The sequence below is a fragment of the Melanaphis sacchari genome, unplaced genomic scaffold (genome assembly GCF_002803265.2).
Source record: "Melanaphis sacchari strain LSU unplaced genomic scaffold, SCAv2.0 Contig27_pilon_pilon, whole genome shotgun sequence".
Lineage (NCBI taxonomy): Eukaryota > Metazoa > Arthropoda > Insecta > Hemiptera > Aphididae > Melanaphis > Melanaphis sacchari.
The window spans coordinates 2,250,682-2,394,860 of NW_020271152.1; the positions used below are offsets into that span (position 1 = coordinate 2,250,682).

The 144,179-nt window shown below is 26.1% G+C and overlaps 5 protein-coding genes across 10 annotated transcripts in view; 2 read left to right on the plus strand and 3 right to left on the minus strand.

Moving 5' to 3' along the window:
* The first annotated feature begins 609 nt into the window (after positions 1-609).
* Positions 610-6,046, plus strand: LOC112595458 (GPI inositol-deacylase). 2 transcript variants are annotated; one of them, XM_025340687.1, is made up of 16 exons: positions 610-997; positions 1,078-1,219; positions 1,297-1,517; positions 2,396-2,677; positions 2,756-2,923; positions 3,045-3,304; positions 3,370-3,514; positions 3,573-3,850; positions 3,928-4,041; positions 4,101-4,322; positions 4,394-4,579; positions 4,651-4,813; positions 5,046-5,248; positions 5,308-5,409; positions 5,475-5,704; positions 5,774-6,046. In XM_025340687.1, the coding sequence occupies exons 1-15, from the start codon at positions 824-826 to the stop codon at positions 5,692-5,694; spliced, it is 2,880 nt and encodes a 959-aa protein (XP_025196472.1). In that variant the 5' UTR covers positions 610-823; the 3' UTR covers positions 5,695-5,704; positions 5,774-6,046. The 2 variants fall into 2 exon arrangements, with proteins under 2 accessions (XP_025196472.1, XP_025196471.1); XM_025340686.1 differs by having other exon boundaries at positions 5,475-6,045.
* Positions 6,047-15,259: 9,213 nt separating this feature from the next.
* LOC112595494 lies at positions 15,260-22,795 on the minus strand. Of its 2 annotated transcripts, none has more exons than XM_025340732.1 (6): positions 22,307-22,795; positions 18,699-18,905; positions 18,018-18,123; positions 17,190-17,303; positions 16,867-17,023; positions 15,260-16,082 (listed from the first exon to the last, which is right to left on the minus strand). In XM_025340732.1, the coding sequence occupies exons 1-6, from the start codon at positions 22,431-22,433 to the stop codon at positions 15,837-15,839; spliced, it is 957 nt and encodes a 318-aa protein (XP_025196517.1). In that variant the 5' UTR covers positions 22,434-22,795; the 3' UTR covers positions 15,260-15,836. The 2 variants fall into 2 exon arrangements, with proteins under 2 accessions (XP_025196517.1, XP_025196516.1); XM_025340731.1 differs by having other exon boundaries at positions 16,867-17,038; positions 22,307-22,792.
* A 532-nt stretch (positions 22,796-23,327) lies between these two features.
* Positions 23,328-30,640, minus strand: LOC112595449 (huntingtin-interacting protein K). Its single transcript, XM_025340676.1, has 3 exons — positions 30,328-30,640; positions 30,157-30,264; positions 23,328-23,618 (listed from the first exon to the last, which is right to left on the minus strand). Exons 1-3 carry the CDS (start codon positions 30,499-30,501, stop codon positions 23,523-23,525), a joined length of 378 nt encoding a protein of 125 aa, XP_025196461.1. The 5' UTR covers positions 30,502-30,640; the 3' UTR covers positions 23,328-23,522.
* An 8,433-nt stretch (positions 30,641-39,073) lies between these two features.
* On the minus strand, positions 39,074-94,929 carry LOC112595428 (atrial natriuretic peptide receptor 1-like). 3 transcript variants are annotated; one of them, XM_025340637.1, is made up of 23 exons: positions 94,557-94,795; positions 58,951-59,116; positions 58,735-58,806; positions 53,567-53,723; positions 53,017-53,139; positions 52,419-52,528; positions 51,668-51,856; positions 51,429-51,564; positions 50,431-50,667; positions 49,433-49,517; positions 49,225-49,342; positions 46,767-46,874; positions 46,628-46,705; positions 45,860-46,036; positions 45,585-45,744; positions 44,645-44,803; positions 43,546-43,714; positions 42,408-42,554; positions 42,186-42,309; positions 42,025-42,093; positions 41,455-41,629; positions 40,936-41,034; positions 39,074-39,510 (listed from the first exon to the last, which is right to left on the minus strand). In XM_025340637.1, the coding sequence occupies exons 1-23, from the start codon at positions 94,793-94,795 to the stop codon at positions 39,284-39,286; spliced, it is 3,324 nt and encodes a 1,107-aa protein (XP_025196422.1). In that variant the 3' UTR covers positions 39,074-39,283. The 3 variants fall into 3 exon arrangements, with proteins under 3 accessions (XP_025196422.1, XP_025196423.1, XP_025196424.1); XM_025340639.1 differs by lacking the exon at positions 94,557-94,795 and adding an exon at positions 59,178-59,258 and having other exon boundaries at positions 39,075-39,510; XM_025340638.1 differs by lacking the exon at positions 58,735-58,806 and having other exon boundaries at positions 94,557-94,929.
* Positions 94,930-108,136: 13,207 nt separating this feature from the next.
* Positions 108,137-144,179, plus strand: part of LOC112595435 — a 41,555-nt gene continuing 5,512 nt past the window's right edge. Inside the window, exons 1-5 of one of the 2 annotated variants that reach the window (XM_025340655.1) lie at positions 108,137-108,531; positions 115,837-115,974; positions 132,147-132,431; positions 135,899-136,097; positions 139,764-139,913. In XM_025340655.1, coding sequence (XP_025196440.1) covers positions 132,149-132,431; positions 135,899-136,097; positions 139,764-139,913 — 632 coding nt within the window. In that variant the 5' untranslated portion in view covers positions 108,137-108,531; positions 115,837-115,974; positions 132,147-132,148. Of the gene's footprint in view, positions 108,532-115,324; positions 115,429-115,836; positions 115,975-132,146; positions 132,432-135,898; positions 136,098-139,763; positions 139,914-144,179 lie in introns of those variants that run through there. The other variant, XM_025340656.1, reaches the window with a different exon arrangement.

The window sequence follows — 144,179 nt, forward strand, 5'->3', positions numbered from 1 at the left end:
AATATTTTCATCACGACAAAGCTAAAATTATTTGAAAATTTACAAGATAAATTTTTGATAAATTCATTAGTTTTGATTTTTAAGTAAATAATCAATGCGGATTAAATAACAATATTTAAATGCGTGTCGTTTTGTTAGGTACCTAGTACCTACATATAATATATATGACTATATGAGTATTGAGTACCTTTATATGACATACCTACCTTAAATCTTAATATCTGTTAAAACTATGATTTAATTATAAAAATAGAAACGATAAAATAAACAAGAATAATAAGATAAAGTAAATAAAAGTTATTGCACATAACATTTATTAAAAATATGATTTTATTTATAAATTAATTTTGAATTTTAAAATTTTATTTACAATTTAGTTTTAGTGCGAGCCGCACAAAATTTGTTAAAACTTAAAAGTCTCGTGCATGATGGCATCCATGACCTTATGGCTTATAGTATAGCATAAGGTTTATGCCGTTTATGGATGACTTGGTCGCTCAGGTATATCCTATGGTTCAAGCGGTTCAGCTATCACAGCCTTATCACACTTCGCTGGTGTGTTAACAGTTAAATAAACATAATATAATACTATTATAAATATTATTTAAAAACGCATAGGCAGTACGTACAAAATGTACAATGCCCGTCAAATACCTATTATATAAATTAATAAAATTATTCAATTTAAACAAATTAAGGTCAACACCATTCGTTTGAAATATTATTTATTACCAACTGTTATAGTTTATAATGTAGTTTCTATGTGTTTGAAACACATTAAATAGCTGTAGAACAAAACACGCACATCACAAACGGTTTCGGAATGATAGACGTTTGGAAATACATCGTTAAGATGAAGATCCCTAGCCCGGTGAGCTACGTGAGTGCCATACTTTTGATAATTTTCACGGCCGGCGTCTACAAGCAATTAACACTGACTCAAAAGACGGCCAACAATTGTGAGATGACGTTCATGTTCGAATATCCACATTTTGTCGTGAGTGAATGCGGTTCATTATTCATGCACTCCGTTATTATGATACCAATTTATAATCTAATAAATTTTCTGCTTCCCAGGAAATCTCCGTGCCCATGAACAGAGGCAAGTATAATTTGTATGCTTACACCGAAGGCCAAACGATGGAGAAAATAAAATCTATGAAGTTTTACGGTACACCGGTCATTTTTATACCCGGACACAGTGGATCGTACAGACAAGGTAATAATAATATGTGACTATTTATAAATAGTTTTTGAACAATTTTTATCGGACTATTTACGTTTTATCTATTATAGTTCGGTCTATTGCTTCGGTTAACATTAGAAAGATGTACCATATTCAATCAAATATAAAATTTGATTTTTTTACTGTTGACCTGAATGAAGAATATTCTGCTGTCTTTGGAGGTGTTCTATTACAGCAAACTGCATTTGTTTCTCAATGTATTGATACAATCATAAAAACATATGAATATGACTACAAACCTACGTCAATTATACTTATTGGACATTCTATGGTAATATATTAAATAAATTGAACTTAGTTGTCTCAAGAACGCATAATTGAATAATCAGTCTCCTCTCTCTTTCTCTTTCTTTTATATATGTGGTATACTAAATGGCTCATCATATTTTCTTAATTGTGACAATATTTTTAATATAAATTATGATTTATGATTTTTGATAACATCAAAATAAAAACTTTTTTTTTTATAAATTTTAAGTTTTTAGAAAGTTTTATTTTGATCCTTATTTGTAGTGTATTTATAGTGTCAAGTTTATTCCTATATTACAATAATCAGATATTTAATGAATTTATTTTAACAAGTAGTTCATTGTAATAATACTGGCATTCAATATTTACAACAAAAACAATATTAATATCAATTAAATAAATTATAATGGTTAAGAAAAAGTTAATAGAAGTGGATTTTTAGAAAATAATCGTATTGTTATGTTTATTAGTCGTTCACTGCATTATAATCAATAAATAATATGTTATTATTTATTTTTATTTGAAAGTTATTATGTTGTTATGATATTTAAAATTTATCTCAAATGCAGCTGGTGGTACCTAATACCATAACAATAATAAACAAGTATCATAATTTTAAAAGCTATTATAATGTATACACTACATTACACAATTAAAATAATGAAAAAACCTTATGAAAAAGCATAATTATTAATTTATTTTAGGATAAGTTTAATTAATCACTTAGTCATAATGTAAAAATAAATATAGCAAACAGTTTTACTACATGTATAAATATAGTTGATTGATTTAACTATTTAGCCTTTCTAAGTAAAAAAAAAACTGTCATTAGTAATTAAATAAGTTTATAAAATGCATGTTCTTGTATCTTATATTATTAAAATTTTCTTTTATTTCCAGGGTGGTATTATAGCCAAAGGTCTGTTTATTGACCCTTTGTTTGATACCAATCTCGTAGAGCTTATCATTACTTTGGCGACTCCCCATAGACCTTTGTTTTTAGCCGATCACTATATGGATAGCTATTACGACCGAGTGGAAAAAATTTGGGGAAATGGATTAGACAAACCAAGATCTTCATTTTTGTCAAACATTTCACTATTATCCATTGGTGGTGGTCATCGAGACTTAATGGTTTGGCCTTGCTTGACTTATACTCCACATGCAGACATAAATGCATTAGTAAGTTTTCTATTTTACATAAATTATTTAATCGGGCTTAAGAAGATTATTGAATTCAAACATCCAATCGATCTTTAGAGTTTAGCTATACCTGGAGTCTGGACTTCTACTGACCATCAATGTATATTGTGGTGTAAATCATTGGTAAAATCCATTGTAAGAGTACTATTCGACTCCGCAGAATCTGACTCTGATGATACAATTCATGAATGGAGAAAAAAAGTTTCATCTTATCATTTTGACAGAGTATGTAAAAGAACAATAACTGTTATGAAAACTGACCTTATAATAGATCTATTTGATTTACAATTCTCACTGATCATTTGTGGCTAAATGATTTTTACTAATTATGTTTATTAAATAACAGAGAAGTAATGGAAAATGGTTTCATTCTAATTTACATCCTATTTCTGTGAAATTAAATGAACCTAATGTGATTGAATGGAATGAAACATATAAGCTTCAAAGATCAATTTCATTGGAAAAAGGGACGGTCATGCCAATTGTTATACATCTGCCATTGTTTGAAAAATCATTTAATTATGAAATGACTGCTGAAGCTGTAAATATTGAATACCATGATTGGGTATTTTCTTGTAAACCCGATTATAATTCAAAAAAACACTGGTATAAAATAAAATAAATTGTTTCCATAATGTTCATTAAAAATTCCAATTATTGTATTATTTTAGTTTATTTGGTACAAACTGGTCTTCTAATAGTACTATATCGGTTTCAAAATATATGAAAAGAAGACATATTACTTTAAAGTTGTCTGATGTTTATAAATTGGGTCATTCAAATTTGGTTTTTAAAATAAAAAATACTAAAAAACCAGTAAGTTTTCTAAACTGTAATAAAAATCATATAATAAATGAATAATGCTTTATTTTAGACAGCATTGAATATTGACTTGTATAAAGCTAGTGATAGAATTAATCAAATTTTATGGCGATTTTGGTACGGAGTTTTTAATAAATATCTACTGTGGAATGTTAATGTTTTTGAGACATTACAATACAAAACTATTCTGCGAAATTGGTCAGATAGTATATGTATGCATTGTGTGTATAATGTGCACATGATACCCACCAAATGCTCAAAAAAAAATCATCATGCTGTTTCTAAATTTGTTGTACCGTGGACACAAGGTGTTTTGCATGGCATCACTAGGTAAGCTATTTCTCACTATAGACAATTTCTTTTTAAATTTTTCTGTGTGACTTTAATGATTTTACTTCTAATTTCAGTGACAGTTATGTGGAACCATTGAGAATATCTTTAGAAAATATTCCTCTGTCAAATACAACAAAAGATCCGTATCTGCAGTTCATATTAGATCCAAAATGCAACTATCGTATTGAGTAAGTGTTTATAGCCAATTATGTGCTGTTATAATAAAAAAAAAAATGTTGACTTTTAGATTAGATCTATCTATTATGGATACAATTGGAACAATAGGATTAAAATATGGCTTGACTTTTCCATCATACATTGGGATCATAATACTGTTAGTATTGTCAAATCAATTTTCACAATTGGCCAATTCGACTAAAGACGATTGCTCAATATATCACAACTCCTTGCCATCTATGATCAGCGTTTTTAAAACTTTAGCTATTACAATTTGTTTTTTGACTGTTATGTAAGATCATTAATTGATAAATTTTAATGATTAGGTATACTTGAGGGTTATAATAGTACTTTTTTTTCTAGGCAAAACCAGTGGCCTAACATCAATAAACCAATTGGTGGCATAGACTGGCTTGGGCATCCATTAAAGACAATGATATTTTCATCATTGCTTTATTGCATAACCAATTCATTCATGTATTTTGCTACTATAGCACTGTGGATGATGATGTTGTTTTGGGGAAAAGCCATAAACGAACTATTAGTCGGGTAAATACTAGACATAAATTAAAGTGTTTTTTTTTACATATCTAAATATTTATGTGTTAATGTTTTAACAGGTTTATAATGAAAACTTTAAGAAAAAATGCTACAATATCTGACTGGATACTGTATGGATTTGGAAAATTACCAATAGCTGTTTCAATGATAGCCATTTTAATTTCTTACAATACATGTGGTACTGTAGGACTTGTTATTTCAGCATTTTTCTATTATTTCATAGTAAGTTAATTGTACTAATTAAGTTTATACTCGTAGCTATCTTTTATTTAAATTTTAATATTATTATATTGTTGAGTTTGCTAATATCAACATAATTTTTCCATCATCAATATCCAGTCCATTAACTTTTCTTTATTAATTTTAATCAGTGCTTCAAAGTATAATGTTTCACTCTAAAATAGTAAAATATATAAGAAATTACTTAATTTTATTTAAATGCTTAATGTTATAGCTTTGCACAATGGTTCAAGACTGCGTTGACCAATTGATTTATTACCCAATAATATATTTTAAAGAGTATTTTATGAAAGGTGAAAAACCTAGTTTGAATTTGTCACTGACATCTATTCATCTGCATTTTTCACTATTTTTACTGTGGTTACTAATTTGTGGTTGTCATCTGCCGTGCAGCATTGAATGGGCACGAAATTACCAGTAATTTTTTACATTTTGTTAACATTAAAACTTGAAATAATTTTTTTAAATTTTCACAGTCATAGCAAATACTTAGATCCAGATCCATCATTGATTTCCTCATTGATATTAAATACCTGTGCAGGTATTATATGGCAGATGGATATCCCCAAACGTAATTTGTGAGTAATCATTTAAAAAAAAAATTATTGTATTGTGTAAAATATATTTTATGTTTGCGTTTTAGGAAATTCTATGCACAATTAAGCAATCTTTGTATAGCAGCTTCAATAATTTTGTTTTTGTTCTGTCAAACTGCATTATTTCGAATAGCTCCAATTTTAACATTGGTTTTTGTAGTCATCACTCTGCACCAGTGTTTTAGTTCTTGGATAGGAGTACAAGACCTGATTGATAACCAAGTAAGCGGTTCTAATGATAAGACACCACAAAAAAAGGTGGAGTAAATGACTAATTGTAAGTAAGTATATAATATATGTACAGTTGATTGGGATAGACTAATTAAGGTGTGTTGATATGTTATAGCACACTTAACTGGTTCAATGTGGGTTAAAGAGCCGATTAATATCTGACAATATTAAACAATGATTTATTACTATTAGTTTATCATTGTATGATATTGGTGCATATACCTCTCAGTTGATTCTTTTATTTAACAGTGAACATAATTTTTGTCAATTTTTGTGTTTTATTCAAACAAATAACAACTAAATAGTCAATAAGAGCTACATCATGGTCTCATTAATTTTGAGTATATTGTTTATTTATTATGCATGCCTAAAATTCAATGTTTGGTTTTTGCATTAATGTTAAATAATAATTTTATTTAAAATAAAAAAAGTGTTACAAATGCCAAAATTTTCTCTTGCTTGTGTGCCTATAAAAAAAAATGTAGATCGTTTTTAAAAAGCAATATTGGTTATTTTTTTAAAGCATTTTTTGATAGCACTTAGAATTTTTAAATTGAGCTGTTCTTATCATGGTTAAAACATACCAATTTACTTTTAACAATTTTGTATACATTTATTTATATTTTGTTTGTTCAACACTTACACTGTGGAATATTGTATCTATAATGGAACCGGAATATTCATTATACTATATATTTAAATTACTGATATAATTTAGTCGATTCATTTTGTAGAGCACTTAAATAAACTTCAACTAGATTCTTAGTCAAACAGCATGTGGGTACAATTATAATGCATTGTATGATATTAAAAAAGTTCCAACATTAATTTAATTTTAGAAAATACAACATTAAAGTAAGGTTTGTTTTACGCAGATCAGTTAATATATTAGGAATACAAAGAAAACAGCTTTTTGTATTTTCATTCAATAATGTCCATATAAATAAAGTTAAGGTATCATACCTCTTTAAAAATAATTGAGAACAATTTAGCTTTCATTTTTTAGATAATTTATTTAAAATGTTTGTTATTCAGAGTTTTATGAAAATACCCAGATGTAATAAAAAGATTTTAATTAATAAAACAGTTTTGAATTAAAAAATAAAATTCTTTTCAATTATTTTTAATATAATTATGCGATTTCCCAACTATAATATTAAATTACAATTTTAGAGGTTTTGAAAAATACAATTATTGATTGAAATAGTGTTCACAGTTAAATGAATCTCCATTTATAACCATTTGTATGCCAAAAAATTACCAGTTTTGGCTATGAATCATTTAATGTAGGAAAATATATGTATCAATGAATTGTGTTAGACCATTTTTATGTATTTTTTGCATTTTATTTATCTTATATCAGTGTCATTTCGTGTTTTTTAAAGACTGATTCATGTTTTTGATTAATCATTTTTGATTCTGTTTATAATTTTATTTTTTTTTGTAACTATTTGTTTGATAATATTTATTTTTTAATTTTGTTTAAATGTAATGATTTGTTATGGACATTGTATTCTATGTGTTAAATCTTATAAGTCTAAGTCATTTACAATCTAGTCAGTTGTGTAAACTCAATAACTTTTGAATGTAAACGTAAATATTCATATTATAGAGTTTCCTCTGTTTCATTAGGTACTCATTAGAAATAGATAATAATAATTAAATGTAACATAAAAAAAAAATTTTAACTTTCAAAGATTAAATGTATATTGTACATGTGATTTTGTTGTAACATATTTAAAACAATTGTGACTGTTTTAAAACATGTTATAATACTACTCAGTGGTGTATTTAAGATTTATTTGAATGGGGAGATATGACTGAAATATTTTTTCTCCCTCCACTCAAAATACATGAAGATACACTATCAATTTATTATAACTACACACATAATATATATTATATATATACATAGTAGGTACATAAACCTTAAAATTATATCATATAACATATTAAATGATAAATCATTTATTTATTTATCATTTAAAAAAGTAAAAACTGCTAAAAAAAAAGTCAAGGGGGAAATATATTTCCCTTATCTCCCCCCGTAAATACGCCACTGATACTACTAATTCAATCATTGTGTATTATATTTTTTTGTCTAATAAATACAGTGATTGAAATTAACACAAATTGTAAAATTGTCAATTTGTTGTGTTTACCCATTTTGTTCTATACAAATTGTTCAGTTAAAACCATTGTGTGTGTCAAAAGTTTGCCATAAGCTGTGGCATAAAATATCCATAATTTTTATTAAATGAGTATAGTTGTAATAATGTTTCTTAAAATATTTGTATATTTTAAATCACGAAAGCATGATAGTGTCGAGTAGCACTTCTCAAAAAGTTTGTTTTGTTTGTTTTAACAAAAAATATACTAAGTATACCTAACTCCTAAGTGTTTGTTTGAAAATAGTAAACAAAACTAGAAGGAATAAACAATAATAATTGATAGGTGGAACTCTGGGACAGGTGGTGCCCCCCTCCTTCCCGTCATTTATGCATACAGTAGAATTCTTTTAATCTTCTAAAATAAATAAAAAAAAAAAATTAATTTAATATATTATATTTATCAGGTAAAAATATTTTTTTTCCATCAAATTATTGCAAATTATAGTTCCTACATTTATTTCACGTCACTCTTGTTGCATGGTAAGTTTGATAAGTTCACACACGAAGCGTAGGAGGTAAACGATTATATATATTTGTATATATGTAAGTTTCTATACAAAATATTCACCCTTACGGCCTTACAGTGATAGTTCTAACTAATTACACAGAAGAAAAAAAATACGTTCCCTCAGTATTTGAGTTCATGCTAATTTTCGTGGAAGTCTTACTATAAATGTTTGTGAAAATTTCCATTCCAAGTACAACTCAAAAAGCGAGAAGAACATTTGTATCCATCCACCGGATAGTTACTATCCGGCTCAATTATTATTCGTGTAGGAACTGACAAATTATTGAAGGTTTATTTTTAATTTTTATGTGTATGAATTTATGTTGGCATAGGTATCCAAAGGATATTTTTAGCAGACGATAATTTACATTCGTCCTGTTGTATGATGATAATATTATGTTGACTTGACATTGATTTTTATATTATTTTAATTTTATATTTTTAAATTAATAGTTGATATATTATTATTGTCAACATTATCTGGGTTAGATAAATAATCCACTAATATTGTTTCGTGAACTGTGATTATATTGGGTCATCATTTTAATAGTTCATAGATTTTTTTCCACTAGTTATAGAGCCTTTTTTCGTTTTTTCGCTTATCTTGTCACCTGTTAAAATGTTTTAAACTGTAAAATTTTACAATTGCGTTGCTATATTTATAAAACTATGACTATTGTTCTCATTTATAAATAAATGTCGACATGTTTTAAAATTTAAAATAAAACGTTAAGCGTTCTTGTCATTTCATTCTGTAAATCACGATAAAAGGGTGCAGGCCATTAGTCGTGTAAGGAGTTGTGTTTGCATTAAAAAAAACTTTATTAACACATTCACTCTATTTATGACGTAGGTACATCTTGATAATAATAATTAAGTACTGACTTTCTATACCTACTTGATCGGTACGCCGAACCGGTACTTAGGTACTGTGATTTATGAAATTATTACGACGACGAAAAAACGATTTGAATAATAATAGTTAAATAGTACCTATAAGATTTGTACGGGTTTACGATTCGCACACGTCGCGGTTCAAATTCAAAATCGTTTCGGTCGCCGATCGACGTCGAGCGTTATTAGTGAAAAAATCGTCCATCGTTTCAGAGTTGTCAAAGGCATTTCACGCGGTTACAGCTGTCAGTTAGCAGCAGGCGTGATTACGTCTTAGATCCTATAGACGTAGGTTGGTAAAATTTGGGGGGGGGGGCGGTAGGTAGCCCCCCTGGGGGGGGCCGGTGGCGGCGCGGGGGGGGGGGGGGGGGGTGGGTTTTTGGGGGGGGGGGGGGGCTATTTTCCTAAATGGAGACCAAGTCGTCGCCCTAACTACGCCTGTGCCCGTGTTTTGACAACGTGTAGGTATTGTATTATTATATGAATTATTTGCTACGCACTGTACACGGTTATAATAATACGCACGAGTGGGCATAAGTATTAGGCGTTTTAATGTATATTTATAACTAGATATAATATATCTACCCACTCGAGAATACACTCGCAATATTTTAGGATATTATGGGTATATAACAGGTTAACGGCTTAAGAGTTTTACGATTTTTGCGTTTATCTTCATGCGGAACAGCCAAGTCACGCACATACTATGCCGTACACAAACGTGACCACGTGGACCAACAATCGTCATATTATTGTTATGTAAGCTGTATATACAGTCATTTTACTACGTATTAATTGTCAAACACTTGAAATAGAGCCGAGTGCTCGCCAATTAGTAGGTGCATCATCATGTACCGCGGTACCTAGGTCGATATCCTTCTTTTCATTTATTTATTCTATAATCTAATACATTCCTAGCTGGGTTGCTATCTAAGTCTACTGACTACTGTTATATGTATATACTTTTTTTCCTTAATCTTAGGTCAGTAAGACTCATAAAATAGATACATTACAGGTAGGTACCTACACTGTGCTCGCGGCAAATAAAACACACACCCACATATTATATTATATTGCTCTATTATAATAAAACGTTTTTTCATCACTGAATGAAATTCGCGATAATGATGATGATAATATTAGCACGATTTACAGAGCGATTCAGCGACTGTGATGAACTAATAATCGACCGCTTTTTTTCTTCGATAAAGCGATTGTTCAATGTCTGATTTTTAGAATTTTCTGATACATGCAGAAAGACTATATTAATATTATTGTCTGCTAAACAATTTACAGTAAAAAAAAAAGTAGACTTCTCATTTTAAAAACAGAAATTCGTATCATTTGTAAAACATACAAAAAAAAAAAATCTCAAGAATTTAAATAAATGTATTATTGATATAATAATTATTTGAGGTGAGCGCACTTGACGAATCATCGTATACAGATGAATATAGTATAGTGCAATAGTGCAAAATAATGAATAAAGTATTATTGTTTCTGGCCGACTGAGCTGAGGTATAACATAAAATAATAATCATCGTCTAATAATAAATATCAATTATCAGTAATATACAATTGAACAATTTTGTTCTAGTAAACCCTCTTTGATCTACGCTATATTGTACTTACCTTGGCTCTTGTTAATTCCATGCAGCGTGATTTATCAACTAAACGATGACGTCGGTTACCAATTGTTTACACAGCATAAACTTGACATTAACGTGATACCTATTTACCGTACTCAAAACATGTCATTATCGCTGTACAAATGTCATACAATAATTCAACTGTCGATTTTATGAAATTTGGTATTTGTTTTGTAAGAGGTTTAATAAAAAATCAATTCCATAAAATATCTACCTATATTATAAAAGTATTATCTGCAGTCAACTGTTTTCTTCGTATATTCAAATTTAAACATGAGTATATTAATTTTTTTATTGAAGTAATAAAAACAATTGTTTTTTTTTTTTTTAAACTATTGTCGATTATCATATTGGTATAAATGAAGTATTTTAGTTAACACTAAATATCGATTTCCATTTTCAATAGGTAATAATTATCATTATATTTTTAAAGATAAATTATCTTGTAAATTGTTGTCATATTTGTATAGGTATAATAGTTGCCACATGGGTATCTATAAATATTAGGGAAAAAAATGTTTTACGTTTAGTGGTAAGCCAAGAACTTCCTGAAAATAAATAGGCATATTTTGTATACTCGTATACCTAACAAAAATCATAAAACCTCATGATCCTAACAATTATGGTTTATTTAAAATATTTCCTGATATACCTAATTAATCAACTATTTTTTAGTTTTATTAAAAAGATTGATTTTAAACCAACTATAGAGTTTGGACTATTAATAAAGCGTTATAATTTAGGTAATAGTAGTACATAACTTGTATTAGTAGTTTTATTTTAAAATGAAAAAAATTATTTAAATTTGTTATTGATATACCTAGGTAGTTAATAAGTTGTTGTCAGTTGACAGGGTTTGCCTACTTTAAGTTACACACGCTTGTGATGTATATTAATAGGTAGGTACCCATTATAACGGCAACGTAAAAATTATCAGTATAAGAATGTATTTTAGGCTATCGAAGAAAAAAATATAATCCAATAAAACGATGATCTTATACCGCTCGATATTTTGAAACTAGGTTTGAATAATCTTGTATTATTTATTTGTTTTTTGACAAATTGGTGGTGCTATGGACAAGGAATGTCCGCATTGTAATGCGCTAAAATTCAAAAACGAACGAGCCGGTATGTGTTGCGCCTCAGGAAAAGTTCAACTACCGGAAATTGAAACACCGCCTGAACCATTGAACAGTTTACTTATCGGTACAAATCCAGAGTCTAACCTGTTCCTGAAGTCAATTCGAACATTAAATTCATATTTTCAAATGACACCGTTCGAAAAAACGGAAATAATTAAAAATTATGCTCCAAGCGGTCAACAATTTAATTCAACATTCAAAATCAAAGACCAAGTTTATCACAGAAATAATTCTTATGGTAGAATCGCAGAACTACGTTTGCCGGATCAGCTAGTTTTTTTATATTATAGGCTATAGGTATAGTGTTTTAAGAACGTTTCACTGTGACACAATGCTGTGAAAATCCACATGCTACGTTTCGCTTCAACGGATTGTGCGTGTGCAGACCTGGAATGGATGAAGAATGTCTGTGAGTACGTTAGATAATTAATCGACAAAGTATCGAAAATACAAAAAATAAGTATTCGAATGTGTAACGACTAACTTCGTAAAACTAGTTATATTCAATATTGCACTCCTGCAGTAATTCTACGAAGTCTTATGAAAAATTAGAATTAATCGTATACATAATAAATTATTATAGAAACTTACACTTAAACACGAACAACATCTCTCCGTATCAGCACAAATCTCAATCAGTTGATCAAAGTTGCACATTATTTTTATGCTAAACACATACTTTTTTTTTTGATAACCTAATTAAGATTTGTTCTCAATGTTTATTAGAATATATGAAAACGCACATTATACATTTATCAAGATAAAGTTTTTGCTTAATGAACCTAAGAAATGTATTTAATATACTGAGATAAACATACTTTTATGAACATTATGTACAGAACTACAGAGTGACTTAGTTGTATAGTTCGCACGCATAACATATAGATAGTTGCATTGGTAAACGGTACCACCGGTATATACCTATACAGAATTCGATTTTCCGTAAGATTATCTTGTCGAAACCAATGGAAGTTTATGCCCAAAATGTATTATTTTAAAATCTAGTCAGGTCAGAGATTCAATTACTATGCACCGTCCTCGTATATCGTAAGGGTATGTACTAGTTTTAGACTCTTAGACGTATAAGCCAGAAATCTGAAACCTTAGTATTTTACGATTAAATATATTTATTTTTTTGGGGGGTAGGATACAGCATTATTTTTTTAACCATTACAGTTTCCATGGTAACCATATAATAAGATAAAATTAATGTTATAAATTTATAATTTAGCGTTTTAGTACTTAGTTTGCCCCTAGCAACTGATGAGATTAATATAATTAAATTGCCAGCCATAACAACGTCGTTGTTAATTTTTTTTTTAATCAAAATTTAAATGTTATAATCTAATAATTCTAATATGATTTTCCGCACAATAGAGAAAATTCAAAATATCAAGTATCACGTAACGTTTTTTTGTTTATTTATTTATTATTATTTTTTTTTAATTCTATATACTTGGCTTAATTTATAGCACAACATTTTTTTTTATATTTTTAATATATATTGTTTTTAAATAATGGATTCGTGTGTGATAGCCGATAGGTGTGATATTATATTATATGTTGTGTTTTCCCCTAAACATCGTAGATAGTTGTATTTTATCAATATGACACTATGTAAACATTAAGTCTTTTCAATCCAAGTGGTTTTGATATGCTCGACGACAAACCAAATCCCAAATATCAATAGGTACTAGGTATGTCTACTGTAAAATAAAATGCAACTAAAAAACACTCTACACTTGAAATCTATTCGACTTCAAATGTTTCGAATTTATATTTTCCTATTGTTAATAACTAGGTACATATGACGTCTAAAAGTGATTTCGTAGGACTTACGTATTATTTATTACGTATTATAGATAAATATCAATAAATTATTTTAAACGTCGATTAAAAAATGTATGTTTAAAATACTTTAAACTAAACTATTTATTTAAAACACTTTCCAACCGTGGTTGTCACACACTGATTAAACGTATACGCGACATTCTTCCACTCGGAACCGTCCAAGTATCTATATTGAGATATTTATTTAAATAATAACCAATATACATTTGCGTTTGGTTCCCCATCTTTAAAATGTATTGTTTGGCGCCTTGGCGACATGTTTTTAATTTGCATTTATCATTTTATTATGTTATAAATATTATACTAATATTGTTAGTTAGGTTATTATTTAACGAATAATGTTTGGCGGCATTTTGATTTTTTTCACGTCTGTTGCATCAAGGGTTGTTTGCAGCTTACAGTTTACTCACAAGTATATTACTGGGAAGTTTCCCGAGTGCGTTCCAGAAAAAAAGGTCATATTTTTTATATAGCTCTAGTCCCTAGTGTCCTAGTTAATTTAGAGTTATCCCTGGTATACCTCAAAAAAGTGAACTAGTTTACTTAGTTTACACCTCAAAAATATTTTTTAATTTTTATTCATTATAATATTTTCTATTTTAGCTTACACCCTTGAATTTGGGCGAGTGTACTAATTATTTTAAATGGTTTTTTTTTTTTTATTAAAGAAAAATTTAATTTATTTATTTTTACTATAATATTTATATATTATGTTTAAATGCCATTCTTTTGACGAAATCTAGACTTGATATTTTATTATTTTAAAATTTATTTATATTGTCTTACATGTATAAAATTTTTTTGTATGTGGACTAAAGACTGCACTTGGGCTATGAAAAAAGTAAAAATTAAAAATCAGATGCACTCGAGATATCCCCGGCTGCAGAAACGAAACCATGCCTTATAAAATATGTAATAGCACTTTACCATCCATTTGACATAGTATTACATCAGTACATAAGTATCACTTAAAAAAAAAAAAAAATGTTTGGTTTATAATATAAAAATATATTTTATATTAGATAAAAGAAGTAAAGAAGCACGATATCTACAGAAAAGGTAATAATTACATAAATGTTTATAAATAATAAATGTATTCGTTATTTATTATTAGCAAAACATATATATATATATAAGTACATAATTATACACGCACAACTATTTTTAACGGATGACGTTAAAAACAACACGAATTTAACGTTCACTTACAATATCATCAGTCGTAGGTAGCGTGCGTACGTAAAATAATATAATAGGCTATGGTTTGCATATTACTCAATACTCACGTATTAATCTATTTAGTCTATTTAGGTATAATAATAACTTATTATTACTATAATATCACATTAAATATCACTGATGATAATGAAAATATATATAAAAGTACAATGTATACGATGCGTATACGTATACAATAATATTACCTATAATTAAATCGTGCAAAATTAACAAAATACAAACAGGTACAAATACTGAACAACGAAAAAGAGAAGGAGAAGAAAAAAACATAATAACATAATGCAATATAATTAAAATTGTTTCGAACACGCACGACCATATACCCATGTACGAGTATACTATAAGGAGTCGATGAAGAGTCAGTCGCCGGTCGTTTTGTTGATGTTCGTCTATTATTTATATTGTTATGGTATAAATACGCAGATTGGCTGCAGGTAACGTACAACACGAGGAGAGACCATAAATAATTTTATCACGATGTCGCATAATATTATACATAGATAGGTACCTATATACGTTGGACGGAATATCGTGTTATCGTACTCGTATAGCCAGTCGCCGTGTACATACGTAATACGCCGTGATCTGTAGTAATTAACGAGAGATCGCGAGACTGGTCGTCTAAAAAGTTGTACAGCACAAAAACAATATAACATAATAATATCTCGTGAACATGTTGTATATTATAATATGTATATGGTCGTGCGGATGTCATGGCGGAAGTCTACGCGAGTCGCAAAAACTCGCGATTCGTGTAGATCGGTTGGGTGAGAATGATTTCGTTGTTGGTCCGAGCGGTTGACGTTTCCGCGGTCGTCGACACGATTTCAGTGACGGTCGTGAACGTCGAATAGTTAGGCGGAGCCGTGTTCATTTCCACTTCGTCGCTGATCGACAGGGACGTATTCAATGATCCGTGCAGGACCGTGCCGGACCGGCCGAAATGAATAGCGCCGTATTCGGGCGGTGGCTGTCACACACGAAAAATACATAAAAATCATATAGTGATAATAACAATAAACTGAGCAACAGAAAAAAAGAGCGTTAAGACAAATTGTTTGTGAGCGTGGCGGAGCTTTATCGGAGTGAAAAAACCGTGAGCTCAAAATTATTGAGTGGTTTTATCAACAATATTTCAGTAATAACAGTATAGGCAGCTAGTATTTAATTGAAGTTTTTCATCGTTAAGAAAAAAAAAAAAAACAATTTCCACTAATTTTTACATTGGCCGAAATATTTTTTGACGTTTAAACGAAATCGATTAAAATGTTATAAAATGAAATGACATTAACAACAATATAAATTATTAACTTCATAAAACGAAAATTTGATTTGTTATTGATTTCACATCAATTAAAATACAGTTAACTTTGTAGTTATTAATTAACAGAAATTTATAGAAATCAAAAAGTGACCAGTTAATCAGTTAATGTCCAGCACTCCAGCCTTGCATTATAAGTATATTTGAACATAAATATAATGTATAATAAACGTCGGTATTCGTTAACGTGCATATAACTTACAGCCGCGATAAAGGAGAGTTGTAAGGGTGTATAATATATCGATGCGGTTTGAAATAATAATTTAAGGAATGCGTTTTTAAATCCCAAGAGCTAAATGATTTATCGGAAAATGTAAAGGTGGAAAAATCCTTTGTCTAGTTACGTGATCGTACCGTAATCACACCATTATGGAGAAGATAGAAGCACTTAGTATAATTATATTTTAAATACGTATGATGTATTAAATCGTACCTGATGGTAATTAGTGCATACACTTGTACTGCAGTCAGCAATAGGAACTTTACGATCTTTTTCAATATCTTCGTAACACGGCGGTCTGTTTTGCATTTTTTGCTTAATGAACTCGTTCAACGAACTGTCGCTAGACACTCTGCTCATAGAATCGCATCTGCAAAAACTACACCTGTAAAAATGCGTTTATGTTAAATAGGGTGTTTTTTTAGGTCTCGGCCAGGGGTCCTAACCTAACCGACGAGATAATGTTATGAATACTTGTATAGTTATATATTAACACATTTATATAAAGACAATATATACTAAACGTGGTACTTTACCTGAATAACGTTTTTCTAATGACCGCGACGAATGTGATGGCAAGGAAGACGAATGCGAACGACACTGAGAGAGTGTTGGCCAACTGAATGCCCAACGTCGGAGTGTACCTGCCTCTGTAAATCATCGAACTGTATTAATTAAATGTAAACTGTGCAGGTAAGATCAACCGACTACGACGTGTCGTTGTCGTGAAACACTTGTGAAGCGTATCCGATAGGTGGACTGGGTCGAGTTAGGGTCAGCGTGATTTTCCATTTTCAGGAGCTATGTTATTTGTCTCAATAGAATAATATCGAAAATTTTTAAAATGGAAAATCATTTAAGTATTGAAGTACCTATATTATGATGGCATCGCCTATCAATGCAGCTATTTATATGTGCAAACCAACTACGTCACCCTGCACATAACGTTCATAAAAGTATTTTTATCTCAGTTTAGTGAATACATTTCTTATATTCATTAAGTAAAGATTTTATCTTAATGAATGTATAATGTGCGTTTTCATATATTCTAATAAACATTGAGAACAAATTTTGATTAGGTTATCAAAAAAAAAGTATGTGTTTAGCATAAAAATAATGTATAATTTTGATCAACTGATTGAGACTTGTGCTGATACTAAGAGATGTTGTTCGCGTTTAAGTGTAAGTTTCCATATAGTTTATTATGTATAGGTACGATTAATTATAATTTCTTATAAGACTTCGTAGAATCACAGAAGTACAATATCGAATATACCTAGTTTTACAAAGTTAGTCGTTACACATTCGAATACTTATTTTTTGTATTTTCGATACTTTCTCAATTAATTATCTATCGTACTTACAGACATTCTTCATCCATTCCAGGTCTGCACACGCACAATCCGTTGAAGCAAAACGTAGCATGTGGATTTTCACAGCATTGTGTCACGGCGCAGCTTTCTTGAAATACTGTATAGGTACAAAAAATGTATAAATCAAATTGTATAAACATATATAATAACAGGCAACATCAGAAATAGGTATCTAACGCATAGGCGCAAATAACGGAGGGGATGGGGGGCTGAGCCTCTAAATTCTGTATAGCCTCCAAATATTAATGACTATCGTCTGTCAGTCAATATTGTAATCAAAAATATTTTAAGATGTTTGGGATGGATTTTGATTTCAGCCCCCCTTTCAAACTTCAACACTATTTGCGCCTATGATTTTACGGCTTAAGACCATGCCGGATTATATTTTTTTTTCGATAACCCAAGATACATTTTCTCTGTTAATTCTTACATCACTTAAGGATGACTTTGATTTTTCAGACTGCGAACTTAGTTATAAGTATATGAAAATCAGTATTTTTTAGTTAATACGCGCTTATTATAATTGTTTATCTTAACGTATTTTTTTTTTAATTCTTGTTTTAAGTTTCTAAACACAATTGGTGCATAATTTATATTAGTAGGTAAATAAATCGATGTGGGCATCCATTATAGGTTTCCTACACAAAATGTACAAAATGTAATATGACTTACGTGAGCATAGGCGGCAGTAGGTGGTCTCGGAAGTCTTGTTTAATACCTGATAGAAATTCTCGTCACACACACATAGGTGATTTTCGCACCTGGTGAAACCGAATTCAGTCGGGCATTGCAAGCTGTTGTTGCAATGGTACACAGGCGGTATTTCCGAAAATACTAAACGCTCAAAATTCGACGAGCCCTGTGATACGTCCTCCGATGCTGTAAAAGAGAATGATATTTTAATACGATACGAATAATTATAATATTACTATTTACTAGTATATTATGAGCACAACTATTCGTATTTGTCATTGGGAGGGTCATAACTCCCGAATACGTACTAATACACATACCTACCTATGGTTACATGCGTATTTGTTCATAGCACTATAGTAGATGGACTTACAAATAAATAGATAATAGTGAGTTGATCGGGGAAGGGGATGGTATATTATTATATCTCCGTAAATACTTGCTTAAAAATTAAAGTAGGTATCGTAAAAAAAACGTAAATAAACAAATAAAAAATATTATTTTACTCATTTTTAGTAATAGATCAATTCAGTCTAACATTAAACTGTTTTTGCTCATGTGGTATCACAACTGAGGTACAACCTAATCTAAAAGTATTACTTTCCGTCTCAGTTGTATCATTTACTGTACATTTAATAACAAAAACAAACTAAACGCACATTTTATTGTGTTGTACGTTTGTAAGAACGTGATAAGTGATAACACATGCTAATGAGATTTAAAAATGCTATTGAGGAGCGGTCAGTAATTTGGCTACATTTTATCTATCTATTTGTACACGATATTTTCTTACATTTTATTACCTGGGTATTAGGCCACAAACGTATAACACAAAAATATGCAATTTTTATTAATTTTAGTAGGTAGGTATCTATAAAATTTTAATATTTTTTTAGTTAATTAAAAAATAATTATACTATAAGTAGGTACCTATATAAAATTAATCGAACAACAATTATTTATTTATTAAATAAATCGTTTGAGATTTCACAAAGTCAAATTTGTTTTTTCCCTTTCTTCGTATTTTTGAATTTTTCAAAAATAGAATAACTATTTTGAATTAAAATTAATATCCTGGCTATTGATGGACCTGCGCTTTTTTGAAATCGCAGCCCAATTCCTGGATGCCCTTATTAAGGAATAAAACTCAAAATTCATAATACTTATAAAAGGAGTTTATTAGTCAATGCTTATTCTCAATTATCATTTTATATTTTATGATAATACATTTATAAAAATTTGAATTTTTAGAATTTTTAGTATTTACCTGTATTTAAAAAGATCATATTTTCAAATAGATACTTGAATTTATTAGATCATCGAAGGATGTAATTCTGTGGTAATAGAAACTTATTTTTCCAATGAAAACTATCTTTTTTAGTTTAAATATCTTATAAATCATTTATTTTTATATTTAAATTTTTATTATTAATTATATATATATATTTAATGCAGAAGACAATAATAAATAAATCAAATTTTGAATATTTTTTGAGTTATTATACTGATTTTAAATAGATGTACTTAACATATATAATTCTAATTAATTACCATAGGATGTATTTTACAAATTATGCAATTGTATACCTGTTTAATTAATTATTAATGATTACAATTATTTTTGAATCATCATAGCTGCTCCTACACATATTCTTAACCTATTATTATGGATTATACTCAGCAGGTACATAAAGTATAATAGTTAATAGTTTAGTTTTGATTTATATACATAAATATTTTAAAAAAGTCAGTTTTAAAAATGTGTAAATTGGTAGTTCTGGTTTAAAAAAAATATCAGAACACTCCTTAAATTGCGTAAAATAACATTATTTTAAAACATGATCTTCAAGTATAATTAAAAATCAAAATTTAAATATTTAAAATTCCTTTATTGTTGAAGGAAAAAAATGGAGTGGGGAAGCACTGAGCATGTTTGGTGAATGAACTGTATATATTGTATAATCTTCAAGCTTCGACTATTAACTAAATCTACTGTTTGATCGTTTAGTATATTTATTGTTAGAGCCACCAATACTAACAATATTGCCAACTGGCCAGTTCGACTGTTTTGCTTCTAAGTATTAGTAAGGATATTAACTAGTAGAATTAAGTATTAGGTGGGTACGTCTTACATAGTATTAGTTAGGTATTATACGTATGGTTACAGTTGCCTATTAAATCATATTATACTCTTCATACTACACTATGATTTGAATAAATCTAAATATAGGTGTATAAACTATACAAATAGACAATATTATATTGCAAAGGATATATTAAATTGAAAATAATTTTGGTAAAATTCAAGTATCCAACAAAGGCTAAGTTCTGAGAAAAGTTTCAAATGAGTGAATAATTTTATTTCTCCTTCTAAGGTTTCTAGTTGTACCGACGGTTGCAAGACACTAATCCACAAGGATAAATAAATAGAAGGCAACGAAGTTTGTAATCCTTGATTGTAAGATAATAAGCTATAAACTTGATTCAAAATTAAAATTATACATTTTAGTCAGCAAATGTTCAACAAACCACCCTTCTCTCCACCAAGTACTGTACCAAAGATTGTATACTAAAAATCACCTCAGAAAATGTTTATAAGTACTGATTATGAAATTAATCTAGCCTGCAGTAGACATCTAAATGTTTTAAGCTTTACAAACTTCATATTATGATACATTAAACCTTTTGGACAAAATAGTCTTAAGTAGGTACACACGCATACACATCTATATGCACCTACTTATAGTTTCAATATTTTTTTTACATGTGAATGTCATTGAAAATTCTTTTGTGGAAAAAAATATTCCCTGAAAAATTGTGAAAAACTACGAGCCCGGTAACTAATCGAGTTACCTAAATACTATGTAGGTATAATCTAATAGGTGCGTATGTATATATTGTAAATATGAATACACTGCGCGTCTTTTTTAAACGTTATCGTATCGGATTAATGTCTTAATACCAGCTACGACTGCTTACAGTTGCATAATACACAAACAAAAAGTTATCAACCCGTAGTACACGGGTTAGTGAACTTCAGTACCCGTGTACACCAATATTTAACATCATAAATCGTATTGACGCGGACAATCGAAAAAAATCGCAGTGGCACCTATGTACATGCACCGCGTGTACACGTGCGTTATATTGCCCATCATACGCATACGAAGCAGTTCAAGGTTTGAAATCTTCAAATCCAGATATATAGCCTATAAATTATATAGGTAATATAAGTAGGTACTCTGCTCCGTAAGCCCGTTTGTTTTGTACGCACATTGTAGATTAATTATAATTTATGACACTCTCGCGAGCTGCGTAACAGGATAACAGGTACCTATTATCAGTTCGGTGACATTTGGCGAACTTCGTCGAGGCCATGCGCTGAACTTGATCAACCCGTTAGAAAGGCCGATGAAGTTCGCGGCTATACGCTGCGTATTTTATCTGTACAAATATAATGTAAGCGTCTCGCGGTTTTCCGACTGGAAAAAAAAAAAACTTCTCGACGACTGACGAGCGAGCACGGGAAAATCGGAGAATCCGATGACAATCATACAGAACGACGCGCAAAATAAACATCGACTTACCGGTTTCGTCGTCGGGTGACGTCCTCTGTTGCGGCGCCGCGGCGGTGGCGGAAAATGCCGAACACACAAATATCGCTAACGTCGGGACGATCGCGTATATCATAATTGTTTGCGGTGTCAACGGCATGTCAAAAATAACGATGAAAAAAAAAATAATCTAAATAATAAAATAATAACGGCACAGGCGCGTGTCAATAAATAAATAAATCACATTACACTGTGTCAAACGGTCTGACACTCGGACAAGCGTGCGCGTCTACGTCGGGCGGCCAAAGCGCGACTTGTTGCTCATGATGTGCGGTCCGGACAGTAGGTAAATACTGACAATACAATGTTGTGAGCTCGTATCTACGACGGAACTCTCTCGTCGTCGAGTGGCGTGAGCGATGAGTATAATATTATATTATTATATCACGATAATATTATTATTATTTATTAAATACAAAAGAAGTATGCGCGGTGCAAACGTGTGCATAGCACTGCTCTCTATAATATTATTATAATATATATATATATATATATTCGGAGACGACTGATGCGAAAGAAAGAAAACATGATATTATACGTAATTGGTCTACAACCGAGATAATAAAATCATAAGAGCTCCGAATGATGATTATACATATGTATATAATATATATATAATTTAATGTTTTATACGTTATACATATAATATGCATAAGCATTAGTATATAATATAGAACAAACAATTAAAACGAACTGTTACAAAATGATTTTCGCCCGTTCGATAAGTCTTCGTAAGTGTACTGGTATACCGTGTATATATGTATTTATTGCAGTATTGTACGGCCGCCCATTGATAATTCATTTATTATTAAAATAATATTATAATACGTGTGCTGTTTGTATTTAATCGTGTAAATACTAAATGCACATCGAAATCGCGTCCGAATACATTCTGTGAAACTAAAAACAGTTACAGTATAAAGGTTATGCTGAAACCACATTGCTTACGTCGTAATAGTACATAAAAAATAAAATGTTATAACGTGAGTTTCTGTATGTAATTGTTATTTAATGTTATACAGTTTTTTTTTTTTTTTTTTTAAATTATTTATTTGTTTATTTACTCGTGTTGTTTGAACATTAGTCGATATTATTTACAACGTGTTTCGTATATAATTATAACATGTAGAATTTTTTTTCGTAATTTTTTTCTTTTTACTCGGAAAATTCCAAATGTTGATTTATATTTTCAATTGGTCAGGGCAATCAGGGCCTTTACGACGTCTCCGTGGCATTCCCTTAACGTTCTTTCGGCTAGCGTTTTCGATATTTCCATTTCTTGTATCTGTAAACAAATAATAATTGTATCACTGATAAGCACCTCTAGTATTATGGTGAAATATATACCAATAATAAATTATATAAAAATATTGTTAATTTTATTGTTGTTGTTATTGTGTGCAATTCAGAATAATTAATAGCTAACTCGTTAGTAATCTTATCCGATAGCGTCGAGATGTCGACGTCAATGTGGCTAATGGCTATGAATAACGGAGAGTAACAAAGTAAATAATACGATTTGATGCGAAACGCATGCGCCGTGCACCGCGAGATCATTGAACAATGACTTCATGTATGAACTATAATACATTAATACTATGATAATAAAATGTTAATATTATTCATTTTTCAATAACGATTTACGATAATAGTTAATAATGCTTCTTAAATATGCCCAATAAATTATACTTAATTATAAGCCATACCTAGTTTTAAATTGTCTACACGACCACAATAGCTTTAAACAATAATTATTAATGATTTAAGTGGATTTTTGTGTAAAACAGTGATTATTTTAAGTTATAAGTATGAAATCTCAAAATTGCAGGCGAATCCTCTATGCCGATGTGTTAGTTCATCGCAATGTCGAAACGTTGAAAAAAAGATAATTCTATTTAGATTTGTAGACGAAAAAATGAGAAAAAATCTTGTTTAGGTATAAACTATTTTATGCGATTGTTATAATATGACTTATTTTAATAATTTACAATAATCGATATGAAAATTCATCAATTGGTAAACATTTGTACAGATAAATATTAAATTATAGAGATACATAAATATAATTTAATCGCAATAAAATAATGACTGAACATTTTGAATATAAAGCCAAGGTTTGTTTAGGAGAGTAGTAAAGTATATTATATTCACACACTATATTTTTATCGTTTTTTAATTTAAAAAAATCATATATCTATTTAACATCAACATAAGAATCAACAAAACAAAAGGTTACATTATGTAAAAAGTAACAAAACAATAAGTAATAACTTCTTATACAACTGATGAGATAAAGGTGAAGAAGTCAATTTTATAACATAGGTAATAATACTAATAAATAATAACCAGTGCGATTTTTTTAACAATAAACATAAATTATTTTGAAAGATGTAAGAATTTAGATTATTTTTTTGAAATTTTCTCGTTACAACGAGATACAGGCAATTAAAATATTTCATGCTGTCTTAATTTTTTTTTGTCATTGATGTTTGTTGGTTAACAGAGTATTAATGGTTTATTTTAAACAACGGTATACATTTTTGGTTTTATAATCTGGAGCACAATTTATAAATCTATGTAATGGACATTTTTGTCATGGATGTTCTCTAAAATTACTCATTCGATTATCTTGATTTTTTTTTAAATGAAAGAGTAAATCATGGATTAGGTTTCAGTTTTTTTATGATTCTATAAGTTGATTAAAAATTGAGATATTCAATTTTTAAACAATTGGAAAATACGTACATAAAAATATTTTTTTCGTCCGCGTTACTAATTATTAGTTATTATTAGAAATTAGTATTTTAATGAATAGTTAATGTAGTATAATAGTAGGTACAGAACTTTTCATTGTTTTTGGTTCATACTACTGAAACTTTATGAGTTGTTGGTTTTTGGTTTAGAAAAAAAAGAAATCAAATTTGGGTCGTTCAAGAAAAAAAGAAAAAAAACTATTTAAAAAAAAATACTACAGTTAAGTAGTCATAAAAGCAACGCTGAAGAGGAGGGTAGCTATGTAAAGTTGATATGTCGGAAATATCATCTATACACTAAATCAAATTAGAAAACTAAAAATATTAATCATCCACACGCATTATGCAAATGTTAGCATTAAGCAACGAAATTTAACACAGATGCATTTTGTACGGGCAACGAAGTGCGTGGGGATAGCTCTAGTAATGTATAAATATCAAATACTGTTGATTATTCGTAAAGCCATCAGCGGTATTTACCATCCATATCTTAATTGTGACATTTTATAAAAAGCCTAATCTGTTTGATAAATTATTATTAATGAAGAATAATATATGATATATTAAATTACTAATCACAAGAGGTTAAAATATCTATAATGTTATTACGAGTAGTATGAAATAAAGGAAAAATAATATTAGATTCTAACATATTAATTACTATTAATTTTCGGATTTTTAACTAATTGATTGATTACATACTTGTACAGATAAAAAATAATATTATTTAATATAAAATTAAATTATCTACTTAAAAAAGAATACATATAATTAACTTAAAATTTTATAAGAATAATGAACATATTAATATAAAATACTAATTTATAAAATGCCTTAATTTTATCAGCAATGGATATTATGTGATCAAAACAAATAATATTTAAACATTTTGATCACGAATTATATCATGCTTTAGGTGTTCAGCTGCTACTTAATATACTCTTATTAATATTGTAGCAAGTACTAAAGTACTAACATATTTTTTTTAATCTATAATTAATTTTAATTATCTAAATTAAACTTTAATAAATATTTTTTAATATGACGTAGGTTATGTTATTCAACAAAAAATAAAAATTTATTTCAGTATTAATGCTTTAAATCCATATAATTATTAATAACATAAAATTTGAAAGTTTAATATAGACAAAGTAAAATAATAATTAAATGTATAATTGATTATATCTACACCATTAAAAATACAATTTATGTAAAGATTTAACAAGTAACAATTTGATTATTAGCATGGCAACAAAATGGAGTTTAATTACTAAAATAGTAATATTTTATATTGTTTTAAACATGCTTAAAATATTTGAACACAATTTAATAACATTTTTATTTTTATTAATAGTTTATTTTTGTAAAAAATATCATAATTAAATAATAATAAAATAAAACATTTATAAAAAAAAAAATTGTTTTTATAGACATATTTTTCGATAACAACTGTTAATTACTTAAAGAAATATTAAAATGTTTGATATTAGAATTTGAGAGATGTTAGAACATTACATTTTTTAATTTATATCTCTATACTATATTTCATTGTTTTTATTATTTTAAAATATTTATAATAGCAATAATCATTAAAATCAAATAATTTATTTTAATATTAGGTATACTAATATAGTAATTTTATAAGTTTTTTTAACAAATAAAAATTAATTAATTGTTTTCATCAATTTAAATGTTTTTCATTAAAAATTAAGTGAACTTCATTTTACTTCATTTTACTCATACATTTTGTGTTCAGTAAAATTTATTTTATTCTGTTATTAATTATTATAAATATTACAATAAATTGTTACTTTCAAATTTAAAGATAAGAAATTGTAATATCTCACATGGGTTCTTTTTATACTAACATTTAAATTTTAAAACAAGTTAGGTATAAGTTAATTTAAAAATTTTACTGTGTGTAATTTTTTAACGGTACAAATACATTACTTTCAAGTTTTAATATTATTAAGCTTGTTAACAGGTACATTTCTAATTAAGTTTTAATGATCAAAATAAAAATAATAACAATAATTGTTTTATTTACTTTATTATATTACAAAGGTAACACTAAATAAATCTATCTAATGACATTGGTTTGAGATAGGATGTTTTTAAATAGTTAGGGATGATTGAAATTCATATTTTTTTACAATTTTTAAATGTTTAACTTTTTTATTGTGAGCAAGCACAGCACAACTTGCATTTCTTTTAAATAGCAATATTTACTTTCAATAATAGATTTAGATAGACTGATATTTTTTAAGTCATTTTGGTTCTTTTTTATCATAGCTCTAAAACCAATATTGATTAAATGACAACAAGCTAAAGTTTCGATTAAAATTATTGAATTTTTCTACAATCACTCTAGAATTTTATGAATTATCATGCAACTTCAAGTATTTTTTTTCATATTTGTAGGGTTGCAGGCATAATTAAATCATTTACATTTAATTTTGAGGAATTAATTAATTTAAATTACGACTTTGATGTAAATTTTAGTTAATTTACTAAGAAAAAGTTAATTAAATTAACACAATTTTTATAATTTTAATAATTTCTAATATTTATTTTAGTAAAATAATTTTTAATAAGTGTATTCAACTTCATTTATTAATATTGAAGACCTCAAAAATAAAAATGCAAAACTTCAAAAGGAACAAATATTAGCAGCTACTCAAAGAGAAATAATGCGTCAATTTCAATCATGCATGGAGAATGATGGGCTAAATGTTAAATAATATTTATTAAATAGTTATTAAAAATTGTGTAAATTTTGTTTAATTTTCTCTTAGTAAATTAACTACAATTTATATCAAAGGAGTAATTTAAATTCATTAATTCCTTTCATAATATTATTTTTTATTATTTCAACTTAATAATTATTAATATAAATAAGTATGATAGGGTTTTATATTTTATTAATGGTTATTTTTGGTTTAATCAATATTAATATTATAAAATGAAATGTATTATTAATTTTAAGTCATAATTTATTATACACAACCACAGCATATTTAATAAACATAATAAAAAAATCATTGATCATTATTTAAAATAAATAATAATTATTATAAACAGTGGTGTCAAACTTATATATGAATTAAAGCAATCGCTTCATATATATGTTAAAAATTAAAATAATATAAGTTAAAATCCTCAGTGGTGGGTGAGTAGGTGCAAAAATATTTTGATTTTGCTTCACTTAAATGTATACAACTCGACACCATTGATTATGAAATAAAAACAAATATTTACGAGTAATGAAACTTATAGTTATTGAAAAGAATTACTAAATGACTTACAAACAAATCTTCAAATATAAAACATTGTATAATATTAAGGATGAATAATATACAAGGTCATTGTTTTATCAAACAACAATCATTGTTTTAAAATCTAATAACTGTTTTATTTTTTTTTTACATTTTAAAGTTGAAATACAATAACATTATTTCAAAAAACTTTAAAATATATAAGTTTCATTATATTTTTTAATTTTTTAAGTTTTATGAACTTCATACATTTTTAATTTTATAATCAGAAGAAACATTTTTTTGGAGTACCCTGATACATTCAAATTGAAATTCGTACGAGTAGTTTTAAATTATAAATATTTGAAGTTCAGGTGAACAGAGTAAATGATAAACATTTTAAAGGATATCTGCAAAGTATTCCATTCCGCTTACCTAAACTTGAATACTTTTAATTCAAAAACTACTCATCAGAGTTTTAATTTTTATGTATTAAATTATCTAAAATATATTCTGTTTCAGAATATGAAATTAAAAATGTATATTGTTGATGAAAAAGTTATAATAATAAAAATATTAAGATATCATTTTGAAAATAAAAGGGTGGTTAGGTTAGGAAACTTTGTGCAAAATATATTAATAAAATTTTCTTGATTGTTTTAACTGGTAAATACAAAAGTAATTTAATTCCAAAAATTTGAATAGTTTAATGAATGATAAATGAGTATTTTTAAGTAATATTATAAAATATAATAGCATCATGTAGAAAATATATGAAAATAACCATGTTCAACTTAGAATAGTTATGATAATATTCATTATTATTTTTATTTTTAAGTCGAAATATATAATCTATATCAGATGAAATAATAAGTATATATGATAAGAGACAATAGCATGAGTATATACAAAAAAAAAAAAAAAATAAGTAAAAAAGCCACCCAATGATGACATTTTAATGTTGACTTTTAAAAGTTGTAGAATTAGAATTTAGGTTTTTAGATCTTTTTTTTTTAGATTTAGATTTGTAAAAGGTCTCTGCACCATTTACATTTTAAACGTCTAGGAGGGCTGCTAGGGATTGTGAGGGAGGAAAGGTTTTTAATTAGAGGATTTGAGTGGCAGGAAAGACAGTTGTGGAATCTTTTATACTCAATACTAAAATAGTATTTGGCGTCTTCATGTATTATTTTTAATTTGAGGTCTGTATGGGGAGCATTTATTAATTTTCTTAGCGCAATGTTTTGGAAGGATTGAATTTTATTTAAATTAGTCTTTTTTGCACTTCCCTATAGCTATATGCCAAACATCCAGATTAGTTTCAGTAATGTTTTCAGTAGATGAGAAGTTTAATATTAAGGGAGATGTGTTTATTAGAGATCAGAGGTTTAAGGATATGTAAACGGTTGTTCAGTGATAGTAATTTTTCTCTAATATTTGTTATGATTTAATTTAAATCTCCATTTGTTGTAACAATTCTCCATAAGGTCTAGGTGAATTTGAAGGTTTTCATATGCTAAAGTTATGATAATATAAATATGAAATATGGGAATCTACTTAAATAAGAAACTTTATATTGAAAAAAAAAAATTACATTTACTAAAAGTTTATAAATATCTACCTAATTTGAGAAGATATGGATCATGGTATATAAATAATAATCCATAAATACAAAAAAATACTACCTAGAAGCATAAGAAAATATGTAAACAAAACAGAAAATTATTTTGCTGTGACCAATATTGTGTCCAAATTACTAAAAGTAATAGGTACTCCCATTTAGTAAACATAATACCATTTGAACATGTAAACTTACAATCAATTCAACATCAGACTTTTTTATGGAGACTTTTTGCAGTTCTTTTTCTTTTGCTATTTTGTCTGCTGCTTCTTTTAACCTTCTGTCACCAATGATAGTCATTGCCTATTCAACAAAAATATATAATGATATCTCTCAGATGAGTTGCATTAATAGTGTAATAATTACTCCAGATATATCATCGGTTGATATGACTTCTTTTTCTTCGGCATAGTCGGTCACTTTTTCTAGATCGGCTGCTCCACTGTCATATTTTACAGTTTTCTTAGCATTCACATCATCTACATTGTCGGTTTGTTCATCGGTGCCGCCGACACCATTTACCACTGGTTCCGCTGACATTATACTACCGTTTAAGAATGAACAAGTTTTAAACGGTAATTAGTAAATTGAACTGAAGAAAATGAAAATAATGTGTTTTTAAATTTAAATATTTGAGATTTTTTTGTTCAGCATGAGGAGTCACGAAGAAAGCATGATAATGTGATAACTGGTAAGCGTTATCACAACCGTTGGCTATCGTCTGCATATCACATTGATCCGGTACTTTAATACATGAAGTTAGTAACAATATCCAAAAACTATGCTATTCCTATTGTTTTTTAGCTATAAAAATATTAAAAATCATGATTACTTAAAACCTCGGCAATAATACGTCTTAATTGAATTATTAGAAAATTACAATATTTATTTATTATAATTGAAAAATCCGAAAGTTAATGTAAGTGTATTATGTGTACAAATATGGATATATTTAGGTACTTTCATAAAAAACGAAATTGTATATTTACGTAAATTGTTTTTCCGTATCATCTGTATAAACACATTAAAAATTTTGATAAATTGATATATACGTTGCATTCTAACGTACACAAAATATATAGCCATATAGGTACCTAGGTACTTAAAATGTAAAAAATATAAACGTAAATTTGGTTTTTTTTAAAGAAAATCTGTTACGATGTAATATATCAATTTGATATAAAAATATCTATTGTTTCTATGAAATTGTAAATTTACTATTTTCTTTGTGTACTATAAAATATTTATTATATATTGATGTCTAAACGGTATTAGTGTATTACCAGGTACGTATTAAGAATTATTTTTAAAGTAGTCCGAGGGTTCAAACAATTGTAGTTTGTGAATGAAAGAAAATAATGTAATGCTAGTGTTATAATTGTTTGAGAATCCATTTAAATAAAAATATATAAGTATAGACGTATAGTATAATTGAAGGGTCCGGTGCAATAACAAGGTATCTCCACTTTTTGAAATTGTTCAGGAGACATAAAAAATGTTTTTACTGACCCACCTTTCATCATGTTACTGTTTCCAAAACTGATTTTTATGCTTTGGATGTATATATAACATTCCATAAAGCCTTATTACTTTTAAATAAATTTGAATAATTTTAATTAATTAATTCAAGTTTAATTTAGTGGAGATATATGGGTTCTTACCCCAAAATTAAAATCCATGTTTTTTGTTTTTTTTTTTATCTCAGAAATTCTTTCATCATATGTATTGAATAATCTCAAAAAACATTTATAATGTGTAATTTATACCTATAATCAAAATCATCCAACCTATCACAACCTTTTATAATGATTAAATTGAGTAACTATGTGTTTTAAGGAGATACCTGGTTTTTTGACCCAAAATATAAGTAAAACTTTGGTCTATGCATTCATTAATGTAGCTTTGATATCCTTTACGACTAAAAAAATACTTAAAAAAACTACTTTGGTAGGATATTTCATTTTAGAATATAATCATGAGCATATTAGTACCTATTAATGAGCACATAATAAATAAATAGAAAATATATCTTAAAATGATAAAAATGTGTTTGTTGTTACTCACAACATAATATAATAAATCAAAAAGAAACAAATTGAAAATAACATAACACCTTGAGCATGTATAAAAACAAATAAAACATAAACATAATAATAATCCTTTTAACAGTTGAAACATAATATTAAAATCTTATAATGTGGTATTAGTTGACACCAAATATTTGCGTACATAAAAACATAAAAATTAATACTTAATTAATAAATTAAAAGTAATAAAAGTGTTGCCATCTTTCTGAGCATAAACAAGGTATCTCCGGAGATACCTGGTTCTTGCCCAGAACATTTAAAACCAGATATCTCCTTTTGTATGATATTAGCGTATTTAATAGTCGGAGATATATCGTTATTGCACCGAAATGTAGACAAATTTTTCCACTATTAGAATATGTTAAAACATGCATTTCGAAAAAAAGTGGAGATACCTTGTTATTGCACCGGACCCTTCAATTATAATGTTCATTACATACTAATTATTATTTGTTAAGTACATATTATAATATGAAATGAAAGATAAATTTACTTCAAACTTGTAAAAATATAACAAACATAATATTATCAATATTATTAAATCAAACGTTGCGTGAAAAGTAATCAAGAAAACGCATTTATATAATTTTTTTTATGTTTATTGGAATACTTAAGATATAAATATCAAGTAACAAATATGTTCAACTTGTCAGATAATTTCAATGTTTTTAAAATAAAAAAATAAAGTTTAGCAAACACGGTTGATATTGGGATTTTTGTAAGAATACCATAGATTACATGATAGGTATTGTATTATATCAGTTTTAGATATTGAGAATTCTTTATTGGGTAATGATTTCCATTTTTGTATTCACACTTTAAATTCTGATTCAAATGTTTTCTTATTTGGGAAAATTTAAATATAAAAATCTACACATTTTAAAAAATTTTGAATTAGGATATTTTTTTATTGTTAAAAAACTTGGAATTCGTTATGCAAACTAGAAATATGATATTTAAATAAAATTTTGAAATAATCTACAAATGGTAAAAAAAAAAAAAAAATCTTTTAAATTAATATCCTGAACTCTGGTAAATTTGATGCAGGAATATTATTCATTACAGTAGGATTGAGGTCCAACAATGGTGCTTTAATTGATTCGTAAAACTTCTCTAGTATATTTTTTAATTTTGAAAATAAAACGTGAAATTGTCAACATATTTTTCATGAATAGGTACAATCGATTATTTGAATATAGTTATCGACATACCTATTATTCACAAAGATCAAATAAATCTATAGCTGTTTTTATTAGATAGTCACATAAGTTATAAGTCATAACTCATAAAGTTAATATTTTAACTCATAAAAAAATATTTTTTTAGTTTGTTTTAAAACATTCATTAGTATATTTTAATTTAATAATAGGTACATTTATTTATAAACATGCTAACTTTTTGATTAGAACCCTTTCAAATGGATTCATTAGTAAATAAAACGTTCACCTATTTTATATAATGCTCTCTCCATTTTTTTTCTTCATATACTATAACTAATAATTTAAAGAGAATAATAGTCATGGATTCTTTAATAATTTTTACTTAAAGTCATATTCAGTTATTCTAATATTAAAATATCGTTGATATTTTGATTTTTTAATAAATATAGTTGTTCTTTCTATCTTACTTCACTAATCACTTATTTCATTATAATTATTATTAAATACACTACTATACGTAAAGTACACGGAATACGAACACCTTTATTTACTGATACCATTGATTTATAATAAAATCAATGCTAATACTATTTATTTTTTTCATTTGAATAACTAAATAATGAAGATTGAGTATACAATAGACATGTTTCGTTTCATTTTCTAATTTAAATTTTTGGCAATGAAAATCTAAGATAGGTTGAATTGCAAAATTTTAATCTAAATTAAAATAGGTAGGTATATGTAAAATATAGTAATTTATAAATACCTATATTTAATATTTTTAAGTACTTATAACAATATTTTCATTTTTTTAATCTGTAGGTAATAGGTCAATAATAGGTCATCGAACATATCGCTTGATAATTTTATAATGGCACTTATAAATATTTATATTTATTATTAAAAACAATTATAAAAATATAGAAACGAATAGTTAGTTTTATAATTAGATAAGTACTTATGTATAAACACATCATACCAATTTTGTCTTTATTGGTAGATATGTAATCTTTATATAGATTTATATAAATTAATAAATTATATAGGTATAAAGAATATTTTAAAGTATTATATATTATTTAAACTATTACTGACATATTAATCAATTAAGTGTGATAGTTATAAATGAAAGATGATTATTATTCCATAAATATTGTAAAAAATCATTTTTAGAAATGTTTAATAAAGAGTAAAGACTTTTGTGAAATTTAAATTCAAAACTGACAATTGCCTGTTGTTTAAAATGTGTATCAATTAATTTTCTAGATGTCTTTTCAATCGCTGTACGCTGTAAGTTATGTTTACTAACTCATTTTAATTATCTACTCATAATGCTCAGATATTGGTACTATAATCAATAAATTATACCATAAGAAAATATTGATAGTTTTAAATGTTTTAATACCTATTGCTTGATGTAAAGAGTAAGTAGTTAATATATAAAATATTGATGACAATAATTAATTAATTACTCATACCTTTAAATTTTAATATAGGATATAGATTTAATATGTAGGTAAACTGTGCAGTGTAAATTAACAAAGATATTGATATATTTTGTTATAAGACATAATATTATGTTGTCTTAATATGATGCTTCATTTTAAAAATAATAAAAATTTATAAATTTTTTTATGTAAATTATTATTATTTATCAAACTATTCAAATTATTATTATTATCATTGATTTTAAAATATGTTCTTTAATCAATGCTAGTATATAATATAAGGTAATCAATTTAAGTGTCTATACTCATTTTATCGGAAACTTTTAACATAATCATTGCAAAACAACATTAAGAAAAAACATTTTATTTTTAAAATATTTTTTTATTACAGCTTATTTAAAAAAAATTTTAACCCGAAAAATAAAAATGATAACATTTTCTGATAAATGTTGTTTTATAATTGTAAAAAATTGTGTTTTCATAAAATTGTACATTTTCGAAATAGCGAGTTTAAACACATCATAAATGTGATCACCTTATATGATTTATATACGCACCTGAGCATCTGCGATACAAAAAAGATGATTATTAATGGTATAAAATAAATTTAACATTGCATTTCATGATATTAGTTATAATTTATAAAATTACCACCAGTAACTGATTGCAACTGCCATCGAGTTTAATGAATTGTAATAGTTCGGCGGTTATGAATATAGGTACGCAGCATGTCGAATTATCATTGTTGGTACTTGATAGAATTATAAATATATTCTACATACTCGTATTCTATGGTCAAAACTGGCCGTTCACCACGAAACATCGTTATTCTTACCTACATTTTTATACATTTTAATGTCCCTCCTCAATAGGTTTCATCCTTTGAAATAACCGCTGTTTTAATATGCGAAAACCACGTACAATCTGGGAATGGACTGTTGTGCGTTGTTAGGGGTCAATAAGGAAATTTATTGTGAAGTATAAAAGGTTTGGTTTCAAATTACTTATCTTTTAAAAGCTCTATATGTACCTATTCAGGCTGTTCCATTTTCGTGTATTCTGGGAACTACGTATACATGATATCTGATTGTTATCATACTTATCATCACATAGAAGACTAATAGAAAAAAAGTATCCTAAAAAGAATTCCCTGAAACCAAGTACATTATTTGTATACATATAATACATTGTATGTAAGCATAGACCTTATACCTTAAGGTCTATGTATGTAAGTGTTATGTGTCTATATATTATGTCATTAAATTATAGAAAATATAGGTTATTAAATTTCAGATTGAAGAAAAAAATTCATTTTACAAAGCTTAGAAAATTTTAGTTTTCAAATATCGTGATGAATCGTTGAATAGAACATGCATGTATTAATAAGTAATAAAGTATAAAAATCACATTTATGTCATAAAAAATCAATAAAATATGCCGCCGCTGCTTTGTCACGAATCTTTAATAAGAAATTTTTTCATTTAATTTAATTAGTCGATTTTAATATTTATTGGAAATTTTAATAATATTTATTATAAGCCGCAATACTGGTACTAAACCATAATTATTATGATTATATTTTATACACGTGTAAAGCATTATGTGATTGCAATTTGATTTAACTCCCAAATAACGTGGTATGAGTCACGACCCTCGAAATTTGCGATCGAATAGATGATACTTACGTGTAGCAAATATTCACGTAACGAACGCGGTTTTAAACCACCACAAATACACGTTCATGAAATTAAACAATTATATAAGTCGACGTGTTTACACGAAATAATCGCTTGTTTGGAAGAATTTTGCAATTTCTTCGCAAGAAATTAATAGTATTAAATTTTAGGTGAACTTCCGCTGTCGGTATTTAAAATTAAGTACGCATCGTTTACTCTGACTTCATGCGCATATACGTATCTGTGCGATAATCCCATCATAGTGAATGTTCGGCCACCAATGCCGTATCTATGTTTAGCAAAACTGGGGTGCGAATGGTGCGATAGACATTTGAGTTAATGAAGCCTCGATGTATTTAAAAAAAATATATTTTGCAAGTTTTTTGCATACCCACTTTCAGAATTAACAAGTTGGTAGTTTGTAAATTACAGCAAACTATGAATGGATGAGCTAATTCTACACTTCCATTTACCAAAAAATTTCATCGAGATTCGTGAGGATTTGCGACTCAGTGTTAGGAAAATATATGTTTTGAACGTAACACAAGAAAATCAAAAAAACTTAAATGGTTTAAATTTTGCTTTGAAGTCAAAGTCTCCGTGACTGCAAGATTAGTTTTTATAGAAACTCTCGTGTTTACGAGGACTTCGTTGAAGTGTCAAGCAAAAGTTTTCCACCTAAACTTTCTCTATACTAAAGCCCAGAGACAAGATCAAACTTCATTTATTGCATTTATTGGTTACTTTATTTTTTTTTATACCTGAATTACACGTTTAAAAGTACTCCAACTACAGTGATCATGGACTTTTAAAATTTCACACTTATTCTTTACTGGGTAATCAAGTGATGTATTATGCTGTATTAAATGTGCTGTATAGACGATTGGAGGTCATTACTCAATACATAGTTTCGTCGATAATATTGATATATATATACATCAAACACTCATATTTTTGATATTTATATATTCAATATAATTATATGTACATTGTACAGTGAAATTATTTAATATGATATAAAATACTTTATAAATACGATAAAGGTCGATGATCGTTGTATTCACATATACAATATACCTTTATTTTTATACATGTGCGTTAAAATGTAAATATCAATAATAAAACAAATAAATAGATGTTAGTTAAAATGTATTATTGTGTACCTGAGAAATACGTGAAAACTGAGTATACTAATGAGTAATGACTAATGAATAATGGTATTAAAATGTATGCTATCGGATGATACTAATTAAATGAGCATATAGAACAAATTATATAATCCTTATATATTTTAAAAGTATAGATTTAATTTTAATGACAAAAAAAAAAAAAAAAATTAAGTATAATTTAAATTACTTACCTATACTTTTAACAATCTTTTTGTATCTATGTATAGACGTTCTAAGAAATAAAATACAAAATATAAAGTTTTCACATTGATTGTATTTGAAAATGATATGTTCCAGATGAGTTGCTAACTAGTCTAAAGAAAGTATATAATTTTTAAATAAAAATTCTTAACGTTTAAGGAGAAACACATACGGTTTTTGATTCGATTATCTAACATAACCGAAACAATGATTTATTTCATTGAACTTTTATATATTTATAGTAAAACAGAAAAAAACTCAGCGGATGCAGTACTGTGAACCAATATTGTATGTACATATTATAATGACCTAAATATCCTATAAGTTAAAATTTCGAGACTTTTTATTTCAAGTGTTACAAAAAACACCAATTGACAGTAAACGGATATTGAGTGTAACATTTTGATGAGCATGCTGTATCGTTAAAACCCAGAATCGTACTAGATAGTTTTGAAAATGACAGTGCCGAATTTATTGCAATTATTGTGCAATTTTCAAAATTGAGTCATACATTAATGTTGTTGAAAAATATTTGGTAATTTCGATGACTAAATCTTTGGGATTCTTCATTTTTCACCCTGTTACTATATTTTTGAAATTATTTGTTAAATGTTCTAATTACCACGTAAACATATTATATAATAGTTACCTAATACTAATTTGTGAATGGTTTATGTTATGATTTATGAATTCGACAATAATATGATCATTAAAAATAGATTTACTTTAATTAGATCGATTGTATTTTTTAGAAACTTTACATTCGTGCACAAAACTCGCTTGTACAGTGAACACAAACAATCGGTTAAAATTATTTCTATCGATCACCAATCACACGACTGCGTTTTGTTGTTCATTGTTGTTTATGTAGTTGATAGGTAGACACTTTGCGACTTTTTGCAGTTTTTAATTGACTATTTGAACTTATAAAATAATAATTAGATTGAATTATCTAATTTTTAATTGTGAAAATTTGTAGATTTTATGTTTAGTCGTTACAAAAAAGATACTTCACGTCTATACATTGAATATAACTTAAGAGTATGATGTACAGTTGTCAGTATAAAAATGTATACTTTAAACGCTATAATACTTAATTTGTTAGTTTTTGATATCTCTAAATTGTAAATAAATTTTTTTGTCTTTCCCCTTGAACTTTTAGTTATTGCGAGTTGGCTTTATAACATTTACACCGATTGCTGATGTAACTATCTATTTGACGCGCTGATGCGTGGTGTCTTTATAATTATTTATTATATAGAACTTTTAAAATACAGAGATGAATTAACATTTTATGAAAACTAATTTAAAGACGAACAACATTACAAATAATAAAAAATATTAATTTAAAGCTTTTGTATTTTCTATACTGTGTAATAATTAATAAATGAATTATTACAATTTCAGGGTTGAACAAAAATATGTTTTAATGATAATTAGTGGTTTTGCGCAGGTAAATGCGTTTAAAATAATTGAGTACAGTAACCTCGGTGTTATCGCACGTGATAGTAATATAATTTACACTTTTATTTTTATTATTATTAAAACTGTAAGTAGAATATTAATATATTTATAAAGTAACTATTTGCTCAACTCTGGAAATATCAAAGGGTAAGGGTTGTTAGGGTCCAACGTGTCCGTGCTGATCGGTGTCGGTGGTCTCGGGTCTTGTTCGGTGCAGCCGACCAACCAGTAGGTGACCACCGCTCCTTTACCCTTTAGTTCCACATCGCCTCTCAGCTCTAACTTGAATGTCTGAAATGTGTCTAGTATGTGTTTGGTTGCCCAGCTCACGTGAATTCTTAATGCTGTAAAGTAAAATAATTTTGATTATTATATATTTGACTATTCATATTATTATTATGTATGCTTATACAGTTAGGTATAAAGTGGATTAATTTTTTTTTTTTTTTTTTGGGGGGGGGGGGGGAGGGTCACGGGGATGATGATTTTTGAAGTTTGCACCATTTTTTTATTTTTTTGTTATTTATTCTGTATAATTTGTTTATCAATGTTTTAATTTTGTACGTATATATATATATATATAATATATATATATATATATACATTGTATGCAAATTATATGCATCTATGTTTGTACCACAGTTTCTACAATAAACAATAGCTACTTATTAGAATACTTTATACTATATTGTATACATATTATATGAACCATGACGATTGGGGACAAGCTAGAGTAGCTGCTGTTCTATTTAAAATTATGGTGTGTATTAGTTATAGCTATGGGGCACGATCTAATAGTAATAACTAATAATCGTTAAATTGTTAAAACAAAAAATCATAAAAATGATTGATATTTTATCTTATAATCCCTATTAAAGTATTAAAAATAAAAATAAAATCTAAAAACCGAAGATATTCACTTGTGTAAATATATAATTCTGTTTTAATTGGTTTTTTTACAACTAATGTTACTGTATAATTTTATAGATATATAATTTATTACAGAATTGATTCGATCTTGTTAAATTTAATTAGACGATGAAATATATGAAATATATAGGCAGATAGTATGCATGGCCTTCACAAATAATAGAAAAATTGAATCGATGCCTCCGATAGTTACAATCTTTATATTTATGGGCTGTTGAAGTCGTTACTTTAAATATTTCTTTTTTATTATTCGAATACGCGTTGCTTCATTGCATGGTTAGCAATAAATATTTAAAATACTCTATGGTAAATATTGTAAAATATAAATATAAATTTATAAATACTTTCATGAATAAATTATTTTATATTATCATATATGTAGTTATATAATTCCATCAGTTGAGTTAATCGGTGCACAATGCTAAATGTGAATAATACGAATGGAATAGTACGATTACATACAAACTGTTTCATCTTCATCGATATGTGAGTATTGATATGTATATAAATATTATTTTTATTGAGGTATAATTGATAATAGGTCATAACATAACAATCATTAAAAAGTCTAAATATTATAATGTTTATATTTTCAGAGTTAATCACCAGAAGTTAAAAAAACGTTTTCCTTTTTTTACAAATCGTTTTGCTTAAAAATAAAATAGAATTGACTATTTTCATGGAAAAAATGGTGTCGTTATTATGAAGGTAAGGTAAGCGTAGGCATTTAGACAGTTTTAAGAGTACGTGATACATTAGATATAATATTATCTTACTCTTCACCCTATTTAGACTATTTTATCTATCAATACTGTAGTGATATTATATTTTATACTCACGTTCTCCAGTTGACTCCATTCTAGATGCAGTATTAACGGTGTCCCCAAAAAGACAGTAGTGTGGCATTTTCTGGCCAACAACGCCGGCGCATACAGGTCCTATAACACATTCAAAAAATAATTTAAATCATAAAATTAATAAACATTTAGTGACTATTAAAAAAACATACGTTACATTAGAATTATTTTTAAAAGGAAATCATTGTAATAGATTATGGTAATACAATATAATAGGTAATAAATTATCGTTAAAATATAATTGCTTTTAAATTAACACAATCTAATTTAACAATTATCTGTTATAATAATGTATAATTATAAACTTATAATAAAAAATAATATGGTTGATTTTCCAAGATAACTTGTATAAAAAAAATGAAGTACCAAATCATGCATAAATACATTTAATTTTTAACTAATATGATCTAACTTTTTTTTTTTTTTTTGATTCAAAATGAAAGACTCTTAAATATGAATTTTAGGACCGTGAGCATATATAATATATATTGTAGTTTATACCTGTATGAATTCCGATTCGAACTTTGAGTTGAGCATCGGGCTTATGTTGGATCGTGAACATTTGGACGGCGTCGAGAATAGCCAAAGACATGAGTGCAATTTCTTTTGCGTGGTTGTCGCCGTTTCTCTCGGGTAATCCAGAAACAACCATATAAGCGTCCCCGATTGTTTCAACCTAAAAATCAATTTTCTTGTGATTATTTATTACGGACCCGTAGTAGACGGAACAATTGAATCATAGTGTTGTCCAAGAAGGTAATATTTTTTATACGTACAGGTGAAATAATATTATGATGTGATTATGTTATTGCTATGATCAAAAAATCGATAGATTTTTACGCCACGTGCAAAAAATACTGTACGAAAAGCGTTCGTAATAATAATAAAGTAATTTTAATTATATTCACTCATAAGTGATAATTTAAATGAGATATTTGATAAAATATTATAAATTAACAATAAACAATTATCCGTGAAATTAAAATTAATATTTTTATCAAGTTTCGACAATAATATTAAAAAATGCAATTGATATATAGTTAATAACATAAATATTTTCTTGCGCATTACCTTATATACGTCGTAAAACCCAATAATCCGGTCGAAAGTGCTATATAAATCGTTTAAAAGGTTTACCACCTGAAATAATAACATAGGTGAGACAGTTATTATAGTATATATCTGTTGCAGAAGGATCAAAAAATTAAATTTAAAAGTATAATATTATTTACCTGCATCGGAGAACTCTGAGCACAAAGTACCGTAAAACCAACGATATCACTAAAGTAAACGGTCACATTTTCAAATTGTTCGGGTTTGACCATTTCGCCGGCCATCAGTTGTTGAGCGACTGGTCTGGAAACAAAAATATTCAAAGAATTTTAAAATAAAGATTTTCACGCATAATATTGCATTTATTATCATTTTAAAACAATCGATATTTTATATATGACCTGGGTAATACTTGAAATAACAATTCTTCCGATCGACGTTTTTCTTGACTCAACTGATCGGTTTTCTCTTCGACCAGAGCTTCCAAGTTATTTGCGTACTGTTCCATTCTCAGTACCAAATCATCCATTAGATTTTCGCAATATCCCCTATAATTATATAACTTTATAAAAAAAATATATAGTATAAACTATAAACATATAAATAATAATAATACAAATATAATATCAAGCGTGTTTTTGTTGATAAATTAATATATTTTTTAAACTAAGTAGCTGATAGTTTACATAACTTAAAATAAGATTGTTAGATTTTATAACTTGTAGTATCCTGTGTCATTTTGTTAATATTTATGTAGTTTTTACATTTTACTACAACGCTATATAGATATCATGTCGACGTGGCTATCTCTAGAAACGTTTTTCCTATATTTTCTGTAGCTCACACGAGTTTTCTTAATAAATTAAAATAAAATATTGTATATGTACACGTATATTTACTTATTTTTCATTGTAGGTATATTCTATTAATAATTATTAATCTAAGACTCGGAAAAAGATAAATATTGAATTTGATAACCTCCCACGTTAAATTTTGACCTATACATCTTATTTGCCCTCAATATTTACACCATAGTAATTAATGTTAAGATGGGTTCCTAGTTCTTATACAGGTGATTCTCGTTTTTGTCTATTTACTAAACGTTTCCGGTCTCGATAAAACGTACAGATAAGTTCATAGTTTCCTCCTTTTCAACATTGTTTTGATGGATTGTTTTTCACGTTCTCTTATTGGTCTAGTAAGTAATTGTCAATTTTATATTTATTGCTAGACATTTGAAGTGCTCGCATAACTTATGTGTTCGTATAATTTCTAACGTTATATTTATATTTGGCAGAATTGTGGTTTTGCAAATAAATATAGTGGTATAAGAAACATTGATGTTTGTTTTCTGTGAATAGGAATTCACAATATTGATAATCCTCAACGAATACAGATGTAGTCGAGTATAGTATTATATAACCAAAACTAGACAACCTACTCATGCCAACTCGAATACAAATTAAACTGCGAAAAAATAATAGCTGTTCATTATTATGTAAAATATATACGGTGTAAAATTAGATATATTATTGTTACCTCGTGATTTGTCGTACAATACTTCGCATGATATCGAAGCCAGGTCTTTCTTCGGGTATATCATTCCAACATCTTTGCATAAGTTCGGACAATGGTTCCGGGCAATCGTGTCCAGATATGTCGGGACGGAAATACGGTTCTTCGCGCAACTCGACTTTTTCCAAAATTTCTACCGTTATATTTGTAACGAATAATAATATTATTATCACAGTATTAATGCTGTTTGTGAATGACGACAATAATAAGTTACTCATAATATTGCATAATTATTCACAATATTACAAATTTTATGTTCGATAACAGTTTAGTTCATTGATTTAAAATTAAAATAACCGAATAGTCACAAATAAAATGAATTTATCTTAATATGATCACTTATTGTAATATATATAATATATATAAAAAAAAAAATCATATGTTTGTGATATTAAGTTAATCGTATAATATGGCATGAAGAATCATCAAACAGATAATTGAATTATTTTATAATACGTAAAAATTAAAGCTGATCGTAATCATAACGTAATATTATGTTACGACATATTAAGCAAATGGTAGGTATATGAGATGCTTTCAGTTATCCCATACTAAAAATACCATAATTTAATTTTACTTTAAAACAAAAATTATTAATATATTATTACTAAGTCGTGTGAAAAATTGATTGATTTATTGTTCAATCAAACACAATGGATCAATTACGGGTCACTAAATCATGTTAAACCATTAGCTCACTATTGGCTTGTTAAATTTTTAGTGATTGTTCATGCAATCTGGCATATATATGTTTTATTTATAAGCTAACAACAATAATAAAGTTATACGATCCTCAAGGAAATCAATAATAGATAGTTTTTTTTCATATATTATGTAGTATGGATTATTTGAACCAACTGGTTAATATTTAATCATATGGTATGATCTCTTACTGATTAAACATAAACATTTAAAAAAAGAATCATTTCAATTCTAATGTAAACTTACAGACTTTTCCTTAATTAAAACATTTTTTTTTTTTTAAATTTCCAATTACCAATATATAAATATTTTTTAAATTTAAGTGAATATGTCATAAGTATATATTTTTTTTTAAATTTACCTTGTGTCGTTAAGTCGTTTTTAACAAACTCATAAGGTCCACCACGTACAACTATTTCTTCCAAGACAATAGCAAAACTGTAAACGTCTCCTTTTTGGGTAGCTGGTATTAAATTAGTAGTGTGTTTGGAAAGAAGTTCTGGAGCTACCCATAATAGTTCTTACAGAAATAAAATAATGGATATAACTAATTAATACAATTAAATGTTTAATATCAATCTATTGCATTGTAAAAATAGCAATGTGATATCTTAATAACTGCAGATTTATAAACGATTCAATTTTTTTTGTTTAGTAATTATAATTTTATAAGTATAGAATAAGATTTTAAATATTTAAAGTCTGTCAGATAGAATTAAAAAAATTATTATCATATAATACCAAAATTGAAGTTATATAGTTGACAAAATTTTGATCAAACATTGTTTTTGACCTTTGTCAGATATATTATAAAATAAAATAAATAAATTCAAAGTTAAGTTCTTATTTAATTAAGTTAAAAATACTGAATTAAATTATATTTTTTAAATTTACCAAAAAAAATATTTAGATTTTAGGTAATAGAATAAATTATAGAATATTAATATCTGGGTAATTGAAGTTTCAAATAATATCTTATGCATATATAACCACAGCTAGTCAAAAAACAACAATTACTTTCAGTAGCATGCACATAAATTTATAATGGGGAGAGGGTTGAAGGTTAAAAAGTAAAATAGCTTAATGTAAGTTAAAATAAACAAAATTGTTTAGTTTCTATGTTATATTATCATGTCACTCCACGATAATATTAATCATAGATATGCCTATTAAATAATATTGAAATTAAAGTTTAAATTTTTATAAGTAACATTTTTATGTTATAACATTATTATATGACTCTGTATACTATTGTTATTCTCAGAATTTTTTTTCATTTAAAATTTCTCACTCCAGCTTACTGTGGTAGTAAACACTATCGTGTATAACTTCTGACGGTGTAGTTAGTGTTCGAAGTCCAAAGTTGGACAATTTAAGTACGAATCGTCCATCGATTAGGCAATTACTGGATCGTAGTTTTCCATGTACACCCACTTCACAACTATGTAAAAATGCCATACCCTGTAATAAACAAGATCAACAAAATGATCAATACGATGCTATAATTTATTAAAACCATGCTAAATTAATATATGATTGAAAATAATGTTTGATGACCTCTATGATGCATAGGTACCTTCACAATGTCGTGTATTAATGACATTCTAAAGTTCCAATCCAATCTTAGTGCATCGTTTTCCAAGACATCTTTTAAACTTCCTTTTGGGCAGTATTCGGTAAGTATAAGCACCGTAGGACAATGAATGCACGATCCAATGAAACGCACTGTATTTTCATGTGTTACATCGCGTACCTATTTCAAAATGTAATGAAATTTCGGTTAAAATGTATTTTTTAAATCTGAAATCCTGAAAATCAGCTAGATATTTCCAATGAGACTATTAGAGAAAATTATTTTAAGTATAAGCTGTTATTCAACTGTATTTGAAATTAAATCAAATTAAATACATTTATTAAACAAATTGTAGTATTCAGTTAGATCAAAGTTATAAAGTTGTAGTAAAAATAATATTTTAAATGAATAATTTAATTAAATATATTATACATTTCTATAGTATTGTATTTAGATTTTTTGAATATTTTGTATCACTTATACTGTTATAAAGTATAAGTTTGTTTACAATATTATGAAAAAATTATTCCAAGATATTGATTTATTTTCATACCATTATTGGTAGTTTTAATTGGTAAACAGTTACATCTAAAATGCATTTTTAAATAAATTAATTTAATGAAAATAATGAAAGCAAAACACTTTTACAAATTAAGCACTTATAGATTTTAGTTAATAGACTCATTCAACGCACGTTTTAAAATACGTTCTTGAGGGTAATTACAATTATTTGACGATAATATATATGTAAATTATAATTAATTTACTTACTTGTTTGATTTCCCATAAAAGTTTTTTGTTTAAATCGACTTTTTTCTTGACGACTTTTTTTATCGCCACCCTAGACCCCTGCAATAACAAAAACATAAAATATTTAGAGAAATCATTCTGAGAATTGGTTTTTGTTTACCTTGTAAATGCCGACTGTAGTATAAACTTGTGCCGGTGGCAACGACGAATTTGAAGTGTCAGACCTTCGCCGACAGATTAATTTCTCTTGCAACGCCGGTTCGAATATCTATACGAAAATAATTGGAAAGGTTAACATGACAAGGCTTTTAAAATAATAAGAAAAACATCGCAATGGTTTTATAAACGGACGAGTTTTTGTAATAACGTTGATTAGAATGTTTTATTATTTTTTTTTCATCAGCAACACATTATCATGTAGTGTAATATATATATATATATATAAACCGACTCAAAGATTTTAAAATCATACTAAATTCCTACATATACATGCATTAGATAAAATAGTATGACGTTTATGTTTACTTATCTTCCATGGCAAGGGATCAAATAAAATAGTATACCATACCTAGACGAGTGCTAATCTAATACTTGATTGTAGCCGGATTACTGTAAGGAAAGTGTTAGTGTCCGTTTAGTTTTTTACATCAATCTTATAATTTAACTTAGAATTTAAAATTCAATAATATTTTAAAAATTTTAAATAATTTTTTGGATAGGTTTTCGTATAATCCAAAAGACTTACGCTTTTATTTGTATACTACGCTCTGTGCTAAAGCTATTTTGTCTCATCGTTAAATCTGGGCATGGACCTGACAATTTTTTATTAACACATGTTAAAAATGTATTTTTTTAAATATTTATTTATTTTTTTTTTTATAGTAAATTAAACTTAATTTGACTTTTTGATTTTGCTTTTATTTTATTAGGCCAAAAATGTACATTGAATTTCGATGGTACACTTGAAAACTTTTCAAATTTATAATGTGGCACTCGAAAATTTCAATTGCTGAACGTTGTTCTGAAAAGTTTTATTTCATTTTAAGTTGATCAATAGTGTAATGATTATTAAAACAATCGATCCGATGAGAGAATATATATTTTGTATGTTTATTTTCTTATATTCTATTTTAAATAAAATATTCGAGTGTTATTTACGGGATAAATGATAATATGATTTATCTTATTAAGTTAAAAATTATACGCTTAAATACATTTTATATAGTAAATTAATTTATCATAGCTAGGATTTCAAGAATTCACTAGTTGTTTTATGTTGTATATTAGAAAACGTAGTAATCTATAATTATGTTTTAACGTTGAGTATATGAACTGCAAGAATAAAAAAGTTACTTATTTTAAACTAATTTGAGTTACCTAAGTAAGTTAAGATAAAAGTTAAGTAAATAATTATTTTTCGATATTGATAAAAAGTAACTTGAAAAGTCATAAGTTAAAAGATATAAACTACTGTTTGATTCATATTTAAAATTGACAAAATATACTCTTAAAATTCACTCTTTTTTCATGGGTAAAAACATGACATTATTTAGTTTATTTTAATTAAAAATATAGTAATAATTTAATATATCTATCTTAAATTGTTTATTATTGACTAAAAAAAAATGTAATAAAATAATATAAGATAAAATAATATTTTGATATATAATATTATATCATTTAATATAAATTGTAATTATCTTTTTTCCACGGTTTATAATGATTTTTTTTTTTTTTTTACTGAAAAGTAGATACTATTGACAAAAATATAATCTAAAAATAATTTGATTGAGAAAAATTCTAAAAAAAACCTAGATTAAAAATTATTGTAATTTTCCAAAAAAAAAAAAAAAAATAATTCCGGTTTGTGCAAAACAACAACAATGAATTATTAAAATATGAAAAATATCCAAAATTGAAAATACATTTTTATATTTCATGCATAAACAAATTTTTCTGACTTAATTCCTTTTACGAAATAACAAATCGACACATGCGAATGTTTTAAATCCACTGACGTATTGATGTTAACCAAATCAAGTTAAAATTACATAATGTAAATATTATGCATAGTATATTTTTTTTATCGTAAAACTTGCACTAAACTCATCAGTAAAAATTTAAAATATGTTAAATTATATTCATGTTTTTAATTTTTTTAAACAGTTTTGTTGATATTTTTTTTTCGATTATCTTCTTAAAATTGAACATAGAACAGAAATAAGGTAATTTATAACCTTTAAGTTCTGCCATCTTAAATGTTTTTGTAATAAATATAATAGATATTGAATATTGATACTTTTGAAGTCTATTACTGATAGTTAATTGGGCAGATTAATTGATTTTTTGAGTTTTAAATCAGTAGTACGTGTTAACGTACTTTGGTGCTAAAAATTCCTGCCCTAATAAATCGTGATAATGGAATTATTAGTTTCAGAATATATTTGAACAGTATACCAATAATTATAAGTATGGTATAATATTTTTTGAAAATATCGTTGAGGCTATAATGCAATGTAAATAGTATATATACATGTACCACAACTGTTGATAGTAAAGAAAATAATTATCTAAATACGTTTCATAAGTATACTTTTTAAACACATAAAATACATTACCTCAGTTGGTTTCTGTAGAGCCAAACGAGATGAATACGGTTTACTGACTTCAATCAATACTTCTTCAGGTCGTACTCTCCAACTCATATTGTTTAAATCCGCCGCAAGCTTAAGCTGTCTGTTTTCAATTGAAAAAATTATTTTATTAGCTAAATTCTAACTTAAATATAATTTCTTTGTAATTTTTACTGCAATATTAAATGCATACCTGTTAACGATGAAAGCTAATACTGTGACGAATGAAATGAACACGGTGAAAGCAATCAATGCATATAACATTATATAGTAAATATCTGTGTGCAAAAATTAAAATGAAATCGAGGAGTTAAAAATTTAAAAATAAATTAGTATTTATATAATAATATTTATAATTGTGTACATTTTTTCAGTTAAATATATAACCATATAGTTTGAAATATGGATATGGTTTTTTTTTTTTTTTTTTAAGAAAAATAAGAGTGATAGGTGAGTGGCTGCACGGTTTGATAAATATTATAAAAATAAAAAAGTATTCGATGCATTATTTAATATTATATTTCTAATGGATCATATACGACGAACTTGCGATAGATGAAATTATTCGTTTGCAATATCTACCATATTTTTTATTTTATTTTTTACTTAAAATTATATCTTATATTTCAAATGATTGGTCGGCTGTCGTTTGGCGCCAACGAATACATTTAATATAATATACATATATAGATACTATAGACAGCGCATTTTTACTTTTTTTCGTAATCGACCTTTTCCGTTTTGCCCAAATCAGATAACTGTGACCTTTCTTTTTGCACCAAAAGAAATTCAACGACTTTGTTATAATTTTATAAACACTGTTTTCTGTGACTGCATTTTAAAATGTTTTGTTCATATCCAAAATATAATATGATTAGCTATAATAATTTATCAAAAATAAAAATAAAATACAGTAAATTATTACATTTATTTTAGTAATATTTAAAGCCATTGCGGCTAACCGTGAAATCATAATATTGTTTTGATGATATTAAATATTAGTGGCTTATCTAATTTTGGATTTAGAGTGGATTGATTAATGTTTTGATTTTATAATGAAGTTTGATTTCCAATTTAATATTTCCAACTAATGACGAGTTAAATTAATTAAATACTGATAAGATCGTACTTAGACAGAGCAAAATCTATATTATTATAATATGCATGCATTGGAAAATAGAACATAATTACCTTTAGAATCGCAGGCTGGTCCGCTTCCCAGGAACCCGCAAGCCGGAACATCCTCAGGTGGTCCATCCGATCCGCCAGGCCAGTGGATGTGTTTACCAATCACTGGACTGTAGTTTCTCGCCTCCCCGTAGTACTTGGCCACTACCTCGAACCTACCCGTAATCGGGTCTAAGTCCAATATCGCGTAATCCGCATCTCTGTCACCGTTTTCGTCGATCCTCACTCGACCAGTGACACCTTTTCACGCCAAAACGACAACAACAACCCCAAGGAGTGATAAATAACCATAAATATATATATCAAATATACGTAACGTACTATACATTATTATAAATCATCCCCCTCATACGATCTACTCCCAAACCACCCACCCCTACAGGATCATCTCATCGTCTTCAGAAACTGATCGTTTGAGCACAATATCGTTACCTAACAGAAATATATTTATTATTTGTCAGTTGTCAAATTGTCCGATAATGTAAGTTTAAGATAAATATATATTTACACGATTTTGAGCTAAACATATTACTATAAACAAATACACCATAAAATATTTAACGAATTTCAACGTTATTATTCGTATAATTATCATAATATGTGACATAAATATTTAATGTAATATCAACGGGGCTGTTTTCGTAATTTTTTTGATCGGATGGAATAATATTTAAATATTTTCATCAATCTATTGTATTAGTATATTATTACGTCTATAGTTATAAGCGGTGGCTTAACGATTTTAAACGGCATTCCAATTTGTACCCATTAAACGATTTAAGCTTGTAATAAGTTTAATGATGTAATGTCATATTTTAAGATACACAACCACTATAATAATGCCTGTCTCAAATTAAGCAACAGCGTGTAAACGATGTGTTCGGAATTATTTTGAATTAAAAATATTACTGTTTCGTTGTATTACAATTTAAAATTGTTGGAGTTCAGTATAATAATTATTACGTTTTAATAATTTATTAGCGAATTCAAAGCCATTTTACCGTTAAACGTTCTGTTCCACATCAAACTGGTGATTGTTTTGCCGTCTTTGATGTTTTGTTTGTTGGTCAGAGTTTCGTTCATTGCCATGCCAAGCAAATGTACGCCATCGTAAAATGCACCGACGAAAAAATTTACCTAAATACCAATAATATCGACCTTTACACTATCATCTCATCATTCGTCCGACAATCATATTTATGGTTATGGCTGTCATTATTATTTAGTTTGTTATACTCACTTCTTCATTCTCGGACAGCGTGTAGTTGTAATTTTCTAGTGCCTTTTGCTTGACCAGCTTAGAGAAATTGTGAAATTGTGAACTGGTGGGTTTTAGCAGGGACACCCGCAACAATGCCTGGTAAGCTTTTCTGGCGGCACCGTCTTCACTGTCTCCCGTCGACCATCCGTGTTCGCCCCAATAAGAGCCCTAGTAATAAATTAATATTATAAATGCCACTGATCAAAAAATAAAAAATAAAATTTAGAACACAAATGTATTCGAGTGGTGAATCTTGATGAATAATTTTTGATTTTATTTAAAATAAAACATTAAAAAATACGTTCGAAATAGTTTTTTTTACTGTTTTATTAATTGTTTTAACTGCTAAAGAAACTTATTTTAATATATTGTATAACTCATGTCGGCTGTTATTATATTCGTTATTTTTTAAGATGTAAATAGGTTACAGTTATTGAGAGAGGAGAGAGTATAGAACCTTAAAATAACTTCTAATGACAAAAAAAAAGTTATTTTTTTTTATAGTTTTAACATTACAGCAAGTAATTATTGTTATTCACGCAAGCAGACCGTGGAATTTTTTTCTGACTAAGTCTTTACCACCAAAAATAATACATACATTTCTATTAATTAAAACTTCTTTATTTTCAAAGGGTCATTTATAATTATAATATTTTTCTAAGCCTTTAAGGTTTTCGAAAAAAATTGTTTCACTTGAGAACGTATTATTATTTACACGCATTTTGTTTACCTGTACTAATTCCACGTCCAAAAACGCCCAATCGCCTTTAGTCATCCCGAGCTTGTGAGCAGCCAACATACATTTCCGCACCAACGTTCCCCTCACACATAGTATTACGACTGTTTTAAAATACAAAAATAGAAGAATAATTAGATCAATAGGTATAAAAAAAAAATAAAAAAAATAGATCTCTCATGTTTTTTGAAATGTATTTTATTCGTCAACGCTAAACAGTGCTAATCTCTTTTCTTCACTTCAATATACCATAATATTGAATATTAAATAATATATATATTATCATTACTTAATTTTAAATGCATAAACAATATAAATGAACGTTATTGTGTTCGTAAGTCAGCTAATATTTTATTCATAATAAATTCTTCATTTACACTAACATCAATAACAATAAATCTTAAAAGTTTATAACTTACAAACAACTAAATTTTAACTGAATCCCATTATAATATATATTATTATCTTAAACGAACAAAACGCTAATCATTTAACATAGGTAATTGGAAATTTATTCACATAAGTAAACATAATATTCATTAAATGAATGTCAAAAATATTTTGATATGAATTTAAAAATCATTACAATTACCTGTTGCCTGAATGCTAGCATCTTTTAAATAATTTTCACAGTGTGGATCTTCATCATTTCCATCTAAATCTCGTATAAAACTCAAAACACCAGCTTTTTTAAGCCCAATTTCCAAGTTTTTACCTGTAAAATTTAGCACCTTAAATTAGAGTATACATGTATTACTGTTTTTTCATTTTAAAAGTTATTTAACAAATTAAAATACTTATAGATTTTTTCATATAAACGGATATTTTTTGCAATTGTTTTTATTTTATTTTTTATCAAAATAATTGTAATTAATTCAATGTAAAGTTTCTAATATAGTTTGATTTGAGTAATATTAAAATTAAAATTATTTGTATTATTTTTTTAAATTTATTTTTTGTCAATTCGTCGATAATAATAATAATATTTTAATGTATATATAAATAATACATACAAAATGATTTACGTAAAAAAATATCCATATAATGTTTTGTGTTTTTATGTATATTTTAACATGAAATGATACTTTTTAAAACATTAATATACAGTTAATTTTTCGTTTTATTAATACAATATTACTCACCCACTGTCAAAGAAAACAAATCTGAACGGTCTTGTATTAAGGCTACGTGTTTCCAGTTGAACTTTTTAAAAATGCTCAAAAATACGAGCCTTAATCTGCGCTGACAGTATGACATTCTCGTCAGCGTCGGATACTCAGACTTGTCCTTAAAAATTCCCTGAAAATGTACCAGTATTATAGATTTAATACAAATATTTAGTACAGAATATAATAATTGTGTTAAATTTGTACAAAAAATTTAGTACAAATAATTTATAAATTTTATCGAATCTGTCTAAAACGATAATTTTTTTCAAAGAAAATTTAATTTTCTGAGGGAACTGTAACTTGAACGATTTAAAAATTGGCGCGCGTGAAGTATATTATTAACTTAGGAAATTCATTCAAACTTATAACATTATTGCGTGTTTTCATAACGGAATAAATGAAAGATGAATATAACTTATTTTTATTACTTTAATTTCTTTTTCAATTATTCACGAAATGGTAACTTAACTCATTTTAAGAATTTGTTTATTTTAATACACATATTTCATTTGGTTATAGTTTACGTTAAATTAGAATGAATATAAAAATCTTAATAATTTTGTAAAAATAAATTATTCTACATTATGTAAAATTCATTTGAGTAAATGAATTAAATGAAACCCCATAAGAGCACAATTCATAATTCAACAGTTATAATATAGTTATGATAAAAGCTTCATTTTATAGAAATGCTGAGAAAGTGGTTTTCATTAATTTTTGTGTGAATAATTGATTTTGTATTTGCACGAAAAATGAAAATCTACATAAAAATTATATTATGAACATTAATTAGAATATTTTAACTTGTAATAGTCAATTAAAACAAAAAAAATAGATTCTAAATGCTATGATTTATGCAACGATTGTTAGTAATAAAATATGTCAAATTGTTTATTCAGTATAACCTACAAAGTGCTGAAAAAATAATATCATATTAACATATTTGAGTAATTTAACCAATATAATGTATAAAAACTAACAAAACAAGAATTATTTAGGCATCATTTTTTTTTTTTTTTTTATTAAGAATAAGAATATTTACAATATTCTTACACTAATTACAATAATAGTTATTAATTATATATATAAAAAAATTTATATGTACAGAACGGGATTGATGGAAGTATTGTCTTTTGAATATGCGTCTACAACTATTGACATTACTTCAAAATTCAAATATTATTATTATTTTTTTTTTTTTTAAGATTTATTTATTTTTCTATAAACCAATAGTTTAATCTTCAAGAAAGTATCTAGGTCATTTATGATCAAGATCAAGTTGACGAGTTGGATTTCGAAAATGGTTATGGTAGAAAAGTTGTTTATAAGTGGATTAGGATGATTATAAATGTTAGTATGATATTTTTGATAATATACAAGTGCAAGAATTTTCAAAAATTTAAGGCCTGGGGTGTTTACCTTAGAGGTAACACTATCATTCCTACAATGAAATAAATTGTTGATAAGATGAAGGCATAATCATTGAAAGAACAGATATAACATCTTATGATAATATAGGTTCACTCTATAATTATATAAATTATCCTTTGATGAATTATTTATTCACAGAGGAGTATTATTTAGATATTATATTATTTGTTTCATACATTTTATTTTTTATTTTTTATACATAATATATAAAATGTATGATAGACTTAAATTCTGAAAATTTGATATTATTTGTAAATTTAAGTTAATAATGTTATTTAATTATTTTAAATGCTGAGCGGAATGATGAATGTATTTATTTTACTATAATATATAGTTTTTTGTGTATGTATATACTTAAGTAGTTAAAAATATGCTTGGTACTTTAAAAAGGTCAAAATTAAAAATCTTCTAGTACTTTTAAAAATAACCACTAAAAATAAAATAAAATTTAGGTAAAATGGACATTTTTATGGAAAAGCATAATTTGACAAAAATTGTTTTTTTTTGCGTTACTAAAAAATGAATAATCATATTATGTAATTAAAAATTTCACTAAAATATATTTATTTTAGCATTCCTAACGCATGTTATAACTTTAAAAACATTTGGCTTTTTTTGAATAATTTATAGACATTTTAAATTAAAACTTTTTTTAGTTTTATTTCCATAAATCTCGATAAATATCGTTTCACTCCATCGCAAAACTTGAAAATTTAATAGAAGATCCCACATAGGTTTCTTTTGTAAAATAACTTTATATATAACATATTATAATACACAGATACGGTAAATTTTTATAAAAATTCAAATTTTGATAAACTTCTTTAAAACCACGAAAATTTACAAATTGTTTTGAAAACTATAAAATATTTCCCATAAGCAGTTGAAACCAATAAATTTAAAAATATATAAGCAGAATATTTTCGAATATATTTGAATTTAAAATTTAGACGAAATAAGATATTTATTCGATGAATGCAACGATATTGATTATTTTATCTTAACTTAAAAACTTTATTTATGTTGACTTTCAACTTCTACTATTATTATATTTTGTATACAGTATAACATTTTAAAAATAAATGTAATATTTTCGGTAAAAATGGATTTTTACCTTCTGTATGATTAATAATAAAATAATTAATTTAATAGCAATACTAAAAAATATAAAATTTAATATATACGAGTACTTATTGTGATATAAGATGCTAGACCTTTTATACCTACTTGAAATTATTTTTCGTATGCAATGGTATATCAGTAAAATTAAATTTAACACATTTATCACAGCAATCTACTTTTCATCAAAACGGTACCCACTTTTCTACATTTTTTATTTTTATTTGAATTATTAAACAAAAAAAATAATACCTATGAATAGTATTAGTTTATATATTACAAATTTATGTAAATATATTTTTTAAGAAATTTATGTTTATTAAAGTATTATTTGCTAAAGGTATTCAATATTTAATTTTTTTTTTTTAAGCTGAATAGTAAAAAAGTGATATTGATCAAAATATCAAAGGCTTGAATAATTAATGAATTATAGTTAAAATTAAAATTTGTATAAACATTATAAATAATTACAATATCTCTATTTAGAAGAATTCAAACATTTATTTTTTTAGTTTTAGTTTTATTAGCTTTTTTTTAAAAAATATGAGTGAACAAAAATAAAAACTACAAAAAATTATTTCAATGTAACAGCTATAATTAAAAATAATATTTTTCCAGAATCTCTATTAGTTTCTACAGTTTAACCGTTTGTGACTTCATTGCAATTTATAACAATAATAATTCACCTTTTTAACGAAACACGGTTTTAGCTTAGGATTCTATCACAATGACATAATATTATACTCTTCAAGACCGTGTAAGGGAATTTTGTTACTTATAAATTAATTGTACAAGACTTCTCTACGACAGACTCAATTTATTAGAAAAAAAAAACTTTTAATTCCCTCTACGTTAACTGTTTATCTTGTATCGATTTGCCATTCAGTATCCTCCCCATAAAATTATCTTGCTGAATAAAACCGTTATGGATTTCATTCTCAGTACAAGTTTTAAAATTTAATAACCATGAGCCGTACACGTGGCGCTTAATCTTTCTGTCATGAATAATATCTTTCTGTCTAAAACGTATAAAAATGAAAACGAAAAATACACCAGCTGTACCGTTTTACATGTAGCAACGCCATATGGATGAGACGTTTTTGATCAGTCACCGACTGCACGATCTTGACCGGATTTATTTTATTAATCATCATTATTGTTATATCGATGCAATGTTTATATGTAAATATATTACAAAAACGCGTTTTCAAAATGTTTTTTTATAAGCTTTCTTTTTAACTTGTCGTGTAGTGATAATATTATAGCAGTGTGTTTTATCCATATCACTAGATAATATACCTAGGATTTTATGGAACGTTTGACACGGATTATTTGTTAAACGCGAACACGACTCATGAATATTGAACAGCCAAATGTTGATATTGTCACACACGGCGGCAATAAAACACTATACAAATATTGTACACTGTATAATGTATTGAAATATATACCGGGTGATGCACTTAATGTTAGACATTCATTGTTTTAAAAATTATTAACGTTTTGGATATATCATTATTTTTTTTAAATGATTTTGTTGCTAAAAACATAATTTGTTAAGAAAAGTGTATATTTTATTATTTTATCGTTATTGTTTTTTTTTTTATTTTCACTTTTTATAGACATCATGTGTTTTTAATTCCTTATTCCAAAGCAGAATATTTTTGGATTATTTCGATACCTCTTTGTTATATATTTATCGAATTTTAGATGAATAGTTTATGAGTTATAAACATTTTAAGTTTTTTTAAGTGTAATGGAATGGTGCAGGGTCATTCCGAAAAATAGTGGTCCGCTTCTCCACCAACCTAATTTTTTATTAATATACTTAAATAAAATAATATACCTACTACTTGTTCGATATTTTATTTTCACCGTTCAAAATACTACGAATAAAATTCTTCTTCGGAATATGTAATGAAAAATGTATATTGTCGTTTAAAATGCTGAGACATTTAAAAAAAATGACATTGACAAAAAATGTAATCTTTTTTGAAAAACATTTCCCAGTGATTTTAAATTATGCAAGAAGAAACATTTTTTAAAACGTCAGTGTTTTCTGCAATAATAACTGTCTTACGTTAAATGGTTCACCCCGTATACTACACGGAATATTCACGGTTGTTACGACGCCGTATTATTATAACACCGTAGAAGAAAACACGTTTACAAAAATCATATATTTATTCTGTATGTGATATTGACAAGAAAATGTAATAATATCGAATATATTATTATTACGTAGTTTAACTATAATATTATGTTGTATTACATTAAATGCACTGCTGTGGACGGGAATAATAATATGATATTATAATCTCTTAGTCTCGGCATAAGATGTACGATATTATAATCATTGTATAAAGAAGATTTTCCCGTATAATATGCACCTCGCTGTTCTCTCGGTATAGTACAGGCGTTCAGAGAAAAATAATATTATCTGTTCGTATTGTACGGCAGCTAAATCTGACGGATTTCAATAGTTTTCACGTCGCATTATAATGTGCCATAATATGTAGTACTAACTATATATTTTCTTTTCGCGCCGATTTTACGTGTTACTTCTCGAACGCTGATCTCGCTATACTCACCGAGTCGTTTTTCCATTTCGGCAGTTTGCCGAGTATGCCCGACATGACTGATACTTGACCTTCGGCTGGGGGCTGAAAACATATTATTTATATAGGACGTTTGTTTTTAGTTTATTTTCGCTGTTAAGTTTTTCCCTTCGTTATCGGAAAACGTATGTGTTACTTTATTACAGTTGTTGATACGCGAAAACGTGTTTTTTTTTTAACACGACTTACTTGGTCGCCCATTCCAGTTATGATCGGTAAATTCCAAAACGCGGCTAGTCTGGCGACGGGTTCCAACGCGAAAGCGCACGCTGGTCCGATGAACGCTATGACTTTATCGACAAAGTACATTTTGGCAGCCAATCCTGGTGCTTGAGCGCCTGAGCAAGATGGATAGCTGTAAATTCAAATCAAAAATGAGTTGCAATGCAGTTTCAATTATAACATGAGTACTATACATATACAATACACATATGTAGGCAGGTGTGGATTTATAATTACACCGGGGTACTTCTGGCGGAATATATTGTGGAACCTCCTCCCTTCAAAAACTGAAATAATATGAAACTTTTTAATTATTAAATAATTGTTCCATTTTTAAATTTGCTAAATCGATAACACTATTCGCCAAATAATAATAACAACTTTAATGTCTCTATCAAAAACCTTATGTATTTTTAACTTTGTAAGATGAAATCCTATTTACTTTTTATTATTGCACCACGTCTGAAATTTATAAATAATTATTATTATTCATATAACAGATAATTATTCTTATTAACAGAGAGAATTCGTCGTTGACCGTCGTGTAATAATGGTTTTTGATATATAATTCTCGATCCACTTGTGTTTGTCTAGAAACGCATTAAATACTATTTTTATGATCGATCATACACAGAAATCGCGGACGACACAAAAATCTCTAAATTCTACAACGAATTGAACACCGTTTATTCATTTGTACATAATATATTCCATATTATGTTATACAATAATACGTAAAATATAAAAATACCTATTTTTTTTTTTTCATAAAAAAAATTGAATTTATATTTTAAACTAGTTAAATAAAGATCTATATTATTATATAATATTATATTTTAGATTTTGGGCGGAGCAATGAAAATATATTAATTTAACTTACTATAATGTGTTTTTCTTTTATGGATGAGTACACAACAAATTATTGATAAAATGCTTTAATTTTCAAAAATAAGGGTAGTTTTGGATAAAAGATTGAATATAGTTTTTACTTTAAAATTATTAGTTTGCAGTAAAAAATTCTTAAAATTATTCTTTTTGTATCTAAGTTTTCAAAATTTAACACAAGATTCTTCATAAGTAGTTAATACCGAAACCATAAAATCATAAAAAAAATATCTAAAGATAGTTATTTTTTTATAGAAATTTTAAGTTTAAATTTGGATAAAATTACTTATTTTTATAAATTATGAAATGTTAATTTTTTTTTATTATAATTTAAAAACATTATTCGTGGAAACTTAAACTGTTATGTATTTTGTATTATTATAAATTTTACTATACACAATAACATTTAAATTAATTTTAAAATATTATCTATTTATATGAATCTACTTGTTTTTACTGTACTACGATATTTACAGAAAGATTTTATTAAAGTTTGAGTTATACAATTTGATATAATATGGCATTAAATACAAACATATATTATTATTTAAAGTGTAGCCGCTGGGCTACTCTTTTGCTTAAGTAATTCATATCAAGTATTTATATTCTTTTATAGCATATATTCTTGTTTTAAAATTAGTTTACAGATTGCAGGTTGTTTATATATTTATGAAAAAGTATTATATATTATTTTTACATTTAAATATTAATAATATAATAAATGTAATATTTTCTGAAAACATTATATCAATCTACTATAAGTAAAATAAATAACTTAAGTATCTATATCAAAAAACATATAACTTAGTGATGGTTTATTTTCGCTTAAAATCGTTTTTTACATACAATGATACTTATATCGTATTGAACTCAGGTTTAACACATCAATAATAGTTATCTACTCGACGCATATAATGAATAGCAGAACGTTGCTTACTTATCTTTTTTAATATGAGTGTATGTAAATTCAATAAGTTACTCTTTTTATTTATTGTTAAATAATTATAAAGCCTTGAGCGCTGCTCACTCAACCATTCCCCTTGAATTCATCCATGTAGCTAGGTATATATTTTTTGAAGCGTATAATATTACAGTACATATTAGTTGATCGAATTTTTTCTTATTCATTTTTTTTTTTTTTTTTTTTTTTTATAGTTATTCGAAATAACTTCTGATATTAAAAATATAATTCTATTGAATTACTTTCTACAATAGGTAGTTCACCCTCTTATACTGGAATTACCTCTGATAAATAAATTAACCAATTTATAGGTTGATTATCATTATTTGGTTAAATCTGAAAATATTGAGTATTTTTTAAAATTAAAAACGTGTATAAAAATATACAAGATAGTTAATCTATAAAGATGCAAGTCAGTCCGTCCATACATTTAAGTAAAAATTAAAGAAATTAAATATTAAGTCAATTTAAATGTGTAAATACGTATAATATTAATAATGAAATAGATCTAAAAATACTGGCCTATTGTTTTTATGAATTCAATATTAAATAATTAGACGTAAAAATGATGATAAGTAATATTTTAGTACATAGCGAAAATCTTTGTAATAATCAATAGTACATAACCAATAAAATGTATAAATATATTAATTTATAATCTAAATATGGTATGAGAAACGATTCGCGAGTATCCTGTTTGGGTGTACTTAAATTACCCCGAAAACACCCAGAAGCAATTTGAGTAAAAAAAGGTCACTTGCCCTAGATTTGGGTTGCAATTCGTGTGTGCCTATTTGTATTACATAATAATTTTTTAGCGTCACGTATTGGAAAGAAAAAACACTACACTCGTCACTCAGCCTATTGATATAAAAATAAAGTAATTTTCAGAAAACGCATTACACTTAGCCTCTTACCACTCTAATTGAAAATACAAAAATAAATTGCAGAAAATTTAAGGTTTAACGATTTCAGTGAAACGTATGGTATGTTTAGTAATAAAAATCGTAATATTAAAATAATACAAATCTTAAACGTTCATAATATGACACACAGTAATTACAATATTGCTTAAACTTCGCATTATGCCTTAATATAGCTATTTTAAATGAAAATGATAAATGCCTATTTAATTTCAACAACCTCAAAGTTTGGCAAGTATAAATATATATTTAGTATCAATTTACATTTGAATTTCTAACAAAAACTATAAAATACATGACAAAATCGTGCAATTTAATTATATTAATATCGTATAAAATTGCGTATTGCACAGACAATCAATCAAATGTTCACAGTAAATCAACTAAATATTCTATAGATGGATTGATTTCTTTGCGGCGATTTAGTCAAACTTGTTTTCATTGTTAATAAACGCATTTGTATTTTATTATTATTATTATTATTTGTATAGTTATGACAATTCATATTACCTTCAATATGTCAATATGTTAACAATAAACACCAATAATTGTTTTGTTAGTGTCAACCTTTTTATACGTTTATAGCTATTTAAACTGAATTTGTTTACAATTATATTAGTTAAATAATTATTAGGATGACTTGTAGATTATTAAGAGAATAGTATAGTGAAAAATACGTTTAAATGTATGATACCAATCATTATTTAAATTGCAAACCCTAAAACATCCCCATCGAATATAACTTGACATATAGTGGCTTATAAGTAATTGTGCACAATTATTATATATATTTAAGTTACAAAAATATATTTTATAGAAACAATGTTTAAAGAGTAAAATATTGTGCGTTTCATTTTTTTTTTTTTTTTGGTTTTACGTTTTTACCTAGGTATAGTAATAATTTGTAAATTTATACTTTCAAGATGACCGCATATTGCTATTGTAAATTCTTTGTGGAAAAATATGATTCATTATTATTATTAAGGACAGCATTTTTATTACCTACCAATACATTTTACATCAAAAATCCTTTTATAACATCGTTGTTAAAATTAGGGGTTGCATTACAATAGTTCTATATACGTATATCCAAACGGTTGCTGGAATTTAATTTGATAAGGCCGAAAGAAAATAAATAATAAAATAATATTATAAACCCCGAGGTAAACCAACGAGTAAAAACCTAATACAAACACACAAAATCTTCAGTTCAATAAACTCATAAATTTCCTTGAAACGGTTCCCCAAGAATTTATGCTGTTAAAATTTCACACTGATCAAATGTTTTATCTGCACATCGTAAAGAACAAAAAAAATAATAAAAACAAATAATTGACGTACAATAATAATACTAAAAAAAGCTGCAATGTTTAAATTATTTGATATTCCTTGAAGGTCGTTTATTTTTTCAACATGAAAATTAACTAATTCAAAGCAATATTTATTCATCTGAACAATATAACGAATTTAATTTTAAGAGTGTGAAAATTATATGAAATATTGACTACGCGTATCGAACCAAAAATATTACACGATATAATGCTTAAAAGGTATTTATACTTCAACGTTCTATACTGCGAATTTAATCTATTTACCAGTGTCAATTTTCAATAGTCGTTTTAACTATTTCAGTTAGTTATTAATTGTATTTAAACTTTAAGTTGTTTTATAAGAACGCTCGAAAGCAAGGAATATTATGTACCGATAATTTTTAACTCAAGTTTCTTTATTTGATTCATTACTAGGTAACGTTTATCAATATATTTTTTAAAATGCTCCATTTATAAAATATTATTAGCTCTACTAAAACAAATAAAATTGCTTTTTATGTGTTTAAAAAAAGTTATAACATGCAGTTACATAAGTTTAAACTTTTTTTCAAATGTCCGATATTAAGAGTTTCTATCTCAGTTTTTTCCAAAAGAAAATATAATATTTGTACGAATGATAAAATAAATAATAATTGCATCGTACACATTATATTTATATACTTAAATGTAAACTTATATTTTAAAATATAACTTTGAATGAACATGTGTATATATATTAAACAACTACAGTTCCGCATCTTTTTTCCCTAGTGCTCTCTCATTATGTAATCTTATAGCCGACCACATAGATTTCTTCTTTATGACTTGTAATTTTTTTAAACAAAATGTATACTTAAGTTTAAATCAAATACTAAATTAAATACATACTTGTTTCATTATTAAGATAAATATTTATTAAGTTTAAATGTATTTTTAACTGTTAGCCAAATTGTAAAATATTAAATGTTATTAAATGAATTCATGTCATGTATTATTTAATGATTAATTACTATTATCACTATATTATTTTATTATTGTATTCATATTATATTATTATTATTATTATTATTATCATAATTATTGTTAACTATTCTATTTGTCACATTGATACGTTATACTTACTGTACTATTAATACCAAAGGGTACCTACCCATATATGATGTATAAATAATAAATATAATAATAATAATAATAATAATAATATAATAATAAATATTATTTAACTAAGCGATGAGAAATATATTATTTAAGATTAAGCTGGTAACTATTTTGTATACATATATCAAACATTTAAAATTTAACATTTTTATTTAAATATTTTCTAAATGACGTCATGTAATTTTTTAGACTGTAAATCGATATGATTTTTTATGTTTGGTTTGTGACTTTGATTTATCCATTCAGAACTATGTTAAATACTCTGCTAATGTAACTCGATAAGTACCTACTTATTAAATAACTTATTAAGAATTATTTCCAAATTTTAAAGACAAAATAATGCGTAAGTACATTATTATTTGTTTAATATATAAATTTAGTAGACAAAAAAGAAATCATATTAATAATTGTGTTAAGCAAAAATCTCTATTTTCCAAACTAGACTCGCACATTTTAAATAAAAATTTGTCTTACAAAACTTTATTTCTTTCGTTTGATCGCTGCAGTCCATTTAGTATTTTATTGTTGTAAGTGTTGAAACCTTCTGGTTTCAGATAGATGAGCATTACGTATTAGACATGTTGTAATGCAACGGAGGGGATGGATCGCTGTACATTGTTATTATGATACTTACGTTTAACTGTTGTATGTGATATCATGGGGATTAGGTCTTTAACTAATAGGGACTGGAATTGAACAGTATCACGGATATGGGTCCAATCGTAATTAATATAAGTATATATAATGATTTGGTGAACCGTACAAATAAAATCTCGACTTAGGTTCTAATTGTTGAGAACGTTACATTTTTTATTGCTTTATAATCATCATAATTATTATTGTTGTTGTTGTTATTTTGTTATCATACGTGGTTGGTATATACAATATTCTGATGTGTTGGTAGTTCTAATTTGTAAAGCTTTGTTTGTTTATTTATGAACGGAGGAAATGATGATAATATTATTGATTGGTATTTCTGTTTTTGCGGTATAATATGATAAACAAAGTTAACATGCCATTTTAACTATTTCTTTTATTTCTTACACTATTGAACAAGAAATGTAGACAAGGAAAGATCTGATTGAAAATATTATTTTATGATCAAAATTAGTTTGGGCATGGATAATTATTTAAACTATGAGTTATATAATTTGACTAATACAATAATTTTGAGAAAATATTATAGGTTAACTATTCTGATATAAAATAATAGCATGTAGTAAAAAAATTAATTTAGGATCCATTTAAATTTTCGTTGAAAATGAATAAATGTAAAATGCATTTTCGTATAAATATAATATACATATAAATTATATTGTAGAAAAAAATTATTGCTCATTATACTTAAACAAATATAAATTGGTAATTTTATTTTAATAATTATGGCGAATTTTAAATTCAGAAAAAAAATAAGTTCAGCTTTACTTCTGAGTATCAAAGTTGCAATAAATTGATAATGTTCATGCATTCAATATTTAACTGATAATAAAAATCTCAAATAGGTAGGAAATGCATTTTTTTTTTAAGGTTTTTACAACATTTTTATTTTAATTCTATTAATACGTAGCGTAATATTTTAAATAAAATACTTATAGTCTATAGATAATTGAAAGTAAAATTTCAATACAATAATTAAATATGAATATTTTGTTGAGTAATTTTATTTTATGTATTAATTTAAGGTCTTTGTTAATAACAATAATATATGGTCAAAAAAATATTACCCGATTTTGATAATGACATAAAAAAGTTTGTAGCATAAATATGTCCTAATTTTGAATATATACGAAATAGATTAATATAAATTGTGATATGCTATTTGTTATTCAATTTTTTTCTTAATTTCTATTTATTTATACATAATTATGATCCTTAACATTATTTTCAAGTCTGTCCAAAGTTTAGATTATAATTTATAAGTCTATTATAATATGTAAGTTAGAAACAGTCCAACTTAATATACTTTTTATATTTGTCTATTAATAATTTTACACGATTAATATTAAGTAACTATAAGTAATTAAAAAATTTATTTTTTTTTTTTTTGAACGGTATAAATTGTATTTCAAAGTGTATATTTTAAGAATAATATTTAATCTTTATAGTGTATGTGCAAACAATATTATTTTTAGTTTATTAGTCATCACTACTTATTTTCATAATGAATAGTATTCCATAATAATGAAAAAATGAATATTATACATTTTAGAGGTCTAATGTTCCAAGTAGTATAATAATCAATAAGTAATAACTAATAATTACCACAATAATAATAAAATATTAAATGATTTTCAATTTCAACATTATCTTTAACGACTTAATTAAGGATATTAAAATATTTGATTATGTTTATTTAATGGCTAAGCAATATATTTAATCGTAATATAAGCAATATACAGCGGATTCAATAATCTTTGAAGACATATTAAAAAATTCTAGGAAACAAAAACTGTATATTTTTACTTTTTATAGGGTCGAGTTATTTTCTCAGAAGTACTTTCGATATGGTTCGTGCATTATACAAAAATCAACCAAAATGTATTTATTGCATATACCATATATTACTTATATACAATATAGATAGATGAAAGCAAACATTCCAATGGTGTAGTCAAAATTAAGTAAGTGTTATATAGGACTGAGATCCTTCACGAGTTTGATATGGTGATATTGTAGGTATATAAAATTGTAGCCTTTTGCACTAACCTTCAAGAAAATTACAATTTAATTACATGGATATTAACGTATACGTTTACTGAACACTAAAAGCATTTTTAATTTTTCTAATATTTGGGTCTATAGCCCTCTATTAGACTACGCCATAGAGTAATGATAAAATAATATTCCTTATGAGCATAAAATATATGTATAAATTATGTGTATATATGAATAATATTCGAAATCATATTAAAACTCAATATAAATAAAAATAAAAAAATTCATACCATCTATCATATGAGGAGGAGTATTGTACATAGAACAATATCTAAAAATGCGCGTTAAAATATACAGGTAAACAAATCTGTCAAAATATATTTGATAGAATAAAATAAAATAAATTAACGAATTAACACATTGGTAATTGTAAAAGGTTAAAATTAAAAATTATCAATAATTTTTAAAATAACTACGAAAAACAAAAAGAAAAAAAAATACAAACATAAGTTAAAACTTTAGTGTTATTATTAAATTAGTCGTTTGCTAACCTTTTATATAAAAGTTAGACTGTCGTTGCTCTGAATTGTTTTTTTATCATATACAATAATTTATTATTAAATTAAAATTTTTTAGTACATAACGTCATTGTACAGCAGAATGATTACCAAATAAAATAAAGACTAACATTTTTTAAATATTATTTGTCAAGTATGAAAATTTTTTTTAATATTTTGATGTATCTAAATAGAAGTTCAAATTAATCATTTTTGAACTATTAAACTTTGTGTATTTAAGAACAAGGATAATTAAGTCCAAAATAAGAGATTTAGAATATATAATATTGCTATGATAATTTAAAAATGATAATTATTAATATAAATTAATAAAAATTTTATAGTTTGTAAAAATTATCCAAGTATAACTAAAACTAGACTTAATATTACGATATGTACATTATATTTTATGTAAAAACATTATTATAAAGACTATTATCCTTAGTAAATAAAGTTTAATTACTTCAAAACTACTCGTTAAATTTTTAATCTAGATGAGTTAACATTTCCAAAAATATTCATCTGAGTAACAATGTGAAGGAGGTACTCATTTGAAAAAAAAAATGCTTGGTTCGCCACACGTTGAAGGTATTTTTAAACATCGTTTTTATAAGTTTAATTATAAATTTTAAAACTCAGAAATTGAAAATAATATATTTTTTGATGATTAAGGTATATGAAGGTGAGCATGCTTAGTGTATCACCTTGTATAATTATTGTTTAAATTTGACGATATAATTGATAATAATTTTGCTATGAAATCGTTAATGTGAGTTTGTTACAATGATGTTTATGTGTCAGAAACAAAGTTTATATGAGGCACTTAGGCAAATAGTAATAAATTGGTTTTGATATCACAGCGATTTACAAAATTATATAATTAAGTGGTTGGATAAAATATCGTTTTCGTGTATAATGTGTCTAATATATACAAATGGTCTAATAGATTTATTATAACTAAATATGTTTGATTGTGACATAACTTAGACATTTTAATATTGAAAAAAGTTATGTAAAGTACTTAGATAACTATAAATAACTTATATAACTTAACCTAGGTTATTAATATTTTATTTATTTATGATGGGTAAATCAATTTATTTTCATAAATTTAGACTTAAAACTAATTAGAAATATATCGGAAAAGATATTTAAAATATACGAGTAAAATTTATTTTTTTTATGCAGAATGATTAACCAATAATAAGCATAGTCATATTTTTTTATCTCTTAGTAATTATTTTATTCAAATTCTATTTTTAGGAATTTCTAAGTGTGTTAAATGGTCATATATTTAAATGCTTAAAATATCAGTGTGCTATTCAGGCTAATCAATAAATGTACCTTTATTATTATGATAATTTTTACAGTTTTCAAATCATATTACGGCCCAAAAAAATTCCAAAAAACAAAATATAAACAAAATGTACACGATATATGATTAAAAATAAGATAAGCATGCTAGTGAGTCATGAATTTTCATGATATACAAATTATATAACCTATAAGCTACATACTTACATAAGTAAATATAGAAAAAAGCATAAAACAATAAGTTTTGGGATAATATCTAACTTGGGATGTTGGTAATCATTTTTGTGCTTTTGATACTACACAGAAGATTGTCATTTTTTTCTAACGGTATAAAAGATAGTGGTGGTACTGCAATCGTAAGTCTTTTTGGGGTTGCTCCGGCTTATTAAACTTTAAACATTTTATAACTGTGCTACAGTTAACGTTCATGTTTTTTTGAGTTTCCGACCGTTCTTGAATTAAGTATTCTATACAGTTTATACTGTGCGCGCGCGCATTCGCGTGATTATAATATTTTCCGTACCGTTAAACATTGAAGAGCAAGAACTTTAGAGAAAGTACCGATGATAAAAATACGAGAATAATGATTAAAACGACAGATTATATTTTCATTAATGTATAATAGCATTTTAATTTGGTTTATTTTCAAAAGTTTTTGCTAAAAGACATGCTAAAATTGTTTACAAACTAAATTCTCATACATCCATTTTAAATTATGGTATTGTTTATATCATTATTATATGAAATCTAAGTATTTACAAGTTACAAAGAGATTTAGAACGATGTTGTTTAATTATAAGACTATTAATTATATATGTAATATATTATATAAGTATATAATATAACACACATAAATTCAAAATAATGTATAGTACTATTAAAGAGTTTAATTCGAATCGTACGGACATGTTTTACGTGGAAAAACATTTTAGTAATTCTATTTAAGTAATATCTATTTATGTTTATATTTATACATAAAATAATAGCTCTATATTAAAATATATGATGTATAGGCTCGTAATAAGGTTTTTTTTCATGATGTGTATGAATAGAATTTTTGTTGAAAGATAAAAAAGAACATTTGATAAACTGCTAGAATATATTCGCAGGAGAATTAATTTTAATAAATTCGAACAAAACTACAAAAAACATTCAGAATCATTCGACAGTCTAATAATAATTATTGTTGTAAAATCGAATTAAAAATATTATGTTCATTCGTGTGCAGTGATACGATACAAAAACGATAATATTCCGAAAGCAAATCTACATTTTACCATTTACATCAACACAAAAATATTACAATTTATTGTTGTTCAACTAATTTAACTATCGTACAAAAATATTTCCATCATTTGTCCCGTGTATTAAAAAATATAGTATTCGTTAAATAGTTTTACTACTATACGTATAGGTTATACCTCGCAGGTTACTGTCATATTATAATATATTTTTGTATGATGTTTCGTGAACTTTCGTTTCTTTCGTGTACAACCTGAAATACACGTACTACCTGTACCTATCTTAAGTTATATCTTGTGATAGTATTCAAATGTCTTTGATATTTTCCAAAAATTATTCCCGGAAATAAAATTTTTTTTAAATTTATTATACCTTCATGAAATGATGGAAATTTAGAAAAATGTCTATTCGATATCATATTTTATTGATCTGAGATGTCCATATCTATCGTATTTTATGTATTAAACGTACCATTCATACATGAATTATTTATAAGTACTGAAAATAACGTATTTATCTTCAAAATTATATTTTTATATATCCTTTTTTCTCCTACTAATGATCGAAAAGAGCAATCATTTTTAATATAAAATAAATCATATAAACAAAATTCTGACGACTTATATTCGTAACTCTTAAACTTTAATTTCTAACAGTCAATAAATTCTTATTCTTCCGGAATGCGAGGTAAGACAAATTTATTTAATACAATTTATTTACTATTCTAAATTTATCTTTAATTAGTTGATATATCACTTGAAAAAAAAAAGTTGTTAAAATTGTATAGCAAATTTTATGTTAAATGTATTAATCCTCAATGGCCTACTTTGTCAAGGGCTGTTTTAATAAAATAAAAAAATATCATTGAGTAGGTTAGGTACTGTGATATCAATTTTTTTTACTTATGAATTTAGTGATAAGTTATTGTGTAGGTACGATGAAAAACGATTCTGAACGGAGACGATTTGTCAACCTATATTTTGTATCTTATCTTATAATGTCTATAATTTATATTACAATTAGAAATGTATTTATTTTTATTAAAAATACAGTACGTTAAACTAGTTTTTCAAACTTCTAAGTCAATACCAATGTGCTTTAGAAGAGTGTGAACAGATTCATGGTAAAAACAGTTTAGGATTAATCTAAATATTCTGAAAATTGCATTGTGTATTAAAAATATATTGTACACAGTGGTAAAAATTTCAAATCAAATAATATAATAAAATAATTAAAAATATGATTTTCGTTTAATTTTCAAAGTTTGAATTTTAATCACTCATAAAACATTTGTACTTGTGTATCATCAATATTATTAAACTGTTATAATAATAAATTATGAAGCATATTAAATATTATATTTAAGTTTATTTTAGTCATACCGGAATGTTTTGAGTTTCTACAATTAATATTTTTTTAGTTATAAGATAATAAAAATCAATTAACAACGAACCGTTATAATATGTACGAATATCCAATTTTGTCAAAATTTAAATTACAAATGCTCATAAAAAATACTGTGAAATTTATATTGTTTTAAATTCCATTCACAAAAACTCGCAGAGACACTAGTATTTAATTTTCAAACATTTTTACCAACTAAAAAATTTTTGCCTACATAAAAAAAAAAAAATAAATTTGAAAATGTTAAATGTTTATAAATAAATCAAAAGATCAAAATATTTTTAAAAATACACTGTGTATAGAAAATTATATTTCACACATTTAATGAAAAATAAGAAATATCTAAGTAGGTTATTCTTTTTGAAATTACAATAAAATAAGTTAGTCGATTAGGACAAAAACTAATTTCGCGTAAATTTTTTTGTTTTTTCAGTGCTTTTTTTTTATTATTTTTACTTTTTACCAATCCTTCCCACTATATTTTTCTTTAAGTATCGATTTAATTTTATTTGGTACCAAAAACGATATCGAAGAAGAATTTTTCGGCCCAAAAGATGGATAAAATAAAATAAAAATACTTTATCGTAAAATCAATAAGTTCATCGTTCCGCTTATAATCAAAAAAATTTCGAAACATAATAATCGTTACGATTTGTTTACAATATTATAATGGTTTGAATCGCTAGTTGGTACGTATTATAAACCTTTGATGCTTAAAAGATAAGCTTATAAATAAGCTGTGATTTTGATGTATAATCGATATAATTACAATATATGATACAGACATTAACAACATTAAATATTATGGTAAGACGGGTTTCCTCTAAAATCGCTTGTACGTGTTTAAAGTGAGTTTTAACTTTTTCGTTGAAATTGAATTCCAACGATTCAAGCGCCGGATTTTAAAATACGAAAAAACTAAAAAGAAATCTAATTCAAATCCCATACCCATGCGCGTTTACGCAATATAAAAACATTGTGTTTGATATGCAATTTAACATATGCCCCCCCCCCCCCGGGATGACATAAACGCACGCATGCACGCACACAACTTATGCACATGCACTAGCAGAGTTTCATTTCATTAAGCTTTAAATAATAATAATAATAATAATAATAAAATATTCTAATAAATCGCTTTTTATCGACTACGTTCATTGATTTTATTTAATAGCGCCGTGAACGACCAACGGTAATAGGTATATTAATATTATAATAATATAGCAGCTTACATATTATATAACTTTCGTGATCAAATATATTATGCTAAAGTATATACTGTTCGGAGAAACATACATTCACTAGGTGCATGTATACATTTATTTTCCTCGGCGGCTTATCGTATTAATTTATGCGTCTTATTGTGAAAATTCATTAAACTTCATCATTGTATAATCAATGTACCTATAAGTACCCACATTTTCACGAGATAAAATATTTTTAAACTTAAAATTATATTAACATCACGGTAAGTAGACTATTGTTACAGCTAACGTAATCGATTATTAATGAATAACTTTTTATATTTGCTCAAAACAATATTGATTGATTTTAAATATATATATATATAAATATATGAAATAGCATGCTTAAATAATAAAAGATTCAAACTTTTCTTAATATTCCACGCTAAAAATTAAAACCTAATGACCCTTAAAAATTTTATTTTTATAGCTTGTATATAAAATAATTTATATTATAGTTATTTTATTTTAAACGCTACATTCCCAGACAAATTAATTTTCCACCTATCTATAAAACAGATTATCTCTTCATCCAGACAATCATGACTTTATACACGTTTCACACATTAAATATTTTTTTTTATCCCAAATTCTGTGTTGTGACTTTCTATTTAAAGACTAATTAGGAGCACATCATCTAAAACTTAATATAATACATACAACAAGGTTCCAGAATATGCCTTTATATCAAATCTTATAATAAAATAACTAACAAACAAATTGTTCATTTATCTTACAATAGTTTATAATTTCATACATAATTTATCATGCATTCTTTCTTTAGTTGATTTAATAAAAATGCACATACCAATGGCTCCAAATTGTTTTGTCCTACCAAACAATAATCTACTTCTCTCCTTAAAACTAAAAATTGTACTATAAAGAATTTGTTCAATTATTAGTTATAAAAATAATTACCAATATAAATTTGGTTTTAGAAATAATGATTCAGTTCTTCATCTAATACATACATAATATTTCCTCTTTCTCAAAAAATGAAAAAATAAAAAAAATATTTACAGCTTTAGGTATTCCTTAGCGTATCTCATAGCTCAAATTTTGACAGTGTTTGGCACAAAGGACTTCTCTACAAAACGAAACTCGTTAAAAATCGAAAACTATACGACATCATTGAAATCGTGTTAAGTATCTATCAAAAGAAACCTACTATACACATTTTGAGACTTTGAAAAGAAATATAATTTTTTTGAATACGTAGATTCATACAATACGACAGTACGTCTTGAAAATCATTTTCCATAGTTTACGATTTATTACAAGTATGAAGTAAGTCTATATTTGTTACACACATATATATATATATGTGTTATACATTATTATAAAATCATTAAAAGTGCTATAAAAGAAAACTAAAAATATACAAAGCCGTACACTTTGGAATCAGAAACAGTAAATGTTATTACAACATAATTGAGATATTATTATATTTTATTATTGAAGAAATTCGTATTGTTAGTATGTTAAACTTTTTTTCATTGTACACGTTTATGAACTATTTGAACTTCTGCGTAATAAAGTTATAACAAGTCTTTATTTACTTAAAAAATTATCATATAATACAACATAACATGATTTGGTTGGACAAAAAAGTATTGATAAATAAAATTTTAATAAAAATAAAGAATATATCATTATATCATGCTAAAGACAATACTTGTATTAGATGTTAAAATTTAATTTCAAGTATTGGTTAAAAAGTAAGAATATTAAGTTATTATACAGTCAAATTCGCTTAAAACGATCTTCAAGGTCCCTAGAAAATCTAAACGTTATATCCGAACTTCTTTATATCCGAATTATAAAAAGTAATTACACATAAGATATAAAACCAACCAAATACATTTCTTAGAATCATTTTACTTGGAATACCGTTGTATACGGCATCGTAATAAGCGAATTTGATTGCATTTATTTTTTGAAAAAAAATAATGAAAAAAACTCCTACATTGCCTACATCCTTCAAGATTTATTTGAAAATTTATGTACTTAAATATCTAGAGTATAAATCACGTCTTTATGATAAGTTAATGATAGCGAAAATGATTACTAATAATATTTAAAGGAAGAACTTTTTTTTGTACATTTTAACACCACACTTGTATAGTTTGAGAATTTGCATTTTAATACATTTTTAATATTATAATAATTTTTCATTTTATGAGTTTAAACTATGAAAACCAATTATTATGCTTTAATAAATTTAATTCATTAAAAATCCATTTTTGAATTAAATACTTTATTACTGTATTTAAATTTTAAATTTATAAATATATATATTTTAGAGGCACCAATATAATAGTTATAACATTGTCTTGGTTACCGAGGTAAATGTAACAAGAAGTATAACATATTATTATATCATATTATCTGGGAATATTTAATTTACTGTTACAAATATAATTTAATTTTAACTTAAAATTAGTTATTTGATATAAATAAACATTAAATTAAATTTAATAAAATAGTTTAATACTAATACCTTCTGATTATTTCCTTTAGTAAACTCTAAAATGTGATAACTGTGATTAAATAACTGTCAACCGATGAGTTGTAAATTTAAGTGACATAATTTATTATTCTCATACTGTGGGACTTAATAAAAAATAAAATTTTAAACTATAAAGTTAATATATAATGGGTTTATATAACACAGATTTTAGTTGAAGTGATTAATTTTTTAATTTAAATTTTAAACTGGTTTTTATTTAAACCCTAATAATAATTTAGAATTTTAACCGCTTAGAAATTAAAACGAAAATTGTCTATGATAAGTTAAAATGAATATTATATAAGAAAATTAAGGGAAAATAAATAGATACACTGCATTATTATAAATTACGTAATTAAGGTGAGGTAAAGGATAATTAAACCTGATATTTTTGCAAGGAAGGGTAAATTACTTTAAAGATATAAGTATCATATATAATAAATATTTTAAGACTTGTGTAAAAACAAAAAAATTAAATTACTATGTCGACTTGAGTGAATAAATTATTTTTCTTCTCCATCATTTTAACTCAGTTATGCAAATGGTCATATTGGCGTATTTGTGTATTAAATAATACAAATGATCTATAAGTTTAAGTATGTATATCTTTTATATTATATGGTACTTTCTAACTAGAGTTTATGAATATAATACTAGCGGCTGTAAAGAAAAATTCGTTTTGTACACTACGTATGAAAGGGGGTAAAACGTTAAATTAAATATAAGAAAAAGCAATTTTGTAAAAAACAATAAACAGGTTAAAATAAATAAAATTTAATAATTTCATATTTTATCTAAAACACCAAAATGTTTCGGGGCACCTGAGTTGAGTCTCGTGAAAAAGGTATACATGATTTGCGTTCCATTATATTGGACAGGTAGCAGAAATTTTATTTCGTTTTCAGGTATTCTCTGTGGTTTATTAAATATAAGGGGGCCTGTATATTGATACCATGTTATAACTGTTATTTATTTATTAATTTTTGACTGAAATTTTGATAAATACCATTATTATTATTATTTATTTATATATTATATTATGGACTATATTGATTTTGGTTATATTTAAATGATTTAACGTTTATAAAGTTTTTTATTAAATTTGATAAACTACTTTTTGATTGACTTGTGATTTTATTTATAATTGTTTTTTTTATTTATTTATTGGTTTTATTTGTTTAAGAACCCTTGATTAAAATACACGAATTGCTTCCTGGATTTTTCGGGACGCAATTCGTGTATACTGTATACCTTTTTTACGGGACACAACTCATGTGCTCCCAAATATTTGTTTCGCAGAAACATCAATACATAAAAATATATATTATATTGGAGCATAGAAATGAATGTATTGATTTTACAATTTTGTGTGTTTTTATTTATTTATTTATTTATTTATTGTTTATGGAGACACTTAACTAGTAGAAAAAATGCTTCGATCATCAACTTTAATGAAAGTTTCTTGTAGAAAATTGGATCTAGTTGATACATTTGAGAGGTCAATATAGAAAACTCTTAGTGTTTTTTTTAAATAATCAGAAAAAAACTAATCAAAAAATACAAATGTTTGATAAAATTTTGATAAAAGTATTAAAATAATTATTTCGAAATCTTTTTTATCAATAAATTAATTTTCTTGATCTTTGGAAAAAATTTCATTCTTAAAAACGTTTAATAAATTATTCCAGAATTTGATTCACTTTGTTTATTATACAATTATTATACAAATAAGCAATACAATAATAACGTCATTATGGTTTTATTAATGAATACATTTTCTTAGATTCTAACAATAATAACTTGTGAAGAACATTTTTTTACATATTTTATTTTTATATCTCACAAAATAATGTTATTGATAGTCATAAAAAAAAAAATATGGATTAAAATGTACACATAAAATATGGTAATATAAAAAGTTAAGTAAAACTTGCAAGAATTTACGATGAATTATTACAAAATAAGAAAATAGATTTTGTCCAAAATACTGATTTCACATAAAATTTCAAATTTTTTTTTTTTTAATTTTGACAAATTATTAAGGAAGTTAGCTACTAGAAAAAAATCAATTACTAAATAGTAAATATATTCTGTTAATAATAAAATATTAATAGTATTATAAATTAAATATTTTTGGAAAAAAATGTTATTGTCCTCAAAATACTAATAGAAAATAATAAAATAAATAACTTTATAGCAATAAAAAAAAAAGTTATGAAATATACTTGGTAATAAAGACTAACCGGCCGTTTTCATTCAGAATCGATTTTCGTATGTACAATATTATCATTGAATTTACATTTGAACATTTACAATTTAAACATCAAACGAGCACATTGAGAAATAAAGTGACTTACTCAATTACGAAGTATACTCGATACCTACTGTTCAATAGAGCGATTATCTACTTTTAGATTCTAAGAGGAGCAGTAAATGTATTGTTTTTGTAATAATGTTTCTTTTATGTGTGTGTGTAAATACTTTTTTAGAGTAGTAATAATACTTTGATTTTTAAAAATGATGTAGTTTCTGGTAGCAAATTGAATCTAGCTATATTCTGACGGGTCAAAAGTAAAAAGTTCTTTTACTTTAAAAACTAAATTTCATAGTTGGAAAAAACACAAAATGTCAATTTTAGACAAAATCAATTTTGTTTTTTTTTTTTTGTGACTTAAAAACAAATAATTGTAGATACTTGAAATTTTTATCAAATATTTATTTTATATAATTATTTTTATTTATGATAATATTTTAAAAATATTTTGATTATTTTTGAGCTATCATTTATGAAATTTTCAATAATTGCATACAATATCTTACGTAATTTATTCTTACATCTGTTTATAAATATTAAAAATGTATTAATACAATTTTGATTTTTTTTTTTTTTTATGCATTAAATACATAATTATACGAAGTCCGTCAAATTTGCAAAAAATTACCAGTTATTTCATAGTAAAGAATTCATGAATACAAATCACTCATCTTTTTGATATCTAGATTTAACACATGATTATGTGCTATTATTTATAAGTAGTTCATACTGAAACCATAAAATCTAATAAATATATAAAAAATTATTTTTTATAGATATTTTAAGTTTAAATTTAGATGAAATTACTTTTTAATGATAAATAACGTTATTATAAATTTAACTTATTTTAAAATATTATCTATGTATAGGTATTATGAATCTATTTTTGTTTTACGGTATTTACAGAAAGATGTTTTACATTTTGAGTTTATAAATTGATATAATATGATATAAATACTTAATATAATATATTATTATAATAATTATTTAATATCAATAATATAATAAATGCAATATTTAAAAAAATAAACAAATGTTAAATAAATAACTTTAATATCATATTAAGAAATATACTAAATAATATAGACTAACTGACCGTCTTCACTTAGAATAATTGTTGTTCGTATACAATAATATATCATCAAATTCAAATTCAACACACCAATAACAGTGATCCACTCAACATTTAATATATAACAGTGAAGTAACTTACATTATTTTTTTTAATTGATTTTATAAGTGCTAAACTATACTCGTTATGGTTATTACTCATTATTTGATTAAAAATAATTACCAGTTGCATTTTATGATTTTTTTTTTCTACAATAGTTGTTTTCATTACATATATCTAAACAAATGTATATCGATGTTTCCATTTATTTTAAAATAGTAATATTAATTGTATTTATTTTTTTAGACATTAGCACCTTGATAATATGAATTTATTTTTATAATTTTATTTCATATTGAAATCAAGTAATGTGATCATCTCACGAATATTACTTCAAACTATTATAGAAAACGCGGCTACAATAAACAACCGTCATGCACAGGAAAAATATGAACGATGTTACATAAAATATTTATTTGATTGTTGAAAATTGGCGTTCATTTAACAATGACGTATATTTTTTATAGAAATCACATTTTAGAGTACCTAAAAATTGACATAAAGTATGTAAGTATTTGAATAAAAATGTCATACTTAAGCGCTAAAAAAATGGAAAATTAAACGTATATAAGCAAAAAAGTTTTCATCCAAAATTGATTTTTAAGTTCAATAATAACCATAAATCATTTTCGAACATAACACGGCGACAGCATTATTTTGGCATTCGACATACCTACACAAAATATCCAGGATTACGTATGAAGTTCACATCACGTGCGATGTACGTTCAGTTTAATAATTTATTCATTTCAAAGTGTATTGTCATGGATTATTTTAAATTACAATTTTAGGAAGAAAGATAAAGACTTTTTGTGGAATTTTAGGAGCATGTATTCATAATTATCTAGGTTGAATAAAAATATTTACTTTAGGACACTCTGTCAGTAATAATTCGTCTATTCTTTATGTTTTTTAAATAAACTGTTAAACGATTTAGGATTAAGGAACTTTCTTTTACTTGAAATATTTTTTTTACATTTATAAAATATACATTGGTAATAATATTATATAGATAAATAAACATAAGACATATAGCATCCGAACAATATTATTTTAAGTAACAATAGATTTCAGACAATAGTCTAAATTTCGAATCCCACAAGAGGTCAAAATGTTGTAATATTAATCTCAAATATACTGTTTCAGAATCACGAAGTTACTACCGAGCATAATTTTGGTGTCACGTGCGAAGAGACAATGATAACAACACACAACAGAAATGGTGTCTTGCTCTTATGGGAAAACTTTATGGTCTACATTTATAACGCTACACGCATGAACAAAACTGAAATGGCTTTAGTTTCCTAAAATGATCATTATCTAAAGGAATTCACCAAAATATGAACTATGGCAAATTTTGTGTTTTATTATTATTTACTTTGTCTATGTGTAACATTGTTGTTCTGTTTGTTATTATAATCCTTATATGCTTTTAAACATGATTATATAAAATAAGTAACTTATTATCCCTTTTTAATTTCAATAATAAAATAAAAATACTTATAGTTTTTAATTTTGTTTAAAACAAATTAATTTATAGTTCATTTTTTCAAAGTTCACCTTACTTATTATCAACTAATATAAACAAAATATTTGGATATAAGTTATTTAGGTAAATGTTCTCATTTCTTAATAAAAATAAAAAAATTATTTTGATTGGAATTAAAAAAAATAAATATGTCTAATCATAATTATTTAAATTTGTTTAGGTGAGAATTTATTGATTCTCTAATAACTGTGAAAACAAACATTTTATGTTTCAATATGTTGTTATTACCACAACGCTATAAATAATAAAACTCGACAAAAGTTATTAGTGTGTGATAAACATTAAGCATTAAAGACAAAAATGTAGAAACTTAATGTCCCCAGCGACCACACTTTGGTTTTGCTAAGATGTTTCTCATTATAATCTGATGTGTGTGTACGTTTATGTGTGTAAAATGTACATTAGTATCTACTTTTGACAATACCAGAAATGGAATATACAAGGTTTATATTAGATTTAAAGTTAAAAGCCTCGAATAATACGAACAGAGTACATAAAGTCGACTGTCCCGAAATTTTTACATTTTGCTGAACAAGACTTCTGTAAACATTCGTTTAAATCGAAAAGTATACTTCGTCGATTTCTGGACTTACAATAAATTTGTGTCAAGTTTTATGTGATATTTATTATTTTAAATAATAATAATAAATCATTCATGTTTGCGGGTGAATTAATTATTATTTTTTAATTTGTACAAACTTATACAGCTCATATAACATTCTTTTCCTGTTTATGTTGTATTAAAATTAAGTCTGTTAATGTTTGTATATTTATATGTGTTAGTGTTATATACAAAATCATTAAAAGTGCCTAAAAAAAAAAAAAAAAACTAAAAGCATACAAAAGTTTTAAACAAGAAAAAGTAAATGTTATATCAATCTAATTGAGTTATTATTCCATTTTATTATTGAACAAACTCTTATTGTTTGTACGTTAAACTTATTTTTATTGGACGCAATAATGAATTATTTGTACTTCACGTAATAAAGTTATATGTCTTTTTTTTTTTATCAGAAGTAATTTACTTAAAATATTATAATACAATACAACGCAATAAGAATTGAATGGATAAATTACTAACAGAGTAACAATTTGATATGACAGAGATTATTTGCACATTTCGGCGTAAGACAAGTTATCATAAACATAACAATTTAATTTAAAAAAATAAATACTTTATACAAGTAATACAACATTAATAAAAATGAGCAAAAATTCATTCATTTAAGTTAGTTTTTAGTAATAATTACAACAATATTTACAGTTAAAAAAAAAAATTCATGACATATATTTTTTTTTTTTTTTTATAATGCCTAATTAAAATAATTTGGACGTATAAAAATTATAGATTGCTGAGATAAAATGTATTTTATGAGAATACTGCTCTTTAAGTAAATCTTTACGATTTTTTTTTATATTTATCGTTGTAAGTTTAAATATATCAACTATATTAGCTCTTGACCCAGTTAAATGTAATAACCATTATCATATTTAAATACAATAAAATGTTAAATCATTGTCCAGCAGGTTTAACAGTTTTTTTTTGTGTTGAAATTTTAGAATAGGTGATTAGATAGGCATGTGCTTTTCACGTTCATAAAAACGTACTAATTATTACTGTTAGTATTATGTTTCGCTTGTTGATACTTCAAAGGAATTCAGTTGGCAATCAACTAGTTAGAAGCATAGAATAACAGGATGCTTGTACTGATTATAGGTTAATATTTTATCAACTAACGACTGTTTATTTTGTACTGCCATACTCTTATAGAGTTAAAAAAAATCATTCGTTATCGAAAATGAACCTATATGAAAAAATATCCTGGGATACAAAAATAACAATATAGAATTGACTACACCAATTAAATGATTTCATCAATGCAAAAGTTCACTGCATGTGACGATTCTGATGGAATCCCGACAACAATTTTTAATTTTTCTCCATTTTCTTATTTCTTCTGATTTAATTACACAATGTTTTTTATTACGTATTTATTTTTAATATTGGGAAATTTATCAGCTGTACAGTATGTTTTGTGTGTGATGATAGACTATTGAGCAAGTTATTGTAATTTATGTGTTAAATTTTAATTTACAAATGAAATATTAAATGATAAATCATTCAATCGACGAAAAAAAATTTTAAGCAATGATAATTGATCAGCCTTTATTTTTAAGGAATTTTATAATTTACATATTCTACTACTATTATTACTACTATTAAGTATTAATAATACCTATTGTAAATGTCGATCTAAATTTTATAAAAAATATTATGTAAATTATAACTTAAATATTAGGTACATATTAGTTAATATCAATAATAATACATCGATTTTAACTAATAAAATATATAACGGAACGGTATAAATTCATTCGTAGTATGAATAATTGCTTATATTAATAATTAGTCTAAAAAGTTTGAAAATTTGACTGCGCATTGAAAATAATGGGCAAATTTTAACTTCTCTAAAAGATGAAACAGTAAATTCCCCTAAAAATATTTCATTAAAATATTAGAACCATTATACGTTACCCAGGAACACCACGTTATCGTCCAAAAATATATGTTATTTTAATAATTGCATTTATATTTTATATTTTGAAAAATTCATCATTATGCTAGATTTATTAAAATTATTGTTATTGATTTCGTCATGTTAGTTATTTTTTGATTGAGTATTAATGTGAAATATTTCTTAATACAACAACGCTTCTTCTTTTCGCCAGTTTGAAACAACGTTCGTTAAAAATAATATTTATGCATTTTATACACGACTAATAAACAAACGACCATGTTCACTGATAATAAATTAGATTCATGACATACCTACTGATTAATTAAAAAAAAAAAAATACGTTATGTTAAGATATCACAAAAACATAAACGATGTTATGCATTTATTATAGAAATAATATAGATCAAGTAACGTCGATGGTATGTGATATTGACTAAAAAGGAAAAAATAGTCAGACCCAGTTTTCTTTATTACTAGTTATTATTAGTATTATGAGGAAAATAATATTAAATTAGATATAAATATACCTTAAATAATAATATTAAAACCTTAAATTACTATTTGATATAAAAATATTAATATTTGTTAAATTATTAATTGAGATGTATATAATTTAAATATTTTATAATAATGTAAAATAAAATAATTACACTATACAATGTTTATTATAATGATAACAATTTAATAAATTTGTTTATTTTAATTTAGAAAATTAGAAAGAACGCAGTTACTCTTTATATTATGATCTATATGCTAATTAATAAAATTAGATTAAATGTATGATTGGTTAACTTCTAACTTCTAGATATTAATTATTTTTATTTGTTAATTATTTCCATTAACTTGCCAATCTTTAGAAATCAACATAAGTGGTATCATAGTATCAAAATGTTTTTAGGGAAATTCACAAAAAAATAGAGGAGTTTACATATGCTAAAAATAATATATACGTTATTATAATTATATTAAATTGATGAAAAGTCACGATTTATTTTTCAGTTTTTAATTAAATATCTTGTTTTATAAAATTTTTAACTTAAAATATCTATAAAAATTAATTCTACGAACGTATTTAGATATTTGTTAACATGACTTATGAGGTGCCTATGTTAAATGTTTGATCCCCATTACAAGAACACTAATTATAAGCACTACTTAGGTACACAATCTGATCATTTACAATTTTATTTAAATAAAGATAATGTTTTCATTGCATAAATGCATAGTATGCATTTAATAATGATAATTTAATTTACCTATATTTTATTAATTTTGGAAATCTCATTCATTTAATGTTGAGATAATCAACAGATGCACCGATATTGGAATGCTGTAAAAATCAATATGGTAATATTTACATATTTTTATATATTGTTTGTTAAATTGAAAACGCCATTTGTTTTATTATAATAAGTGGTATATTGATTATATTTTGTCATGTATCTTCTACAATTTTGAATAATAATTTTACTAATAAATTTTAAGACTGTATGACATTTTGCTGATTACTATACTGAAATCTTAAATATTATTTTGAAACAAAAGTTTTAGTAAAATCATTACTCTTCCAAAACTAAATTGCATTATGTTACAAAGAGTAAGAACCAAATATTACTGTTTGAGATTATTCTAAAATAAAACTTATCTGAATATTTAATGAAATATATCTTTTTACTTCCATTTTTATTGAAAACTTTCAACATAACAGAATCTATACAAATTATAAGTTGTAGATTTTTTTTTTAATAAAATGTATTCTAATTATTTTAATGAAATGAAAAAACTAGCAGTTTTGATTTTTTTTTTTTTTTTTTGTAATAATAATAATTAAGAGTCAAATGAAAAATTCATTTTAATATAATCTAACCTATCGTATTTCTGTAATATCTTGTGAAAAAAGTTATATAATATTAATGGATAGGCATAAAGTATAACTTTAGGAACTCTATAGAAAAATTGCTATACAATATTGTGCATTAAATACTATTATTTTTTTTAGTTTTATTTTCTCTCAAAATATCAATAATTAGTTCCTTTTTATTTTATAAAATATAATTGGAACTCATTAATTTAAGTTTTTAGTACATCATTTTTAAATATTTTACTTAAAAATATTAATAAAATACTAATTGCATTTGTTTCTTTAACTGCTAACTATGCATTATGTATTCATTTTTTATTGATATTTAATGATAATAAGTAAAATTATAACTATAATAATTAATTATGATAATACTCTTTCTTTATATAAAATATAAAGTATTTTTTTATTTTCATAATATGAGAAGAGTGTACTTTATTTAAATCCACGAATTTTGAAATAATTAAAATATTGATTTTATAATTTGTGTATAGTAAAAAAAATCAAAATATTTAAGTTATTAATTTTATACAGTGATAACATTATGAGAGAATGAAATTGATAACGAGTAATTTTCCCCCTTTGATTATAAAAACTCTCGATTACTCGACCTTACGATAGTTGTGCATAATATGGTACTTGGTGTTGTAATTTAATTTGTTCAAAAACTTTAAAAAAATCTAAAATAACGTCACTTAGGTAAGTATTATATTATTTAGCGTTTTGTGTATTTTTATGAAATAGTTGGCTATCTATTTAATATGCTTACTTTCATAAAAATAACTATTTTCAATAAGAAATATCATGTAATTTCGAAATTGTATTCAATTATTATATATAAGTTAATTAATTGAGTGTGATGTTACATAACTCGGAAATTTATTCATAATAACTATAATCAACAATAAAACAAATAATAATAATTACGAATAGACATACAAATTAATTAATTAGAAACACAATACAATAGATGTCCTGAAATAGGAATTTTCATCAGTGGGCGTTAACTAGAGAAACGAGTGGTTATATTTTGACCATATATTGTGTTGCACAATAATGTGGTAATTTAAACATGTGTTACTCTGTAACGTGTGTATAGATATATGATTGCCAATTATAGTAATTAGCCTTCACAAGTACACAAATTTGATTTATAATCAATGAATAAGTTACCTTCAAGTCATGGTTGATTGAAGACCATGAACACGAGGGACACCCTGTGATTTTATATAACGCCGTATGCGTCTCTTTTGATTTGTTTCACAGTTTATTGTTTTAATTATATAACAATAGACACCGTTAACAAATGCACTAGTTATAAACACCAACGTTTAGACATATTTTTATGATTTAATGTAAATATATAGTATTATAGTTATTTAACAAGTGTTGTAATTATTTAGATTAAATGACAATTTATTACCTAAGATATATAAATACAAAAAAGGATCATTGATGTTCTTTTTTAAACCATATGTATACTGAAGCTGTTATAACTAATCAATAAAACTAAGAAATAGTTATCTAAATTTTATGATTTTGAAGTGCCAATATATGAATAAAATAATTAAATACTTAGGTAATATATATATATATATATATAATATGTGTGTGTGTGTGATTGGATTCATTATTATAATTACATATAATCAGCTTTTTTAATACCTTTTATTTTAAAATTATTTTATTTTCGTAAGACTATAAGAATATTATGTAGCTTATGCATAACAAAACCAACTTAAGATATGTTTATCTTCTATATTATAATATAATAATATAATTTGATTATAGTAATAAAATAAATAGTTATAAACAATACAATATTATGTATATACGAGTAGGTGTATATATATAAATGATTCTAGTGATTTATCATTTTTATTAGAATGACATAATTACTGAAAAGCAGTTACAAACTAATGTTAAAAAATATAAACTATGATAATAAAATATTATAGTTTATAAGAAATACTATTCAATTTTACCTAAATATAAGACAATTTAATTAAAAAAAAAAAAAAAAACCACATATAAACAACTTTAATTTTATTTTGTGTTCATCGAGAGTAAAGCAAGTCATATATTGTTTTTTATTCCCTAGAGTATTAAAAAAAATCATTATTTTAACATAAAATGAAGCTTAACATGTTTATTTTATTTAAAAAACAATTTATTTCCTAGTGTTTTGAATATTTATCAATTGGTACCACTATTTTAATGATAACATATACATTATAATTTATAAGTAATAAATAGGCTACCCATACATGACCTCACATAAATAGGTATACTGAAATTATCCCCTAAAGTACTATAAATGTGTCAATATTTCACATAGTTCTCTTTGTTAGTTGAATATATTATTATACTAAGCAATAACTACAATAGAATAGCTTTATAATTATATGCAGAGTATTCCTAATATAATAAAAATAAAGTATTTTAAATTGAAAATGTTCGTTTGATACTCAATAAAGTCTTAATTTATTCAAGAATATATATATTTATATATGTTTACGTATAATAAATTCATTAAAGTTATAATTTACATACTCTAATGATTTTTTTGTTCTTTAGGAAAAACTATTTATGTTTAAAAAGAATAAATATCTACAGGTTTTTTTTTTATGAGATTACTTTAAGATCAGCCATCAACTTTTATTATATTTTTAAAACGAAGTTTATGTAATAAGATTAAGATTTCAAAAATGTTATAATTAAAAAATGTATTACACATCACTAAACAATAAACAATTTATAAACTGGAATGAACAGAATCTTGTTTACTCAGTTCACACTACTAATATGATTAATACAAATACTTTAAAGTTTCAAATTTATTTATGTAAAATTGTATACTTTTATTTAAACATTTTAAACTTTGATATGGTTAGAAATAATTATAGCTTATGACTTTAAATTTCTGTCATTATTTTAAAATATCGTTCAATATTATATTATTGATTCAACTAAAATTTAATAATGCAATTGCAAATTAACATATTAACAGTAGAAATTTTAATAATTTCAAATAATCATTTATTCGATTATTTTAAGTCCATCGTTTAAATCAAAATGTAATCCAGTAAAAATTTTATTTTGTTTTTATTTAACTGTATGAGACATTTCTCCATCAAAAAGTGAACACGATATTATTATTTTTTATTAATTTAATACTGTGGTATTTAATTTTTTTTTAAATAACGACCACCGTATTACAATTTTATGTTGTTATCACACAATATTATTAACAAATCATAATAATATAGGTAGATCGTAAGTGTACGTTGCAAAATACCAGGCTCGTTTGTGCTGTTAAATTGCATAATTGAAACGCCGTGTAACGGGTAATATATATGTTGTCCATCTAACATATTTATACCAACACACCACTTGGACTGTACAGATTACACCACTACAGACAAATATATAATGGGCAATACAACAAGTAAACTACGTAATATTTTACGCGAGTATTAAATATATTACAGTCACGATAAGAAGCGGTAAATTTTTAAATTGTAACCGCAACTAAAACACAATCATTTATGGACGATATAATGCCTGATAACGATTTTTCACATACCACGGACTACAAATAATTACTATGAAATTGATGCAAGTTTGTTTAGTTTTAATTAACTATAAATGTTAACTTATAATAAAATCAAATATAAAATAAATCACTTAAAAAAAATTGGCTACATCTGGTGGGGATAATACAATTTTATTATTTAAATTCTGCATATTGTGTTCAAATCGTATTATTATAATGCTGACTATACATTATGCCATAATTCCACTTTTCTGACTTAATGTTATATTCAAAATTTAAAGCTTAAACCTAAGATTTACTATGGTTATTTTGGTTTCCTAAAAATCATTTATATACCTACGTAAGACGAAAAATTAATTTCGCTACAGCAGTTACGAAAAGATATATATATATATATTTTTAAATTAATGAAATATATTTTTACGATCGTCAAATAATTTCAAAATGAAGTGAAGGAGATGTTGATTTTACAATAATATGATGTTGTTAAAAAGAAACTTTTTTTCGAAGAAAATACGTTTCGTAATGACATATACGTCATTGAAAGTAGTCAATATTGGTCGTATAACCAACAAACAGAAAATAAAAGTGAGTAAATTAAAATGATCGAGAATTCATCTTTTATTTAATATAATTTCGTTCATAAAATTGAAGATATGATTTAAGTTATTTTTATTGATTTAATTTTATATTTTTTCCTGTAAAATAATAATGTTTATTTCTATTCAAATATACAAAACATTAACTTTTAATTATACCTTAACAAAATTACTATACAAATTAGTTAAATTCCATCAAATTTCTACCAATTTTATAGAATACTAAAAAACTATTTAAATTTTTAATTATGACAACATACTATTATATACCTACAGCGTTTTTATAACAAATAATAAATATTACAATCCTATCTAACTAGTTTACTTAAAATTAAATTGCGATGCATCTTGTATGTAAAAATCACTTTTTATTTAAATATTAAATATATATTTTCTTAATATTCAAAATCAAAAAATTTAAGTTTAAAAGGTTAAGATTCAAATTATACAACTATTTATAATTTTTTATAAAATTTTAATAATACTCCATAATTAAAAAAAAGTATATACCTAGTATTCACGAATTGTTTTCATTAGCACAAATTTGGATTGTATTTTTTTGTCAAGAACATTAATGTAATATTTAACAACTTACCATTAAGTTTAGCATTTTTTATCGAATTGAAAAAAAAATCTTAACAGCGCAAACTATACTATTGTAAAGTAATTTTTAAATATTTGAATCAAATCATGTATAATAAGTCATCTAAGTCATCGTCCGAAACGTCACATATTAATATATATATATAAATAATTTTCATATATAAAATCTTAAACGACAAGACCGATTTTGAGTACATTTTTTGTTTGTGTAAGTCTTTGAGTGGTTTAGATAATTAGATTCACAACTAAACCCAGTAGATAGTGTTACTATTGGGTTCTAGGAAATGTTGGCATGTATAAATATTTCTTAAATAACTCATGTGAAGTGAATCTTAACTGAAAATGATTTCAGAAACCAATCATCTTATCGTCATTGGTTCTTTAAAATTAAAAAGCACACTATGCAGCATACTTTAAATATAATTTTATGGTCCTAACTCCTGTTCACGGAATATTGAACGATAAAATATGAATATATCTGTTCAAAAAATTAAATTTAAATTTAATGAAAAAAAATAATAAAACTTTTCCTCTAGATAAGTCGAGCTTAATGTAAATAAAAGAATTTTTAATATTAAATTAATTAAAAAAATTTCAGATCATTTTAAAATAAGACAGTAAAAATCTATTAAAATACTTAAGAATTTGCCAGTGAGCTGATACATACACAAAAACTGAGATTCAGCGATGTATCATTTTGTGTTCGTTCGAGCAAAAAGGTTTTAAGTTTATTTCCGATTCTTTAAGTTAATTAACAAACAAATTATTAATTTTTAAAATAATTGGCACATAAACACATTAAGATAAAAAATAAACTCCGTCTGTGAACGACGAATATAAATATCGAATTGAACAAAGTTTGAACCATATAAGAAGTGTAATTTTAATGAAAAATGAATTGCACTAGGATAACTGCTATGTCGCTTGCTACCATGTAAGCTAAAAAAACAATTTATACGTATATTTCCCTGATCATAAAAATGAATATTATAGTTTACAAAGATATATTAGAAAAATTACAGAAACTTTGAAAAATAATAAATATTTAGTTTGACCACCTGTCAACCGAGTGAAAAATAATTTTTTTTTTTTAAATACTAATATTAAATTGTCAATACAATTTTAATGGTCAACACCGGTAAGGACATTTTTGTAAAGTTGACATGTTGGAAATATCATCTATACATTAAATCAAAAAAATCAAAAATATTATTTTTTCATACGCGTTACACTAAATTTTAATATTAAGTAACCAAACTTAACACTGATGCCTTTTGTACAAGCAACAAAAAGCACGGGAACAATTTATTAGTATGTTGTTTTTTAATTTCGAATGCATTCAACAAAATTTTTGTTGGATAAACAATAAATATACAGACTATCTTCCAAAAATTATGCTTTACCATTGCAACTACATCTAAAATAGTGAAGAATAGATAAATTTATTGCAATGGATCGATGTATTTATTTTTATTATTTACCCTGTAAACTTCACTAGTGAATATTTTCTTAATACTGTACCTAGTGTTTATCTAATAGATAGTTGAGAGTAAACCAAACACGTTTATTTAATACTAAGTATTTTATTTTGATAATATTTTTATAGTTCGAGTTCATAATATCTTTTCCTCTCTTGCACTATAGTCATAATTCTCTAGAAATAAGTTAGGTGTAATATTTTTTTTTTTTGTTTAAAGTTCGTTTGAAAATGGTTCTCTGAATGAAACAATACGATTGGCTTGATTTTGTATTTTAAAGTACATATAAGAAATATTTCTTAATATAATAAACTCGGTAGTCTAGATGCAGATTTATACCAAAAACGTTCTAAAAAAATTGGTAGTCGATTTAAAAACAAATTACATTAACACATGGATAGAATAATTTACATTATTTTTAGTAATATTAATGGAACGTCCAAGTGTGGACTATTTTGGTACTGGGATCTAAGAACTGTATACGTACCTTGAGCTGGTAGCTTTTTGTCTCGCAGTCCTTTCCACGGAAGTTATGAATAATTGATATTTTACTTATTGGACACCACAAGCAAGAAACAATTTTTCCATGATAATGAATACGAGTTTTATATTTTTGCACATAAAATAATCAAAAACGTTTTATTACGAATTAATTAATAATTATGATTATGGTTTTTTTTTTTTTTTTTAATTACCACAGAGAGTAATGAATGATGATTATTAAAATATTGAGAAATAATATGTATTTCAGCATAAATCGCAGTGAGTGAACACGTTTGGGCAGTAATTTATTAATAATAATTTATTATTCAATAAACTATATTAAATTTTTAATAGATTATTATTTGAAACGCACCCGATTTCTATAAAATCAGATCAAGTAATTTATAATTTTAGTTATTTTGACAAATTTTTTAATATTAAATTTTAAACACTTATAAATAAAATTATGCTTAAGTATGTTCTTTAAATATTTTTAAATTACTATTTCTAAAACTTACAAGGAATCTTGTTTTTAATTTTCTAGTAATAATTTGTCCAAGCATAAAAATGTTATCTATAGTAACCGTTGAAATGTTTTTACTTTTTTTAATTCATATATAACATAATTTATTTTCTATAAATTCACCATTGTTTAAATTATCATTTTTTCATGCACAATAAGATTTTCAAAGCATTTAGACTAATTTTGAGCTTGTTATAGGCAGTTTAAAATTATTTTAAATATTTTGAAAATTCCATTGTGTGTGTAAAAATTATAAATGATGGATTTACAAAAAAAAAAAATTATGTGATGCAAAATTCGAAAAAAAGTAAAAAAATTTGAAATATCTATAATAAATATCACCAAAATAGTCAACATAATATTTATGTAAATTATATCATGTATAACATTTTTACACAAATATTTAATGGGAAATTCTAGTCTCTACAATTATTATTATTAATTATCAAATTTTAACAAAAAAGCGAAAACTTTATTTTGAATAGTTCTAAGAATTTTTACTATTGAGGTCTGAAACTGACCCTCTAAAATACCAACTAGACTCAAATTAATACCAATAATGTAAAAACCACAATTTAAAATTCAAATACTTGTAATATTCCATAAAGTTTTTTTGCGACTATCATTACCCTCTTTTAAAACACGTATCATTATAAAACAATATATTTTTCGCTATCTATTCTGAAAAATTAAATATGCGGCATTTAAACAGATACCGACACCTGAAATTTTCGCATTTAAAAATAAAATAATTTGTTTTATTTAAATGAAGATTTTGAACGAAGTAAATTTTATTAAGAAATGAAAATTGATTATGTTAAAAACAAATACTATAATATTTTAGGTATTGTTGTCAGCAATTTAAATTGTTCTTTATACCATTATATATTTTCAACGAATTTTTTAGATACAACAATGCGTGAAGTATATGTATTGTATACCATATTTAAAGATAGTTTATTGTATTAATAAAATTTAAAATAACAAAATAAAAATGCTATTTGTAGTGTATAATAGTACATTTTATATCTACATCATATATTATATTTTATTTTTATAACTGAACGATTTGTAGGATTAAAATAAATAATGTGAAGTCATTATCATACGAAATTCCATTAGTATTTTCAAATTTACTTGAGTTTTGGTTTAGTTTTTAATTATTGGTAATTACTAATTTAATTCGAAATATACTCATACACATTTTTCAATCACTGATAAATTAATACAATATACAATTAAAATAAATAATTGTGTCGCTGATAAGTTTTAAGTCATTTTAATTCTACACCAATAATTGTTTTTCACGGAAAATCTGTAATATTTATTTATAACAAGAATTGTAACAGTATTGAGCTTTCTACACATATTTATAATAAGAAAAACTATATTATCAAGAATACTAAATATGTGTATATTTTTTAACAATAAAAACTAATTATGCTCCTTTTTATACGTAGTGTTTATTGTTTTTAATATTTACAAATATAATAGTTTGACTAAGTTTTCTAAATACATAGCATAATTAGCATAATTATTAATTCCAAATAATACCTGGAATTATCATAATAGCAAAGTGTAATATAACAAAACGATACAAAATTAAATGAAATATTTATAGATATTGTTACGCTATTGGTCGTATTTTTCAACTAATATAAACGGAAAATTCTCTGTTTATAATTTAAATGTTATACTTTGTTTTGTGTAGCAGGGCACAGCGGTATCTATATATTATCATAATATTAAATATACTAATCAAACCCGTTTGACGGTGTCTCGCACAGTATACGATTCTGAAAACAACGTTTGCCACTATATTTAAGGTATCTTCACAGGTGAGTTATTTTTTTATTAACGAAATGAAGTTTTAAAGTTTTCATCCGGTAAACGGTTTTGTATTGTGAAAACGCGTATATATTATTGTACTGGGACAAAAAAGTGTTAAGGTCTCGATTTTTTTATCGTTCTGGAAAAAAGCTCGATGGTCAGTTTCTTATACAACAATAACGGTATGATAATGCGATATCATTTCAAGCGAAAAGCGATATATTATTATTATACCAGTATCTCCAACACAATGGTATACAAGTGTAAGAACCTAAATACGTATACAATCACACATGTACGTAATTTTTGCAGTTTTTCAATAGTTTAGCTGCATGCTACGTATTATAAATCATAAGCAAGCCAATTTTTTTGTTCGGACAAAGGTTAGAGTCTCCTTCGACGGTCCTGCCGATAAGCTGATGTAAAAAAAAAAAAAAAAAAAAAAACACGAGAACTAAAAAAACTACATTCCGACGCAAGACGTTTATATCTGTCTGTATAATATTTTATTTCTATTTTACGGGTTTGTGGCACGTACACGGACGATTTAAACGAATATCGTCAAAAACAAACGCGTTTGCAATAGATAGATAGAGATGTACACAAAAAAACCTACAGAAAACGACCCATGTACCTGGAATTAATGGCGAGTCAAAAGTATTCGTCCGCGCATAAATAAAGCGTCTTTGGCGGTTACATCGTACTATACTAAACAACGGTCCAGTTGAATTGCACTGCTGCAGTGCGTGGGCACAAGAGTTTTTCCCAAAGGATTTATCGGCAACCACATTTTTTACCTCTCCGGGTACGCATAACTTTATCCCACACATGTATTCGACTCCCGAATACACCTGCCGGCCATATGCATATAGTATTGCGTATAAAACAGATGCATTTACGCACTGCGACTGTGCAAAGGGTTTACCTGCTCTCGACTTTCTTCAGACGTACCCTGTGATGGGCCAGGAACTTCTTGTTGACCATGTCCAGGGCCAGGTCGACGGCCGGCCCGCACCGTTCCAGGTCGAACGGCGAGTCCAGTTTGGTGGTCATCAGCACGCCCACCTTATACTCGACGAAGCCCCCGGCGGCGGCCTGCACGGTGAGTGGTGGCAGCAACAGCAACAGCCACGCGGACACCGCCCACCCCGTCGTCAACATCATTCGACGGCGTATAATCGCGTGCGACGGCTGAAATCGCGTGCGACGGTGATGCGATTGCTGTGGCGGCGGCTGCGGCGGCGGTGACGATGATTGCGACGGCGACGACGATGGCGGCGACGATGACGACGACGACTGCGACTAAGGTCCGCGACGACGTGGACACCGCGAAAGGATCGCACCGGCCGCCGCCGCCGTCGCCGTCGCGTTCGCGTTCGTCCACGAGGCAAGCACCCGCCCGCGCGCATGACCGTTGCGTCGCCCCGCGCACTTGTTGAATTTCCCGAGGGCTGATTTTTCACACCCCTCCACACCCGCCGCTATGGCCAAGGCAGTGGTTCGGATGTATAATGCTGTTATGCAAGCCACTGCTGCCTTCGCCGCCACCGAACTCGTGTCAACAAGTGTACATTTGTATGTATATATACTAATATATAGAAATATGTATTTGGGGTGATTTTCCGAGTATGCTAACCCCTTCTCCATTTTCCCCTTAACTATGAGTTTATTCAAGTAACGATTTTCGTAATTTTTAAATATACTCGAAGATCGTTTTTTATTCAAATTCTTAAATTTTCTTATAAATGTTCTGCGGAGATACCAACTGCTGTATTTTAAAATAAAAAAGTCTCCAGTTTTTTACTAAAAATTATTTAGCGGATAATTTGTTACATAAAAATACAAAACAGATTTAATTAATTAAATTTAGCGTTTATTTATTTGGACATTTTTTACCGATCATTAATGTTATAATAGATTAATCATTAAAATGATAAAATCGCCATTACTCCACTCCACTGAAGTTCATTATAATAAACTTATTGTCTTTAATACACCAATTTAAGTAACTTAAAAAATCTTTGAGTTTTTATTTTGATACGGAAAATTACAAACTAAATAATTTACAATAAAAAGAGAAGATTGAAATTAAAAAAATAGATTTTTGTATCGTCTGCACATGATACTTCTTAAGTAGTACAAACCATCTCGAGAGTTTTAAAATATGGTTTTTAAATATACCATTTAAAAATCAGATTTTGAATAATTATATTAATGAAAGAAAAAAAACGTGAATAAAAATACTGATAATGCTTGATGAATCGTCCTGCCCATGTAATAATATGAGCCTGCGGTAACTATGACGATCCAAGGCCATTATAAACCATGAGTTTTCCTGGAATTGATCTCGTGTCGATCGTCGAATACACAATATATATTATAATTTACATATTTTACACTTGGGTATTCGGTGCATAAAATATTATGTATATTGGAACGGATTATTTTTTATTTTCAAAACAACTACTACGGTACGTGTATCGTAGCTTCGTCCGAATATTTTCTCGCCATCGTTTCGTATAAAATCATCCTTTTCGATTTATCGTGTATTTGCAGATAAAATAGTGCTGCGAGGTGAGAAAAAAAAAAAAAAACAAAATTCTATAGATAGTGCACGCGCGGGATATAATATGCAGGTGTTCGATTTGGTTTTCCGTCACCTGAAAAAACTTTACGATACCGCCATTTGTTGCACGAGGCTGCTGTAAACAGAAACTTTATATCGTATATAATATTATACACACGAGAATTTATAGTTTTGTTTCCCAAGTATATAATATAATGATGATGTAGCACTAGACTTGAATATTTATTGTAAAACCATCTTATTTATGTCGAACAGTGTTGTACGCGGATGTACGTATATCATGTAATACAAATACGAATTTAAATTTATACAATCGTCAAACAAGAAGTATTTTATTTTATTTTTTTTTACCTACATGAGTTTTCTCAGCCAATGTAAATCCGTTTGAAAAATGATATTTTTTCGTATAACTATAGTCACAATTTACGAGTACCTACATAACGATGAATCTGTTAAGAAATACATACTAAATAGGTGTATGATTGAACCGTAGCAATATAATCATTAAATAAAACTAGAGATACACTTGAAAAATTATATTTTTAAATTATTATCGACATTGATTTTTTAGATGTACAATGCACAAATTATATTTTGTAAAAACATTTAATTAAAAATAAACATTTTAACTTTGTTTTTATTTAGTTATTTTAGTTTGATGATTATCCTTAAAAATTTACATACTTGTGATGTTGAATAATATTTTTTATTTCGGCAAATTAACATCCACATTATAAATAGGGATTTTTAATCACCACAAAAGGGCAATCATATTCATTATATTATATTGAATTATAAAAATTACTCTATTTGATTAGCTCCATACAAATGGATATAATTAATATAATATTATGTACTTAATTAATTCTATTTTATGGGTGTGTTTCTTTATCAACCCAATTAAAATGTATAAATTCCGTAAATTCTACTGTTATTAATTAACAGACAATTAAAACAACGAGTTAACCCTAACCCAGCAGTCCCTAAGTCATATCGATATCATATTACCTATATACTGTTTGATGTAACACACACACATATATATAATATATATATTATTATAATAGTAAATAGTGGTTATTATACAAAATTTTTGCTATACTTAAATATTCTTCGATGTCTATTTTTTTTTTTCAAAATAAGCTATACCAAATTTTTTTAAACTTAATCTGGTAGATAATAGATAATAAGTTTTATAGCTATACTTAGATTTATCTTTAAATTCAATTATAATAAAAAATAGTAAGTACCCATTAATTGAAAATTTTGTATTTTAATAATTACTATAGGTATCTTCATATTTTTATTTAATAAAAAATATATCATAGGTAAAAATGAACAGTAATTTGAAAATGAAAAATATAAAAATCTATTTTTTAACTATACTTGAAGTTAAATTTAATAATTAATTTCATCGAGCTATAAATAAACACAAAAATGCATTCCAATTTACTGTTCACATTAATAATGATTTTTTTTTTTTTTAAAGAATTTTAATTTTACTAATGATAAAACGTATCTCTATGGACTCTATGTATACATTTTTATGTAAAAAATCATACTATTGTGTGCCTGAATTACGTTATAGTGACTTATACTGACGAAGCTTGGGTTGCAAAGCAAGGACAACCGACGATTGTCTTTACAGTTATTAAATACTAAAACATTTGAATAATTTTTTATACTCTATACATGCTAAACTGTTACATTAAATAGATTTTCCAACAAAGATAAACAATATGTTGTCTATAATCGATGATATATTGTATACATACAATATAATCGAATTAAAAAATAATTATACGAAATAATTTTCTTATTTAATATCAGCTATTATACCTACACAAAATTCGTTTTTTCAATAATTACTTGTCACGAAGGAATGTTATTTTAATTCCATGTAAAGGACCGAGTTAAGTATCTCGTGTATTCGAAACCCTATACACGATACGATCGTTTTTCATTAACCGAATGCCCATTTTACAGAAAAAAAAAAGATTAAGTATACTATCTAGATGTAACATATATGTACTTCTAAGTAGGGTAATATCAAAAACGAGTATCGAACACATCTCCATATTTTATATGCTTAGCTCGTAATCTACACTGTTACAAGAAGATGTCCTTAAATAACTATATAGGATGTTCCTAAACGGTAAATACATTATATTTTTTTTTACTTTCATGGTTTTACAAACCATGTAAGTGTTGGAATTTTTCGAAAGTAAGGAAGTAAAATATTCGTGTAGGTAGTTTTAACGTCTCCGAAAAACCGAACGGTCTAAGACACCCCATATACGCATAACCTTATACATATATATGAATAATATTAAATATGCATATTAAGGAAGATAAGATAGAAAGGGACTGCTTTTAGTGACCTATAACATTTACCAATATAACTTGTAACCTAGGTAGTTCATTTAAAATCCACAGGACCCTATCAATTTAACTGAAGAAACTGGTTTATTCATATTTACAGGTATAAACGTCACGTACTTTCTAGTGTTATCTTGTTTTTTTTTTTTTTTTAAATACTAATGACATTGTCTAGTACATATTACCCACAAATCATATTTTTTTTTTTTTCAATTCTCTCCTACTCACAACCGAAAACTAATAGGAATGCACAATAAAATATATTAAATGATTGGTTTATTGTTCAGTATAAAATAATAAATGTCCATTATACCTAGTAAGTAAAATTAAATTAACTGTATTGATTTATTTTATAATTGTTATATCTACGCGGGTTAAATTAATAAAAATAAAAGAATGAATTAAAATTTCCACAATACCATTGAATATTTTTGAATAACTCTTTTCTTTAAATATGGAAATCAGTAAGGAATTCATTATTAGAAACACGTTTTAAAGTTTAAATTAAAACATTGTATTATTGATTTTATACCAAGACCCAAATAAATCAAACAATTAATATTAAAACAGAGTTATTACAATCGTTATTCATTTCATCAGTTATAATAATTATCAAAAGTGAAAACATAATAATAATTAATCTTCTTGAAACTAATAGAACGTAATTAAAATATTATATTTTCAACTAAAAAAAAAAATATATATATATATATATTTTTTACAAACTATTGATTCATTTTCGTTATTAAAACATTCTAAGATACATCAGTTTATATTATGTTATTTATATGCCCAGTTTGAAATGTGCATTCTGCCATGATTAATGAATATTTTGTACAAAGTTCAAAACGTATAAGAATTGTGAACTGTTTTTCAATTGCCAATTAACAATTGTTTATTGTGCACACATTGCGAGAAAATGCAATTTAATTTTGTTCAATAATATGTAAAAAAAATTCAAAATTTGAAATTAATTTCATGTTTTTAAAATGAACAATAACTCTATATAAATAAACATCATACAATTTTTGTATGATACTAACCGATACTATTTTAACAAATCATATAATCTGAAAGATTACAATTTAAAGTAATTTCATTTTTATTATTTTTGATAGTACTACTTATAATAATATAAATTAAAAAAAAATGCATTTAATAAGTTCATAATTTGCGTTATTACTATAGTAACAAAGCAAATATAGTTAAATTATTTTTTGCAAAAAAGTATAGTTAAATGTATGGTATCTACTATCCATAATAGGAATATTTATTAATATTTATTATAAACGTATATTATGCAGTCCGCGTTATGGGCAAGATTCAAAGATGATCAAACAAACTTTGTTGAATTTTTTTTGACAGTTCAACGTTAAAGAATTAGGTTTTTTTCTGTGATATATTACTTCTTACTTTGTATTTGTCTCATAAAAGATGTACTGCGATTGGTCAGAGAGTCGTTCCGATTTTGAGTCTGTAAGAGGACAATTTTTTTTCTCTGCAACGCATACAAATCATTTATTTAATGAAGTTTTCGACATGAGACTTTTTAAATACAGTAAAACTAACTTAATACAATGTAACAATGCAATATTATTATTATTGTGGTAAAAATTTATATTATAACATACGAATAGTATTTTTTTTAAATTATTGTACTACGTATTACAATACTAAATAATGTATATTATATAATGTATGGTAATTATTACGTATTTCGTATACTAACCTAACTTATGCGACGATATCAGCACGAGACGTGGCTCACCTTATAGGGTCGTCCTCCAAAATAAATCTCCTTCTGACTGGATTCAGATAGTAGAGGGATCGTGGGATCACGCATTCCACTTAGGAATTCAAAAAGCAACTCGGGCAAGAAGAACCCGTACGATATTAAATACGAAATGCTGAATTTTTTGTGCTCGAACCGAATGCGTCATGTATTCGAGTTTTTACGTTCGGATCCGATGCATATACGCAAGTAAATCTATTATTTTATAATGCGGACCGACATCGTCGCGCTTGCAATTTTTTTGGGTGATTTAAATTTACGGTGTTTCATCGCCGTGCATAATACGTCTTTCGGTCCGTTACGTCGCTGTGTAACGGGCCCACCATAGGATTGAATAACATATTACTATTTAAACATTAGACATCTTACGTCGTTTAACAGTAATTCCTATCGCGTAGGTACATACTAATATTATATTGTACAGCTTATAGATATTAACGCGAACCGTTGCGATTTTGATGTCGATTATAGTAATCGATCTAATGCAAAGATGACGTATGAATTATGTTGTATCATCTCGATTATCGTTTTATAATTATTAAAGAAAAATGTAATGTATCAGCTGTTAAAATACCATTTAAAGACGTAAATGAGTTTTCCTATACTTTAATGCATATGACGGGACGGTGGCAATACTATTTCTTCACGTTAATATATCACAATATTATTCAACATGTATTATAATATTAGATGTACTTTTAAGAAATAAATATTTTTGATTTTTTTTTTTTTGTTTATTGCAACTAATATTAATTTTAAAAAAACTATTGTAAAATATACTATACGTAGAAATTTATAACTGGTTGATAATAATTTTGCTAACCACAAATATTTTATTACAGCGATGATTAATAAGTACAATTAATTTCATAAAAATGATTCCTATACTTTTCTGAAGAACTTGAATATTAAATATTATAATGCTCACAGCTAATAAAATAATAAACAGAGTAATTAATTCACAAAATACTGTTTATAAATTTATAATAACGATATCATTTTTTTTAAATTTTTTTCAATGTCTAATTTTTTTGCGCAAGTAAACAGTTAATACTCACTACTGTCGTTATAAATTTAAAGTAACGATCGCTAATTTATGAAAAGCATACACATGGCAATATCTCTCAAATTCTTTCATTCATAACAATAAATTATTATTTATTTTAATCATTAAATCTCTTTCACCCAATAGAATGGTCATTATTTTTTCTGCAATGTATTGTTTTATCATTTCACTATTAATAGTTCAATACATTAGAAATTGATTTCAAAATATATGTACTACATAGTGCACTCGATTAAACTTAGACAGTTACCCATTATAATTACAATTCTCTAAATGTATTGTATCGTAACATTAATCAGTTTGAACTTTGGATTCCCGGGTCGAATTAGTTGCTCTGTAAACTTGTCTACGAATTAACAATATCTAGGCCACGATCAAAATAATATGGAATACTATCAGCATAATGATGATCTGGAAAATTGATCATGAATTGATAATGCTAATTTTAGTATATGGCCATTTTTAAAATTGTTTATTTTAATGTAGACGCATAATATTACATTAATCCTCTATTAAATAATGAAAAGCTTAAAAATATAATCCTGTATAAATTATTTATTTAAAAAAAATATATATCATTAAAATCGCATGATGTTTTTTTTTTTTTTTTAATACACTAAAGTACTTGGCTCGTACAATGTAAATCTATGAATTTATCAATATAAAATAAACGATAACGGAATATTTTGTTGAGGGAATTAACCGGATTTAAATGTGTTATACATATTACAACCATGCAATCATTCAAGTTCTCAACTTTAAAATAATTATATTTTCGGTTTTTAAGTGTCTAATTATTGTGTTACATACGTATTATACGTATATACAAGTCAAAGATCACTAGTTATTAGATTTCGTTTTAGAGTAATGACTATGTGAAAATAAAAAAATAAACGAATAGCTATTCACTATAATTAATCATCGTGAATGAATTACGCTACATACTTACAGATATTAAACACATATAACAAAAACCGTTCCGATGTAAGGTGTAATTATATTATTTATTTGTGCGATCTACTCATACATCGGTAACATGATTTTTTTTTTTTTGCCAAACGTTGATCGAGTACCGTATCTATAGCAAAATATTTCAATTTTAAATCATTTATAATAAATATTAATAATACATCCAGTATCAATCTTAGACAAAGTAGATAGTTATATATAATGGCTTGCCATTCATACATCTTTGTGCCATAAACAACAGTACGTAATTTCGGAAGAAGCGTATTTTTAACAAAACGTGTACAAAACAATATGCCGAGTTAGGTGTGATATTTTTATTCACACATAAATAATTACTGCTTAAATATGACGAACTGACACACCTATGTTTGTTGAACGACATACAAATATAATATGTCCAAACGTGTCATTGTTGTTGCCAAAAATAGTGTATATGGAAAATCGTAATATTATGTACCTACTGTATTTACAAATGAATACAACCTATTAAATATCATACTGAATACCCGCTATGTTTTGTGTATTTAGTATTTTAAACAATTTTAAATTTAAATGACATATTAAAAAATAAAAATAAAAATATTTTACATAAAAAAAAAATGTACCCAAAAGAATAAATTAAATAAACAAAACATAAATGTAAAACAAAAATCTAAGTACCTATTTAACAATATTTAAAGATAAACTTATTAAAATACAAAGGGGAAATTTAAACTTATTATACATCATTGACATGGGTAATCTTAGGTAATCTTCATTTTCGGCAATGGTTCAAATATATTATTATGTTATAGTTAATGCTCGTCAACAAATATTTTACGCAATACAAACAAAAAATTATTATCAATCATATTACAGTTTTTTTAGTTTTTCTTATTCTTTGAAATTTGAAAGAACATTTGAAATGAACAATTTCGATAAATTTTTCATTTTATCATAATATATATATATTATATATATATAGTTATTATATTTATTAAACATATAATTATATGTAATCATCTTAATATTAATAATTATTTCATAAATCAATTTTCATTTTTAATCAAAATATTACGTACGACAAAAAATTAAAAATTTGATTAATAATCGCATGAAATGTAAACCAAATATTTCTTTTATTTGTTAAAAAAACATATTATTTTTGCCAAACTGAATTTAATAGTTGGATGAATATCTCACAATCAATGCGATATTTGTGTCTTGTGTGATAATTATTTTAAATCGGTATTAATATTGGTTTAAATTTTTTAATATTTCTTAACTTTACTAAACTAATTTAATCATGTAACGAAATTATTGAAAATCGTTCTTGGTATACTTAAATACTATTTGTTTTGGATTTTATGTACTGGAGGTTTATATAAGTATTGCAACAATATGTATTATTTTTCACTTTTTTTTTTTCATTTTAGTATAAATAGTGTTTTCGTTATTCTTTCACCACATTTTAAACAAAATATTACATCATATATTCAACATTAGGGGTGTACTTTGATAACAAACATAAATTAGTTAGAATGTGAAGTAGCAGAATATAATACTACGTGGATTGCGTTTGTAAAAGTCTAGGAAATTCCTAGTACTTTTTTTGATAATTTTCTAAAAACTAATAACATCGAATAAATGGAAATGTTTACACAGTAGCATTATTTGATAACTCAGAAAAGAATAAGTAAAAACTTTAGGGAATTAATATTTTCACAAAATATTTATATCAGAATTTTATAGACATGGTATAATTTTCAAAATATTTTATGCTATAATTAAAATCTCAATTATTTTGGTAACTTTTTTGTTTTTCTCAGTCAATAATATTGAAAACAAAATACAAGATTTCAATCAAATATCTTAGCAGTTAAAAATATATGAAACGCAAAAATTGATATCCAAAGAAGATTTCCAAATTTTCGATATTGTAATAATATGTATATTATTACATTTTTCTATATGCAATACAATTTTCAAAAAACTGAGACTAAATTTAAGCTATTTACATTACGAACTTATCCATATCGTTTTACATTCTGCGTTATTTTGGCGAAAATAAGTTTATCTTTTGAATTAAAAAAATGTTAATACGCAATAATAAACCATAAGTAGGTTCTGATCTACTCATTTCTTTTACTCGAAATAAATTTATTTATCAATATAAATTTAATATAGCAAAGTAAATAATTTTTAAAATTATATAAATCCAAATTCTAAAAATTAAGCTGTAAAAGAAAATCTCATCTCTGATCCATGTGGTGCAACTAACAATTCCACAATGACACCGGAATTTCATACTTAGCCGATTGAGCTAAAGAACAATTCAATAAATTTCACGCACAACGCTTAATTCAATAGAAGAAACTCTACATTGCAAAATTTTAATAACGAAAACAAAAGAATACCTGAGTCAAGTCACAGCTATCATTTTACTTTTATCATCAACAAAATCTGATGATATTAAAAAAACGACTAATTTAGTCATATCTATGCATTATAAAATTAAATATTTGATTTAAATTTTACTGTGAAAATACTTAAATTACGTTGGAACTATTAAATAAATAAAATACGAATGCAAATAAAAAAATAACACAGCCATTACAGTTCAGAGTTACGTTTGAAACAGTCCTACCTTATACATCAAATTCAATTTACCGGTTTTTATTGTATATTCATACATAAAATGTTAAGATTTATTTTATTTTATTTTGTCAAATTATTTAATAATTTTTCTTAAACTAAACGTTTAACGACATAATCTTCGTTTTAAATTGAATACACAATAACATTGAGTATATACTTCATATCTAGCATAATTTTGTATAAATACAATAATGATGACATTTATTCAAAATGTACAACGGTTTTTTATAAATTGATTCAATCCAAATGTTGTGAAATGTATATGAAGCCATAAGAAAATCGTTAAAACCAATTATCTTTTATTATTTCTATTATAACAAAATGTATACGTATATCCACTGTGTATTTCAAAAATCTATAAGGCAGATTTTTTTTTAAAAATAGCATAAACATAATAATAATAAATAATAACAAATAGATAGGTAGGTAAGTAAGTAGGTACACGATGCATTTTTGCGGTAGCGCATAATATGTGAACAAAAAACGAAAAATCTAAAAATTACATTAGCTATATAATATACATAGACGTAAAAACTACACGCACCTCAAGAATAATGGTCATACAATTACACATGTATTGTATAATTCCGGTGGTTATTGATGATTAAAGTAATAATATTATTATTATAATTGTATTATTACTGAAGCATTGTTCTCCGTGTCAGTGCCATGTGTTACACGTTCATATAATACTATATAGGTTTGTGTGTTATTACTATTACCGTATACCAAGTATATGTGTACTATTATACGTATTTGACTAATATTCAAAATGTGTTTCAAATCACGTAAGACTTGACCCGTTGGCCGCAAAATTAAAAATTCTAAACGCCCCAAACGTGGGAGTTGGCGCGCACAATAACGGGGCTAATTTTTTCAGTGTATTTTGTTTGAATAGAACCCTATTATTGTCTGTAAAATATCAAATGAGATTGGAACTTTCATTCGGTTGAACGAGTCTCGTTGACGAATACGCAGCTTTAAAAAAAAGAGAGGGAGAAAAAGAGAGAGAAAGAGAGAGAAAGAAAGACATACAGTGAGAGAGTGAGACGGTCGGCATGTGTGAAAAACACAACAAAAACGACAGTCATAAGTCCCTATAACAAACGGTAAACACCGTCCATTGTGACACGCGGGAGCGTGCATATAATTTCGTTTATTTCATCGATATCGTAGAAACACTCGCACATAATAATATTATAATATATTATAATATTTATACGGATTTTCAGTACGTATTGTTTCGGAGCTTTCTCTTGTTTTACGAAAAAAGTAAAAATAAATAAATTACGACAACTAAGCGCTACTTGTGTCAATCACCCAAGTCTAAAACGACTTCCACATAGACATCACAGACCAATCACAATTACTGAATTGCATATCTTTAGTAAAATATGTAACCTATTAAATACAATATATTATTTTCAAACGACTAAATTAATGAGGAATAAAAATCTGTAGATTAATGATGCGTTTTAATGATCTATCTATGAGTAAGTATTACATTTGCAAACACAATATGAATTACTGTATATTATAATTTTGTTTAGTTATCACTTATCAGTCACCGATATTATAGGTTTTTACTGTTTAGTTTATATTCTGTGAGTAGATTTTAGACATTTAATACCTACATCAATAAAAATCTCATATTAAGTACGAATGATTTATTATCGATTCTAGATTGGAATATGCTATAATTCAAAATAATTTGTTTTAAAAATCTAAAAGTTTAGAAGTATAATGTAAGTATTTTTTATTTATGATTTTTGATGACTAATGATTAATTTTTTGATACATTTTCCTAATTTCAATATACTATTTTCTTCGGTAAAATAATAAAATTAAGCAAGTAAGTATAGAAATGTGCAAAGTAAAACTTATTTTGACAAATTAAAGTATTTTAATTATTGATCAGCTGATAATATTTAGTACTTAAAGAAAATAATTGCATGTCCAAACGACACGGATGTTCATTGTATTTGCAGAATTATTTTCGCGAATACTTGATTATAACGTTATCTATTTTAGGATCAAGTACAAATCTATATAGTAGTATTATAGTCACATCGTGAGCAATTTTTGAATGGAATAATAGTAAAATATAATTTCTAGTCATTAATGAATAATTAAAATGCATAATAGTGAAAAACAAAAACATCATTATTCATTAATAATAAAAATTAAAAGCGAAACCGAGGACACCTGAGGATATCTCTATTATATTTGACAAAGATGTGCAGCGCAACTTGAAATATAACAGACATTTTAATAATAACACTAAACTTAAGATTTTTACTCATAGATTGTTATGATAACAACAGTAGATCTTTTCCAGTACTTATAAAAAGTCAAATATTATAATAAGTATTTAAAAATAATAATTTGAACACTACACAAAAAAAAAAACCCTCTCTATGACAGCGGTTAGGTAAAATATACAAATTGTAGTTGTACAATATTTCTTAGTCCCTACATTATTTACTGTATATACTACATACTACGCATATGTAAAATATAGTATATAAATTTTCATTTTCATTAGATTAAAAATAAAATGTGTAGGTGTATTTATTTTATTTACTATACGAAACTACCCAACAGTATTCCACGTCCGACATCATTTATGTATTATAATTAATAACTATTGACTTATTTACTGCATTGGCAAAGTTTTTAAAAAGTTTAATCTTGCAAACATGAAGACGGACAACATAATTTATTATAATATTATCAACTTCATATTTACGACATGTCAAACCGATTTCTTTTATATTAGTATGAGTAGTATTATTATTAAAAAAAAAAAAACATAATTCTATCAAAAGGTGAACGAAAAAAATATGGAGTCTACCCAAACATGACATTATATCACTATACCCGCAACGCCGCTGCGGTATCATTCGAGGAGCCCTTCATCGAACCTTCAATCGGGAGAGGGAGGTGCAAGAATATAACACATGTTATGTGAACGTCCATAGGACCGGTAGCGAAAGAGGTGGATTGACTACCACAATAGGACATCAGGTGCAGACCAAACAAAACTCATCAAGAGCATCATATATTATCGACTGTGTACAGACACGCCACGGGGGAACCCGGTGACCTACTGCTATATAGCTGCAGTTTCCGCGTCCCCTTTATCGCATGCACACTCACACAGACGCGCGAGAACACACATACATACAAAAATATATGCGCGGCCATTATATATAGATAATTTTTTTTTTCGTATTCTCTTTCTACTCCTTTCTTTCCATTTCTCCGGCTGTTCGATCGAATTCGCCTTGCTCGCACACACGCTCGCGCCGGTTCATTCAGTCAGTGTCCATTCCGCAACCGGTACAGCCGACACACGATATTCGCCAATAAATAAAGCCGAAGTCGCTCTAAAACAGTGCTGCGTGTGCCGTTCGCGTAAACTCCTCCTGCCGTTCGTTCGTCCGGGGCCAACTCGATTAATACGCGTCGTAAGTATTTATTTTATTATATTTTATTTAAAATGTCGTTATAATATTTGTGTCATAATCCGTCGTTAGTATTTTGCACCGTTATAACGGACGTTATCGAGAACATTTTAATTTTTAACACATAACGATTTAATAGCTGATTATAATAATATACGTTATGTTCATATGAACACTTTGATGTTTCACGTACGATCGATCTCGCAGTTCGTGTGTCGTTTTATGAAAAACTCCTGTTTATGAACATACTTAAACAATCATATATTTTTATTATTGATTAATTTGAAAATTTACCTGTCTCGACGTTAAAATATGACGAATATATCAAAATACTAAAAAACATGTATTAGCATATTTTTTTTCGATTTATTTTAATGTTTTACATTTTTTTTCTTACTATAACTATCTATTTATTAATATATCTATATATATATTGTTTTTTTGAAAATTATGATGCTCTTAATTAAAATATATCTATCATATATCTGCAAATAGTGAGTGGTCAACGTTGAGGTTCTGAATAAAATTAAATAAATACATTATGATATAAAACTCATAGGAACTGAAATGTTCTAGCAAAACATAACACCATAACAGTATGGAAAATTGATTAAATTACATCGTGGATACGAATTCTAAGAACGTATATTTTTTTAAAGTATTAAGTCAATACGCCTAACGCATTACAATTAAATATTGCGATGCAACAATGAGATGACAAAATAATAAAATTACGTGTCATGATCCGCATCAAAGATTATCATATACATTATACAGCTGGTTAAAGCATTTACCGATGCGTGTAAAATAGTTCGAAAGTGTATTTTATATGCATTTTGGTTATGTAAAGAATTTAATGTAATTTATTGCATGAAATGTACACTTAAAACAATTTAATTTTATAATATATAATATAAATACTTAGCTATAGTGCAAAAGGTATGATTATTGAATTCTTATATTACAAAATGTTATTCGACGTCAATTTTCCTAAAACAATTTGTATTTTAGATAATCATTAATAGAATATATAATTCTATAGCTTAAGTATAGTTTTGTAGACTCAATAAGCCAAAAAATAAATAAGATATTTATGAGAAAAACTAATAATCTTCATTATCATATTCTGATCTATGTAATTTTCTGAGTTTTTAAAGCAAAGAAAGGTTAATTAAAACAAAAAAAGCTATAAACTCCTGCAGTTAACAAAATGTCAACTCATTTTTGTTGATCATATTTGCAAAATATATTATAAAGGTGATATTTTATCGTTAAGTTAAAATGTAAAAAATAACTCAATAGCTTTTAGCTGACTTTTATTATTATAATAACTATTTATTATATTTTCATTTCCTAGTTATGCGTACTTTTAATAATTTTAATATTTTGTTGTGTAAGATTTAATAACATGCCCAACCAAGATTTTTTTCAAAATATTGTATATATTTCATGTTTTGGATTAAAAAAAATTAAAACAATGTTATCCCCTTATAATTTACATTGTATATTGTTACAAAAACAGAGGTCATTAACACATTATTACGATATAAATTTATGAAATGTATGTTTCCCACAAGCATAACATTATTAAAATTATAATAATTAATATTCTCTGTAGTCAAAATTTAAATTAAAGTAGATACTTATGTTCAAAATAACGGAAAAATTCATTAATATTAATTCAATTCATTAAGCTTAGTGGTTACTCCAAAATATATTGTTATATTGATTATTTACTGTCTTGAAGATTTTTTTCATTAAAGCTCTAGTAATAAAATCATTAAACTTATACTTAATTTCAAATAGAATTTCATAAATTAATATGCACTCACATTAGTAGATACAATGAAAATCTGTTAATAACTTAAAAACTTATGAATATACAATAATTGTGTTATATATAAAAAAAAAAAGTAAAATATAACAACTGAAATGCCGTGACGTCTCGTTTAGCAATTCCCGTTATAACATATGAGCACGGACATGACGACAAATATAACGCGCGAAAAGAAAATGAAACAAATCTTTGATCTTTTATAATGATTTTTTTTTCCCCAAACCTTAATAAATTCGATATGACAGTTTTATTTTTTTTTAATAGATTCTTGGAAACGACTAAAGTGTTTTAAAACGTATAAATTCAGCAAATTCGACCAAAAATTATTTTTATAGGTGTATCAAATTTAATAATAATAATAACAATATAATAATATAATAATATTAAGGTTTTAATGATTTTGCGGATGACTATTGGATTAAATAGAAAATAATGTTTAGGTAGGTATAAATGAAATCTATTGCAATTATAATTTCTTTATTGTGACCTCATACGGGGACTTTCTTGTATGTAGTACATTAACTCTATCGTTATTAAGCATAATGTTCTTAGTATTGTCTGATCAATGAGAAATTGCGAATTTTGTATGTCATTAATACGATTCTTAACTGCAATTTCCAATTAAATGCATGTATAATGATTAATTGCTGGTGCCTGTATTATCAGGTAGCCGCTGATAAATAAATAAAATGTGAATACGATTAATACCATAATATCGATGTATCACACCGATTTGTAGGCATTTTAGTCCTCAACAAGTATTGTGAAAAATAAGTCGTCAAAAAAACTTTTTAATAGATTGTATGAAAATGACACACATACATGTGTAGCTGCAAACTGAAACCATAGCGAAACTTGTTAGACTTGCATTGTTTTTGAGGGCTAGTCAATGTATATTATATTAATATTCATCGACACGTCGAGACCGTTATAACGCACGTCCGCTCTCAGTATTCCAATCAGGGATCACTTCAATAGCGATATCTAAAATAATAATATTCACTTCGACCATGTTCATCATCAAGATTTGTTTAAACAATTTCAAGTTCATTGTCCCCAAAATATGCGTATTTATGCACAGTTCGGTGTAAAAATATAGAAAACTAACGACCTTTCCGTATAGTGCGGCTGTTTGGCATCGGCACATAGGTACGCGGCGCGTATACAATATACAATATATTGTTATAGAAACGTTTTTTCGAGCTATTGCCCGAGACGATGTTGCATATTATAAAATCGCAACGTACAAAAAAATATATTTCATCATGAATTATGACATTATACACTCGAGTGGTAACTGTCGTATGCACGCGTTTGAGGGAAAAGAATAATACACGTTGATGTGTCTTGTTATGCGATGAGTGAACATTGCTGCAGCAGAGTATTAGTTTATAGATATTATAAATATGAAACAACGAACCTAATAATCAATTAATAATAAAAACGAAAAATCATTCGCATGGTCAACCTCGGCTGACCTCGTTCGCAGAGTCGTCCGTAAAAATAAAATTAAAACTTATCTACAGTAATAATAGTATATAATAATATACTAGTTTTATTATATTATAACAACATACTTATACCTATATAATTCGTAGAATAATTTTTTTTTTAACTAAAGTGCTACAATTAATGAACATTTATAGAAAGCTAGAAAAATTAATGGTTTATTTATTTTTAACTCGTTTAGGTTAAGTTAATATGCATTAATAAGAAAAAGCTAAATTTTTATTGACTTGGTTGAGTTAAAAGTTATTTCACATTTTTTTTAAAACTTTTTATTAGGTTTAAAAAGATGATGTATTTTTTTTTTTTCATTACACTAGCCTATTTTATTTTATTACTAACTTAAAAATGCTCAAAACATTTTTATTGTTATATAGTAATAGACACTTCATCGAAGTTTTTCTCCGTTTAAAAAAAACTAGAATTTTCAACACAAATAATAAAAAAAAATTGATTTGACTTCTTAAAATTAAAATTTAATTTTTTATTGATATCACATTAATTAAATCAATTAAATCGAGTTAGTAATTAAATAATTATCATTAGACGAAAAATAACTATAATTAAGTTAAAATAAAATGAACTTTTTAACTCGTTACTATACCTAGCCTTATACGGTCTCACCTAAGTACTACAGACATAGATACCTCGTATATAATAATAAATTATGTTGTACGTATTCTCGAAAATCGACTACTTATCAGTTATCACATACATCGTCGTTCTAAATGTCCATAATAGAATATCGCAATCCGTTTGCTATCTCATCTTACCGTTTTCGCAGTCAACCATCCGGTTGCATTTGTTGTCGGGAGGAGGCCATCTATTTTTATGATAAACGTGATGAATGCTTTTTTTATTTAATATCATGCATATATATATATATATATACACCGCCACATACGGCGTGCGAGACCAATGTAAGTGACCTGTCGTGATCAACCCGCAGCCAATGTTTACGTCTCATTGTTTTATAGTTTATACTCAATACTATTGCAGACGACTATAGCAGTATAGGTACATAACTCGCGTATCCGCAAAAAAATCAATTTTCTTCGGTCGGCGCCAAAGCTTGTGTTATGTAAATCGTTAAAAAATGTCTATTCTAATTTACACTGTGGAAGTTATGATTATTTTATACACGTGTACACATAATACTAGACATTTCCAACATCGCTGCTTAATGTATACGTCTTTATATTGCGGGTTAATCTCGTACCGAAACTATCGAAATCGCTATAATATTATGTATGCATATTAGCCGCCGACTTATATTAATCTTAACTTAGTATACTTTTTACTTTTAAGTTCTTCTTGATTTTTTTGATTTTTTATTATAAATGCATGTAATACGTTAATTATTTAAACAGGCATTAATGGTATTTTATTATTTTATTAATTATTTAACTTCCCTTTTATTTAATATTCGTTTAGTAAAAATATTGCGCCTTTGTCTTATTAACATACCTTTACTTAAACACATTGGTGCAGACAACTTTGATTCAACAAACCAGTTGATTTTATAAAAGAAATATTTATTATTAAATTATTCTTTAAACAAATTTAATTTAAATCACATAAAAATATTATTGAAAATAAAATATACAATAAACAAATTAAAATAGTACCTATCAACGTTCAACTGAATTTTAACAATGTCTAATAATTTTATTCTATAGATATTAGCTATAATAGTTTCATAGTTAAAATCTTTAGTATGTCATGTCGTGATATGAATTTATATTTATAATTATTAACTTTGATTTTGACTACTTTAAGTATCCGGTACACAGTCGCTCTAATAAAAGGCCAGTTTAACTTAACAGATATAATAATAATATAATTTGGTTTAATTTTTTGCATTCTAATAAAGTGTTAGTTCTATAAATTTACAGGAATTGCATTAAGCCTAAATTAATATACTAGATATGTGTATATAGTTAAGAAAAATTCAATTTTTATATTTTAGTACTAGATAAAAAAAACAATTTATTTGAGGTTAATCTAATTTAATGCAAATATTTTTTAAACGTTAACATAGTGTTATTACAAAAACAATTACCAGAAGAAAATTAATTAAATAATAAATTGTTTAATAGGCGTTCAAAATACGATATTTACAATATAACAGTGCGTGTATTCGATATTTTCATAAATATTGATGGTTATCATTATAATTATAATAATTATCACGAGATATGCTACCTTCTGGTAAAAATAAACATCGTCAAGGAGGTCTTTGGTTATTTTGTTTCAATATTGGATACCTATTGTACGGTGTAGGTATAAATAATACTTCAGTGTCCGAATTTGCAACGTATTTTATACGCGAACATACCTCCGTGCAACAATATAATAACATGTTAGTTTCATATGTTGTACATATTGTGTGTACAACAATAATTATTGGTTTCCCGACAAACACGTTTCGCTACTAGGTTATATTAATGTAAAGGTGTGTATAAGAGTACAATATTATTTTCGGATTTTCCGCGACCAACTACATAAATTATTTCAAAAATTGGTCATTTCGATTTAAAGACAAAAAAATACTCAACATTTACTCTATTTTCGTTACCGTGCGGTGTTAAAGTTTAAATATACGGTTGTGTGACAGGAGACTTGACGCGGAGGAAAGTGAAGACATTATTTTAAACCATAAGTACATCTTTACTAGGATAACCATCATAATAATATTTCCAGTTTTAAATGAAATTGCCCCATTTTTGAACATCATATGATTCATATGTATCCATGTATCAACAAACTTCATATGAGATACTTTTTGTCCCATTTAAAAAAATAATAATAATATAATCCCATTATCTCTGTATTATTTCGTTCGTCAAAAAAAGAACGTGTAAGTACATAAAACATATACGTAACAATATTTTTACAATTAAATATTGAATTATCGAAAGCAATAAGTCATCAACAACAGTTTTAATAAAGGCACTAGGCTAGAATTCCAATTAATAATTACAGTGAGCAATGAGCATGAGTATGAGCATTACCTATGTTGACGTATTACACTCAAAAGTATCTTTAAATTTCAAAGAATTTTTGAAGGTTTGTTTTTTAAAAATCAAACAAAATTGTTTGCCTCGTTCTTTTTTTTTTTTTAAATAAATATGGTTACCCTAACCTATACCTATCCATTGAATCCCGCTCTCCATATTAAAACAAGCTATACATGGCCAAAACACAAACTCATTTGATTTGTACCTGTATAACAATATTATATTATGTGTGTGTTAAAAAAAAAAAACAGGTGTTGGCTTAATGTTATACTGTACACTCTAAGTCGTTAAACGTAAAAAAAAAAAAAAAAACGCCATAAATAAAATATGGGTGTAAAGATATTAATCCCACAAAAATGTTTAACTAACTCACTGCTAACACACAGGCTTGGGTGCGCAACATAATTTTTTGGATAGTTTGTCAGTACCGGTCTTGCCGTAAGGTAAGCCCCTCTCGGCATGCGCACATTATTATAGATGATAATATTATTATATTGATCCTACGGTAACTCGCGTACTGGAAAATTCTCATTTAAGGTATTAGTTGGCTCATTTTTATTTTTTTTTTTTTTACATATTTCCACAAAATAATATTTAAATTATTTATTGAATTTGTTTAAAATATTTGTTTGTAGGTAGTATATTATATTATTTTTTTCTAAAACGAGTAATTAAGTATTTACTATTAAAGAAAAAAATTACAAAATATTGTACTACAGCTCATGTCCGATGTTAAATAATCTGAGACGCGAACAACTTAAAATTAAAATAAAGTTTTGAATTGTCTGAGCGAATATTAACCTAAAAAATAGAGTTTATCAACGTATTTTTTTCTTTCTAAAATATATTTTTTATTTATATCGACTTACTATGTGTATAGTATGAGATTTTTTAATGCGGTTATACTGATTACTGATTGCTAATAATATAATATTTTGTTTTCAGATTATTCGATATTTTCTAATCGAGGCCTGACCATACAACAGCGGCTATATATAGAGTACTAGTAATTGCCCAACAACGATGAGAGCTGCAAAAAAGACTAAATCGTATTGCAATAGATAACTACCATTAATACAACAGGTAAGAAATAAATGGATTTTTTTTTATATCAATTGTTCAGTTTTTCGACTTTTCGATTTATTTAATTTATTTTTTATTGTTGTTTTACGGTTGTTGCCAATATATGTTTAATTTCGATGAAATAAACACATTTAATCAATTGGGTGTATCCAGTAACGCGGTACTCAATAACAATCTTTTTGTACACTCATGCGAAAACCATTATTTTATATAATTTATAATAATTATTACCTACTGGCAAACATCGCATACTATTTCGGATGCATATTTATTGTTGAGTAGATACATAATTGATATCCGATATTAATGTGCTCTTGAATTGGGATTTGATTATTGTTGATGCGATAAAAATACTGTCGTAACCATTTGTCCCCCCCCCGCGCCGCCGGATGACTAAAACGAGATACGTCAATGGGAAGTTAAAACACAAATTATTCGGGTAATTATTAATAGAGGTGCGAAATATTTAATTATTCTTAATATCGTGATATTTTATACTGGCCAAAAAATGTTAACTAAATAACGAATATATTATACTAATTATCGTAAATAAAGGACCAAATCTAATTAAAGTTAATAAATTAAATACGTTTTACGTGTAATGTAGTAATCTTGATTTTGATTTCAATTAAATATTGATAAAATTATAATTTTATCGACCAACAGCATTCGTTTTTACTATCATTAATATTATTATTATTATTATTATTCTAACAACACAATCGTTCTTTCTTATGAATAAAATAAAAGTTTTTTGCATATAGAATTGTAATTGTATCCGTCACAAATAGACCTGCAAATTACGTATTTATAGCAAATTAATGTTAAGAAAGTAAATCTATATCACAAGTAATAGGTATGTATTCCGTTTTTATTTTTTCTTTCATTTTCAACTTCCGCTAATTATGCAAATATCTACTGCTGGGCGGGGAGTTTAATTTATTAGCTTAGTCGAGTAGACGATTTTAAATATACGAAATAAATTAAATAAAAGTGATGTCCAGATGCGTCTGTCAGCGTGGTCTTGGTCGACTGGTCGTGAAAATTAGATGTCTTCTACCGCGAACTCCTTCCCACACATTCCGCAGCGGTGACCCAAAGTAGTACGATAAGAGCGCTATTTGACAAGTTAATAACTACACGATTGTTCACTGACACGAAGGGAGATATTACTATTAGGCATACTAGAAATCAATATCGGTGGTAGAAGAAAAAAAAAAGAAATGAAATCGATAATAATATATTAAACCCGTATAATGAGACGTCGTCGTCAAATTTCTATCGAGATGGACACCCAAAATGTGTTTCGTCGCAATGCTCACATTAATTCACTACTCTTCCGGTGGTACCTTACTGCAGCCTACCATAATGTTGTAAACCACTGCCAGCCGATTATAATATTACATTATGTCCGTGATACGGCCCATTGTATAATTTAAGCGTGTTAGCACTCGGTGAAGACTTGACCCCGTGCCGAAACCGGTTCTATACGTAATTTAATATTTATATTTTACACACAAGCGCAGTAAATTCAAACGGACGATTTTTGAAACAATTAATTTTCCCAGTGATCGTAATAACTGTGTATTCAACGGCAATGTAGTCGCTTTTCGGCATTTTTTGTTACCAAATACATTTTTAATCTCACGCCCACGTAAGTAAATCCCTTAAAACATAACTGACGGACAACGGTAATAATAATATAATAAATAATTATGTGAACTTAAAATAATTAATAATGGATTTTTTTACCTAACCTGCTAAGATATTAAATTTGGTTTAATAACAGTTATCCGAAAAAAACATGTACATACAAAATTAAAACGAATTCGATACTGTTATATTTCATTTATTACACGTTTTGGATACAACAATTATGTTGATTATACACACATTGCACAGCACCAAACATTCAATGAGTTTACTGGTAGATAATAATGAAATGGTTATCTTTGATTTCCAAACACATTTATTAAAAAGGTTAAAATATAAATACGAGTAGGTTTTGTATTTGTAAGTGTATATATTTTATTTCAGTGAAATTTAAAATAATTTTTAGTTTATAATTTATATATTATACTTAATAAGTGTATAATTAAAATAAATTATATATTTGTTTTTTAATATTTTTTTTCAAATTGAATATAATTTATGTACTAATTAATATGGTTTTATTATTTTTATTTTATACAAATAAGTAATAACACTAAACAGTAATAACGATAGACTTTATACTAAATAAATTACTGTAATATAAAAATATAATTACAATGAATAGTTTTTGTTTTTATTATTATTAAAAATTCTTTATAAAAGAACGATTTATTTTTTTATATCTTAAGTCTACAAAAATTAATTAATTAATTCATACAAACCCTTTACATGAAAACAAATTCATAAATTAATAATATAAAGCATTGTTTAAAATTTAACATCATACAAGTAAATACTGTTAATGTTGTATCGTTATTAAAGTTAAATTTTGATAATTACTTTTTTTTTAATTTTTTTTATGTAGTATTTGTTTATGAAAAAAATCTTTTCTCATTTTATAATCTGCCGTACATTCTTCTACGAGCAGTTCGACTTATTTTAAAACAAATTCCAATTATAGCAGTATAAAAAAATGTATGTACCTATATAATAATATATACTTTTCCATCTGTTGTTAATTAACTAACAATCATTAATTAGAAGTATAAAGTATACAACTGCATTTCTTTTGTATGAAAACAAAATATTACTAGCAAAAAAAAAAAACATAAATACATTTTCTCCAGTATTTTAAATCATTACATTATAAGTGGAGCACAATCTATATTTATTTTTAATTAAAATGTACATGCCAAATTATAGAAAGTTATACTTTAAAAGCCATATAACTTATACGGGAAATAAAAATTACATATGTATTTGGTAGAAAAAAAGTAGATGCATATAAACGTAAATATTGACATCCCTACTGGTTAATTATGACTAAATTAAGGATTCGACTAATTAATAAAATGCCAATGGCTTGGTTTCTATTTTTTTGAAACACAAAATGATCAAAAAGAAAAACTATATAAAAAAAAATACAAACAACGAAATAACTATTTACACTTTTATTATAATAGTTGTGACTCGTGATGTTATGAGCAACATTTCATTAGATCAATACAAAACTATAATATCACAGCGTGATATTTCTTTACACTATTGAACTGGATTAGGGCATCTCCGAAAACATTCACAAAAATCTTCAATTACTATCACTGTAAAAGTTATTCTATACATCACATTATACAATTGATAAATGTTATTCTTACAAAACCCTGTGGGTTATAAAATATTTTTCTTAACAGTTCTCAAAATGCTATTGGTTTTTATTTGAGAGAAACTTTTGAATAAAAATTAATATCCATATTATGAACCTAATATGAGATTTATGAAAATTAACAAAACATATTATTGATCATAATAGTGTTTTATAATTTACCTACCTATCTAACATAAATATCAAAAATGCATATTTATATTATAATTTTAAGAGACCATGAATCACAGTAAATTATTTTCTGTACAATTCCAATTTTTAAATCTACTTTATATAATCTTAAAATGAATTTTTTTTTATATAAAATTTAAACAAATAAAAATAGTGAAATAAACTGTTGAACATAGACTTTAGATTACTAAAATTAAATTTAGATTTACATTAATACTTACCAAGTATTACACTGTAGTATATTATACATGTTTATTTTAAAAACGTTTGTATTCACGACACAAAAAAGTACCAATACATTTTTGAAGAATATTTTAGATTGTTAATTTAAATTCGATTTTCTAAGTTTATAACTAAAAAACATATATTATTTTTAATTCGAACTGTGAACTTATTAAGTATTTATACAATCGATATTTCCGAAGAAGATTTAAAATATAAACTAGAACTAAATACAGTACTGGGAATAATCTATTTTCAAATTAAACTATTTTTTTTAAAGCAAGTTCCTATTGAATAAACTTGTTTGAATAGATCTCACTGAAATTTAAATTAGAAAATACTTGTGTGTTTACAAACACGCAAACGACAAAAAAAAACTTGCTAGTTTATAAAACCAGATTTCAAATAAATATTTGTGTATATACATGTTTATTTATTTTTTATTTTTTTGAAAATTAATTTTAAGAAACACTCTAGAATTAGTATCATTTAATAACTAAGAATAATTATGCCATTCAAAATATTTTTATGAGAAATTTTTTAGATTATTTTCCTAATAAATTGAATAATAATTATTACCTAGTCCTATTGGGACTAATATAAATCATTTAACGTTTTCTTACGAATTCGAATAGTTTATAATTTAGTAGTTTAATTTTTCGTATACTCCAAGTATGATTTTTAAAAGGACAAGTCAATATTTATTCATATAGAACGATAATAATTCGTATGCCACGCGCATCTCAGAAAGTATACAATTATACGTATAGTATTCCGTATTCAAGTAGTGCGATTGGCTATAATTATTATATTTACTATTTTTAAAATAGTTGTTCCATTTTCGGTTCCATGTGCTTATTATCATAGAATCGATAGTAAAAATTAAAACGTACCTACTTAAATTTTTATCACCTCATTACATGTAAACGATACAAACCATAAATTTAATTTGCAACCGAAATCTTCGTCGTTCAGGATATAATAAGTAATAACATATCATAATATAGAAACTGTTCGCCATGTACGCAATACGCATACATAGTTAAATTTTAAATCGTTACAAATCCGGCAACTACGTGTCTAATAAGTTTCTGAAATAAAAAGCATACTAAATATTGTAATTAATACCTATATTATATTTTTTTTTATTATAAAATTTTAATTTTTGTATAAATTATTAGATATGATTGGAGATAACAACACCTAAAAACTTTTAAGTATGTATTATTACTTATTTTACATAATATTTAATTATATTATATTAAGTAGGTACATTATAGTTGGTTCGTGTACAAATTGGTTGTCTGTAGAAATTAATTAAAATACATGATTTATTTATCAGTTAAAATTTTCTAGGAAAATCACTCTCAAAACCACAACATCCGAAGAGAGTTTATTAAATTATGTGTGAATACTTACGATTACTTATATATTCATTGTACATTGTTAAGTAAAATAGACACTAATTATTATCTTCACGGATATGTGCTCGTTTATGTTTAGATTGCTAATGTAATATTTACTTTAACGTATTTATTGCTGAAGTTTGTTTTGCCTTTAAGCATAGGTATATTATTATTTAGGATTATTACATACTGTATATAATTAAGGATTATTAAGACATATTTTCGCATATTTATCACATACGTTCTAAGCATAATTTTGCATTGCATATTATTCAATCTTTGCCTAATGAAAATATGGTAAAATTATTTTTCCGTGAAACATAGTGAACGAGTGACTAATAAAATTAATTCTGATTTCATCAATTAAACTGACATATCTCTTTTTTAGAATTAAATATTTAACACTTGATAAATAATATTTTGAAGTAAAATATTATTTTATTTTATTTAACCGCTTGTGTTTTTTCCGTGTGTATCTGGAAAGATATATGGTCATATGGGTATCTAGGTTTATGGGTATACAGAATTAACATTGCTTTTTACGAGCGCACATATTTTACCAAAAGACAATAATTTCCATTCTCGAAAACCACGATTTTCCCATCAATATGTTCTCTATCCAGAATAATTTTAAATTTAAATTTAAAGACATGATAATTAGAGTCAGCCACTTATAATAAAATATAATAAATGGCAAATTTAAAATCTATTCTTCCGACTGGTCCTCAAACATCGATTACCTGAACATTTCTGAGTATCATCTACTGACTGCTTGACCACACCAGGCAGTAATTATTTTCTGTATACAGTTTGGCAAAACTTCAATAAACAGTAGGTAAATATAAATACCTGCGCATATTATGCTATAACAATATTCTGTTTTGCTCATTGTTAAACCGCGACTTGGCTATTGACTTCTAGAATATCTTATAAAACCAATCCGGAATATTTCTAGTTGTGGGCGTCAATAAAAATTTAAAAAAAAATCAATACCTACTACAAAAATCGTCGTTCGTTGTTATGAATATTTTACCGGCAGAATTAATGTGAATTTCTTCGAATCTGATTTCAAAACGATTTCCGCATTGTACAATTAATAGGTATAATAATATTATGGATACCTATATCTAATATTAAAATATTACTCGCGATGGAAGATTAACCCGACGAAACTGGTCGTGATGTGTACTACTTACACCACGGCGATGTTCACTGTTCTGTAATTGTGACTTGGACATTTTTTTTTTTTGTACCAATATCATTCTGGATAAGTCCGGTTCCTGTTTTTTTTTTCGTTACGCACACATGTTATGCATACTATACCGTCGCGTTTCGATTACACATTCCCTTGTTTATTCTCAGTTGCATTGAACTAGAGAAAATAAAATGATAAAAAAAAAAAAAAAAAAAAAAAAAAACGAAAAATCCGTAATATGTATGTAGTTGGTTTTCGCTATACATATCGTTGGCAGTGTAATACCATAATATAATATTGTATTATAGTGTGTAATGGGTTTATGTAAAAGTGGTAATGCAGACAAAAAACCGGTCTGGTAATCGTGTCATAAGGGCAACGTGTCACGGCGGCCAGTAATATAATTTCGTGTTATATTAATAATATATAATACAATAATATGATATATCATTTGATGAATCGGTACACGCGTGTATGTACAGTGTACACACTACACGGTTTAATATACGTTGTACGGTCTCACGAAATTCTGATCCACGGCATCCGGATATATCACTCGGACGGATTTGGCATTACCATCACTATAACGTTGTTTAAAAGCGCCGCAAACGTCATTAAGGGTATCTATCTACCCACGGTACGTGCACTGAAGTCGGATGCGTGTGTCTGTCAAATGTGTGTGTGTGTGTGTGTGTGTGTGTGTGTGTGTAAGGAGTGTGTGTATTACAACCAAAGAAGAAACCACAAAGGACGTAATTACATAAATATATATATATGTACGTAAACCGAGAGAAGCAAATTAATTTCGAAAAATAAATACAACTCGAATAATTGTATGCACGCTCTGTGTACAAACCGTACGCGCGGGTGTTCTATAGTCAAATAATTTGTATTATGTAGACAGTAGGTATCTATAATACCGAATGATTTGTTGAAGAAATTCGGCGACATGAAATAACATTTTTCAACGCCACGCAGTTAATTGAATATTATATATTTTGTTTATAGTAAGGTAGGTAATAATAATGATATAGCAACCTAACTCCGGGTATGATAATTGTCTTTGACTTGCAGCGTTGAGCAGAACGGAAATTTAACAGTAACCGGACCTAAGATAATAATAATTGTCTTTAATTATTTACACTGTCGAACGGATAATGTGAAATAGAGAGGCTTTTTGAACTAATTATTATTTTTCCATTTTAAAACGTATTATAACCGTATAATATAAAAAACTACTTATTTGGAAGAAATTTAAGTATAAAAATTTAGATATTAGTGATATCGGATATCTGTATAGTTAATATTATAAAACTAAACAAAGTTTGTTTTATTCTTAGTAAATTAATTGTTTTTCAATATTCTTAATTTTAATAAGTACTCAAAAATAAATAAAATAATTCATTGATAATGGGTTTATAAAAAATTATTGCTATGTATACTTACAGTATAAATTAAAATATATAGAAATACATTTATTCCTGTTGAAATTTCTATTAGTATAATCAAAAATTATAATAAGCCCGTTATTAATATTAAGACAATATTATTTGCAATTTTGAAACATGATTACCTATTGTATCATCGCACATACGCATGTTTTTTTTTTTTATTTAATAGCTAATAGTTAAAACACTTACAGCTCAACGATTAACAATTTAATAAGATTAGAACACGCATATTATATTATAGTAAATAAGAAACTAATAATTTTATCATATTATATTACCATTTTGATAAAATATAAAAAATATAATATTAAATATTATTATTATTATTATTATTTTTTTTAAGTCATCGTAGGTAGATATAATAATACTATACACCATTCGTCTGTCAATTACTGCTATTTTTGACGACCTAAATGATGATATTTAAAAAAAAATTATCAATGAATACATACATTTGATGATATTACATATACTCATCGCGTATAATAGTCGCTAACCCGTTCGCAAACTCGCAAAAAAATGAAATAAAATGAAATTATAAAAAGAATCAGGTCGCCCAGCACGCGTGGTTGCCGTCATCGCCGCCGCACTCGAAGATCGGTCAGTGCGAAAACTCGTTGATTACCAATTACCCGGTGTATTGTGCTCGCGTCCGCGTATAGGTATATGGACCAGAGACCGCATCGGCGGCGGCGGCGGCAGCGTACACAATCTCATGACGGTCATATGACGTATACTAACGCCGCCGCAGTTGCCGAACAAGGGTCGATATAATTCTTCTGTACGGACAAAATGGTCGATTAATTCCGCGCGCAAATATAACACATAACGGTACATTAGTTTGTATATGTGTGTGTGCGTACAAGTGAAGACCAACCAGACGCGCGACGTGCCTCGCCGCAGACCTCGAAACACGTCTAATTATTTATTCAATATATTTTCATATTTCGCCGTAAGTACATAACAGTACGCGATCATCGTCGCACATTAAATGTGGAAATAAAATCGTGCAAATTTCGACAATTTATACGTTGTTTAAACTATAAAAGTCAGATTACGTCGTATACGAACGCGCATACCTATACTGCAGCTTGGCGCTGTGCGGATTTTTAAGTAGTAACACTCGTTTTCTCGTTAGACACTAAGGTTCGTAGAATATATACGTATATATATATATATTTGTTTTACATGATTCAAAATTATTATAAAAAAATATTTTTCTGAAAAATAAATAAATGACTATATTTTATCGTTATTTTGTAAAAATTTTAAATACTATAAAAGAATTAAATTTTAATAGAATAGAATATAACTAACTGCACAATAGTGTTTAAATATTGATTATATAGAATAGGCAGAGGTTCAAAATTTTACAATTTCTAACTTTACTCCATACATATCGTGTTTTGCATCTGTATTTTTGATTTGTTGAGTTTTTCACTTGTAAAACAAAAATATGATTAATTATACAATATAGGTTTCCTATTGATTTTAATTATCGCACAAATTCGATTAATGGCTACGTCATAACTATGATGGTTAAATATTACAATGCACATCAAAACAATACTCATTTAAATGTATAATAAATAATTATGTATTATTTCGATATTTTTTTTTTATAATAATAATAATAATAATATTATATTATAAATGTGCGTGTCTATTTTACCGGAAAACGAATATGTCCCCACTCCCGGAGTTCTTAATAGGTTAGGTACCTATATCGATATTTGTAGAATATTATGTGAATAATTTCAACGTCGTGTGTCTGTCGGTCGACGTTTTTCTCGAGCGCTTTGATTTTTTTTTCGCATCTTAGAAAAAGCTTGAGCGCCGAGACAAGACGACTTTGACACGACGGATATCGGACAATCCTGCGCTCGAACCCTGTAGCGGCCGACACCTGTCAAATTTCTGATATCTCAGATGGATCTTATTTTATCACACAATTTATTTTTTACCCAAGGCTTTTTTTTTCATCTCATGAAATACGTTAATACTCTATTTACAAATACAAATTTATAAATAGCTACGTTCACAGTTTAGCAAACTAAATTAATAGATTAAAACTATATTATTATCACGGTTGTGTTGAAGCATCACAATAGCCGATGATGTATTTTCAATACATTTTTGAAGTCCCTTCCTTTTTATTCCGTAAATGAGCCACTACAGAATAAAATAATACACGAGTGCACGAGAAATAAATTAAATGTGATACATAGTAAGTTGTCTACTATAATTTATACGATCATAATGATCATATACTAACTATCTAAAATAATAACTTTCAAACTTAATACTAGGATTAAAGTAGTGGATGAACAGGCAGGTTCAACCCTCCTAGTTAATATTTCCTTTAAATGGTACACTGGTACGATCAAGCATTTTAATTAAATCAAAATGCTTTCATCTGTTCAAAACAATTATTTATTTTCAAAATGTTATTATTTTAGTCTGAAGTTATTTTATTTAATATTCGTACTTTTTGGTTTGATAATAATATATGGAGAATATTTGGTTTAATTTTTAACTATTTCAATAATCTATTTATATTTTTATTTTTTGAGTTCCAAACTAATTTTTATTTTATTATATATTAAATAATATTTTTCATTTCATTTTTTTTTTAGAAATAATAAATAATAGAATTTGGACTAAAAAAATTAGTATCAAAAGTGAGAAATGTACGTGTTAACTAAATATATAATCATACGGGGCTCTTTTTTTAGATATTTAGAGTATCTATTAATGAATACGAGCCACAAAGACCATCCTACGTTATCAATTACGAAATCGATCTATAAAGTGTTTACACCCCATGAATGCTGAAAATATTAAAAAGGTACCTACCCTTTGCCGTTTCGTATCATTTAAAATCTAAAGTATTACCATTGATTTTAAAATACACTTAAAGCTTTATATTAATATTCTAAAATCAATGGTATTACGTTATAATATTACGCGTAGCTACATGATAATAATAATTATATATAATGTATTAAAATGTAATGGTTGTTGGCTCGGTCAAATTATCAACGAAACACACTCGCAGTACGCATAATTATTACTGTTATCATCGTCATACTGGTGGTAGCAGACTTCTATCACATTGTCTCTGTATAATACCTACCCAATAGTAATAATAAAATAACAACAACACGTCATACAATATTATCATGGTACCTACCTAATAATATAACGCGTATAATATTAATATGATCGCCGTGTGTCGTCGTAGTCTTGACACGATTTATAATAATATATATAATATTGCGATGTATAGATTCGATGATGGGTGGGTGGAAATAGAAAAAAAATAATAATACATTCCGTTCCGCGTGTCATCCACAATGGTTATTTTGTCGACGACATTTCGGCTCGCACACGCGCGCCATAGCACGGGCCGTGTACAACTACGATAATGATGATAATAATAATAATAATGACGACGACGACGACGATGATGATAGTATTAATAATAATATTTTACGCATTGGAACCGAACGACTTCACAATGGTCTCCTACTCGGTTGTCGTGCAGAAGTCCTCCACCGCCCACCTATACCTGGAGACCACTATGCACGAGCACGTGGCTAGCCAGCAGTCGGCGCGCCACTGCCTAAATAATATATATAGGTGTCTACCTAATAAGTAATAATATTATTTTTCGCCGCCGGCTCTATAATACCTGCCATACCACTGTAAAATATAATAACAATAATATAACGAGTCCGTTCTTGTCCGGTGATACAGACGCTCGAATCATTATTACTATTATTATCGTGACGTATCTACAGTAAATGCCTACGGAAGGTTTTATTTTATTTTTTTTTACTCTTTTTGTCGTCGACATATTCGGTCTGACAATGTATACGAGCGCATGGAAAGTGAATACTACCTAGTATTTTACTTACCGCACGCGTTTACAATGGTTACACCTTATACGACTGGTTTGTTACGAATTTGACAATGTTATTATTAATAAACTATTTATATAATTATGTGACTAAAATGTTAAATTTATTATACACAGTGATTCACTAAGCATGCTCACCCCCGTTTCCTTTTTCGATAACGCTATTATTCAAAATCTGATTTTTAAAATTTTTAAGTATACTTATCGACCATACCTAAAATTTCTGTAGAGATACATAATTCTGTTTATCAAATGTCAACTTCTCTTTTCTACTATAAATTATTTATTGGAAAATTTTGACGTTATAAGATCAAAATTTGAACAAGTAGTTTTTGAGTTATTTAACTTGTATTAAGGGTAATTAGTACATGATAATGAATTCAAAAGATATGATGGCAAAAGTAATTTGAAAATGTTAGTAATTATTATAAATAAGTGTATTAATATTTATAATTTATAAAATGGTCGACTAGTTCAGATATTATGTATATTTTATAATATACATATATATTTATATATATTATTCATATTATTCTTAAGAGCTTTTATTTTATGCATAAACATTTTAATAACCAAAATAATTCGAATTTTTGAATTAAGTAGACACATTAACATTTTTAAAAAGTATACAATTATATAATTATAATGTTATTTTTACTATTATTATTATCATTTTATTAAATAATTTACAGCAGAAAATGGAGATTATAATTTGAAAAATAGAAGTTTATATTACCACGGCTCTCAAATAGTACGAAAAATCTCAAATATTTTAAAATACAATTTTTATTAATATATTTAAAAATTCCTAAAATTAGGATTTGAATAAATTCATTAATAAATAAAAAAAGCCAAGGATATAAATGTTTAGTAAATCATCCTTCATACATAATAATGAAGTACTGATATTAAACGATATTAACGTATATTAAGATGGGTATAATAAAATTGTAATATTAACTAAAGACGTTAGTACTCGTACATAGGGTCCGAAAAGCTCAACACAGTTACTGAAAACACTTAGGTGTCCAAAAGCATTATTGAAAAATCGCAACAATTTCCCGTATAATATTCAACCTGCCCGTCACATGCCCATAAATTGAGTCTACTGATTTCGGTCACGGGCCAAAATATTGCAAAAGTCACGCCACAGACAAGGAGATCTATAATATACTCGTATATTACACGTTATACCGACAGTACGACAGCGATCACCGTATCCCTTGGGAAGGAACGACGCGTCCCGTCGCAGTGTTAGAAAATCGATATAGCCGACATATCATATACCCAAAGTATATAACGACATTATTCATGTTATGTGCGATGCACGAAACGTTTGGAAAAAAATACTTCTGATGACGAAAAGAATTTTAAAAAAACTTTACCTTTTTTTTTCTTCGTAGAAATTCGTTTCAAACGTATTCGTGTATACCGTACTGTTTTTCATCGTAATACGTATTACAGCCTACATGATGTATCGGTAGAGAGGCCAACTAGATGATCTTTTGCTCGGCAAGTTGCTTAAAAATGTATTTTACAATTTTACAACTTATATAGAGTTGTTTTCACTGGATTAGATTTAATATTGCTTTCGAAATCCTTAGAAACTAATGTGTACAATATAATAATATGTGTCAATAATTTTTCGTTACATCGTCGTTATTATCATTTTTAAAGCGATTTATTTTTTTTTCTTTTAACATACTCCATTCAAAAAACAATAATAATATAATATTATCTAACCTTGCCATAACGTTCATCAATAACTACACACCCACACGTTCACGTACCTAAGTCCCGATAATTGGCCGAGATAAAAACGTTATGTGTTTTTCGTGCACGAATTTAGGAATTGCGTATAATAATACTGTTTTTACTAGTAAACTCGATTTTGATTTTATCAAACAGACTGTTACAATACTTCGATATCATCAGACTACACAATACTATAAGTAAGTAGGTACTAAAATGTATTCAAACAAACGGATTGCTGCCAGAAAATGTTCAATCTTAATTGTTTTTTCTTTTTTGCTCCTATCGCGAAGAATTCCCACATCGCTTTAATGTTTTTAATATTTCAAACGACTACCCTACTGTTCGTTTTGCTTTATAAACGACATACGTATTAAACCGAGGGATGTATACCTACGATTATTATTCGTGCGTATACGAACAGAATGTAATGTCTTTGGAGGCAGAGCCCACTATTCTTACACTACAATGGTTTACACACGTGTGGGTTTAGGTAATAATAATATGTAATTAAATAGTCACGTATTATAATATTATGTATTCGTAATCACGGTTACCGTACACAGATAGCCTCTGCGGTGACCGCGGTGACTCGGTCTATATACAAACGGCCAAACGTGATGTCTGTACCTGTATACCTGTATTATGTGTGTATTGTTCCCAAATGTGCTGTAAGTATACATGTACAAAACGTTTTGATTTACATCGCAAACGTGTCTCGCCCATATACACCGTGCACCCTAAACCAAGGCCCGTAATTAACGTTTAACGTTTTAATTTTGAACCCATTGCAGGAGGACTACCGCAGCCGTCGGTTGCCTGAAGATTAAAATATTATCAGAGTTAACAAAATTTTTTATTTCCACGATGAAATCTTTGAAAGAATGTAGTTTATTTTTATTATTATTCTCGATTAGATTGAGTATTTTTAATTTATTAACTTTCTCCGAGGCCTAAAAAAAAAAAAACATCTCACACAAAAATTAGAATAGTAAAAGATTTATGATTTTCCAGTTTTGAGTTTACTATATGGTATAAAAAAATACTCATACTTATTATACTTACCATATATAATGCCTATGCCTAATGTAGTATATATTTTAAATTCAGGTTATAAAGTTACCGGAGAAAATATACAAAATCTGATCTGGATAATAAACTAGATATTGTGTCTATAAAAATGTCAACTTTATAACTCCATTTTGATTTTTGAGAATTTTGAAGATGATATTACCCATACATAGTTTAGCTGCTGTAACGGTAAAACAACATTATTTATTTTAGACAGCATATTTATTATGGAAATATATTACATTTAGAATAAATAATTTATTTACTAGAGATATATAAAATACATAATATGTTGAAAATCACTAGAAATAATTCAAAACCAGTTATAGTGACAAGTAACATATATAAATATGCAAATGCAGACATAGTACTTATACATATTATATTTTTAATTATCATGATATTATAAAATGCAACTCTCAATATAATTTAATGAATTTACAAAGTCATTTCAAATCATATTTATGTCTTAAATATTTTATACATTATATTTATGGATATTCTGGTCATTAGGTTATAAGTATATGTCTTAGATTTTAAAATAAACTTGATAATTATTTACAAAACTATGAATTGTATAATGGTAATTTAAAACGAAACACAATATTTTTCATTGATTAAATATTATTCTGGAACGTAATTTATTTTAATTAATAGGCAACTATGAATTGCATATTTATCATTTCAAAACAAATATATATATATTATATAGATATAGATATCACAACATTTAAATTTAAGTAATAAGAATAATATGTAGGTATTCAATACAAGTTGAGAATTTACCGTTAAAAATATGTTCTATAAGCCATTACTGTAGCATTACATTTATTAAATACTGATTCGCCACGTTCAAGAGCTTTGCAAAGTAGGTATACTGCCAAAAGTTTGAGATGAATCAAAAACGGAAATATTGGTCAAACTAAAACACTGTCAATTTAAACATAATTATTATTTTTTTAATTAATACATATTTTTAATGACAAAATAATAAGCTAGTAATAGTATGGTACATCTATGTTTAATAAATTAAGGTGTAAGAAAACAAAGTAGGTAACTTAAATATTATATTTCGTCCGAATTTATTTAAATAGGTACACCATATTATATACATCGAACAATAAGCACGGTGTTGATTATAGAGTAAAATTTTGAACAATAAAACACACGTGAATTTGTGTTTTTCATTTTCACGTCGTTTCGTATGTTGCTGCAAGGATTTTCGTGTACCATTCATATTATATATATATATACATATTATATTATAATATAATTTATCTTAAACGTGTGCCATTGACGTTCACTGCTACAGCACACACTATCGAATTATTAGTTTTCTTAGACTCACCTCAATCCAATCTATCCTTGTCAATTATTAACAATGGTTGAATTTCAAAATTAATTACTCCTTGATTAATCATGCGTTTAAATTAATTTAAGTTGGTTAAACAGATACACAAATGTATAGAGTTTATACATCTAGCATTTAAAACTTAAAGTTTATAAAAAATCTCGCAAGTTACATCGTAAAAAATACAAGCTACACTCAAAATGTATTCGTGAACTGCGGATTAAAGACCCTCCATCCTTGGTCTAGAGTCTAGATCGTCTCGAAATATATAATGGTTATTGTCATTTTTTATACATGTTTTCATTTTTGTTTTAGGAATGATATACTTTGGGAAATCGTCTCTGTGGACCGCGTTGTTACTGTTGATGTGGTTTGAGAACAATGTCACCGGCGCAGATGACAACAACAATAATAATGGCGAGCCTAAGGAGGACACGCCTCATTCGCGACAGAAGCGTCTGCTGTGGATCACTACGGATGGCCGCTTGGCCCTGCCGCCCGGCACCAGGCTAACGATTACCCCATCGCTGTCCCTGCCGTTCGTCAGGTATCCGCCAGACGGGTTCCTGTCCAACATGAGCATCAGTTTGCCTTTCACAAGTCAGTGTAACGATTTTCATCCATCGATATATTTATTTATCTTTATATTATACAACCCTACATAAATTAAATTAAAATTCTAATTTTAAGTATAATACTCAACTACGTAGAAATCGTCTTATTATTATTAAAATTGAATCACCGAACTGAAAATCCTGTTGGCGATATACTAAATTCGCATACTATCGACCCTAAATCCGCCTATAAACACTACACATAACTAGAATATTTTAAAATATTAATAGTGTTATGATCAGTCTTTTTGTTTTAATTCTACGCAATAAGCACGATAAATGCGACAACGTCATATAAAATAATTGGGACAAGTATAATTTACGCCATACCTACAGATTAAGTAGGTACATTTTGATAAATTTATTTTTTACCTTCTGAAATGGTAATTTGTTAAATTTTAATTGCGCCAAAACGGTAATTATAGCATCAACTATTTAAAATTACGGTGTTGTAGATTATCTAGTAAATGTCGGGTAATAAAATTTATAAATTTTTATGCAAAATTGTAAATTCAACAATAATTTATTCTAATACTACTATAATATCTTAATATTTATGAAATTAGTCAAAAAAGAAAATAATACAATTCGTATATAATAAACTTTACTATTTTAATAATCAATAGTAATAGAAAGATAACATTTATTATATAAAATCATTATTATTTCACTTATTATTCTCATTTTTTCAATGAATTACTATGAACTTAATCTTTGTGTTTTAAATAAATTAAAATTAAATAAAAAATTTACGAATCCATAATTTTGATAATATCTTTTAAAATTTAATCTGGAACAAATAATTACAAAAGTATTATAATCTGTCATCAGTTGTGATGAAAATTACCTTTTTTTTTTTGGACGTAGTGCACATTACATAATGTATATCAAAGTTTTCTTTTTATCATTTTTTGTGCAAATTACATACCACGTATGTGTCGTACTATTACTGATCGTACACGTATCACATTATATAGATAGTAGTGATAGTACATCGTTTTATTTACATTTTTTCTATATTTCTCGTCATAATGAGTATATTATTATAAATAATTAAACGTAATAAGGAAAAATCATTAGTCATGTTTACAGTACACAATATCCAATTAAAAAACAAAGGAATTTAAGAATTCGTATACAAAATGTGTAAAATTTACTCTTTTAAAATGCAAACAGAAAATCATATTTTTCCCAGTATTCTTTTAACTTTTTCCATAACGGTAATTATTTTATTTTTCGATTGCATTAGTTCAATTTAATTTTTTTTTTAATTGGCCTTTTTTTGAAAAATTACAATCTATACAGCTTGTTCAATAAGTAATATTTATTGTTAACTGGCAGTAATAGTTAAATGAGTTGGTAGACACGTGAGGAGGAAATCACACATTTATGACACCTCTTAATATTAAGCACTTAATCTTTAAGTAATAAAATCGCGACATCAGTTCCTTTTAAAGCGACTAATTTGGTTACCGGGAACTGTAAGGGATGCTGACTTGCTAATCTGTTATTTGGGATTACCTTATAGTTTGGCGTAAAAACATTTATATAAAGAGCAGCAACTTCGTTGATAGGAAGTAATTTGAAGTCGGAATTTGAGACGAGCCAGGATGCTCCAGTAAACCCAGATAGATATTTTAGAAGGCTTGTATATAGTTATTTTATTTAAGTTATCAGAAAATCAAATTAAAATACTATACGCTAACAGTACTTGAAGAAAAATTGTATACAGAATAATTTTGATAGGTAAGGTTAGGTTAGAAAGAAGAAGTGATTTTAACAGATGAAATCTAGAATTTAGTTTTTAACGCTTGTTTTTAGGGTAGAGATACCAAGTTAAGCGCACCGTGCATATTAAGTTTAAAGCTATGATATTTAACTTTCGTTGAGCTTGTTCAATTTCTAAAATTTATTTACCATTTCCACTGACCTGGTATTATGTATAACAATTATCGTAATACTCAAATAAAGTCTTTTTATTGACTGGACAAAAAAAAAAAAATGTACTACTTTTGTCCGATTAAGTATACTTATTATAATTATTAGTACTAACTTCTGACTGATTGAGATTAAAAAACAGATTTATTTAATATATGTGCACAATCCAGCATTATTAATCCAAATTACATGGATGCCAAATTGCCAACATATAGTATAATAGACGTACTAAAAATGTTATACTGATGAGTGCTTGTATTTACTGTGAATTACAAGTGTTTTTTTTATAATAAATACTAACATAGAAATATGTAGGTAATGTGGATAAAAACTACTTTAGAAATGCTTACATCTCCTTTAAAGAATATTTATGCACAATTTGAAAATTTTATATCTAATTATTCACAAAGCATTAAAAAAATCTAATGTCGTAGAGATAATATAAATTATGAAATGTTTTATTTGAATAATATATAATAACATTATGTGCTCACCACAACGTTAGTCAGTCAGCGTGTGATTTTTTTATATATGAATGCACTTGAACTATTTGATTATTCATATTGATAACACCCAGATAATATTTTTCAAACTGTATATATAAATAGATTATATAGGTAGATAATTACATCGTTTTATACTTAAAATATTTTGAATTCTTTTTCTTTTACAAAAAAAAAAAAATATCTTTCTGATATTACAAAAAATAAAACCAAAACCGTGTTAGATTCAATACTATCTTCCCTTCATAATATAATATAAAACATGTGACCACTTCTATAGTTGTATCATACATTATACCACACGACTAATGATAGGTATTCGATAGTCACACAATATATTGTCTTATGTTTTTTTCCTAATTAAGCCGAACAGAGTTTACAATTTACACGTTTTTAGATTAACGATAATAATCTGAGACCAGTTACTGCTTACATCAAAAATTGGTTTTTACTTTTTACGGTCTTGAATTATTATTGCCTACAAAAGTAATGGCAATTAAACGGGTACAATATAATGACTTTCGTGTATTTACGTTTTGACTTGATTTGGTGGGTCGATGAGACTACATTGCAATAAATATTTAGGTGCATTAGGTGACTAATAAAATCTTTTTACACTCACTATAGTACACATGCTATATTTTTTAGGTCAATATTATATTAAGTATTTTTATCGCTGTTATCACCCGAATGTACGCACTTAATAACTATAACTATAATAAACCAACCGACAATTTAAGACATCAACCGTTACAGACGTTTAAAAACTTTTAAAAGTTAGTGAAAATTCTTTGATTGGAATAATCGTAATATTTAGAGCGATGACATATTTTACGATTCATAAAAAACAAAATGTATTTTTATTGCTCCACATCATGTACGCCTAGTCGTACAATAATAATAAATAGGTAACTGATATAGTTAAATTCCTTATGAATACGAGAACTCGATTTGTATTAATTGCAATTAATGTAATATTTATTTACGCGTTTTGTTTTTTAATGTTGCTTAGTTGACTTCGATGGCTTGGGGCTGACTGATAATCAGAATCCGTTTGGCGCCTTCCCGCCGATATTAGCCAGAAGCATGGGCAGGCAGATGGGCTCAGTACTTGCCGACTATGTGTCTCAACTTATGGACGGCCGGAGATCGACTAGATCTGTTCCAACGTTACCCAAACCAATACACTCGTACTTCCAAGGAGGTGAAAGGTAAACCATACATAAAAAAACATAGAAATATCCTTTGGATAACTTAAAAGAATGCTGTAACTAACTCTAATCATAATAAGTTGACATGTTTATATTCCTGTTTTATTCACGTGTTCGTAACTCATAAATTATTACAATAATTTAAACATTATTTCTCGACTACCTATCTAAAAAATAATGTTTATTATCATACTATTGCTTATGAGTAACATTAAATACAAGCAGATATGTTATTAAGTTACGAATAAATAATATTTTATTTTAGCATACAGCAATATTATTATATTGATTTTGGTTAAACATAAATCTTTTCGCGAGAATAACTTTAACAAACAAATAAACAGTTTCATATCATATTTTTTTTATTCTATATTCCTAAATAAATTTTTAATTTAAAATAAATAAAATAAACAAAACTTTATTCAAAATATCTACCGTTATTTTTTTATATAGTTAATAATTTTCGTTTATATATTATTTACAATATTAGTATACTTTTTTAGCTTTGTGTACCGAAATTAAACAATTTATAGGTGTATTGTATTACATTTAAATAATTAAATAATATTGATGACATTAAATTAATATTAAAAATGAAATATACATATAATATTGAATGTGCCTTTTCTATCAATAAAAAAAAAATCATTAAAACATACCTATATTGTTTACAAATAACTTTGTCTAAATGTATACTTATAATAAATTTCCTAATTTCAATATGTTTTATTAATTTAAATTTTAAACCAAAAATACTACACTTGAATTTTACAAATTATATTTATTGTTATCTAAACTTAAAGCATGGCTTGTAAATTTAACTTGAAAAATAGCGAATATACACCACTAACTTGATTATGTCTCACAAATGCAATTATCAACTATATTCCGTAAAACACAAGATTTTTAGATTTATGTTAAATCTGTTAACAGCCGTATTTGCACCAGTACACAATTTCTTATCAATTGTTGTAATTTACATTCAAATAGCATCAGTTAATCGCAACGGAATATGCGCATCAACCCTTAAAATCAAGCAACTTACATAGTTATAAAAATAAATACGACTAAATTATTTATGAGGTTAAATATAACATTAATCTTTTTAACTCGTATTAATGAATAAAAATGTTTACACAAAAAAAAAAAATGTTGAAACTTTTTAATAAATTGTTAAAAGATAAAAATTATGTATGTCTAATAATTAATATTAAATCTCAAATAGGAGCATGTCTAGAATAATAACGATTATCTTAGTATAAATATTATAGTTTATAATACTTTGAAACTTTGATTAAACGCTTCAGTTGTAAACAAATATAGAGCCTATTATTAACTTTATAAGATATAAAAGTAGCTGTTTACATTGTTTCGTTAGGTAGGTAATAGATGTGTTATATATGTAATACAAATACATACATCTAATATAATTCCATACTTCTGAACAATAAATCAAATACTTTAAACTTTTAAACAAATAATAAAATCCAATAACATTATGTTTACATAATTTAAGAACTATTTTGAGTAATTGCGTTTTGAGATATTTAGGGATATTAAACAATTTTATCTACAAATTTAATATACATAAATACTTGATAATATTAATAATGATGTTTTTATCGTTTTTGAACCTCTAAAATAAGAGTTTCAAACTTTAATTTTCTGATTTTTTTCTTTTAGCTTTCCCAGTATTACTATGACATAGAATTTATTTTTCTTTCCTTACTATGGAACACTTTATCTATATTTTTTCATGTATCATATACAAGTGTCATTTGTCGTAAATTAAATTTTATCGTACGATTCATGTTATGACATACCTTTAGCTTCTGCATATCATTACTATAGCATAAGCATATTTACAAAAAATGAAATTCGAAAAATATGAGTTTTTTTATTTTTATAAATATATAGTTTTAATATTTATAATTTTATCTTTTTCAAACGTTAGAAAAAATTATGAAGATAAAATAATATAATAGCATAATATAATTTGTCAATAAAGAACGTTTGATATAGCTAATGATCACTACAATATTAGTAATAAAATAAATCTATGCCATAATCCTAGAAACCTATATTTATATAGGTCTAACCCAAATAATATTTTATGAAGACTGGGACGATGAGTAAATGGCTAATTAACCGACAACCAATAATGAGCTATAGCTGTCGGCGGGTATTATTACTGCGATATTACATAGGTATATATATTATATATAAATATTTTTTAAATAATATCGATATCTATCAAAGCAATTATTTGAGAAAAAAAGATAAAAAATATTAAACCAGATCAGTAATTATAACATCCGTCAACCCAATATCTAGACAGCAAACTGGTTGTCGACTCAGCATTGTGATCCCTATATTATTCATTTATATTTAATCTTAGTACATCATAATACTTAAATTAAATACTTATATTAAATGATGTATTTAAATACGTATTATATATTTTAATACTATGCTATGCTTAATAAAATGTATTTTTCGATAATAACTGACGTGGTATTATAATATATCCACACCCAGAAGCGGAATATGCCGGCGGGATATTAGAAGTTTTCTTCGTGATCCACGGGGAGCAGACAGTTATTTATTATAATTAATAATTAGAGGCATTCCTACTTTTAAGTAATAACATTGATGTTGAAGCAATAATTAACATTGTTAAAAATAAAAGTGATTTGGACAAAAATGATGAAAACTATTCATAAATTCTTTTTCAATTTAGTAATATTATATTTAGTTTTATTAAATGAAAAATATAAATTATTTAATTTAAAAAAATTAATAAGAAGAGAGACAAATATTTTATAAGACTTGCGTGATATGTACATTCATACCATAAAATTGTCACTAAATATATCCAGGATGAAACAAATTTGAGGATCGATTTTTTTCGCCACAGTGCACATTTCATCAGCGTTTCTCACGATCGTATATAATGCGGCAGATTACGTTTTATTTGACCGACATTACATATATCATATGCATGCATAAATTATTATATGTATATATTTATAGATCGTATCTGTTATAATGAATAATTGCCGTATTAATATTCCGACCAGAAATCGTTGTAGTGGCGGTTCCGCGAGCAACCAGCTTGGTCCAAGTTCACGTGAACCGAGAAGACAGGTTTTGGCAGCCTACAACAATGAAATAGTTATGAAAGTAAAACAACAAGACCCGTTTACTGTTGACCAATGAAAATAGATAAAGGGAGTTAGGGAAGTCCGTGATGTGATAAAAGAGGAGCGGTCAATAGAAAATGGAATCACCCAAGCCTTTTCTAGTCTTGGCGCTTCGTTGGAAATAAATAATAACCATAACATTATAATAACATATTATACCAGAGCGTACGATAATTATTATTATGACGATGACGTGTGTGTATTTATAAAAACTGAGTAACGTAGTCGTTGGTATTTTATTTTTCCTCGTTAGTAGAACTTAGCGATAATAGTCATAGCAATTTTCGTTGAGAATTTAAATAAGTATTATGATTAAGCAATGAACACAAATGTAAAATATTTTTTAATAAAATACGTGTCATCATGACGTTAACAAATTCCAAAAAAAAAGATCGTAGTAAGACTTCTTTTATAATATTGTATTACTCTTCACGATGTATAGTATACCAATATGTCTTTTCAGAGCTCTACTGTTCACCGTCGTCGAGGACCTGTTGACGAACTTCGGGATGGACGGCAAAGCATGTCTTCTCCGAGCCATATGTGAAGTTCACGGACACAAGTCCATACATAAATTTGGTTTCATCGGCGAATTTCTTCAGCTGTTCCTCACGTAAGTGCTTCAACTACGATATACGTATATCAACAATATTTAATATAAGTATTATGTGTAATATGTATACTTATGCACAACGTTTATAGTATTAAAAACATGAACCTACGAACCCTTGCGATTTATCAGAGGTCGTATTTTTACGACACTACGTGTGGAAAGTAGCCAAAATACTTGAATAATATTATAGTTTAAAAAAAGTTTACAAAGGAAGATGAGAATCACTTTTTAAAATATTATTTACGATTTGCTCTCTGTCGTCAGACAAAACTTTGTATGTTGAACTTTTGTAATGGTTTCCTTTCACAGTCTTATATGCTTATACTATAGACAATAGTAAGATGCACAAGGAGTAAAAAACCTTTATTGAGTCAATACCAAAATATTGTAATCAAAATTTAAAAAAAAATTCACGTTCTAGTAATCTGCTCGTATGTAACTACGAACGTTATTTTTTCTCAACGAGATAGAAATTTAAAAACAAAGTGTTACAATTTTTAAATATTTATGTTAAAATTTTAAAAATAAATGTTTAAAATGTATTATTACGTTTTATTGAAACACAAGCAACATTAGCTTCTTCCATCAATGTATAATTCACTATGGAAAATAATGTATTGTATTTTGATGAAAATATTGAGATTATTTGGAATAAAACACTTTTTTTAAAGTAAATAATATTATGTCTAAAACGGAAAATCCCAAACTTTTATAATTTGGAACATTATTTTTTTAGAAATGATAATAAATTTGTTCACTATTTTTTTTTTTTTTGGTTCTATTAAATATTGAAATGAAAATATTTTTGTCTGATCGATTGTCCATCCCTGATATATATATAAGATACTTTATTATTTAAATTATTTATCGTTGAGTGTTATAATATCAAAATCGTCCATAATTTTTCGTATAAGAATACGAATGACCAAAGCTGTTTACGTGTTTTGAGAAAAACAACTTTTCAACTAAACGTAAAAAAAAAAAACACAGACCATTAAGTAAGGGGGATACGATTTTGTACAAGAGAAGTCATTGGGTCATTGCATTAAATGTAAGCCAAGTTTTTTTTTTTTAATAACCGTATTTCTCAATCGCTATGCATTCTGCGCCATGTGCCAAACCGGAAATGTCATTTGTGTGCATACATAGCTAGACGAATAAACTGGGTATAAACTACTGGTAATATAATATAATTAATGTATGGGAGATGCCTATCACAAACACGACATGTAAATATGAGATAACTATAGTGAAAGTGTGTCAAATATTATATTTTATTAGGAAAATAAATTACAGAAAACTATTGATGTATTTCCTAGTATATCAAGCGGTCGAGAATATTCAAATTTAATAATATATACTTAGCCAATAATAATATTACGCTGCATTAATAAGTACTGTTTAATGTATAAAAAACCCCAAAATTTAAACAGAAAAACAATGTGTGTAAAAAATAGGCAAACAGAAAAACATTTTAAATATAAATAGATCGCCGTTATTTAAGTATATAAAATATAAAAAAAATAATAATAAATAATAATATTAGTAATTAAAAAAATATAAATTTGATTTTGCATGATTTAATATTTTTTTTATGTTAACACATTATAATGTAGACTAAAAACCAAATCATAATATAATATGATAAATATATTTATTTTTTTTAATTTTAATATTATTAATTATTATAAAATTCTAATATTTAAAAGCAGAAATCTTATAAAATAGGTACCGTTTGTTTGTCCGAAGAAATATATAATTTGAAAATATTTTTGAGTAGGAATGTAAGTAGAAGATATATTATATTAATATCCATACTGGATTTGTTTAATCCTGTTGTACCTACGCTCGGTTAAATATGTGAAAATCAGTCTACGAGACGCCCGTGTCGGTATCGACCTAAAAAATTAACATAATTAAAAACCATCTAGGCATATTATAGACATTATAATACACAGAAAAAATTTAAATAGAAGAAATGAAAGGTTGTCCTACAGATTTTTTTATACGATTGGAAATCACTAAGTTATATCGTATGTTTTTGTTAATACATTTTATACACGTATTATTCCAACAAGTTTGACAGATCGAGTTAACAGTGTAATCGATCGGAATAAAAAAAAGTTTTTGTTAATAGATTTAATATGAGTTTTGAACACCTGTTGCGGTGGATGCGGTTGAAATAATAAGAGAATACGTTTAAAATATCAAAAAATATATTACCGTCCTTATGAACAACACTCGTTAGAAAAAAACCGATATCTTTCTCAAAAACGCCCCATTGTAACAAATGGTACATAAGCATCTGCGCATAACTATCTACAATTTACAAAATGTATTACACTAAATTATACATTTATGTAATAGAATCTATTAGTTATGTATCCGGGGACGTACACATAAAATTATTTGTAGGATAAACCTCCCTCCCTCTTCCTACTGGCAAGACAAGTAGACTAAAGGATTTTTTTTATAACTTTAACACAAAATAATTAGCTACTCCATAGTTTTAATGTTTTTAATTAAAAAATTAGTTCATTATTCTGAACCTACGGGAAAATTCAATATTTTTGACCCAATACCCACAAGCAAAGATAAATAATATTATACTCGTAATATATCAACGATACGACTAATAGTATTAATTATTTTTTATACTTATGTCATAATTTTTGACAATAATATTTGTTTGGATACTTACATCGAATGTAGAGGAACCGAATATTATTCTACGAAATAACTATATCATGAACGAGCAAAATATTGTAATACTTTATATACTCGCGCATAATGCTTTTTTAAGCATGCACACCCTCATTTTTAGTTTAGTGCCTAATGAATTTATTCAAGTTTTGATTTTTAGAATTTTTAAATATACTTAAACACCGTATTTTAAAAATTAGATATTCTTAGTAGGTACCGCTTAAGAATGTGCTGTGAAAATACAAAATTTTATTTTTCAAATTATAACCACTCTTTTTCACTCCAAATTATTTATTGGATTATTTTTTTTTAATTTTGATGTATATATACTTAATCCAAAATTTGAACAAATAGTTTTTCAGTTATTTAAATGTTTACATTTAGGTTAAAAAATTTTAAAAATCATTTTGCAAAAATATTGTATCGAATCTATTATTTATTGTACTTGAACCATTTTTATAAATTATATTTGCTGACATATAAATTATTAAAAATGTTAAATTAACATAGTTTTCATATCTTTCAAACCCATTATTTTGGACCTATTATTTCAAGTACATAAAATTAAATGACTCAAATAATACTCGTTTGAATTTTCATTTTGATACTCAAACGTTTTCAGAAAAATTATTGACTAATTAATATATTATTTTTAAGGCACGTTTTTATTCAAAAAATGAAACTTTTCATCTCCCTGAGGTATCTGTAAGACACATTAAGTGCCTAATAGGTACAAAAAATCTCGAGAATTTGAAAACATAGTCTTAAATATATTTAAAAATCAGATTTTGAATAAATTCATCGTTGAAAAAATTAAAGAAGTGAGCATGCTTAATGAATTACTCTATATATTATATTATTGATATAATTTACGTGTATACTGTATATACTATATATTATGCACTATGCATAAGCCGATTTCTTGTATACTGAGACTGATTTTGCTCAGAACTTTAATGTTATTATTATAATAATATTATAGCGGTGGAATAATTAATTTGCGAATATATATAATGTATAATTTATATATTAAATACGTTGTATATATATAAGCATGGTAATCAAATGACGTACCGCGTGATTTCGCAGGAATTCACAGAGCACACCGTTTTAATAGTGTTTCGACCCGGTCAAGCTATCGTCACAAACTATAAACGATCCTCATCGTCGTTTATCGTATTTCCGACCAATCACAATACTGTTTTATAAGACCTTTCTGTATTGCACAATAACGTCAATAGCTTGCTATACCTTTAAATATAGTATACAATATATCAATGAAATCTAATTAGAATTATTTCTATTACGTCGCGTATAAATGTAAAATACTGCTATACAACCGATAATAAACTATATTGTAATGTGTGGCTGTGATTCCCGTCCAAATCGGTAACACAAAATTTAAACGATCCCCAATGTATGTATATTATAATATATTTTTTCTCCCCATTCAAATCATTGAAAATCTAGGTCATCCCGTAATATATAGAAATGCACTAGGTAGAACTGAACGATAATTGAAAAATGTTGATACAACAGAAAATTATGTCTAATAATCATAAT

Bases quoted from the DNA above. Each gene is read 5' to 3' on its own strand.
- LOC112595458 (XM_025340687.1), top strand. From the start codon at position 824: ATGATAGACGTTTGGAAATACATCGTTAAGATGAAGATCCCTAGCCCG. The intron at 2,924-3,044 runs GTATGTAAAAGA...ATTAAATAACAG, and splicing joins CATCTTATCATTTTGACAGA to AGAAGTAATGGAAAATGGTT. The intron at 3,515-3,572 runs GTAAGTTTTCTA...GCTTTATTTTAG, and splicing joins TAAAAAATACTAAAAAACCA to ACAGCATTGAATATTGACTT.
- LOC112595449 (XM_025340676.1), bottom strand. From the start codon at position 30,501: ATGTCAGCGGAACCAGTGGTAAATGGTGTCGGCGGCACCGATGAACAA. The intron at 30,265-30,327 runs GTAATTATTACA...TTTGTTGAATAG, and splicing joins CAACCGATGATATATCTGGA to GCAATGACTATCATTGGTGA. The intron at 23,619-30,156 runs GTAAGTTTACAT...ATTTGTTTACAG, and splicing joins AGTCTGATGTTGAATTGATT to ATACAAGAAATGGAAATATC.
- LOC112595428 (XM_025340637.1), bottom strand. From the start codon at position 94,795: ATGATGTTGACGACGGGGTGGGCGGTGTCCGCGTGGCTGTTGCTGTTG. The intron at 46,037-46,627 runs GTAAGTAAATTA...ATTTTGAAATAG, and splicing joins TTTTATGGGAAATCAAACAA to GTACGCGATGTAACACATGA. The intron at 43,715-44,644 runs GTAAATTTAAAA...ATATAACGGTAG, and splicing joins AAACGACTTAACGACACAAG to AAATTTTGGAAAAAGTCGAG.
- LOC112595494 (XM_025340731.1), bottom strand. From the start codon at position 22,433: ATGCCGTTGACACCGCAAACAATTATGATATACGCGATCGTCCCGACG. The intron at 18,906-22,306 runs GTAAGTCGATGT...TCTCTTTTACAG, and splicing joins GTCACCCGACGACGAAACCG to CATCGGAGGACGTATCACAG. The intron at 18,124-18,698 runs GTAAGTCATATT...GTACCTATACAG, and splicing joins CTACTGCCGCCTATGCTCAC to TATTTCAAGAAAGCTGCGCC.